This window comes from Strix aluco, chromosome 16 (genome assembly GCF_031877795.1).
Source record: "Strix aluco isolate bStrAlu1 chromosome 16, bStrAlu1.hap1, whole genome shotgun sequence".
In the NCBI taxonomy this organism is placed as follows: Eukaryota; Metazoa; Chordata; class Aves; order Strigiformes; family Strigidae; genus Strix; species Strix aluco.
This window is the reverse complement of record NC_133946.1, coordinates 11,607,165-11,713,708: the sequence shown is the minus strand read 5'-3', so window position 1 is coordinate 11,713,708 and position 106,544 is coordinate 11,607,165. Positions and strand designations below refer to the sequence as shown.

Sequence of the window (106,544 nt, the reverse complement as noted above, 5' to 3'; positions counted from 1 at the left end):
CTTGCTTCTCCTATTTCAGTCAGCAGCTGTCTGCTGTTCCATCTTTTCTTTGCATTTCAGAGAAAAATTCTGTAACTTGATTAGGACTTCAGCACACCTTTCCTCTGCTTTGCATATGTCACTGAGCTGTTTATTTTGAGGTCTGAGACTTTTTGGTTTCTGTGCTACAGAGTATTTTAAGATTGAGTTTGGACCTTTTCTTGTCTAGTGTAATTCCTTAGATCTTCAGCTTGGTTTTTAATCCAGCCTCTCAGCTGCTGCTCTGTATTCACATTCTTGCTGGCCTTTTCCCGCTGTTGAATGTGATGGAGAGGGGCAGAGCCTCATGGGGCTGCCTCTGTGTCTGCTCAGTTCTTCCTTAAATCACCTGTGAGAAACAGGTTCATTCCAAGCTCTTGTGCTGTCTGTGATCTCTGGTGTTGCCACTGATAGAATTTATCACTGCCTCTGGTGAAAGGAGGATGAATTACTACCTCCCACAAGTTCTTTCCCTGTGATTTTCCTTAATTCCAGTTCTGGAATTCTGGGGGAGAGGATTGACACAGGCAGTTCCTCTGGGGCTGAATGAGGTCTTGACAGTTTTTGCCTGATGCTTGTCTAGTCCGTGTTGTCTTCCTGCATTTAAGATGCTACATCCTCCTTTATTGCTTAGCTCTACCCTGTTGTAGTGTCTCATAGTTGGAGACAAAAATCAGAGCTCTGGTGTTGCTAGGTATTCAAATATATGTTATGTTGAGCTTGATAAAGGATGTTTAAAAGAGTCAGCATGTTGGTACAGGAAATAGGCACAGAAGGAAGCAGTGAGGTGGTAGGGATCAATGTAATAAATAAAAAGCAGGTAATAAGTATATCTTAGTCCTGTGCCCCAAAATTAATTTCTCCTCTCCTAGGAAGGAAACCAGTCCTTCTTAATGTCTCTGCAAACAGCTGCTGCTCTTTCACTGGTGCTGCTTTTTTCCCCTCTGCTCACCAAAACTTTGTTTATAAATCCAACTGTTAATAGCACCCCTTTGCCATCAGTGGAGGTTGTGGCAGACTGGCTTGGCTAAGGACATGCAGTGGAGTTGTAGAAACGGTCCCAGCAAAGGTACTGGGTGTGCTGTGGTCGAGATCCCACTACCCCTAGTACCATTTTGATGTGGAGTCTAGGAGCAACTAAAGCTGCTCCAGCTAGAAAATGTGGCAATAGATAATTCAATGTGAGTTACTCTCCCTCCTGCCTTCCCAACTCTCTTGCTCCCCTCTACTCCTCAGGGCTACAGGTCTGTAGTTCTCTTAAAACTGAACCATGTCATTCTGGAGACATTTTACCTCCAGCCTGGCATCTTCATCTCCCTGTCGCACTGATTAATTGCTTTTTCAGGCTGCCACGTGCCTCCTGGCTGCAGTGTAGACTTACCCTTCTAGAAGACAACAATTCTATGGTAGTATTAAAGAAATTCAGTGTTCTTAAGGCTCTCTTCTCTGTGCCAGGCCCTCTGCTGTCTCAGCTTTGAGTAAAACAAGGAGCAACTAAAGTTCATTAAATACTAAATCTTGCTGGCTTTTGCCAAAGTCAGGTGTAAGCTTTTCTTTTTACTGTGAACAAATGGGTGTGAGTTTCTTTCCAGGTCCTTTTGTTCGAGTGCAGGCAGCTGCCAGAAGGCGTGTGCCTTCTGTTCCTAAACTTAGCTCCTTGCTAACAACCACCCATAAAGGCAAATGAGAGCCAGGAAGCCAGAGCTGCATTAATGATATTTCCTTTGTCCGCTGGGTTTTAGCAAAAATGCCAAGCTGGGTGTTGAGCAGGCTCCTATGGTGCAGAAACAGAGCTCTGGGGTGTGGAGCTCAGAGGTCTTGTAAAGTCAGGGAATGTGTCAGACACTAGACAAAGCTTGCTAATTAATCCTCTCTGAGATTTTTTTTTTTCCCCTAAAGAACAGAAAAGAGATTGCTTGCGCAAGGCAAATGGAGTCAAGGGCAGGTGGTGCACCCCGGGTCTGGACCTGCCAGTGAGGCAGAGCAGTATGGCCCTTGAACATCTACCCCCTCCCCCACGACAGTCCCAACACTGTACTCTTCAGTGTCCTGTTGTTTATAAGCTTTAATTCTTCTTAATTTTTTTATAAGCTTAATTTTTGACTTCTCTGGTCTGAGGGTCTGCTAGAAAACTCATTTACTTATGAGCCTGCTACTTACTGCCTTACACCTGTGTTTAGTTGAAAACCCAAGTGCTGAGACAGGCTGTTGAAGATTTGGTGTTCCACCTGCCCCAATAAATAGTGTGGCTTGAATTCTGCTGCTGCCTTTTGCAGTGGGATGCTTATTTGCTCTCCAAGGGCCCCTGAAGGATGTAGCTAAATAAACTTGTGTTATTGATTTCCTGTGTTCAGGGTCAGTGGATAGCATCTAGTGCTTCAGGACAGAGAAGACTTAATTAAGGGAGGATTATTGGGCAAAGATATTACCTCTGTACAGACCTTGAAACACTGGGTTAGAATCCTGGGAGGGGTGGTTGAGTCTCCACTGTTAGCAGAGGTCTCCTGAAGCTCCCTGACAGATGTCACAGCTGGTCCTGCTCTGGGACAAGGTGCGGGCTGGATGGCTTCCCGTTGTCCCTGTGCTTTTCATTCAGCAAAGGCGGCTGCTCTGCCTTCCCTGGACCCTGGCATTAGGAGACAATCTGATGTGACACCCTACAGATGATCAGCTTCTTCCCTGAGGTGTGCGGTGCGATCGCCCTACTCAGCCTGTGGAACAATCATAATTCACTACCGTGATGTTATACGCTCCCTTGTCTGGCCCTGGTTTTTGTTCTTGGTGTCTGCCTCTGGCAGTGTGACTTCTACAGACAGATTATAGACTTCATAACGAATGAACTTCTTAATTGGCTGTATGTTGCTTTTTAAGCTTTATACTGTCTCCTTGGTCACATTTGTGAGCTGGGGATGAGGTCTTTCTACCTGCCTCACAATGTTTGAAGGATGAAATAGATGCATTTAAATTTGTCTCTCTTGGCTGAAGTCCTTGAGCAAGTGCTTTGCTAGGCTTGAGCCTTCAGTCATAGAGAACGTCTCTGCTCTTGATGGGGGACAATCCCTCATGCTCTGCTGTCTGCTCTTCCAGAGGCCATACGCCTTATTTCTCACTGTTCCAATCTCCTGTTCGGAGCCTGCAGGGAATCAGATTAAGTTCTTCTCTGGCATTTTCCTCTTACACTTTGAAACCTCCTCTGTCTTATGTGGGAAGGTGCTGTCTCTCTTGTTAACCCAGTAACAGATGGGGGGAGGTTGGGGATGTTCTTTTAATTCCCTTGGCTTCTGATTTAGCCGTGGTAAGTGAAGTTTGCACAACCCACTGTCTTGTGCTGCCTTGGGAAGTGATCTTCAGGGATCATGGGGTGGGTAGGGAAGATAGTAAAAGTGATGCTGAACTTGAGATGTAACAGCAAGAGGTCTGGTTTTGCTCAGGACAGAGGCCTTGGGCAGGAAGCTGCTGGTAGCTCAAGGTAGCGATGCATTGGCGGCTTCAACCTTGTCTCATCAATTTGGTGAGGCCCATTTTGAGACATTTTATTGCCCTGTGAGCCATCTGCACAGTATAAAGAGTCGGTCCTACTTGCAGGAGAGCCTTAGTGAATGTTTCCTTGGTGGGAAAACTCTTGAGAGTAAAAAGTATGTCTGAAAGGGATTTATTGTGTTGTTTTTAACATTTAGAAACTCCTGTGAGTAGACAGTCATTCAGAGCTGGAGTGGGGAGAGCCACTTGGCTGGCTTTATAGCAGAGGTGTTCACATTTCAGAGGCTCTGCTTTTGTTTGGTGTCGGTCTCAGGCAGCTTTCTGGAGGCAGGGAGTTCTCCCAGATAACATGAGTTGTCTTTGGCCTGTTGTTTCCATGACACATTTCTGAAACTGAGAAAAGCCTGTCAAGGGTGGCTTGACAGTGCCCTGGGCATTGACTGAAACAAGAAACTTTGCCATTTGTTCAGATGTTAAGCTCTAGTCCCAGGGGTTTCCAGCGGGCTGAGCTGTAGGTTTCACACATTGGTTTGTGGAGAGGAAAGTTCACTAAGTGCAGGGCTTCAAGAGGGTGAATGTTGTGGTTTTTTTAATAAAAAAAAAAAAGTTTGGGTGTGAACCTGTGCTGTCTGTGGTTGCGACTCTGAACACAGTCTCTGTGGAGGAATCTAGAGTCAAAAATTAGCTCTTCATTGTTCATTTTGCAATGAGGAAATGTGCATGTACACAGACCCACACACACTTAACATCTGAGCAGGGTTCTGAGGGCTGTATTTTGAAAATAACCACCACTTTTCAAGCAATAGGACAGCAATGATTAATGGCCATGTAATCTGACTGTGCATCTTTGGTTTTCATGGTCTGAAGAAGCTGGACTCACCCACCTTTATGTGTGAGAATGAATGTGTAGAGTTGTGCTTCTCCCTGTGTATCCCCATAGATTACACACGTATCTATCTGTATCTTGTATTTGCTCACCTGTATGTGTGGGAGAGCACTGATACAGGTTGTCTGAAAATACAACCTACAATATTTGCAGACTGACAACACTTTATTCAGAGTTGCACCAAGTTGTGGTTGCCCTTACAAGCACTGGCACAGGATTTTCTTGGAAAGCCTTATCCATGACCTCACGGTGCAGCCCTGAAGCTAAAGTGATCCTGGTTTAGGCTGGGTTACTGCTTTTTCAATCTGGGATAATTTCATTATTTTTTTCCCCCCAGGATGGAGAAGAGTGCTTTTTCAGTAGTTCATTTGTGCGTGATTGCTCCAGCCACCTTTGGGGCCAGCTCTTAATGCAGCCTAGTTCTTGGTTAGACCAAACTACTTGTTCATTCTTCAAAGTCAGCTTGACTGAGCTTAGGTTTGGCTCCTTGCTGAGTTACACTAAGGCAACATGAAGCTTTAACTGCTTTAAAGATTGAAATAGATTCTTTTATATACAAGGTCAACATGGGTTTTCACCTTAGTTAAAATAATGTAGTTTTGAATGTGTTAATGCTCCCTGATCTCACAGTAGTTTTTCCTTGCAGAAAAAAATCAAAAGCAGCTGTTACTTTGACTTTTTCCATTTCTGTGTGCTTGGCTTTGGTAGCTGAATAAGGAGAATGTACTGGACTCATGTTGATAACCCTGTGCAAGGAAGAGTTATTTAACTGAACTAAAATAGCAATCTGAAACCTCTCCCAGTTCTCCTGGAGCTGATTCTTACTTGTTACATCCTACTGTTTTCACACTTCTGCCATCCTGGTTCAGGCTGCGACAGGAAATGGAACTGCAAATTCCTAGGAGAGGCAATTCTGATGCTTCTAGGAGGAAAAAGCAGGGAGGATGTCAGCAGAAAGTTTAGTCCTGGTTTGTTGTACACCTGTGAAAAGGGGGAAGATTTGTTGGCAATGAGCTTAAGTGGGATTCCTTGTTAATGCTGTTTTCAGATAAATTTTGTATTACAAGCCACTGTTCATTCTGCTCGGGAAAATATTTCTTCCAGATGCAGTGGTTTGATAATCATCTGCTCTTCTGGATGTATACATTTCCAACAGTGGTGTCCAAATGAGTTTTATTCCTCAATTTTCTGCAGACTATGGTGCGTGCATCATTGTCAGCTGAAAAATACGGTCATGTGAGCCTGGGGATCAACTGCAGGTTTTTCACCGGGATCTTAAAGAGCACAAATTGTGAACTGCAGAACAACATCAAACCAGACATCTAACCCAGCCATGTATGCCCTGGGTACCATCGGGGGGCAGGTGTCGGAGCTGCTATTCATCCCTGGGAAGCTGCGGGACTTTTTGTGGACATGCCTGGTGAGGTGGAAGCCTCCTGTCACACCCTCACCCTCTGTTCCCAGTGGCACACCCAGCCCTGTGTTTGCCAGTTTAGCCCACGAACATGCTGCTGCCTTTGGCCACTCATGCACCGTGAACACCATGGAATGACCTAGTGAGAGACCTTCCCTGTGCTCTGGTAGCAATTTCCATTCCATTTGCTGCTTTTTCATGTTCCCCTGTTTATCTGACTGTTCAAAAAAGAGTGGCTGGAGTTGTGTGCAGTGTTAAGTGCTTCCTAGAGAGCTGTCTTCAAAGAATCTGTAGTCGTTTTGTGCATGTGTGTGGTGTTTGTTCCCAGTCTGATAATGTGATGAAATAAAAAAAATGGTTTTCAAGGTCTCGTTTTGACCTCTAGAAAAACAAGACATGATTTAAATATACTGCATTGATTGCACTCATTGGGGCTAGAAGAGCTATGTAAAAAACACAATAAGCAAGGTAAAAAGAAGGGTATTTCCTGGTAAGGTGGGGAGATGAGTCTCTAGGAGAGAAGTGATGTGTATTCCCGTGCTCATTAGTTAGTGACGCTGGGCTGAGTCCATAACCTACCTGTGTGGGCGGCAGTGATGTGTCAACAGAGCAAACCTCTCTGCAAAAGTGAGCAAAATGAGTTTTATCATCTCGTTAGGAACTGATGTAAAACCCTTGGCTCACCCACAGGTGATTATCAAAGGACAATGCCTGGGTGAGATCTTGCCCCTTTAGCTTCACCTTTACCATGGCTGGGGATATCAGCTGGTGTAAATCAGCTTCATGTGATGCCTTCCATGGGCTGTGGAGCCATTGTGCCTTCTGAGGTTTTTCAGCAACAGCTTCAGTGGTCTAGGTGGAAACTTGTTGGGGCTGAAAGTGGCTCTCGGCCTGTAAGACTTGGGAATGTCTGATTTTGCATTAGTCACTTAAAACAGTGGAGGCTGTAGACCTACCTGCGAACCCGCCCGACTTTGCAGCCCCTGAAGGAAAATGCCTTCTTTCCTGTGGGCCTAAGCTTGAACATGGCATTGCTTCACAAGCACCTTTCACCTTGAGGAGGCAAAGAGTTTGGAATATAGTGTGCAAAGGCCTTTGCGGTGAGGATGGGAGTACTGAAAGGTTGAGGCTGGGTATTACAAAAGCAGATTTTTTTGGTCTACTATGTTGGAGAACTGAAGTTTGGGGAAGGGCGAGGGAAGGCCATGGTGAAACATACTCAGCTCCATTAGCTGAGTAGGCAGAGACGTTCTTGGGTAGCAGTCTGAGGCTGCTTCACTTGGAATCAGCTGGTAGGGGCAGTGCAAAGAAAGTTTGTAGCCTTTTTAAAATTTTTATTATTCTTTCATCCCTGACTCTGAATGGTTCTGCACCAAGGGGTAGTCTGGCATGGGAGCCTCAGTCTCTTGGGTGGGATTCATTGGGATGCTTTACCTTTTGAAGTCTGTGCATTTTGGGGCTTATATATATGGACACAGTTATAAATCTGTGTTGAAAACTCGGTGCATTTGTGCTGATGAAAAGCCAGCCATGGGCTGATGGCTGCGGTACCTGCTTTAGCTTGATGGGGAACCAAACTGATACCCTTTGCTTCTCAGCCAGCGAGCTCAGCTCTTTCTGGACCCGCATGTGCTCAGGGAAGTGTGGATTCAGTCCTGTCCTGCCCTGAAGCTGACCCATCTGCTACCTCCCCCTGAAGTCCTGCATTGAGAGGCTGCCGCAGAGCTCTCTGAAGGGGAAGAGTCAAAGCATGCTCAGTGCCTGAGGCTGCGCCAGGGCTCTTGGTTGGGCTCTTGTCTGGAGGGGGCAAGAAGCGTGCCCCTCTCTAGTGGATCTGTTTTTTTTCCTACACCCTGAATACTTTGAACAGAAGCTGTTGTTTGTCAGCTCACTCTTTGTTCTTTATTTCTCAATGAAGACTGATGCTTTGGGAATAATAGTTTGTCTCAACTCAGAACGAGCATGTTGAACTTAAAAACATGTAACTTCTCCCATTCCTAAAGCTGTTAAGTTTGTGTCTTGCCGTAGGTGCTGTCTCACTGGTTTGTCAGTTTAAGATGTTGACCTCGATCTTCAAAGTCCCCCGAGGTGCAGCTGAAATAGTGCCTTGTTCTCTGTGACCTGCCCAAGGGGACTGTGTTCTTCTGGACTTGACTCATCCAGGCAGACACAGTTACTGCGGCAGCTGGGTTTGCTGCTTTGGACCTTCCATAGGAGATTGTACGTGTGAAATGTGCGTTAGGATCTGTCCTTCTCGCAAGTGGAAAAAAAATATGCCTAACCAAGGAAAGTAGAGTGAGTAAAGTCCTGGTTGTAGAAGTAATAGATTGACTGTGAAAAGAAGAAGCAATGAGGATGTGAGCATGGCAGAAGAATTCTAGCAGTGCTGAGGTCTCAACCAGGACTGAGAATCTGCTGCGGCAGGCAGCGGATGCATCCCCAGAGGCAGCTTAAATTGGGCTGGTAGAGTAGGAAGAAAAAGTTGATAAGATCAAGAGCAAAATGGGGTTTCCACCCCCAGTATCCTGACTTCCAGTTCAGTATTTGATACTGTAGGTAAGCACTGTGGGGGCAATTAGATGCATTCACCTCCAGGTTTGGTAGAAGTTGCTTTCCTGTTCTTGCTGCTCTGTTACTTACTGCAAGGTAACATGAGATGGGCACATTCTGCCTGCTGCTGCTCTTCCTCCTCCTTCCTCTTCTGTTGATGACCTGTCTTGGAAGGTTTCATTCTTTTGCTAGCAGCTGGGAATGGCGTGGTTCAGTCATCCCTATGCAGCAATTACTTTTGTACTGCAGTAATGTGTAGGGTGTTTAAATGGCCTGTGAGCATCACTCAGCAGTTTGGAAATATGCAGAAAACCATCAGAGTGCTGTAAGCATAACATACCCCTGCAGCATATTTCTGCCCAGTAAACGGTTAGCAATGGACCTAACCATGGCTTGGTGGTTGGTCAGATAGTTTGGGGTTGGTTTTGGTGGTTTTTTTCACACAACACCTCACTGCTTTTATGGTATTGTGGCATCTGTGGCCACTTGTCTTTCTGTGCTGTAGTCCGCTGCCCTCAGACTTTTGCAGATCAAGCTGAAGAGTCATGCTGTCAGCTGAGAGCTGTCATGAATCCTTGGCTTTGTGGTTTGGGCTCAAAGTAGGACACACGCACTCAGCAGTTCTCTCCGGGGTGGTGAGGAAATATGGGCCTTTTTGGTCCTGATGGTGTCATTAATCCTTTCAGGATTCCCAGGGCTCAGAGGGCAGAATAGAAAAAGGAGCAGCAGGATGAACTCGGTTTTGCTTAGCTGTGAATTTATTGCTGGTGTTTGAAGGCAATGCCGAAGGGGTGTGCAATATCATAGCTGTGCACTAGAGGACAGTGTTACACATTGCAAAGTCTAGTTATGATGGAACGATGCTGGCAGAGATTCTTACAGATTCTCCGTGTGCTAGGAGTAGGTTGGGGTTACAAAATAATTTCCTAGAGCTCGGAAGCTATCCAGTCAAGGTGGTTTAATAGGCAGCATGGCTTAAAGCACTGCCTACAGACCCTACCTTGTAAAATCTCTGAAGGGTAATGCTGACTACTTTGCATGTGCTTTGGGGGAGGTAGAGGCTGCTGGATAGGTAGGGCAGGGAGATAAGGAAGAGTCTCGAGGGAAGAAAAAAAAAGGGAAATTTTTGCATATCAAAACTCTTGTAGTGGATGGTGGGATACACAGTTGTGAAGGTGAGGAGGCACGGGGCCCTGACCAGAGGGGATGTAGGATGAGCATACAGTGGGTGATGGGCCTTGCAGGAGAAAGAAAATAAAGGTTAGAATGAATGCTGCTCAAAGTGCTGCTGCTTCTGCCTGCTCTGATATCAGAGCTTTCAGCAGAGGGCAGGACTGTTGCTTTATTCTATCGCTGTTCCATCAGCCATCTCTTCGTGCAAGGACAGAAGCTCCCACATCAAGCAAGGAGTGTGAAATGAAAGATAAGGAGGCTGGGTTATGCAAAAGGAAGTGAGCTTCAGCTTTTGTGACCATCTTTATGCAAGCGGGGATCTTGGCAGTTGGTGTATACACCACCAGGCATCCTCCTGGGACAGCTGCTAACTCGGTCGCTGCTCTTCATGTTGTGGGGTTTTTTTTGTAACTTGTTTTATCGCTTAGGGGAAGCTGGCCCTGAGTGAACAAGCAAGTGAAGTTGTGGCAGGATTCTTGCTTACTTTAGGTTTGTTGATGAGACAGAGAAAGCTGTTGAATATCCAGGTGTGAGAGGATGCAGAACAGAAGCAGCCTTTCCGCGAGGCCCTGGTTCTGGCAGGTAGCGGGCATGGTTCACAAAGCCACGATGGTAACTGGTAAATACCAGATGGGCCACTGGAACCAGTAGCTGTGACTGATCTCACTTGCAGTCCCTCTGCTCTTGGCGGTACCAGAGCTCATCCCACCTTTCCCTTCTCCACAGCTGTGACCTCCAAGGCCTCCCTTTAGTGCTGTCAGTGTTGCAGAGGATGGCAGGGCTGCAGTGCTTCTGAACAAGGTTGATGCTCTTTATCCTTTTCACAGCTGCTCCCTAAGTCAAAGTTAAGCAGCCCTGAAACTGCTCTGGCCTTGCAGAAGGGATCATGTGGGACACACACACATGACACTTTCGCTCCTCACTGCAGCCTCCTGTGCTCCCGTGGGCTTTCTCTATATGTACCTAGGCCTTGGGGTCTGTTCCTAAACTGCTTACAGGAAGAGCGCAGAGAACAAAACCTGTCCAGCAACCCCTGGCATTTCATTTGTGCCAAGTCCCAGGCTGTTGCTGACATCCCTGGGTGCTTCCAGCTCGGCCCTTGAGATCTGGGCAGATGCTGTCATCTGCTGCTTTGCTACTTGGGAGTAACAGTGTTCTCTGAGGGGGGCATCTTGGCTGGGCCTGGAGTACCTCTGTGCTCTGTCAGCTGGCTGCCCGAGAAGCATGTGTCACTTTGACACACATGCAAAGGAAGCTTAATACCATGAGTGTGGCTTGGTTATGGGACTGGAGGCAATGGATTCCCCTGTCCCTCATCTTGGCCCTGATACCGAGCAACCACAGCTGTGGGTAAGCCACCTCAGTTTGTTGCACTAATAAAGTAGAGCTAACAGCCTTCGCTTGGATAGCTAGTTCTTGGAAGGCATGGTGCCTTGCAAAATGTGTTGGTAAATGCAGAAAACTCGATGGTAGCTGGAAATGGAGAAACTCTCTTGTTCCCATTTTGTCAGGCAGATAAACCCATGAAAGAAATGTACAAAGGGTGTTAGGTTTGTTCAGGGTTCTCTGTTTCTGCAGCAGGTGTATCTCTGATAATTGCTGCCATCTTTGTTTTTTTACAGGTAGAGCACTTGTTATAGGTCCACTTAATCTCTCCTGCCTCATGGCACCAACATCTGAGAATGCCCTTAGGATTCCTTCAGTTGGCCTTCCCCCAGCTGTCCAGTCTGCTGCAAAGTGCTGGCCTCACCAAACTGGGTAAGTTGGGGCTGGGAAAGCAGCAGCAGAACAATGCAGCTGGCTCCCTTTGCACACTGGGAGTTTCTTTGTCCACCCTTCTCAGAATCTGCACCACTTCTGACAGTATCTTGTCCCTCCTGAGCAATGGCAGGTGCCACACCTTGACTTTCACAGGAGACAACAGAGGTGAAACCCCACCATGTGGCTGGGAATCCTGTTACAGTGAGTGTTGCACAGTTACCGCCACTGCTGGCTGGTTGTGGGGTTCTGCCTTGACTAAAATTCACCTTGCCCATGTCAACCCTTCTCACAAGCCACTCTCCTCCTGGTTAGCCAGTGCACATCTGCCACCAGCGCTCCTCTTCTCCGCTGTCCACGCGGAATTCCTTCATTCCAAGGTCAGGAGCAGGTTTTGCCCTCTTTGCCATTAACCTTCTGTCCTGCTTCCTGCCACTTCCCTTCAGCTTTGTGGTTATAATCCCCACCTTACACATCTCTCTCATTCTGTGTTCCCACAGTATCTGCAGCAGACCCAAGTGAATCTGGAGAATATTGCAGCTCCTAGGGACTCTTGTGAATGTTTTTTCATCTGTCTCTGGAATTTACATCTGCTCTGTTGGTCTGTCTCACTTTTCAGGTTGATATTCAGAAGAACCCGTAAGAGAAATGAAAAAAGTTAGACTGGACAGTGCAGCAAGTGGCCTCAGAAGTGGAGTCTGTACAGAGCAAAGAGTAAGTTTATTTTAGGTGGTATTTGGTCTGTCACATGAAGGGGGCAGTCTGCTTGTAGCTGAAGCCTGAGCTGTTCCGTAACCACATCTGCTGAAATAGTTTGAGTGTCGGCTGGCAATGCCTGCACTTTGTCAAAGAGAACATTTAAGGAAGTTCAGTTACGGAAGCGCTACAAACCGTGCGCTTCAAGTACAACTCTGAGGAGTAGGTCTCTCCTGGAGAGCCGGCGTGCGTGACTGCCCACGCGGGCATCCCAACCCATCGCAAGCTTTCCTCTGGGTGACCTTGGGCTGAGCTCCGCGTGCATGCTTGGAGAGCCGTTGATTTACAATGCAGATTCATCGGTCCTCGCCTGCCTGCCCCTGCCCCTCCTAAATTTGGCTGGGATATAAGAGGCTGTTTGCTTTCTGATGCCAACAGTGGCCATGGCAGAGCGCCCTGCCATGTGAGAGGCAGAGATAGAGGAGAGGGGGCCAAGGAGGAGCAAACTGCAGCTGCTTTTGCTTCTGGTGGCCGAGGAGCACATCTGCAGGACAGAATGTCAGTGCTTACGCCTGTCCTGCAGCCCCCAGAGGTGAAGGAGTATCTCTCCAAGGGTGAGCGCTTCATCAAGTGGGATGATGTGAGTACTGGGGTTTTTGCTTCGCTAGATTGTACGTGTGCTGGTAGGGCCAGGGTTTGAGGGGAGGCTGGGAGCTGTGTGTTGTACCTGAGAGCAGGGATGTCTGAATGGGGAGAGTGAACTGAGAAGAACAGAGCTGAGGGCTGTGTCGGGGCTGGTGATGTGGCTTCTGCACCTCTCATTCTTGTGGAGGATGGAAGTAAATGGTCTGTGTGCACAGCTTCCCTGGTGTAGGACCCCGGGGTTCTGTCTGTGTGTGTGAACCAGCCCTCAGGAAGGCACTTGCTGCTGGGGGTCTCCTTGGGGCGAGGGGCACATGCTGCATTCGTACTGTCCGGAGGAGCGTGAGGGGTAGGATTTACTCCAGAACTGATGGACTCTCCATGCTTTGCAGATAGAGAGGAAATTGGGCTCCAAGTTGCTTCCTCTTAATGGCCCTGGTGCTGGAGTGGCTCCGGGTGAGCCATGTCCTTCCACGACAGCCTGGCTTGTGGGTCTGTGAGCTACTAAGCGTGAAGTGACCAAGCAGCAAGGGGCCTGTGCTTTAACCATGGAGGGTGTTGCGAAAAGCTGCTGCTTCTCCAACTCAGCATTCTCTTGTATATTCAAAAGACCTGGTTTCCAGTCTCTGTTTGCCTTTCATTGTGAGGGGAAGAAAGTCTGAAATGGCAGAAGAGAAGTTTAATTTGAATGTAGTAGTCCCCCTTTCTAAGAAGGCAAACTAGTATTTCCCACAAGCAAGAGGACAGCAGCCACCCATCCATTTTGTCTGGAGTATGAATAGTTTGCTACTGAGCATGAATGTTGCTAAAACAGGGGGCAGGCCAGGTTATGATTATTCACCAAGATCTGGGGAAAACATTTGATGTGGTATTGCAAATGAGACACATTAGAAGGAGCCTCCAGCAGCAGCGCAGGAGGGATTAGCGCTTACTTTTGTGGGCGTAAAGCTGGAATAGAGTTCTGAGTCCCAAGGCAGCGTGTGCGGGGGAGATCACTTGTGTGCAGTGTAAGCAGGGGTGGTCCAGCGGCGCTGAGAAATGAGAGCAATGTGAGATGCAGCTGACAGAAAGGATGGGTGCTGCAGAAGGCAGGCTGGAATATCGCCAGCGGTTATTCCACTCGCTGTACACAAACAGGAGGATGGCACCAGGATATGGTGGAAAGCGCAGCCTTCCCTTTCTTTCCTGTGGGGCCACTGCCTCCAGAATGCACCTGGGACTTCTTTGACTTTGAGCAGGGATTTGGCTTGAGAATAACAGTAGCCAAACTTGGCAAAATTGCTGTTGACTTTCTATGCTCAGTCCTTGGGGACTACTTTCCCAAAAACTTGAAGCTGTTAAGAACCTCACTGGGATTAGGTTCCCTTGAAACCCAGGGTGAGTCAAGCTGGGCTTCCAAGACCCACCAAGTGTTTATTTGCTGCAGTAACTGTATGAGTTGGGGAGCTCAAGTCCTGTGTGGATTTTCCCCTAAGGCTTACAGATTTGTAAACATTCCTAAAAGGTTACCTCTAATTAAGTAGTTTACAGACTTGACCTCCACCAATAATGAAGGCTGCCTCCACAGGTGGGCTGTTCTGGTCATGTTGCTTCATCTCCTCACACTTTCCCACTCCACAGTTAGAGCAGGCTGCAAAGGATGATGGCAGGAGCTCCGGGTTGCAGGATTGCTGCTCTTCAGACGTCATGGGTCTGTGGGGTTTTTTGTCTCACTCTTTGAATTGACCTGGCTGTGCTGTTGGTAACAGTTTGGAGCTCCTTCCACAATAGCTGAGGCAAAGGACTGAAGGTAGATCAGAGTGGCTCCTTGCATCCCTCTGTGCAGTTTGGGACTGGACTAGAGCCTTTGCTGTATCCAACTGTTTCTTGAGAAAAGCAAACCCACACGTTTTCTGTGGTGCCTCACCGTGTCCAGCACTTGTAATGTGTTCTCTAGAGGAGAGTGCAGTAGGATCTCCGCCGGGCAGGACCATTCTGGCCTGTCCCACTGAGTTAGCTGCAACATCCTGGGGTATGGAGCAAGTTGGCTGTGCTTTGTTTAGCACCCAGCAAGCTGGGGCTGCCAGGCAGGCTGAAGAGGTTAAGTCCTACTACATGGTTTGTTTCAAGAACCAGCTTGGGGACCCTTTCAAAACCTGAGGTGGGGCACAACGTAGTAGCTGACCTCTTAAGCAGAGCAGATGTATGTGGTTTTGGCTCTATGCTGACTCTTAGCCCTTGTAATAGAAGCAAAAATCTTAAAGTTTATGGAATACAGGATTTTACCAGACAACACTTGCTTTCTGCCCTAGAGTAGAACTCCACAGTGTGAGCAGCAGCCTGTTTGGTTGCCAGACCATCTTCTGTAGAATTCACCATTTCCTTTGGTGCTGGGAGCCACCCCACAGGAGAGTCTGCCTGCACCCCCCAGCTGTCTGTGTCCCTGATCAGGAGGGCAGCCGTCAGCAGCCTTACTGCAGCCTCAGCTTGCTTTCAAGAAAGCTGCTTCACAGGAGATAAGGCTAATCTAGAAACACGGCGCAATCCTCAGTAGTACCACAGTGCCTCTTCTGCTCTTCGTGGCTCGTGGCCATGAGTTCGGGGAGCTAACCAGGAGCTCTGGGAACATGGGGATTGTGCTGTGCAGATCCATGTTGTCCCGAGCACAGCGTGAGCAGGACAGGGAGCGAAAGGAGAACATACGATGCACAGGGGCATGAGCAGCTTACTGTAATGAAGAATACTGAACCTGGACGTGGTGGTCTCTGGAAATACAGATGCGCTGAGGTATGAGCTCACTAACAAACTGAAGAACCCAAGGCCAAGTGACAAATACAATTTCCAAGTTCCATTATGGGTTTCGTCTCTGTAGCTGGGTATTTCAGCTTCCTGAATTGAATATGAAGCCTTCCTAGAAATGGCTGATAGATCTTATGATGCTGTCTTCTGTGGCACCAGAGGTCAAACGCGGTGAGGAGTCATCTCGACTGAATGAGCAAATGGGCGGGGACCCCGGTAGAGGCACCAGGCATCCTTTATCTCTGTCTCCAAAGAGCTCACGCTAATTCATCTCTTAGCACAGGCTTGCCCGTGAGAGGGGAATGGATGTTGTCTTGAAAATGTCAGTGAAGTTGTCTTTAACTGGACATGCAGAAGCTGTGTAATTATTCAGAGGCGAAGTACACAGCCTCACAGCAGCCTGTCTTCTCTGCAGCATATGCATTGGTTCTGATGTGAAGGGCCTCCCTTTTGTATAGGGTTCAGGATCAGCCCTGAATAATTTAATCTAATTTTGTGCCTGTAGTGTGGGTGTTTAAATAGCTGCTGCTTCTTACAGTCTGTGAACAGCTAGTCCATGGAGTTTAAGAATCGCTACCTAAAGCAGATTCATCTGCTGTATTAGCTGGACCCCTCCTTGAACCCTTCCTGACTAGGCCCCTTCTCTGTAAAGAGAGCTGGCGTGACAAGTGTGAGCGCCTTGGTGGCAGCTGCCATGGGTGGATGTTGGCTCTGCTTGGCCTGGGTGACTTTTGGAGCTCGGAGAAGGAAACAGGTGCCTTGGAGGGGGGACAGTTCACATGCAACAATTGCACCTGCAGGTACTTTCTTCTCTTAATTCATCATATAGAAAGCTCCAAGAGAGGAGTTCTAGCTAAATGCGTAGTGTTAGGTGGGACTCGGGCTTCAGCAGAGATCAGCTTCCAGCGCCCCACAGTATTACTCTGGAGATGTACTAAATTGTCTGGTTCATTTCCATAAATCACAGAGGATGATTCACCTGACTGGATCTATATTTGAACTAGGAACTTTATGTCCCATGATGGGTTCTCCAAGTCATGTAAGGTGCTAACCTTCTTTCTTCTGTTTTGTTGTTTTGTTTTATTTTTTGTTGTTGTTGGGTTTTTTTTGTCAGGAAACAGCAAGTGCTTCTCCTGTGATTCTTCGAGTGGATCCAAAGGGCTTTTACTTATACTGGACTGATCAGAATAAGGTATGTGCTAAGACTTGACAGCCTGGACTCCAAATAGTCAGTTCAAGTTTATGCAAGATGAAAACACCATAAGTGCTCGAGTTCTGTGCTCAGGAGCAAACTACCGCACTCATTCCACTTGGCAGGAACTCCCCCACAAAGGACCTGGGAGTCTTGTGCTTATTCAATGGCAGATTTGTCTGTCTTCAGAAAAGAGCAGGAAATTAAGCTGCAAACATGCCAGAGAGATGAGCGTGGCCTTTTTGTGCTTGTCACGCTGGAATCTTATACCTGCGAAGTTCGTTAGATGTGCTTCAGAGGGCTGCATGGAGAACAGCAGTACCGATGGCCCGTTAGCCAGTGTGCTGAAGGACTCTCCCAGCCAGTGCAGTGGTGCAGCTGGAAAGGAAATGGCTAGATGTATGCAGCTTGAGCTAATGTGTAACTCATGTGCAGCCTGTGCTGTAATTAACTGACTTGTTGGGGTTTTAGAAAACTTAATTAAAAAAAAAATAGTGGCCTTAATGATGTAGAGACTACATGAAGTCTGGAGAGCGAGTTGTGCTCCTCTCAAGCCGGGGTGGTGTGTGCGCTGCCGGAGGTAACCCACAGGATGCCGGCTGTTGGCAAAAAATTTAGGAAAAAGAATTCAGTTCCTTGCTACTGAGTAATAACAAGGGGTGGAGAGATCGAGCTGACTGGAGGTGGAAGGCTGGGCTTACTTCTGCTTTCCAGAACAGAGCTGTGGTTCAGCTCTACTTCCTTCTCGTGACCTACATGCTGAAGAGGCATGGTAGATAAAGAGACAGAGACAGGCGTCCCATGCAGCGCCCTGGCCGGGAGACCTGGTGTGTGTTGGTGAGCTCTGCCTTCTCAGAAGATTGTGCCCCAGTGCCACACAGCCGTGTCTTCTGAGAACAGTGTCATGGAGCTGAGGGCTGTCACATCCCTCTCGAAGGTGTGCTCTCCTTTTAGCCGTCTGTCACGCTCATTCCCCTTTCAAGGTCCGCTTCTGGCAGTAGAATTTTTGCTTTAAGGGCTCCAGCAGACAGCAGGAAGAAGTGGTAGCACTGAAGTAGTGCAGAGAATGGGGCAAGGGGAGCTGTTACCACCCCTAAAAGTGAGGTGTTTCACTGGGTTAGTGGTATGAGGGATTTAACTACCTGGGAAGGCACTGGGGTAAGGAAGCAGAGCTGACGTGAGGAAACCCAGACTGGAGGGGGTCTCATGTTCCTGGAAAATGCTATTGATTAACACCTAAAATAAACTGTGAACAAATTTGAGAGCCACAGTGGAGCAACAGAATGTTTTACATCCTTGGGAAAGCACTTGTCTGGCATCTTTCCTATTCTCTGAGGGAATCTGCAGACTGTGAGCTAGCGAAGGTGGTGGGCAAATGCTGGCTGTCGGAGGGAGCTGGGGCAGACTGGCAGGAGTGCAGCGGCCAGGGGCAAGACGTGGGCTGATAGTGTGGAGTGGTGTGGTCAATAGTTTGTTGAATTTGTGTGGCTTATTCATTGCTGGCTGACTCGTGTTAAGATCTGCTTGTCATCAACAGCAAGGAAGAAAAGCTGCACCACTTTTGCCCTAGGGATTCAGAAAGGAGTGGAATCAGGAGTAAAACTTCCATCCCGTTTGACAATAAAATGGGGATACAGCCAGAAGACACGGTATCCGTGTTGTTCCTTATTGTGATCTTGGAAAATAATACTATCTGCTGCAACAAGTATAATTTGTTCTCCAGGCCCATGGTGAGCAGACCATTTAGCAACAGAGGAAGGAAATTCAGGTTGGATATTAAAAGAACAAACAAAATAAACATGACAACTAGGCAGTGGTGAGGATGTGGAGCAGGCTACCTTAGGGAAGGCTGTGAAATGTCCTCATGGGAATTGCTTCAGACCAGATTAGGTGAAAGTCTGCTGGGAGCGACGTGGGGAGAGGTGGTCCTGCCTGCCTTCCAGCACAGCTGCTCCGTCTTGAAGGCACGAAGTCAGGCCGAGAGCAGCAGTGATGGGAGACTCTGGGTTGTATTGACACGTAGACTCTAACTGGGGTAGAGTTTCCCCATATAAACCTGTACGGTGCTGCAGACCACCACTGCCAGCTCCACACTAGCCAGCCTACCAGGGTGGCACACTAGCATCTGATGTTTCCCTGCCTGCATTGGTCCTGCTGGGAGAGCTCTTCCCCAGGGAAGCGTGCTGGCTGAGACCTGCTTTGCAGCTTCTGAGGGCTTAGCAATGGATTTCTTTCCTTCCTCCTTTGGGTCTCCTAATCTTCCTTGTCCTTGTTTTGTTGTAGGAAATGGAAATTTTGGATATCACCAGCATCCGAGATACCCGAGTGGGGCGATTTGCCAAAATCCCCAAGGTGAGTGCACAGCTTTGTTTCTGGCAGTGGTTCATATGGGAAAGGTAAGGCTGCCCGGGGCTTTGGCAGAGCTGAGGCAGTTTACCCTGGCTTTCTGCTCCAAGGAGGCAGAGAGGACCTTGTCTCCTTACATCACAACTGTGTATAGAAAAGCTGTCTTTACTCTCGTCCCTGAACTCCCTGGGGTCTTCTGTGCACCCAAAAGAAAGGCATATCCAGACTAGGGTATATGAGCTTGTTGGAAAGAATATGCCAGAATGCTGGGAAAGCAACAATTCCCCTCCAGAGTGCCTGCCAAAAGCCTCATTTTCTGCTGTGCATGGCGTTGGGTCCTACCACCATGCATCGCACCAGCTTTAATCCTGCCCTGGCCTTTATGTCCCCTTGAGCCACCACAGGGAGTCCTGCAGGAGACTTGTGATGCTTCTGCATTGAGTCACCAGAGCAAAGATGCACAGCCCGGGTCAAGGCAGCTACAAACCTGTACTTACAGTGAGATTCCAACGCAGTGTGTGGTGGGGTTTTTTCCCTTTAAAGGGAAGAAAATGTAGTTTCAGAAAAACTAGTGTGTGTTTCTCTTTCCTTCCCCCCCCCCCCCCCCCCTAATTTTAAATTCTCTGCTTGCAGGGTGGCAGGCTAAGGGAAGCACACGATTATGGCTTTGTTCTTGGTTTCAGTTGTAATTTAAGCTTCCTGCAGCAAAGTTGTCCTTGTTAGGACTTTCTTCTGGGTCTGTTTTTGTTTGTTTTTAACTTTTCCATGTATGGAAAAGGCAAGCAGAAAATTGAAGTAAAGCTAGAATGTGTAAAGGAAACAAAGGAGTAAAGATAACAGCTCCGTATGGTAACATAGGTGATTCTCGGTCTAACGCAAAAGGGGAAGATTTTGCAATATATACTGAGAGACTTGAGCAGCCTCTTTGCGTAAGTGGAACAGCTGTTTTCTTAATTCTGCTCTGAAAATTTCTATTCAGAGCTCCCCCAAGGCTGATGTTTCTCAGAAGACCATAATGAGGTGGGTGCTAAAGGCACAGCAGAGCTCAAGAACAGTACCCATCTTACACAATTCTTAAAAATCATAATTCCTTCTGAGAAACAGTGTTTCTTCTTGGAAATTCACTAAAATGAAACATATTTGAGTTTTCAACAAGCCTAAAACTTTGCCTGCAACTTGCTTTGTGGGAATAATGTTTGAAAAAAAGCTCTCAGAAGTTTGTGGGGTGTTTTTCATTTGAGAGAATGAAATATTTGAAGTTTGTAGAGCTAGGTGCTACGCTCCAGACAGAACGTGGTAAGGGAAAGGCCAACTTAAAGGAGAGGCACGAGATACTATTTTCTAATGTGTTTAAACTTCTGGGAATAACCTGTTTACAAAATGAATTCATCTTTGCTATAGATTATAAATTGACGGTGTAAATCCTGAGGCCATAGGTGGATGTCCTGGTGGCAACAGCTAGGCTGGAGAAGAATGTCCTAGATTTTAGCAGTTAATTAAGGAAGACTAATTGGAGCATATCAGGAGAAACATGCTGGCACAAATGCAGTATCAGTTGCCTCTAGACAGAAGAAATTTCTACTCAAACAGCATCTTTCTGTAATGAGCTCTCGTTCACAAACAAGGAATTGCTCTGGAAACAAGACCAACCCCAGTTTAAGAGTAATTCAAAGTAGTTTTGGGATGACCACATTCCATATCTAGAGAAAAACAAAAAAAATGTCCTTTTAAAAGAGATTTTTAATAAAAGCACGAAGAAGTTTGTGAAAAGAATGAGGCAATTCATGAGCAGTACCAGGGTAACAAAATGCAAAAGAGGAGGGGGAAGCAGTGGCTGTGTTCCACAGTGAGCTCTAAATCTTTTCAATAAAATTGGAAAGTGGCTTGTGTGATTCCAGTCATAAGCGAAGGCTCCTAAAGAACAGAATGAGAGAGGATATCTTTGCATGGTAAAATGCATGGAGAATAAGAAAAAGGTTTCGAGAGGAGAGAACCAGCAGACTCCCAGAAGGATCCGTGCTTGGGCCTGTGACATACTGTGTGCCTATGATCCTCAGAAGGTGTAGAGGGATGAGACAAAGTTTACCAATGGTACCAAATTACTTGGGGTAATAAAATGAGGACTGATTTGTAGAAAGACCTTGAAATGCTGGTTGACTGGCTGATCTAATAGGTGGTAAAATTTAGTACAGATAAAAATGAGGCAATGCACACAGAAAAAAACCCTGATCCTAACCTGTAATAACAGGCTCTGAGTTGGCTAGTGCTACTCAAACAAGATCATGAGTATGGTAAAATATCAACGCAGCATTCAGGAGTATTTGATCAAAGTTGTATGTTAGGAATTATAAGGAAATAATTGGGAAATCATGCCGCTGTGTACACGTGTGCACCCATGTTTCTGTGCATTTCTAGTGGCCTTGTCTCAAATGAGACAAAGAACTGGAAAAGGTAGAAAAGAGCAGCAAGATTAATAAAAGTATGAAATGGCTACTGTAGGAAGAGCATCTGAGTAGACAGAGACTGTAGTCTGGCAAAAAAAAAAAACATGAGGGGGATGTGGAGGAGTATTGTGGAGTGCTGTAAAATCAGGGGTTGAGTGGAGAAGGTGAGCACAAAGTAGTTACTCAGTGTTTCTTCCAGTGTGAGAACTACACATCAAGTGGAATTTTCCAAAGGCAGGTTCAGCATGAGCAGAAGGAGGTGCTGCTTTTACACCTCGTGTCGCTGCGCTGTGGGATGCCTTCCTGCATGGGTCATGAAAACATTTGTGAGTTTGAAAAGGCAGAACAAGAAGGAAGTGCCCCTTGAGGGTTATTAAATGCAAGGTAATGCCTCTGGTTTAGGAAGTTGCTGAATCGTAAATTGCTGGAAGCTGCAGAAATGTGTCAGGGAAGTATCGTTGCATTTGACCTGTTCTTATACTTTTCCCCAGGCATCTGGATGGGTCCGTGGTCTGACCTGGTGTAGCTGTTGTATTACAGCCATTGTAATAGGCCAGAGACAGTATTTTACAGTCCTGGGAATTGGCTACAGCTCATTTCTTGGAAACAAAGAAAGAAAGGTTAAGCACCAAATGATTTATTAAGTATTCTCAACAGGCAGAAACGATGTGCTTGATGACAACCTCTGCTGTGAAAATCCCAAGTGCTTTTTGAATTCTGCATCTTGGCGACCCATTTAAAATAAGCCCCCTTTTTATTTCAGAGAATTTTCTGGCATTTCTATGACAACATGTAGTAGAACGCACTAGGCTGGCTCCTTATCCACCTTTCTCTTATGGGATGATGGGAAGTCTTGTGTGGGCACTGAAATGGCCACTGAATTAAAATGGTGGGAGAGATATGCCGTCCAGTCCTGGAAGCTTTATTTACACATGGCTGTACTATCCACGATGCTTCTGCAGGGCTTCCTTGGAGCCCTCAGTTGTGTATTCAGTTGGCTTTCCTGAGAACAGACTTTGCTCAAAGGAATGCAGAAAGCAGTGAAAATGAATCACCACACCCTCTGCACAGGACAGCTAGGTCTGGTGCATCATTACAGAAAGGCATAAATATGAAAAACTGGTGTGACAAAGCAAACAAAGATCTGTTAGAGGTGAAGGGTGGGAGAATGACAAAGGGTGCTGTCTCCCCTCTTACACAAGAATGGTTGGAATGGTTGTGGGATAGAACTGCTGAAATTAATACAAATAGTTACTTGTTTCATTGGCTAAGAGTGGAGGAGAAGGGGAAAATGGGTGATATTTAAGACCAGAACAAGCTCATAGCTGTTGGAAGAGCTTTGGATAGTACCAATAACAACTCAAGCATCCTTTTCCCCTCCTTTCCCTTCCCTTGCTAATGACACCGTGGCAAACCCACAGCCTCTCTGAAGCAAAGCTCATGGTCTGGTTTTCCCACTGAATTGGGACTGAAGGAATTCACAAGGAGGGTGCTTGGAGGGCATCTGTGCTGCTGCTTTCCCCTGCAAGGGTCTGTGCTCTTTGTGGCTGTAGCTGGAGCTGCGTGAGGGTGAAACATGCCCTGAGCTTTTCAGACCAATGTAGGTGAGATGAGTCTCCCTGCTCGCAGATGGTGGTACTGTGGATGTTGGGAGTTCCCTGCTTTCAGTAACTCCCCAGCTGCTGCGAAGCAAGAGGTTTGGGGTTTTTCTTTGTAACCTCTCTATACACAGCAAGAAGAATAACACCAAAGCGCCCACGCGGAAAACCACTTCTGGAAAGACGAGCTGTGGTACGTGCTCCCTGGCCAGGCCAGGTCACAGCACTATCCCTGCAAGCTGGGAGGCAGGGACTGGGGGGAGCCCCTCCCTGACGCTGTGGTAAGGGTGGCATTGAGAAAGGGATGAACCACTAAGGGTTGGTGACAATAGGAGCCGCCTCCCAGGGAGAAGGCCACTGCCATTTGCCCCAGAAGGAACCAGTTCCTGGAACTGAACCTGCTCTGAGAAGGGCTCTCCTGTACCACGCCCCGCTCCTGGCATATTGGCATATGAGCACACACACAGCCCTTGAGTCCTCCCGTCACCTCTCCTGTGCACGTGCAGGTTTCCCCTTCTCACCCCCTTTGCTTTATTTTCTTTGAGAGCTACTCGGTGTTCTGCAGTGTTTTTTCTCCATGGAAATTTTTTTGAGAGACAGGGCAGAATGAACTTTGGCACAAGTTCAAGAGTAATAAAGATAAGAGTTAGCAGGGACTTTGAACATAAATGAGACAAGATAAAAAGCTATTGAATGTAGTTCAGCAGCATGCCGAAGCAGATCAAGATGTTATTTACAATGCAATTCTGTTTTCCTTTGAGTAACAAGGAACAATAATGGCTGCTCTATTTTGGTTTTTTCTTCTGATGCACCAAGACCCCAGAACACTGTCAGAGAATGTAATAATTAGGACCAAAATACATGATTTTTAGGCCAGGCTGCTGGGCTGTTGGCTTCATCTTGGGTTTTGTTTAGACATTTCAGCAGGCATTGGCTTTGAAACAAGCATAATTTTTCATAAAAACAGAAGTTGTATTTTCTGACTGTCATGATTATAAAACAGTTTCATCCTCCACACACATTTTGTTGTTATTGAACCCGGAGATGCAGACTCTGAACATGTACAAGGGAGAAAATGACACCGAGGTATTTCACACATCCAATTTTGAGATGATAAAGTAGGAGTGAGTGGTGTTTGGGAACCATGGGTGCAGGGAGCACTCCACGTGGGGCTGAGCAGGGGCTGAGCCACGGACTACGGAGACGCCGTGGGTGGTCAGTTGCTGCACTGCATCACGGGGGGAAGGCGGCAGCTCTGGGCACTGAGCACCATCTCCACACTGTGCTGTGGATTCAGCAACATGCGTGAGCACAGGATGGAACTAAAAGTCTGATGTCCAAATAAGAGTGATCACAAGAAGCTGGTGGGAGACAAACTGATAAATGTGCATGCCAGAGAGAAGCGGGTAGAAGGCTGTGGCTTGCAAAGGATTTATAAATAGTGCAGCAGGGGCCAAGCAAGGAAACAGTCACATCTGGATAATGGCCTTTTGCCATGCTGGGCCCTTTTTCTGCCTCTTCCATCTTTCTGCAGTGTGAGCTCTTAGACCACAGGGACAGAAGTTACTGAGGATGCACAGTCTGCATCTCTCCCTCGTGGTCTGTTCCTGCTCGATTCCAGAATGCCGCGGGTTATTTTGTGCCATGTGAATCTGTGTGCTGCTGCATTTTCCGGTTCCTTTAGATAAGACAGCACTGAGAGCTGAGAGTGCTTCATCTGCGTATTTTTTTCTGCCTCGGCTCGCTGAGATGCTTGGCGCAGAGACAGGCTGGCCCCCGCGGTGCGGGCGGTGGCAGGACAGCCCTCCCCGCCGCTCAGCAGACGGTCCTGTTGCTGAATCCCATGACAGAGTGGTGCTGCTAACGAGGATGTGAGCTTTACCTGCAGAGCCAAAGGTGTTTGAATAATCTTGGTTCTCCCTTTCCCTTCTGGCAACCAACAAGACCTTTCTTCTCCAAAAGAGAAGACTTGTTTTCACGTCCTGGCTTCTAATACCACAAGCACTGCATCGTGTAGCATGTTTCATGAAGACAGAAAATTGTCAGTGTGCAGTGAGCTCCTGCAGCTGTGGTGGATCCCCACTGTCATTCACTGTGTCCCATTTCGAGTAGAGAAAGGACTGTCTCTGTCTCTTGCATTAGGCCTGGCTCTTTGTTTATATTTGCATGAGAATTTGCTTTTTCTCTGGACTATGAATCTGGTTTGTACAGATGAGGATTTTAGGGAAATCAGGAGGGTGGGAAGTGAAATGAAAGCTGAATCTGTATTTCAGCTGCTCTCGTGGTGGGTTGTTTTCTGTTTGCTTGGTGGTGGGTTTTTTAAGTGGATCTGCTAAGCATGTTTCCCTTCCTCTGATTTGCGTGGCTAATGTGGTTGTCCTGCTTTTCACGTAGCAATTCCTATCTTTCCTTTACAGCCACTGGCAAGGTGACACTAAGTAATTACGTAGCGGAGCTGCAGCACCAAGATGCTAAAGCAGCACAGGTTATGAAAGAGCCATGGTATCAGGTTCTATGCCCTTGGACACGGTCTCTGGTCCTCTCTCACCATCTTCATTCAGTTTTACACCAACATCACTGCATTTATCCCGTGAGGGAGATAAGCCTCACGTAGAGTAGGCAGCACAGAGTGAGCGAGTGACTCGCTTAAGGCCAGGCAGGAAGGCAGTCGCTGGGAAAATATGACCCAATTTAGATCCCTAACAAGATCATCCTTTCCTTTCCCTGCTGCAGTCTGCTACTCATAAAATGGAGCTATTGACTCCACCAAGGTGTAAGGAGATGTCAGAAGTTAGTGCTGATGAAGAGCATGGCATATAAAAACCTGCAGAGGCAAAGGCTAATGGTGAACAGCTGTTCTGGAAAGGTGATCAGGTATCAGGCCGTTACCAAACATGGCCTGTGTCAGGTTTGTCTGGGGGAGCCCAGCCAGAGAAAGGCAAAAGCTCTGATGCAGCGTTCGGCTCGCAAGGGATATGGCGTGAACAAAACATTTGCTGGGGAGCCAAGTGACACCCGCTTGCAGAGGAGGAAGGGCTGGGAGGAGCCGATTTGTAACAAATACAGGAAATGAGCTCAGCATAAACCACAAGTTCTCTATTGTCTTAGCTTCATATAATTTACAACACCTAGAGGTAAGGAAGCTGAACAAATGCCAGTGGGTTACAAGATGAAGTTAAGTTTGAAGTTAAAATCCTAACACTTTGACACCTGGAATGAAAAGTTAAGCTCCATCAAGAAGTCACTATGAGCGTGAAAAGGAGGTGTGGGTATGTGGGTGCTGCCCGCTGCTGCGAAGGAAACTTGCTCACGAAGCAAAAATGAGGCATTTTAGAAATTCCAGAACTATTAGGAAATAGGCAAATCTTCTGGGTGGCTGACTACTTTCCCCCTTCTTTCCCTCCAAATGCTCTTGGATTATACAGGTTTCAGAGTTACCCCTGCAGAGAGTTGCTCTTACAAAGAAAGAAACAGCAGTCAGGTGATCTTGAGTTACAATCCAGGCCATCCTGTTTTTCCTAAAGATGCCTGTTTGCTACAGATGTGTCAAAAGTTGCAAACATTCCAGAAATTTGGAAAAACGCAGTGGAAAAAAAATCTGCAGAGTTCCTTATCAAATATATATGCAGCTCTGTGTGTGACATGGTGCAGACACAGAAGAATGCCTGAAGCTGAGCTGTTCTGGAGTTTCTGCTGTTGCAGTCTAAATGTAAAGAGAAAATTCTGGGCCAGAAATGGAATTGTTTCCATTTGAATCGCAATGGGATGCAAGTGGATGGTTGCGTCTAGGGGTTTTAGTTGGTTTGGGCTAAACTGGGGTCCATAGAATTTGCTTTCTTCAACTTGCAGGGATTCAGATATTGTCCAGTTAGTAGCAGCTTAACAGTCACTAAACATGAGCTGAACTGCAGCGACTAACTTTATGTGCTTTAAGTTTATAGCAAACACAAAGGTAAAGTCATTTAGCTAAAACCTCTTTTGCTGAAGCTAACGTGATACGTAACGTGTTAAGGTGTTACTGATGTTCTGACTTGTTGACACGCAGTAACTCAGCCACGTGTCTGACTGTGGGCTTGTGCAGGCAGTGAGAGCTCAGATCCCAGCTCCAGTTAAACTCCCAACTCTGACCTGCTCTGCTAACAGTCCCAGACCATGGATTTTGCCCTTAGTTACTGAAGGAGCAGGTGCTCTGACTGCCTCCCTGTTTGCTTCCCTACAGATTTATCCTGCGCTTTAGATAATGAATTGCTGCGCTTTATTCCAGCACATGGGAATTTTATCCTTTCATTATAAATAGCGACCGTCCGTACAACTCCAGGATACCTTGGCTTAGTGACGCCTTATGTAGGAATGCAGAAAATGCTAAATAATTTAAAGAGATTCTATAAATACTTTCATATGGTGATGAAATCCAAGTATGACTAATCAGATGAGCCTTATACTTAACAAAACAAATCTCTGGTGAGCCATTGCTGTAGGACACTGCAATTGCTATGGAAAAAAATGTTTCTAGCAACTGACAACTAGCAGAAAATGTGGCTTGGAGGGAGAGAGCCCATCTCGCCAGTGACCAGGTCTAAAGCTGGTAGACCTTCCAGGTCCCAAACAACATCTTTCTTGTGGTGGACGGAGGTTACAGCAAAAGGTATCACTCTAACCTAGAAGACTTTCTTAGTGTGTGTTTTGACAAATGACTGTCTACAGTAATTTGGTTATGCACCTCTGGTGTGAGCTGGCCAAATGCTCCTCTGCTTGTCTGCAGGTTCAGGCTGAAGTTTCAGAAGGAATTTCTTTAAGAGCAGTCTCCAGCTTTTACTTTTTCAGACCAAAACAGCATGTTTGTACAGTGATGTTAGTCACAATGTTTTGTTCCATGGAGGATCCAGGTAATGCAGGTTCCAGAATAAAGATGAAAATTAAGGAAAGCCAAGGAAAGGGAGATTATATTAAACAATTTTGCAGCCCTTGAAAAGCTCGCTGTGAATTTGGGTCAGTGTTTGGCTTGGGTCCTGGTTTTTTTCAGGTACAGTTTGCTGCATTCTCCCTTCATCCCCATCTGTTGTGTTTCTTTTGCAGTGCCAGAAGCTCCGAGAGGTTTTTAACTTGGATTACCCTCACAGCACCTTCCTGCTTAAGACTCTGACTATTGTATCTGGCCCTGACATGGTTGACCTCACTTTCCATAACTTTGTGTCCTACAAGGAGAACGTTGGCCAGGTATCAGGTCCTGAGGGCAAGGAAGCAGTGGGAAACGTGAAGGATTGGGACATTAAATGGGGAGCAGGAAAGGAGAGGGGAAGGCAGGGAACCTGAACCTGTCAGTGTTACTGGCAAGGTTATAAACAATCAGGTTAATGTTCCAGTAAGGTTTGGTACCTCCATAGTTCTAGAAACTTCTGCCCTGTGTGGAGAAGGACCAGTAGGAGAAATTTGGTTTGTCATTTGTCTGTCATGTGCTTTGTATGGATAAACAGAGAGCTGAGGAGGCTCAGTGGAAAAGTTTCAGCTGCTGGTGTATACAGGCAGCAGGAGGGTGATAGAGCCAAGCCCAGGGCACAGTTGTTGGGATTTGGAGCCCAGCAGTATCAGGACGGGCCTTTTTGCCAAGACCTGTAGTGACAAGACAAGGGGTAACAGTTTTAAACTGAAGAAGGGTTGATATAGAGTGGACATAAGGAAGAAATTTTTTACTATGGGGGGTGGTGAGGCCCTGGCGCAGGTTGCCCAGAGAAGCTGTGGCTGCCCCCTCCCTGGAAGGGTTCAAGGCCAGGTTGAACGGGGCTTTGGGCAACCTGGGCTAGTGGAAGGTGTCCCTGCCTGGGGCAGGGGGGTGGGACTGGATGGGCTTTAAGGTCCCTTCCAACCCAAATTGTTCCATGGTTCTGTGCCCTTTCCACATTTGTTGCTGCATACTTCTTGGTGCAGTTCCATAACGCCCAACTGCCTCTGCCTTGTGTGTGTGTGTGTTTGTTCCCAGAGCTGGGCTGAGGATATTATGGCCATCGTTCGGAATCCCCTCACGTACAACGCTTCACGGTATACCTTCCTAGAGAAAATGTAAGTGATTTCTGACAAATATTGTTCTCTGAAACAGTCATGTACTGCCCTTCCTGTCTGTACTAGAAAGAAAAGGCTTCTTAGCATCCAGGTCCTTTGACAGCCTCCAAAACAAGTCCTGTGTCAGCTTAGGAGCCCCAGGGCACAGGCAGGGGGTTGGTAGTTGGGCCATATGTTGCGTGACAACTGCCTGACACAGAAGTACTTGAGCCAGTCACACACACACATGGTGTTAGACAGGCTGAAATGCTGAGCCTCCAAGGTGTCTCCCACCGCAGTCACAGCACTCACCCCAACAACGTGCTGCCTGTCTTTCTTTGCTCTGTAATGCTGTTTGGTTGGCAGCCTGGGATCACTGAGGAACGCTAAATAATAGGAGATATCGTTATCTCATGTCTACATTTTATATTTCAGAGGAATCTTTCTGATACCTAAGCTGTTATAATTTGCCTGTTTCTCCTTCCTAAGAAACGGGAACAGGTTCTGTCTGAGGTTAAGCTGATGGTCTGGAGGACCCTGATTTTGAGTTAACTGTTAGATTGTTTTCCCAATCGCATATTTTTTTCTTTCTCCTTACTTACTAGGACCTCTAAGATTGTACAAGTGTGTTTTTGCAATCTTGTTTGTTTTCACAGCCTGGTGAAGCTGAAGATGCAGCTCAATGCAGAGGGGAAGATTCCTGTCAGGAAGTGAGTATGGATATTTGTTTCATTGTGTGTTCAGTCAGACTAAAGGCAGAGCAGCTGGTAAGAGGGTGGTTGCCCAATGGCTTCAGCTGCCTGCTCCTTCTGCCCTGAAGAGGTAGAGAGCATTCCCTCTGGATTCAGGCCACGACAGGACTCCTGCTGCACCTGGGATGTAACTTGCGTCTGGAAAGGAGACCTTTTGTGGCCTTCATCTACAGCAAGAAATTGCTTTAAACAGCCATGGATTTCACTTCCTGGCTGTTGCTGAGAAATAATCTACAAAACCAAGCAACTTTAGTAAAATTCGAATCACAGGTGGTTTTGCAAACCTGAGTTGAAAGGCAAATGAAGTGTAGAACTCACTTTACCTTTCATGTAAGGAGTTCTGTATAATATAAGGAGAACTTTTTGCTTGACTCCCCAGCTGGCCTGAAGTAGGGGTCCATTGCTCCCACTTGTCTCCTTTCTACATGTGGGGTTGGCCTTGCGCATCAGGGTAGGACTGCTTTTAGAATTAGCCAAGGCTGCTTTGCTGAAGCAAAGACCAGCCTATTACTTCTCCCCTGCACTGCCTGGCATGAATCTAGAATTGATTTTGTGCTGCTTGGTGTCTTCCCTAGTAAAACCACTCTCTGGCTGATCTTAGGGTTCCTCCGTGCTAATTCAGCTCATGAATGAGTGACAAAAGGCTGCACTGCCATGTTCAATTCGCTTTTGGGTGCACAAATTATCTTTTGTTTTAAGAATAAGGATGTGCAGATAGTGCATTTGTGGCTATTCAGTGGGAAGTTTTGAACCACTCTGCTTCGAGGTTTATGCAGCATTACAGCATCACGAGAGGAAAGCACTAATCACCTGTGATAAATATGGTACCAACTGCGTGTTATATTGCATAACCATTCTAGATTAAGTCTGTGCTGGCTAAATGGGCTCCTGGATGGTTGATCATTATTCAACAATAAACATTTTTTTGTTGTTTGTTTTCTAAACCACCAACCAGCAGAATTTCATTTTGTCAGAAAACAGTGTATTCATCAGAAGGCTTTTAAAAATGTATAAGTCTTTAATGAATAAGTCGCACTAGGGAAGAGTACTTTGAATTGATCTTTAAAATGCAAGCAAGGTAGCATTACTGCAGGGAGAAAACAGCTTATTCTTCTGAAATAAGCTAGGAAAAATATCTGGTACAGGCTGTACCTCTCTTCAGTGCCCTGGTTGGTCTTTCTTGCAGAGCAGTAAAAGTGCTTTACTGTGTAAAGCATTACATGATTAAATAGTCCAGATTAAGAGCCAAATTTATAAAAATACTCAGTATCTCCAGGTACGGGTATATGTAAGGCTTTCAAAACTCCATGTCTGAATTCTTCTGAAAATTCCCCTGAGCATCTGCCTTTCTCTTTAGACATTTAAATCCCTTTTGAATCATAACAAGGGTGCTGCAATTTTTGCCTTGCAAAGGGCAGCCTGGGAATGATAGTCCCCGAGTTTGCATAAGTCTGCTGCAGCTCCCGCTGAACACTTTTCCACCTGTCAACACACTTGGCACTTTTTGTTCCCCTTTTTGGCTGTGAGCAGCTGTGATGCCAGGAGCTTAATAGAGCTGACATCTAAATTTATCCACGGAGGAGACCTCATTGCTGCTGACTGGGATGTTCTGAAAGCAGGGAGGGTTCAGCTATTGTTACTGTTCCACAGTGCAGCAAAGAGGCTGCTTTAAGCCGGAGGCTTGACCAGTACCCAGGTTTCAAAACTGGAGGTGAGCTTTAGTTTCTGCAGCAGCAGACTTTGCTTTCATCATGTAATAGTACACTGGATTCTTTACCTGTGTGATCAGTTTGCTCCTGGAATTCATGGAAAGCCTTTGGTTCCAGAAAACTCTGCCTGCTTTCAAAGCAGCAAATGTGCAGTGTTTGTTTGCTTTTTTTGAGTGTTGTCTTGACTACAAAGTTATTCCTTGCTACTGCCAGCTACCACATAGTGTCTTGTGGGGGGAGGCATGCTGGGGAATTGGTGGCACGAGGCCTGCTACCCCCAGGAGCACCTCCAGGAGGGCAGGGGAAGGGCAGTGGGGAGGGGTTTTGAAAGTAAGCTGATGCAGTTTAGTGACTGGGCTCTTGCAGAGTCCATAGCAGAAATAGAGAACTTCTGTATTAAGGCAGCAGTCAGAAAATCCACTGTAAGTTTGTGAGACTTGGTGCATGAGTTACTCCCTTGGAGAAAGGCCGTCTGTCTTCTCTGGGTCATGTTTGCAGTCATCTTGTCAGTCTCCTTTGCTGTGCATTTTGAGTGTCTTGCACTCTGGCTGCAGCTCCCAGCTGCCCAAACCTAGGCTTCTTGACTTCACTCCTGCTATGTTGTGGTGATTTTTTTTTTCCCTGTCTGGTCAGTATTTTTCAGATGTTTCCTGCAGACAGAAAGAGGGTGGAAGCAGCATTAACTGCTTGTCATCTTCCAAAGGGCAAGGTAAGGGTTTCACTACGTAACCAAAGGTCTTGCTAGTTTGAGAATAATCTTTTTGCCTACCCTTGGCTATGAAAAAATCATCAGCCCAGATGCTCTCAGCTGCTGTGAAACCTCTTCCTGACCAGTAGCTGCCATGCCTTAACTGCAGGCCTGCTAGGATCAAATCTTATTGTTTGTAATGCTTGCAACTCCATCCCTTGCGCTGTGTGGCACAAGGAGCAGCACGTTCCCTCTGCCTGTTTCGCTGTCTGCTCTTTGAAGCAGCAGATCTGACAGTTAATCTTGGTGTTTCTGCCAACCCGCAGAGTACAGTCCAGGCCTCTGACCACTGTATCAAGCTTCAGCTTTATACCCTCAGATGAGAGGCACCAAGGGACAGTTGAAATAACTGTCCCTTCTGAAATAGGGCATTATGGTGCTTCTTCACTTGTTTCTTCCCAAACACCTTGCCAGACATTCCAGTTCCTCCTTACATTGTCAAAAACAAGTGCTGGGCTGTGGGCGTTAACAGAGAGGTCAGTGCCATCATGGGTTTGCGATACCAACGTGTCTTTGTTGCATTCTCAGAACGATGCCATCAACCCAGAGGACTTCCCTGAGACCGTGTATAAAACTTTCCTCATGAATCTGTGTCCACGACCTGAGATTGATGAAATATTTACCTCACAGTAAGTTTCCCTCAAGCCACGGCAGAGAACTTGACCTCTTGTGGCAAAAGATAAGCAAAAAGGAGAGGCGAGAGGATTCTATGCTGTGTGGTTTGTCTGGTCTCATGCATTAGACGGGCAGGAACCCAGGTCACAAAACACTGCCAGTGCACTTAACACTTTCACCCACAGCCTGGATAAAAAGGGTGAGACCTCACTGTGCCACAGGGACTCTTAAGGGTTGATTCCAGGTCAACACTAGATGATGCTACTGTGATACTGCTTGTGGCTAGCCCCAGACAAGGCCACATACAGTGTGGCAACCATAGATCCTCATAAGTAGCCAGTGACCTTTTTACTTTCAAGTAGCTAAATCTGTGACTTCTTAAATGGTCTTGATTTCATAGAGCAAGCAATTCAGTGTGCGCTGAAATTCAAGTCCCTTTAGAGTTCAAGTCAGAGGCTCAAAATATGCTTTGTGCTTCCCTCAGTACAACCTCTTCACAGTATTGAATTAGTGAGGAAGAAGAAAGGCCACAGTGGGAAGCATCATTTACGGGAAGAAATGTAGACAAATCAGAAATCTGTGGGCCCAGGGACACAGACACCCATTGCTAACCTGAGGAAGGACCAATCTCTTTTGTTTTCTGGGTAATACACAGGCCTCACCTCTGCTCCTCTGTAATTCTCTCACCTTAGCCACTTAAAGGCAAAGCCCTACATGACCAAAGAGCACTTGGCAAAGTTTATCAACAAGAAGCAGCGAGACTCTCGCCTCAATGACAGCCTTTTCCCACCAGCCAAACCTGAGCAGGTGCAGAGCCTGATAGAGAAATATGAGCCCAGCGGAATTAACATCCAGAGAGGTGAGTCTTGTTCAGCCCCAAGCCTCGCTGTAGAGCTACTATGAAAAGAGCAGAGCATCTTGCACCTTCTGCTGCCCTGACTTTCCCAGGGACCGATCAGCCTGATTCTCACAAGTCCCTGTGTTGCGCAGCACGGTAAGGAGGTGCCAGAACCATTTTGTTTAGGTGCTATGAACAGCTTTGTTTTCCCTGTAGGGCAGTTGTCTCCGGAGGGGATGGTCTGGTTTCTCTGTGGCCCCGAGAACAACGTGATAGCCCTGGACAAATTGGTGCTGTACCAGGACATGACCCAGCCACTCTCACACTACTTCATCAATTCATCACACAACACATATCTAACAGGTACGGACGGTTCCAGGGTCTGCCACGGCTCCGATGTGTACGTGCCACCGCCGGGGAGGGGTGAGTGGTACTGACAGCCGGGCAGACATACCTGCCCTGGCTTTTGGAGGGCTGAGGGCTGTAACGTTTTCTGAGGAGCTTGGCACATAAATGCTGTGTAAGAGGAAGAAATGTCACCCTGTAACCAAAAACATCTTGTCAGTCTGCCGCATACACCTGCTCAAGAATGGCAGAGAGTTCTGTTGCTCCAGTTTATGCAGAATCTGTCCCATATGAAGAACTAACGTCAATCCTCCCTTCTCTGCTCTGCTCCCCTCCAGCTGGTCAGTTTTCTGGTATCTCCTCTCCTGAAATGTATCGCCAGACACTGCTGGCCGGCTGCCGCTGCGTGGAGCTGGATTGCTGGAAGGGCCGTCCCCCGGATGAGGAGCCGATCATCACTCACGGGTTCACCATGACAACTGAGATCCTCTTCAAGGTATGGAAAGTGTTTTCCCCGTGCATGCTTTCCCCTGCTTGGGTTGAGACTGATCTCTGTCTGAGGAGGCTGGCTGAGGGAACTGTCGAATGGATGGGCTGAGGGCAGAGATGTGTGAGAGGAGAAGATTGATGGCAGGGTGACAAGCGAATGAATGTGTAGATAGAAGGAAAGATGAACAGATATGCAACACGTTGGAGTCTGTGTACAGTTTTGGAGTGGGAGGACCAGAAGAGAGGTGGTTGGTGGGGTGAAGATGAATGAATGAGGGAAATGCGGGCAGTGAGGTAGAAGCGATGGGGAGGTGGTTGAGTAGAGATGCCTGCGTGCCCAGGGCTGTGCACCAAGATGGGTGTATGGGCAGAAAACTGCACGAGGGCAGTGGCTTCATGGCTGGATGCACGTTGGAGAAACAAAGATGGCTTTTAGAAAACAAGCTGTTAAAATGCATTTATCTTCTAACTGGTCTACAGCCAGTTTCTGTGGCTTACAGCCTCATATGGCAGGGCTTTGGAGGAACAGGTTTCAATTACTTCCTAATTACAGGAGTGTGGGGAATGTGTTCGGTGGAGCGGCTGCCCTCCAGCGCGCTGGGCAGGTGCTTCCCCAGGGATGCAGCTCCTGGGCTTCAGAGGCACAGAGTGAAGCCTCTTCTGCCTTGGGAAGAGGGCATTTAACCACAGAAGTTACAAACAGCTTGTAGGTTAAAAATCAGTGCATTGCACTTATTTTTTTTGTGTGCTCCTTTACACAGCTGCTGCCAACAGGCAGAGGCACTTTAGATTCTTTTTAAAGCTGTTTATTCTTATGCCATATCTTCCCCCCAGTTCCTGCACTTCACTATTACTAAAATATTTATGTGGAGGGGGAAAAAAAAAAGATCAGAGGTATTGTGATATTCAGTGTGAGTAATTTCCCAAATCCTGTAGTACCACTGCTGCTTTTTGCACAGCAGTTCACTACGGATAGGAGAAATAATGACAGCTGTAGCTGCTGTAATTGCAGAGTTCTGCTAAAGCACGTGACTGTACCTCAAGGAAATTACAACCCGTTAACACAGCGTGTACCCAGGTTTTAGTTTTACATAATATGTAGATCTTCCCCTGCACACCCCTCTCCCTTTTTTACCATTGCCTGTGGCCTTTTAGTAGCTTTTTCTGTAGCTTCTCCTCCTCTGAACCTTGGAGGTTTCTGTCATAAGAGTGCAAGTGGTCCATGGAGGAGCAGCTGTGGCAGCCTCCCTCAGTGCTCAGATCATGGCTGAACTGGGATTTGGGGAGCTGGGGACTGGAATTGCAAAGGAGCAAACGACACTTCTTTACCATGTCAATTAGCAGCACCAGAAAAGAAAATAGTGGAGAGTTTGTGGCAGTTTAACAGGGGCTTGGGGAAAATATGATTGTTTTTTCTTACATCATTAATGCTGAGAATGTTTCCATGGTATTTGCATTTGAAATGTCAGCACTGCTGGTTACTGAACATTCTAGTGTTCTCTGTTGCTAGACAGAAGGATTTTATAAGCAGGTGAAATGACACAAAACTGGACAGGTTCAGAGGCAGGTACTGTGGTGGGTTGACCCTGGCTGGACACCAGGTGCCCCCCAAAGCTGCTCTGTCACTCCCCTCCTCAGCTGGACAGGGGAGAGAAAATATAATGAAAGAGGCTCCTGGGTCGAGATAAGGACAGGGAGATCACTTGCCATTTACCATCATGGGCAAAACAGACTCAACTTGGGGAAATAGCAATTTAATTTATTACCAATCAAATCAGAGTAGGATAATGAGAAATACAACCAAATTTTAAAAACACATTCTCCACACCCCTCCCTTTTTCCTGGGCTTAACTTTCTTCCTGATTTCTCTCCCTCCTCCCACCTAGGGGGGCAGGGGATGGGGTTTGTGGTTAGTTCATCACCAGTTGTTTCTGCTGCTCCTTCCTCCTCAGAGGGAGGACTCCTCACACTCCTCCCCTGCTCCAGCGTGGGGTCCCTCTCACAGGAGACAGTCCTCCACAAACTTCTCCCTCATTAGTCCTTCCCACAGGCTGCAGCTCTTCATGAACTGTTCCAACTCCTGACAATGAACAATTTGGAGTCCGTTCAGCTGCGTGTCTCTGATATTAATGAGTGCTGACCTTTTCTCTGCCTTTGTCTCTCATTTAGGATGCCATTGAGGCCATTGCAGAAAGTGCTTTTAAAACGTCTCTCTACCCTGTCATCCTGTCCTTTGAGAACCACGTGGACTCGTGAGTATCTAGTGATGGAGGGAGTTGTGAGAGAGCAGAAGGTATACAGGCCAGGGCTGGTGGGTTTTAAGTGGGTTCCTGAGCTGAAATGAAACATCGATTAAGATTTCTGAAGCAACTGGAGGTGGGTCAGAGCTGAAAGTTGAGCCATAAGCTGCAGAGTGAGAGTGACCACAGTTGTGCAGCCTTTTAGCTCGGGATGGCAGAGTATGAACAGATGGGAGTCGGCCTGGGAAGGGACTCCAGGATCTGGGTGGCTGGCTGGGTGAAGGCAAGGAATGGTGTTGTGGGTAGAGTCGAATCTCGAGATGGTTGTTCACGCTAAGCTCTGGATTTGGGCATCTCTTTCCCTGTTCACTCCTGCTTGGTCTCTGTTCGTTAGGCCCAAGCAGCAGGCGAAGATGGCTGAGTACTGCCGAACCATATTTGGAGATATGCTGCTGACGGAGCCGCTGGAAAAATACCCGGTAAGTGGAAGTTGGGGAAGGAGACTGGCTAACAGGGAGGTCTTTGTGAAAAAACTAGTCACTCCTGGTGCGAGGAGATGCCACAACAGATGCAAGGACAGTGAAAGAGAAGACGATGCTGTGGACAAATAGGCCTGGTTCATAGGGCGAGCAGCACGGCAAGTGGAGGGAAGAGCTCTCAGCTGCAGAGGTTTTCCTGAGCACTTGCCTGACTCTGCTCTTGTTTAACACCCTGTGACTTGAGTGCCTGTGGAAGCCGAGCTCCAGGTAGCCAAGCCATACCAGTTGTACCAAGAGGACACGGGACTATTTCAGATCTGTCTGCCAGCACTTGCTTTGGGAAGAAACAGGAACACGGGCTCAGTAGCATGTCAGGCTCTTCTACCAATGCTTCTCAATCCTGCTCCCAGCCTGGAAATCCCCCTTTCAGGCGTAGACAGGCGGCTCAGCAACACGCATAGCTTTGTGCTCAGAATAAGCTGAGTAAAGCTCCCACTCTGCTTGACTCAAGTCATCACCTTACTGGTACAGGCAAGGATTTCTGTGGGCACAGTGACGTCTGTGGTGATCCCCACACACATTTGCTGCTCCAGCTGCCTTGGGAATGGACACCAATTTACAGATAATGGGCAGCACCTGTGTTCTGCAAAGCATGAGGTGGTTCCTTGGCACACGCAGCGGAGCAGGGAGCTGAGGCTCCTAGCCCAACCACCTAGTTTAAAGCCCAGAGATCAAAAGACGAGCTGAAAAGAAGCAGTGAGCAAATCTGACAATTGCCCACTGCCAGACCCATGTCCTTGTCCGGGCGATAGGGAGAAATGGGCTGGGTGAGTGAGAAATAGTTCAGGGTATGAGCTAAATTATTACTAGGCCTCTTGCTATCTGTACAGGGAGTGTAGGTCTAGAAGCACCGTCTGAATCACACATCCTTGTCTTGAGCCACCTACTCTGGGATCTTTTTTTCAAATCTGCTGTAGGCAGAGCATTTAAATATGGCCTGAGTGCTGATCTAGGACTGAGGCTGTGGGATAATGAGAGAAGGAGGTGGAATGTGAAGGCCAGAGGTATGTGGATGCCTTCAGGCCATGTAGGTGGTTTTTTTAGCTGTGGTGCAGGATAGGTGGCTGGGAACAGCATGGCATGTGCAGGGAGCAGAACGTGAGAGGGGTAAAATGCTGGTCTGAAACCAGAGGTGAAGTCTTAGGAAAAAAATCTGCATATATATAGTGGGATATGCTGGCAGATGGAGAAATTAAAGTGTACGGTGGGTGAGATGTGTCTGTGCACCAGTAAATGGCCAGAGGAATGGTACTGGGAGGGACAGGAGGGATGAGTGTTTGAAATCTGTCTCCATGATGAAAATTCAACATGAAGTTTATCTGTTGCAGCTGAAGCCAGGAGTTCCTCTGCCAAGTCCTAAGGATCTCTTAGGGAAAATCTTGATTAAGAACAAAAAGAACCAATCTATTTCTGGGAAGAGGCAGAACTCTTTGAAGAAAGGAAGGAATGTGGAACCAGAAGTCATCGAGCAGCCAACCCTTATGGATGCTGAAGATACTGGTATGTCTGAAGGGAAAATGGGACTGGTATAGCTAGATGAGCAGGTCTGGCCCACTGGAGACCTTCCAAATCACCCAATACTAGCTTGAGGCAAAGCAGTACTAGTTATTAATTCAGTTATCTCAAGAAGCAGCATAAGCTTGGAGAATAAGTTAAATATTCAGAATATTTTCAAGCACTTCATTCCAACCAAAAGAGACAATCAACTTATGTCCTGCCCATCAGTCAACTCTCCTGCCTGCTCTGAGGTGTACGGCTGCAGGAGTTGGTAATTCACTGATACACGCTGGCTGGTGGTTTGATGGGAGGGTGGGTGATTTTTTTTTTTACTGCTTGTAGCTCTCCAATACCCACCAATTCACCATGGCCTAGTTCTTCACCCGGAGGGTCTTGGAGGTTTATCGAACCTTCAGCCCCACCCTCCTCCCTTCCTCCAGTCTCAAGGCTGTCACCTCTTGGGCTCAGGGAACCCGAGGTGGGACAGTGAACTTCCAGTCCCTGTCATGGCAGGAGCACATGAGGTTATACAAAGGCAAGTGCTGCTACAGAGCACCCAGAAACGGACAATTGTTCCCGTGTGTGTGTGACCTTGGTGGGGAAAACAGCACTGTGACTGTCACTCCTGGGATATGAGGGAAGCCTGCAGGGAGAACGACTTGGTCTCTTGAGCACACTAGTTCACGTTTGGATTTGGCTAATAAAATTGTATGGTTCTGCCACTTATTGTTCCTGCGTGCCTGGATTGTGAGGTTCTGCAGGGCTCTTGATGCTCGCAGTCTGCCGTGCCCCCCACTGATGTGAGCTGTGTGTGCTTAGTCTGGGCAGGTGATGTGGCTGAAGAGGAACCAGAGGAAGAGGATGAACATCTTGGGAACCTGGATGAAGAGGAAATTAAAAAGATGCAGTCAGATGAGGTACTGTCTCTGTTGTTTCTGTTCCTTTTCTGTTTTTTTTTCTGGCCTCTGGTTTTCTCTGGGGCCTCACCATATTGAATAGAGATTAATCCAAAATGCAAAGGGGAATGAACTGTGCTAGGACCAATGAGGGGGTTTCCTTCCCTTGTGCAACACAACTTTTGTGGGAGAAACTGAATAAGAGAAATTATGTTGCAAGCGTAGAGAATATGGCAGCAGAGTTGTTATTACTGACTCTGGCTTTGATATTTTGCATGACTGGGAGATAACTGTCTGCCTTCAGGGTGTTTGGAGAGGCTTAGCCTTAGTCTGGTAAAAGTTGTTACCAAAACATGAAGTGCTGTTGCTGAAGGGGTAAGGAGATCAGCATTCCCTTGAGTAAAAAAATCCATTTTCCGTTTCCATCTCCATAGTGTTGCTCAGAGAGGAGGGAAAACAATTTGTCCCAGCCTCTGTGCTTTGATAGGTTAAAGAGGTCCTGGGCTTCCATGCTGACTGATACCTCTCCGTATGCCTCGCTTTCACTTTTTGCCAAGCTACCTAGAAACTCTGTGCCCCTGTCTGTGCTGCCCACAGTGTAACTGTAGGACCAGGAAGCCAAAGAAACTGGTGTGCTGTGGTCAGAGCAGCTACTGGAGCCCTCTGGTTGTGAAGCCCAGGTGTGTTTTGTTTCCTCTCTAGCACAGGTCTCTTCATCCGCCTTCTCTTGGATTTTGTTTTCTGCTCAGGGCACTGCTGGTTTGGAAGTGACAGCATACGAGGAGATGTCCAGCCTAGTTAATTACATACAGCCCATCAAATTTGACTCCTTTGAAGTCTCAGCCCGTAAGTCAAACTCTGTCCTTTCAGAACCCCAGGTATTTCCATTTGGCCAGGCCACTAGTGCTTTCAGATGCTGCTGTTCTCCACCTGCCTTGGTGATTTCCTCTCACCCATTTTCTGTTGTGTTCTCTCCCTCCCTCCTACAACACACATGTGGTCACAAACACTTTCCTTCTGCCCTCCACCCTGTAGTAAGGAATTGGTGAGGAGGAGACAGGGAGATGCCTGGTCCTGCTCCCAGTTACATGAGTGAGGATGAAAAGAAACAGCCTAGAGGCCAGTGACATCTCTGTCGCTCGCTTTGCTGCTTCTGGGGGCAGGGTTGAGCCCAGCTGCTCTTAATGGGTGTGACTGATCTTCCTCTTCTGTGGTGATTGGACAGAAACATTTGAAGCACTGAAAATACGTGCAATTTCTTTATACACAATAGGTTCCTCTAAGCAGTTCCCACATTTAGGTCTATCTTTGAGTGAGCTGATTTGATTGAAAGAAAAGAAAAAAATAAGGGAGGAGAGAAGGGGAAACTTGACAAAATAAAGAACTTTGGGCAAGACTGAATATTTGGATTTACTTGGAACTAAAACTCCAGGCCGGAGCTATTCTCTAAATGTCACTGAAATTTAGGAAGAGAGGGACAAATTATTGCCATCTAAGCTTTACAAGCCAATCCTGTCAGTACTCCATGAAGTTCCTGTCCTGTAGTGCACAACCATTGTCTCCCTGATAAACATAAATCACCTTTTTTGGAGTATTATTCTTCAGTCCCTTTTCAAGGGACCAGAGGAAGGTAAATTGCCTTGACAGGAAACAGTATCTGGTAGAAAGTGGGAGTAAACAGGCCAAGTGCTTCTTGGGACCCTCAGTCCCCAAACACAGACCGGGGGATTGGGCACGCCTGCCTTCTAAACACTGGCTTATCTCCTGTTTCTAGAGAAGAACCGGAGTTACGTCATCTCTTCCTTTACGGAGCTGAAGGCTTACGATCTCCTAACCAAGTTCCCCATGCAGTTTGTGGAGTATCCTTTTGGCAGCCTTTGTCCAGTGCACTGGGCTGTATGGAGTGTGAGAACTAACTGAAGCTTGGGTAAGGCTGGGGCATCTGCAACTGGCTTCTGGTTTCAGGACCTGGTGGGCTCTTCCTCAGAGATACAAAGTGCAGGTGGGATGTGGGATCTTCCCAGAAGACTTGGGGGCTGTTCACAGAGCTGCTTGACAGGATGCATCCTGCTGTGGTGAATGCCAAGGGTGCCAGGTCCTTGTCCTTAAGTGGGAAGGGTACAGGAAAGGAGCCTGGTGTTGCCAGGGCCTCTCTTACTGCTGGAAAGCTCTGAGCAATTGGTAGCAGAGCTTGAACAATTGTCATAATCTGAATATGTGAGCCAGCCCCAGAGTACACAGAGTGCTCCAGACTTGTTTCCAATAGAGCAACTGTAGATATAACAAGCGACAGATGAGCCGGATCTACCCCAAAGGCACCCGGATGGACTCCTCCAATTACCTGCCCCAGATGTTCTGGAACGTTGGCTGTCAGATGGTGGCACTCAACTTCCAGACCATGGGTGAGTGTCACATCGTCCTCCAGCCTCTGCGTGGCTGCGTCCATGTGCTCGTGTTTGCTGTCTCCTCCTCCGCTGCTGTTCCCCAGAACGTGTTTATTCTGTGTGCCTTCTCCCAAAGGGGTGGTGATCTTTGACTCTTGGCTCCCACAGACCCAAAGCACGTTTTTAGACCCAGCACAAACCTGGCATAGAGTGTCCAGGACGCCGGGCCTGCACCCGTGTGCGTACACACGTACACAGACTTACTGTCATCCAGTGGCTGGGTACCCTGATGTCAGACTAAATCACGTGCGCGGGCGCCTCAGAAGCTCCCTCTTCCCCTGAGCTGCTGCTGCTTTTGCGAGGCAGCAGGCCTGGCTCCGTCTGGCTGCAGAACTGGCCTGTCTGTGCTATTATTTCCAGTATCTTGCCCTGAACAGGGAAGAAGGGCCTTTCCTTGCTGCACAACCAGCATGAGAAGAACAACATCCAGAGAAAGCTGTTCTTTACCCCCTTCCTTCCTCAGAGGAGTATCTTGCATATAGAGAGTATAGGAGACTAGCCATAGCATCAGCAGGAGAGAAAAAGAAACCACTTTTAAAGGGAGAGAGTGAGAGATTGGTTATGGAGAGGACATCGTATTGAAGGCAGGTGCAGAAACCACAAGGCTGTTCTCAAAAGAAATGGTGCAGCAGATGGACTGAGAGGAGGCCCAAAGTGAAAGGGGGAAAGAGTAGAGGGGTTCAGGCAACTATTTACTTCACACCCAAAAATAGCGGGTACTTCTAATAAAAGTAGGTTTTAATTTAGTTCTACCCATGACTTATGGTGCAATCGTAAGCAAACCACTTACCTTTCTTACAACAGCTGCTGTAATATTTTTCCCTGTAGGGTGCTGAGAGGCTTAATTAGTTTTTGAAATGGCTTTGTGAGCCTTCGGCTAGCAGGGGCTGTAACAGTACAGCATCTTTCAGCTCGCTCGTAGCACACAAGCCACCTGATGAGGTCCCACAGAAATTTTTCTCATTGTGTTCCTCTGTCTCAGATGTCCCCATGCAGCAGAACATGGCTCTGTTTGAGTTCAACGGCCAGTGTGGCTACCTGCTCAAGCATGAATTCATGCGGCGTCCAGACAAGCAGTTTGACCCCTTCTCTGTGGACCGCATTGACGTGGTGGTGGCCAGTACCCTGTCTGTCACGGCAAGTACAAACCGGAGTGCTGCTCCTCCCCGGGCAGCCAGTTCCTGGCACCACGTACACAACTGGCATCTATGTCCCTGCTATTTATTACCCAGTGGAGTTCTTAGTGGCAAATGAACCCAGAGAGTCCTGTGGGAGAGTGTTACCATGGCAACTCCCAGTCTTTTCACTATTTTAAATTAATCATAATCGCATGAAAATGGAAAATTAGCATCTGCCACAGGGAAGAAGCCAAGGCTGTGATGATGGGGAGGGAGGAGGTTGGAGGAAGTGCTGGAGCAAGAAACATGGGTGGAGGTAAAAGAAAAGCCTATTGTGGACTGGAAGCTGCAGCAGAAAAGATGTTTTGGGGTGGGAGAGTGACTTTGCAGGGAGGGTGTGAGCAAGTTCTTCTGGCTTATTCTTTTCAGCAGTTGCTGATTATTTCTGCTTGTTCATAGATCCTCTCTGGTCAGTTCCTCTCCGACCGCAGCGTGAAGACATATGTGGAAGTAGAGCTGTTCGGGTTGCCAAGGGACACAAAGCGCAAATACAGAACCAAGCTGACCTCCACTGCCAATTCCATTAACCCTGTATGGAAAGAGGAGGCTTTTGTTTTTGAAAAGGTAATAACATTTGATGGTAATTTAGACAGAATCCTTAAAGACACTGTTGGCCACAAGCACTGCCTCTTGAGAGGTCGGTGCCAGCAGAAGGGACTCCTCTCTGGAGATCTCAGTCATGGCTTTAGACACACGAGGCGTTACGTGTTGCGCTCTCAGATAACAACCAAACAACAGTATCCAAACCAGCTCTCATTGACAAGGGGTAGCTGGGGATGTTTCTGGAAATAACAGGTATCAGAAGTCTCCCATTTGTGCTGCACTTCAGACTGAATTGGCTAATCAGCTTTGAAAACTTCAAGCACCAGGAAGCAGAAAGGAACTGGGTGTCTGTGGTGAAACTGTAAATGAGAAACAGACAAACTGGAGGAGGGGTGGGACCAGTGGGAGGTTTTCAGTTGTGCCTGAATACAGAAAGCTGCCCTGTTTGTCCACAAGAATTCAGTGGTCACTAATCCAGCTACAGGGTACAGGCAAGTTAAGTCAAAGGTGATAGTAATGTTTGGCCTTTCTGCAGGAAATTACAAAGGCAAAATACACAATTCATCTCTGTTAAGCACACTGTGAAACAGCAGATATTTTCAGCCTACTTGGGATGCGGTAGTTAAATATTATCCTCATTTCAGAAAACACTTTCCAGGCGTCAGTTCTGGCAGAATAATTTTTAGTTCATTTTATGGCAGAAGAAAATGGGGGAGGAGGGAGGCAAGAGCCCTCATGGCAAAGTTACCATGCTTGCTAAATTATCCTTCCAAGTTGATTCCCTTCTCTGGTGAACCGCTTCATGGAAGCTGTGGTTTGGAGGGTTTGCTGCCCCATTTTTCTTTAGGTAAACTGCCCTCCTGTGATCCTCTACAGTCTCTCCTCTGAGAAGGTGTGTTTTGTGGAGTTTCTGTGAATTCAGTTATGTCTGTGATAAACTGTAGCCTTAAATTACAAGATGCAGAAATAGGCAGTGACTTCCTTGGAGCGATGGCATCGTTTTGTTGGAAGGAGGAGAGAGTAAAGTCCTGCTTCGTAAAGCTACTCTGCTGTTAGGAATTAGAGGGGAGGACACTGGTGCCTGACTCTGTTTTTCCCTTAGATCATGATGCCCGAGCTGGCGTCTCTCAAAATCGTGGCTTGGGAGGAAGGAGGGAAGTTCATTGGTCATCGTATCATTCCTGTTATTGCAGTGCACTCAGGTAAATTTTGTGGAAATTCCTTCAGCTTTTGTGCCCTTGAGATGTATCCATTGGAAGCTGTAAGGAAGATAAGAACATCTGCATATTTTGCTACTTAATCTCCACTCCTGTAGGCAGTGGAGCCTTCACATCCATCCTGTTACACCCTCGGCTTAATTCCATAATATATTCACTGTGTCCTCCTGTAAAGAGATACTTTTACTGTTGGAGCACCCTGCCGAGCAGGGACAGATTCTGTCAGCTGACCTCTTCTGCTTCCTGTTTTCAGGCTATCACCACGTTTGTCTCCGCAGTGAAAGCAACATGCCCCTGACCATGCCTTCCCTCTTTGTGTACCTGGAAGTAAAGGACTACGTTCCTGACGCCTGGGCAGGTACTGTGCCTGCGAGTGTGTGGCGGGTGCTCTGCCTTTGTCCAAACTGTGATCCAGAAGCATTTTCCCAGTCCAAGAGGTGCCTTCCTGCTGCACCCTTAATTCCTTGTCAGGGTGGGACTGGAGTGCCTGCCAGCATCCTGCACACCCTCGCTTCCACCAGTAGAGAGTGACTGCTTGCGCTGGGACTGGTTCCCAGTACAGCCGAGGCCTGCTGTGCAGCGCAGATGTGACTGTCTCTCTGGTTTGGAATGGGTCAGGCTTTTTACTCCTTTTATTCAGAGGCAGGGAAGAGGTTTCCTTGAGTGACGAGGTGATAACTATCGGGACTGACAAGAACAGGGTTTTAGGGAGCACAGGAGCATTGTTCTTCCCTGTTTGAAGAGAGGGAGGTTCTTGCTGGTACAGAGATAGAGTGATCTTCCTTTTAAAAGGGGATGGTCAGAGAGAGCAGAATTGGGAAAGAAGCCCCACTGGAGCTGTTAACAGTGAAACTTTAACAATTATGAACAAAAGGTCATGCAGAGTGTAACAGCATCAGCCACAGAAGTTCTTGTGAATACTTCACGTTTACTCTCTCCTGCCCTGTTCCTACATAAGGTTCACTTATTCATGAGGGAAATCCTGTGAAATTGATGGGTTTAACACATATTGATAAAAAAGACCAGGTTTATACAGCATTGGACTGGAACTGGAGCAAGGAGCTGTGCAGGTTAGGAAAGTTTTAACCTGATTTTGGATTCTGGGAGCAGTATGCTCTTCTCGGGTTCATGGAGCTGCCTGGAACATCACTTGTGAGCCCCCACCTCAGATGGGACTGACATGAAGATGGTTCCCTCCTTCTGTGCTGTCAGGGAGAAGCTTGTTTCAAGTAGAGAGTACAAATATCCCTTGGCCACAATTCCCTGTCCTAGGCCAGGAAGGAAAGCAGAAGGCGAGGAAAATCAGAGTGCAAGGAGTTATTTGATAATCCAAGCAAAGCCCTCTTCTCTGTTTCTAGATCTGACTATTGCTCTCTCCAACCCCATTAAGTTCTTCAGTCTGCAAGACAAGAGATCAGTCAAGCTAAAAGATGGCTCAGTGGAGGTGAGTTTGTCCAAGTTCTGTCATTGTCTGTAAAACATGTTGCATGGATTCAGCCTGAAATAATAGAGCTCTGATTTACTTCTGGTCTTTGTTTTAGAGGCTTGGCACACCGAGGAACTTCCCATCTGCTGAAACTAATGGGATGCCAGACTCTACTGGGAAATTCAGCATTCCTCTTTCAAATGGACCTGCAGGTAAACCTGTGGGTGTGGGGTGAGCTAAAAGTGGAAGGGAAAGCCTGTATGCTCAAAAGTCCAGAAAGAGCCAGTGCTGGAGGGTGGAGATTCTTGGTAATGGGGTCAGAACCTCTCAGGGCAAGTCACCAACTTAAATTCTGGTGCTTGTCATTAATGGCAAGGGCTGTAGGTATCCCCTGGCTCGGGCTGGACACTCCTCTGGAGCGAGTGTGATGTTCATACTGCTTATGCTCCACATAAGAAAAGTAATGTCAGGTACCTACTGAGAACACCAGGGAACAAGCTGAAGGCCCAACAGCATAAACTTCATCTTCCCCCCCACAGCAGGGCTCTTGTGCTGGGCCAGGGCTGCCATTCCCATGCTACCTTGCACCTCTGCTGAGGACGCAGGTAGAGGACCTTGGTTTTTCAGGTTCAGCACAGAGTTCCCTGGAGATAACTATGTTGAGAGGGAACTGCTGTCCAAGGAAGAAGCGGACTGGGGCAGAGGTGTAGCCTCTCATCTCAAGTGTGAAATTGGGGGTTTGATACTGATTTTGGGCAAAGACCTGATAATTCTGGATATTTGTGAGACAAAGGCTTTAAGATCTGGCTTGGTTTTGTCCCATAATACCTCACTGCTCTTCACCTCTTTGTTCTTTTCAAGGGTTTCTTTCTGGAGATTACTGTTGATTTCTGACATTTTAAGTATGTTTAGATCCCCTGAAAACTCTTGTCTTGTGAAGCTGCACTTGCACCAGAGTCCAGTAGTATAATACTTGGGAGCTTTAGAGATCAGTAATTTTATTCATCAGCTCAAATGAACACCAAGCTCTTTATAAGATCCACTGCAAGTTCAGAGAGAACAGATCCCACATCTGGCATTCTGCGAGAGCGGGAACGGAGCAGTCCTGTGCTTTGACTGCTAGATTAAATGGGGACCCATTAACATAACAAGGGCAGAAACTACATGGACTCTGACTAGTCAGATGAATTGGAAAAAAGTTATGGATTTGCTTCCATAGAAATCAAAAGACAAAGTCAGCGTTTATTACTAGGTTTAAAGAAACTCTATCAGAGAAAGATCTTCCTAACGCTGTTTGCTCCTTTCATACCAGCACCTTCTTGGCCTTACAAAACAAGTCAACAAACTTTAAAGGTGTGGGACTGGTGAAAGTGCATTTGAGGAATGTTCCTCAAACATGCTTCTAATACAAATTAATTGATAGAGTAATTTCAGGTTAGGTAAGAGCATGTCCCCACCATACACATAATTATCTCATTCTCTTCCATTGTGTTTTATAGTAATTGACAGCTAATCAGTATTTCTTCCATATTAACTGTATCAATGTGGTTAGTGTCCTTTCAAATATATTGGTATCAAAACAATCAGTTTTCTCAAATTTCAGAGCAGAACATCAAACCAAAACTACGTGAGCCAAATCACCACTAGAATATTCAGCTAATACAAAGCAAATGCTCTTTCTCTCTGGCAAGGCAGAGAATCCTGTTCCCTTTCTGCTGTGCCTGTTAAAGTTCCCAAGCATTTAAGCATCTCAGCAGCTTAATAATTTCCTTTGTATTTACACCAACACCCTTCATGTGGCCCGTGTACTTGATGAGCTCTCCACTATCCGTTTTCAACTCAAAGATCCAAGATAGAACATAAACAGGAACCTCTTTTGTGATTTCAGGAGCTGCAGCGTTCGCCAGGGACGAGAACATGCTAGAAGTGACGCAGATGGCAGGTAACTCCCCTCATGCTGCTCACATGGGCTGAGGCCCTGCTGCTCATTGTACACTCCCTCTCTGGCCTCTTTCTGACCAGGAGAGAGATGAAGCCTCTTTGCAAATTAACCAAGACCTGACCCCTCCCTGCCCATCGCAGCCAGCCCTAAAGATAAACCATGTGAACCTTTGGGCTCGGGGACCCCATTTCCCTGCCTGTGGCACCATTTGCCCCTTTGACAACTGCCATGGCTTGTGGCGAGCTCGCAGGCTGGGACTGAGCTCACAGCAGGTCTGGAGGAGAAGAGAGGCTTGGGGTTGCCACAGTCCACGCCTTAGGCAAGCTGGGCCACTGGCGTCTGCACAGGTAGGGCAGAGCTTTGGGTGCTCCAGCTTTAGCCCTCTGAGGCCACGGGCTGGAGCTGCCCCACACGTTCTACTCTGGCTGGCTTTGACGGCTGCTTCACCCTCACTAAACCAGACGTGGTGTGGCTGTGGGGGGTCTTCAGCACATGTGCACCCTCTGCAAGAACATTACTGTTCTGCTTTTCTGTGGCTTAATGCAGCGTGATACAAATCAAGGCAAACCACCAATTGGTATGACCAATTATGCCACAGAACTGAAGGCACAAGAGTAAACCTGTTGCACTTGGGATATGTTGCCAAGTAACTGTTACGTACATTAAGTTTTGTTTTTAAAAGTTATTCCTAAAGAAAAATGTTCCCCAGGACAGAGCTATGATTACTTTAGTATGTGCTCTGGTAAAAGGCATCATGAAAGCGTAGTGCGCTCTGGTTTGAGTCTAGACTTGTTGACGGAGAGACTTGCAGTTAAGCTGCACGCTTCCATTTCTCAACACGAGCTTTTTAGAAGGAATTGACCCTGTACCGCACAGTGTTGTGTAGCAGCCACACCCACAAGTTCTGTTAATTTTCACACATGCCAAGCTAAAAAAAAAAAGTTACTTCCCTTGAGAAGGTAACTCCCTGTGGCCTTTCTGCTCCAGATAACCGCATCTGACTGACTTGCTACAGCCAGATAACAAGTTCTCCAGCAGTTCACAGGCCTCCTTCCCTTCTCGTTCTCATCTATCTCAAAAGCTCTTTCATTTATTCCTCACAACTGAAGAAATGCCAGGCATTAAAACTGGAAGGGATGAAAGCACCTGTCACATAACTCAGTTTTGCAAAAAAAGCAGTAACGAGATAACAGCTTTTCCCTTATAATTAGAGCTGCCAACTAGCTTAACAATTGCGCTATCTTTGGGGTACTTAGAATTGTGGAAAAGGGTGCAAGGCACAAGACTGGCACATCACCACCAGCGTGTTCCTCTGGCCAAAATACCAAAAGGCAGCAATTGTGGCCATCCCCGTGCCATGCCTGCAGCAGATGGTGAGCTGAGCTGCTGAAAAGAGGGAGGAAAAGCTGAATGAAGGCAGTGCTGAAAAAAGCTGTCTGACCCCAAAAGGCATCACAGCAGGTTGAGAAATGCTGGGTGAGAGAAAACAGCCTCTCTTTATTTTGTGTTTTAGAGCCTCAGACAGCCAGCCTCGCAGAACTGCAGCAGATGAAGCTCTTCCTGAAGCTGCTGAAGAAGCAGGAAAAGGAACTGAGGGAGCTGGAGCGGAAAGCAAGTAAACGGAGGGAGGAGCTGCTGCAGAAATATTCTGTACTCTTTTCGGAGCCTGTCTGCTATGGAGGCAAGAAAAGGATGATACACTCTAGGAAAACCCAGAAGAGGTAAATACAGCAGAGGGTCTCCAGCAGGGCCTGGCCTGGGCGTCACCTCCCCAGACGGAAGCAGAGGGATCCTGAGGAGAAGCGAGGGCTGCCCTTCTCTGTGGGAAGCACAGAGCGGCGCAGGCAGCCCCATCTCCCTGGGTTTAGAGCATGGGGTGGGAAGGAAGGTCGGGATTGTATCGGTGTCTCTAGAAGCAGCACAGCTGCTGTGTCTGTTCTGCAGGAATTTGTCAACAGGTGATGTTGGTACATGTGCAAATCCTGTAGAAATGGCAGAAAGAGTTGATAGCCGATTTTTGGAACTGAGAGAGAGGCTGGAGCTGGACCTCATCCACCTGGAGGAGGAACACCACGATGGGATTCGGAGAAGGAAGGAGCAGCACGCCACAGAGGTAAGGACTGCAGATGTCCACAGAAACCATAGCCTAGGAGAGCCCCTGCAAGGACAGCCTGAAAACCCAAGTTCTTCACTAAACTCTGAGCTTAGAAGTGTGGCCACAGGGCAGAAAACACCCCTCAGAGCAACTGTCAGCTCCATGTCACGTGCAGGGACAACTGTGCGTGCTGCTGTCACCCCAGCAGGACAGCCGATGTGTAAGGGACAGAGTAGCCCCCCCAGCGTGTTCTGTGCTTGCCCTTGCCTCATCTGTGCTAATAACACAAAAGCCTTGTGGGGGACAGTGCTCCCCGGACCACCCCTTGGCACTGAGAGCAGGGCTGGATCTCATTCCTCTTGAAATCTGGGAAGTGTTTTGCTGTTTGAGTTAGCAGAAGTCAGATTGAGCATTCATGTAGGGTGTTTCCTGTGAGTCCTGCAAGTGAACCCGTGTTATCTGCACCCTCAGACCCCAGCAAAGGCCACAGTTAATGCCTGGAGACAAGGTGCAGGCCACGATGGTGGTGACAACTGTGGGATGCACCCTCTGTTCCAATGAAAGGGAGACAATTCCAGGATTTGGAGGCCTTTTCCTATCATTATTTTCTAAAGGAGTTTGCATCATGTGTCTTAAATCTTAGGTTCCCTGGTGCATTTTGACTTGACAAGCACCTTGCAAGCTGCCTACAAGACTGGCTGGTCCAGCCTATACCAACCCTGAGGGGGGAAAAAACCTGCCTCCTGAGAACCAGCTTACCTGGAAATCATGCTTATCATCAGAGAGAAGCCAAAGGAGTAAAACATCCTTGTCTCACAACTCTGTTAAAAACTGTGAGATTTAGTGGGCAAGGCTACAAAAAGGAAATAAAACCCTTGAGTTCTGACTGCACAGGAGGTAGTGCAGCAGCCAGGGCTTGCCCTTCCGGGCTGTCTCTCAGCAGGCAGCAGTGCAGGCAGGTCTCACTGATGCTTCCTCTGCCAGGAATTTCCACAGAACTTTGTTTCCACAAGACACAAGGCCATCCCCTCGCTGCTAGCCTCTTATTTAGAAGGACAGACCCCCAAGTGCAGTGCATCTGGTGCTGCCTCCTGCACAGAGCCAGGAAGCTGTCCGTGGCCATAACCCAGCGGTGTTCGAGGGCTCGGAGCAGCCCTCGGAGCCTGGGCGGAGCCAGTCCTGCTGCACGGCGCATCCCCGGGGCGTGAACTCGATGTGCAGCTTTGCACAAAGCCTCGTGGGTTAGCTGGGCCCTGGAATTCAGGACAGGGAGGGCTAAAGCTGAATCTGGGGGTAACTCGATACGGACAGTGTGCTGTGTCTCATCTTGGTTTGGTTTTGATCTTGTTTTCATCCCTTGAACAGCAAGTTACGAAGATAATAGAGCTAGCCAGAGAGAAGCAGACTGCTGAGCTGAAGGCACTGAAGGAGTCATCAGAAAGGTAAACATAGTGTTTGGATAACAAAGTAATAACACACAGCTCTTCTCTGGGGTAGCACTTCCTGCTGGATCTCTCAGCACTGCACTGCAGACAGTAGTGAATCCAGGGGACCAGAAGCATTTCTTTTACTTTGGTGAGAAACTGAGACACAGCAACATGACACGGAGTCTCATACAGTTACACGGGGGCAGTGGTGGGAAGAGCTCTTGTCTTGTGATCTCAGAAGACTGTTCCTGCCACAAGGCACCAGGCAGGGTACCAGCGTTCAAGCTGCAGCACTGCCTTGACTAATTCAGAAAGATAGGAAATAACTGCTGGTCACTGGATGTCACCTCTCTCTGCTGCAGTCAGTACCTCACCCACAATCCCCTCCAGAGACTGCTCAGCTCAGTCTTCAAAGTGAATTGGCTCCAGTACTTAAACTGGCAGAAGCAATTCACCAATTTCTAGCCAGGCGTTTATCTATTTGTCCCCATAATAACACTGTCCTGAAGCTAAAATCCTCATTCATTCCTCCCTTCCATTAAGTCCTCTCTCAGCCTTTAGTTGCTGTGTCAGGCAAAACTTCCTCTTTTTATGTCCTCCATCAAATCAGATTCTCCATTTCTCTCAGCTATTCATTGTATTCAGGCAAGACTAAGAACCACAGCTTGGGTACCTGGGTAATGGTTTGTTAACAATGTGTCATCTAGTACAGTCACATCTACAGCTGCCTGTGAGGAGCTGCAGAAAGATTTAAAGATCATTCTAGAATCACAGACTGGTTTGGGTGGGAAGGGACCTTAAAGCCCATCCAGTCCCACTCCCTGCCATGGCCTTCCACTAGCCCAGGTTGCCCAAAGCCCTGTCCAACCTGGCCTTGAACCCTTCCAGGGAGGGGGCAGCCACAGCTTCTCTGGGCAACCTGTGCCAGGGCCTCACCACCCTCACAGGGAAGAATTTCTTCCTTAGATCTCATCTAAATCTCCCCTCTGGCAGTTTAAAACTGTCACCCCTTGTCCTATCCCCACACCCCCTGATCAAGAGTCCCTCCCCCCTTTCCTGTAGCCCCTTTAAGTCCTGGGAGGCTGCTCTAAGGTCTCCCCAGAGCCTTCTCTTCTCCAGCTGAACCCCCCCAACTCTCTCAGCCTGTCCTCACAGGGGGGGTGATCCAGCCCCCCCCGAGCATCTTCGTGGCCTCCCCTGGCCCCACTCGAGCAGGTCCGTGTCCTTCTGCTGTTGGTGCCCCCAGAGCTGGACCCAGCACTGCAGGGGGGTCTCCTGAGGGTGGAGCAGAGGGGGAGAATCCCCCCCCTCGCCCTGCTGCCCACACTGCTCTGGATGCAGCCCAGCACACGGGTGGCTTTCTGGGCTGCCAGCGCACGTTGCTGGCTCACAGGTAGTTTTCCATCCACCAACACCCCCAAGTCCTTCTCCTCGGGGCTGCTCTCCATCCCCTGCTTGCCCAGCCTGTGTTTGTGCTGGGGATTGCCCTGACCATAGGCAGGACCTTGCCCTTGGCCTTGCTGAACTCCATGAGGTTTGCCTGTCCCCCCCTCTCCAGCCTGTCCAGGTCCCTCGGGATGGCACATCCCTTCCCTCAGCACATTGGCCACACCACACAGCTCAGTGTCAGTGGGAATGTGCTGAGGGTGCCTTGATCCCACAGATTTTGAGCCACAGGCAATAATATGGCAGTTAAATTCAGTATGAATAAATACAAAATAATGTGAATGGAAAAAAAACCTAACCATAGCTCCACTGTACACAGGGGTAAGCTATTGTCACTCAGGAAAGATATCTTCAGCTGCTGTGGATACTCCTCTCAAACAGCTCATCATTCACGCTCTGCAGTGGCCAAAGTAGCAAATAGAATTTTTGGAATTGTATAGAAGAAAAAAAAAAATAATTCAAAATCAGCATTATGTCACCTTTTCAGTATGCCATCTTGAACAAAAAGCTTTGAAAGAGCAAGAAGGGGGTGGCAAGGACAGTCAGCAGTGAGGAGTAATTTCTGCACAAAAAGAAATTAAATAGGACTCAGCTCGGAGAACAGATGATTGAGGGGGATGTGACAGAAGTGTGTAAAATCATGAATGGTATGGAGAAGAAGAATAGGGAAGTGATTACTCACTGTTTCTCATAAGAGAAGAAATGTGGGGCACCCAGTGAAGTTCTCAGGGAGTACTGTCACACAGCATATAAATGAAGTTCTTTTCCTCTCGGGGCAAGGAGCTATGAAGTCCAAAAGTAGACATTCGTGGGACATAAATGTACAGAAGCTGGAGGATAGACTGGAAACTGGGAAGGGGGAGGAGGGGAGGAGCATCCTACACGTGTTCTTTCTTATGTGTCTCTGAAGCATCCCCCTTAGCCGCATCCTTTCGTGACCATGTTGAACGTGGGGGGCCAAGATGAGGTGCTGGGCCAGCAGCCTCTGACACCCTGACAGTGACACCTTCCTCTGTCTCCTCACCTTCCCTGGCCTGCAGGTAGCTTTTGTGATGGCCCCTGTGCTTCTGTCAGGGGCACAGAGTGTAGGTTTCATTCTCTTCATCTTACTGGTTGATCAAATGATTTTTAAGTGTTTATGGTTTCTGCTTTGCAAGTCACATCCCATAGTTTAGTGCCTTTCTGCTTGCTTTAGGTCTTCTTTTTAGGTCTGCTATACAGACATGTAGTTGTTTGGGGTTTTTTTTCTTTAATTTAGCAGTGATGAAGGTACTTTCAGCAGCTCTCCTGCTGCTCAAGAGGAACTCAGTGTAGGTACACAATGCAACCTAATTATATAACATGTATTTTTCTCTTGTCCCTTTGTTATGACTCCCTTTAAAAGTTACAGGACTTAAAATATGCTTAACACTTAGGGCTTTTTGCTGCACAATCACTTAAACTTTGCTTTCCTAAACAGTAGAGCACTCCAGAGAGCAAAGGCAGAGCGCTGCTTCAGTCTCTGGGGTCTGTAACCAGCCCCCCCTCTCACAGCACTGCCTTCTCCCCACAGCAATATTAAAGACATCAAGAAGAGGCTGGAAGCAAAGAGAGTGGACCGAATCCAGACCATGATGAGGAACACCAGCGACAAGGCTGCTCAGGAGAGGTACTGGGGTAGATGGTTCTGGGCAGAGCTGTCCTGCTCTGGGCAGGGGATGGTGCTACACCAGTCCCTGGCACCATGGGAACCCCACGGGTGGTGGCAGAGCTGCAGGGGTGGGGGAAGGTGCATGGGGCTGCCCGCGCTCCCAGCTTAGCGTTTGTTCTCCATCGTGTCCCAGGATGCCATGCAGCGAAGCCAACCATCTGCTCCCCAGCTGAGCGGTGACATTCCTGCAGTCACCGCTGACAGTGGCCTCCGGAGCTTTCTCCGTAGGCTTAATTTTTTTTTTTGTGCAAGGCAGTCAGCAAAATTGGTTTCACTGCCTGGACTTACTGCAGGAGCAGGGCCTTCGAAATGCCCCCTGCCCTGCTGCAGGAGCTCATAGGGAAATGCAGGAGGAATGACTCCAGAGGGGGAAATTGTACCTTGAAGACAAGTGTCCCACGCACCTGCCCCTCTGGGTCTCTGACATAACACGTAAGCTGCTTGCTGATGTGATGATGCACCTTCCAGTCCCTTCAGCTGAAGCCTAAGAGCCCTTCCAAATGCCTCTTACCTCCCCTCGAGCCTTGGTGGGTATCTCTCTGCCCCTGGAATGAAAAGCAGGTCTTCACCAGCCTCTCTAGAACATGTCTGATCACTCCAGAGGTTGTGTTTAGCCACGTAATGGCTGCAGCCTTCCATCAAAAGAATCCTCTGCTCCTGAGCCTGCCTGTTCAGGTACTTGTGACACCAGTCAGTCATGACAGCTTCACCTGTCCCGGGGTACAGAAGGGGCTATGATACCTCCTTTGCCTCCAGCTTACAGAAAGGTCCTTTTGCTGTCTGTTAAACTGAAAAAAATAGAATTTTGCATCCAATTATTTGTCTTATGCCTCAGTCGAATTTGAATGATGTTTTATTTGCCTTTCCTAAAATTACAGAAACCTCTGAGTGTGGGAGGACACTGAGAATAAAACACACCTGTCTGTGTGGGCACCAGCAGTCCTGTCTGACTCCATGGCACTTTATCACTATTGATAAACAGATTTTATATAAAGATAACAGATGGTTATAGGTTTTTATACATTTCCTTTCTTTAAAGGTTGAAGAAAGAAATTAACAACTCTCACATTCAGGAAGTGGTGCAAACAATCAAACTGGTGAGTGGTCCTGGGCCAGTCTGCCACAGCATCTCTGTTCTCTGCACCGTGGGGGTGTCTCATGCACAGCATCCGCATGTCTCACCGAGCCAGAGGGCTCGGGGGTGTTTAGATCCCATTACACTGCTCCTGCAGCAGGTACTTCAGTCAGCCAAAGCGCAGCTGAAAACAGCTACTACCCTGACTAAAACCCTGCAGGTCCCTGAGGGTCTAGTGAGTCCCCCCCACTTGGCCAGAGATCCGGGGTATTTTGCATTTCTAACTCTGAGATTTTTTTTGAAGTACAATTAATTAGCAGCATAACCCTGCATCTATTTAATAACGAGCAGAGTTTTGCAGAAGGGGAGGAGACACTAAAGATCTCCCCTTTGCCCTTCAGAGCCCCCTCCCCTTCACACATGCACTGGCGCTTGGGGGCTTGTGTCCCACCCAGGTCCCCTCGGAGCCAGCAGAAACTGTTCATAATCAGGAATGGGGTGACACTGTGTGTGTGCTCTACAACCCTGCATCTTGCTGCTATAAGCTTGGGATGGCTGAAGCATTTGTTTATAAAAACTTAACTTTGAGTTGTTTTTTTAATTTGTTCTTTTTAAAGGTGACAGAAAAGACAGCCAGGTATCAGCGGAAACTGGAAGAGAAGCAGGCAGATAATCTGAGAACAATCAAGGAGAAGGAAAGCCAGGTAAAGGCAAAGATGGAGCTCAGGGTCAATGCTGTTACTCAGTACAGTAAATCCAGAGCACTGCAGGGACCAATCTTCGTGCACATTCTTTAATTAACGCTACACTCATCCTACACACACGCTCTGCAGCCACCCACTCCCCACAGTACACTGAGAAAATGAATGACTTGGAAGGTGGCTCTACGGGAGCCTACGCAGATCTAAGTCGGGCACTGCGCTCCTGCACACCCCGTGCCAGCACTAACATTCATCTAATCATACCATAAACCCCCTAAAGTGGGATGGAAATGCATCTTTAGAGATGAGTCTCATCCCTGAGCTCCTCAAACTCTCAAAACACATTCATGTTCTTTCAAGATTGATGCGCAGTGAATGTGGGGTCTCCATTCACCAAACTGGGGTGTAAAACAGAATAAATCAGCAATCCTCCTGCTTCTACCTTCAGGACCACCACAGACTGCTGGGGGGGGGGGGGGGGTGGGGGGGTGGGGAGAGACATTGGGAATAGGGTTGAGACCAAAATTGCCAAGTGCAAATATCTCCTCATGTCGGTCTCTCCCAGAGAACGTTTTGGTAACTGCTGCTTGGTGTTGGTGTTCGGAGATGATGGGATGTCTCTGTTTGCAGCTCCAGCAGGAGGCACTGGCAGAGTATGAGGAGAAATTGAAAACTCTGAATATGGAGGTGCAGGAGATGGTGAAGAACTACGCAAAAGCAGGCTTTCCTGGAGAGCCAGAGACTCAGAAGGAAGCAGTTCAGGGCCTTCCCGAGGGAGAAGGAGGCTCTACTGAACAACAGGAAGAAAAGATCCCAGTGGCAGAGGTGTCAAGGGTCACAGTAGCCCTGCCCGTGCCCCCAGGAGCTGAAACAAGCATCAAGATTGAAGAAAGCATCTTGTGAGAGATGCTTCCCTTACTGTTCCACTTCAAGAAGGTTTATGGAGGTATATAGTGAAGTTAAAGACCAGCTTGACAAACTACTACTCTCCCTTTCCACTCTGGGGAACTCCTGAAATCCTTCAGGAATTTACTACTTTATTACCCTGGGTATTGGCAGCAGTGGGAAGGGCTCACCCCTCAGCAACGCTGCGCTCTGTCTTCCACAGCCTTAGCACTGAGGTATTCAAGCAGCACAAAAGTGCCTGGGGCTGAGGACGAGCCGGTTATTGGCATCCACAGCAGCACCTACACTCATATTTCAGTCTGGATTCAGACTTCAGTCTTTAAACTTCCCTCCTTGTTCATCACAGGCATCTCTTCCCATCAGTGTGGTCTCAGAGCTAGATCCCGTGGAAGGAAACATGACTGAGACACTCCAGTAACCAGCCCAGAATAAACCCTCCTGAAACACCTCCATGGGGGCAGCAGGGGCTCAGCAAAACCTGCACCCTCCCTCTAGCCCCACACCCAGCCTTGCTGAGAGGAGGGAAGGTCAGTTTGAGAGACCCTCGTGTCCTTTCTGTCCCTGCACAACCATTGCTGGCTTCTTCCCTGCCCCCAGGCAGACAAGGACAGTCTGGTATCCACACAACAAACCAGCAGTTCCTTCTGTGGAAAGGGGCAGCTTTTCTTCCTCCTCTCCTTCTAACCCCCTCTATTCCCTGGGGCTGGTTCTAACTTTGACTCTCACAAGCCTTCAGGCAAGTCCTCAGACTTGGATCCCCTGAAGACTCTGCCCATTATAAGGCATATTCTGAGGAGTCAGAGCCTCACCATTTGTTCAGTTATCACACACACACTTGCAGGAGTTCTCATCTACAGCAATCTGATAGTTTTAGAGCTTCACTGAAACTTTTTCTCATGAAGCTAAATTAGTTCCATATTATGGATTTAGGATTACAACAAAATTTCTAAACTGTTTGAAAATAATTTTATTGCTCAAATAAAGAGCCAGCCAGCTCTACCACCCATAAGCCTCCCTTACACAGAGAGCTGAGTACAGCTCATAAGGAAACACATTGAATTATCCATTCACACAGCAGAAAGCAGTTCTCTAGAGCTGCTGCTTCTCCCTGCTGCCAGCCCCGTTAATGACAACGGAGGGCTCAGCAGTGAGCTGCACAAGCTGGTCCTTGCTGCTGGGAAAACCAAACTCCTCCAAGATCTGTTTAGGACCTTGGGGGGAAGCCTGCACCCTGCTCCCATTTGCTCCCCCTTTGGTGACATCTCAGAGAAGTCTCAGCCCACAGCCTAACTCTGAATGAAAAGTGCCCCCCCAAAGGACAGGGGAGGGCAAATGCTCCTCAGCCTCTTTTAGCCCTGGCCCAGACAGGCCACTGTCTGTCCTCACTAACACAAAACCAGCAGAACACACCCGGAGGTCAGGGTTTTCGTATCTTGGTCTTGTCTCACAGGAGGAGGGGAGGTTCCTCAGCCATCTTTGTGCTTCCACTTTCTAGGAGAGCAAAGGCTGGTTCTGTGCATGCGACACTTGCAGCAAAGCCCCTGCCTCCACACACACTTTCTCTTACCAGTTTTATGACTTTGTGCACTGAACAGCTTTGACACAGCAAGTTCTCACTCATCTAGCAGGAAGGAACTGGAAACATGGTCCAGCTCTTTCCTAGCACCATGTAAGAGAGATTTTTCTTATGGATCCTAAAAAAGCAGGAAATAGCAATAGTTCAGTAAATGAGCCAGATCCTGGCCTTCCTCTTATCATGTCCTGAAATAACGTCAGCCCCAGGCTGGGAGGTTGGCCTGCCAAAGTCTCCATGCACCAGGTTTCAGGGACCCTGGGAAATGAGGCACTTGTGGTCACCTGATGTCACAAGTGGAGGAGGGGGACTGACCTGACACCCCCCCCTGCCCCCAGAAGAGTCAACCCCTTCTGGTCATACATCTGTAAATAGCAAGAGGTGGAAGAAGTTGCACTGAGGGATACGAAAGGGAATGGGAACTGCAACTATTTTACTATCCTAGAGATAAGGTACTGTAGGTCAGCTCTTCCAAATTGTTCAAGGAAACAAAAAACCCAAAACAATAACAACAAACCCCTCTGACCTCAACCTGCAATTGAGCAGATCTGTGGCTGCTCCAAGTCTTGGCACCAGCAGCCTGGAGAACCTTGTGCCGACGAACCAACCCCTCAGTGGATTTATTTGGCCACTCAAGCCCCTTTGTTGCCACCTTACAGTGCCTTTAAATCCAGCCATAGAAGAGAAACGGGTGAGAAAAGGAGCTTCTTCCATCCTCCTGTTATTAAAATCTTTGCCCTTGAGACAATACTAGAAGAGACACATTCCTGACTGGAGCAACAGTCTCTCTCCCCAAAATTTTAAGTGCATGCCACACTGCAGTATGATCTAATAAAGTCCCCACTCACCCCTCAACTTGTTCTTCAGGTTTCTGTCTTTTCTGGAAAAGCGAGCTCCATCACAGCAAACCTAGAGCAGGCAGCGGGTATTCCACGAGAACAGTTACACCTAGAAACTGCACTGATAAACACATTATGAAGTGCTGCTATAAAAAATAAAACCAAAAAAACCAGCCCAAGTAGGTATGAGAGACCAGATGTTCCAAGCATGGTCTGACATCCAAGCAGAGGCCAGACCTCCCCTGCGGTGTTAGCGTAATACTGGAATTATATATTGTACATTTCTGACTTATTTATTTTCTAAACAAAATAAACCATTACATTTCTTAAAAAAAGGATCACCTTTTTTTTTAATTGCAGTTTGTGGATATGGGAGCAAGTCCCAAATGTTGCCTGATGCACACACACGTTAACAGAGACATCAGGTGCCCAGTTTTCTGCCACCTGTACTCACAGTTCTCAAATTCAACTTCCTCAGTTATTAAACATGCAGTGAGGTTGGTTTTTTTTAAACCTAATATCCTTCTCACACATGTTCTCCTCTGCACTAGTTCATTCCATTCCTTATTGTACTTAAATAACCAAATCTAACAAAGCAATTTACTCACAGTCCAAATATGGCTCCTGATCCCCCAGCTGCTACAGACGACCTTGCCTCCTCCTCCTCCCGAGCTCAGGTCACAAGAGCAACTTTAGCAGAGTCAAAACTCTTCTGGTGCATTCACACCCCTCACACTGGCTCTGTCCCAGCTCAGCCCAAGCCAAGGGGCTGCACAAGCAGGAAGGTCCCTGTGCCAGGACGGCCACGCCACGTCTTGTGCCTGGAGCTGGGTCCTTCGCGCCCCGCAGCAGCTCCCGCTCCTCACACATGCTCAGCACAACCCCGCAGCTGCTCCCTGGCTCCGGCCGCAGCACGACCCGGACAGAGCGAGCTCAGCACAGGGAACATTTCTTGCTGTGGGCAGCAAGAGGTTCACAAAACTCTGGCCAAGCAGCGCCCGGGTAGCGCAGCGTGGGCTCAGGTCCCTTCCTTGCGCGTCCCCACGGCTGCTTGGGCTCCTTCACCAGCACAGCAGAGCTCTGCCATGGATTTACATTTATCAATGGCTGTTTCCTTCTGCTGAGAGCAGGTGCCTTTGCTGTTCCAGGACTGATGCTTGACTTCACAAAGTGGTAAAATATTCCTCCAGTTAGATCAGCTTTGTTGGTTTATAGAACAGGCTCCATCCCTGAAGGCTGAACTCGCGCTTGAAGGCCGTCAAAAAAAGACGACAAAGATCACAGCAAGGTGGAACTGCAGCCATGAAGCAGTTTAATATTTTGACTTAAACCAGCCGGCAGCGCTGACAGCTCCAAATTGGAGCCCATGTTCATTAGCCCGCTGTCTCCCACGCTGGGGCGGGCAGCAGAGATCAGGGATGGTCTCGGGAAGGGGATTAGCACAAGGGGCTTCCCTGGTAAGAGCACAGAGCAGGGCCACTGCAACCCTAACGGTGAGGAAAGGCTGCAAATGGAGAAACACACCAAAAACCTGCCCAGAAAAGCCCTGGCCCTGCGTGGGGCTCCTGTCTCTGCTAAGCACCGTCTCTCTCCAGACGTCAGGAACAGTCCAACCTGCGTTTCTCAGCCACACGATGGAGGCTGCAGCTTCTCCCCGGGACCCAGCGCACAGGGATGAAACCGGGCAAACAAGGAACCGAGCTTAAGTACACGCAGACATCCCATCAGCATAAATACACCCCCAGCACTCACTGTCCTACTGCCCGAGACTGCTGACAACAGGAGCCCTTCAGAGCTGTTTCTAACTGTACTTCCAGGGGCACAACAGCCACTGCCTGCTCTGTATGTCATTATGCAGCACATGTTGCTCAACACAGGCTGAATGGTTTGGTGTTTATCCCTCCCTCCTGCCGCACACAGCATCCAGCACAGCAGAAACACAGCTCTCGTGCTGGCTAAAGGGGGTTTGTCGCCAGCTTCAGCCACCCGCTCCATGCTGCCACCCAAACCCCTCCAGAGAAGTTTTTCAGGGGTTATTTTGAAGGACAATTCATCCCATCTCTCTAGAGGGAACCCAGACACCCCGCTCAGACCAAACACAGGGTGCTCCCTTCTCTCTGCACACTGCCAAAGCACCAGGGGTTACTTTTTTCCTCCAAAGCCCTACAGTGAATGAACCCAACAGAATAAACCCATGTTACAGAGACAGACACGTAAAAGCCAGGGCAGAACAGCAGAGCCTGAGTTACTGGAAGCTTTCACTCCTCCCTCCCCTGACACCACCACCTGAAGAAGCAGAAGGTGTCTCACAGGGACAGCCCCAGCTGCAGTGAAAAGTGGAAGGACTCTCTTCCTCCAGACAGCACAAGACAACACAAATGCCCTAAGCCAGGTGGGGCAGGTTCAATCTCACTTCAAAGGCTGCTCCTCACCCACCGCACCGGCATGACTGCAGCCTGCACAAGGAGGTCCCCGTTGCCACAGGCTCCTTCCCCCCAGCCCATGCCAACTCCCGCAGCACTTTGTTTCCAGCCTATTTCCATCCTCTCATTACTGCACCGTTCCAACTCCTCAGCAGCACCCTTCAGCGAGAGCTCTCATACTGCCCGTGAGCATTCTGAGGGTGATACAGCAGCCTGAACACATCCCTCTACTCTTCTGACCTTTTTAGCTCTTTTTTACCATCCTCTCCAAGCAGAACGTCAGCACTCCGACAGCCTTTGAATGACACAAATTGGTTGGCCAAAGCAAGGGCTGAAACAACGCCAGAGTAAAACGCTCTTCATAAGGCTTTTTTAAAGGTGTGGACATTTCAAAAAGCAATCATAGCTCAGCTATTCTATGACACAGATGTAAGAAAACTTAACTTCAGCAGTTTGGATTCATGTTATTAATGTCCTCTGATGTTTGAAGCCTGGGGAAGAAAACACACCGTGATGACTCGTACCCTTACACCACATCACAGTTTCTATTTTGCAACCCTTCTGTTATTAAACAAAGCCCTGGCACAGCTTTAACAGGTGATTTATGCAGAATTTCATGAAAAACAGGTGGAATGTTTTACGCAGATTACATCTTAGTGCTAAAAAAATATTTTCTAAATGTACTTTTCAGAGTGTATATGGAAGAATCACTAACTGTAAGAAAAGCCACATCTCGGATGAAGTACCGACCACGTTCTGCATCAACACCTTTCCCCCCTGAAGCGAAGCAGCCTTCGTGCCTCAGAGGCCAGGCATGCCGATGGTCCTCTGGGCAGAACACTGTCTCTACACAGAATGGGATGAAAGTTCTGCAAGATGAGAAGTGGACAAAAGTAAATAAAGGCACTAAACCAAGTATTACTGTAGAGGTTTCACACAACACACAATGAATTCTGACCATCCCTCACAGAGTCACACCAGTTACTGGTTACTTACATACTCCCGAGGAGAAATGCCACCTTCTGACTTTCCAGACTATTTCCTCCCACAGATTGAGGTGTCCTTGAAGATTTCTTCATGCAGCTGTGCAGCCCTGCCTGTGTTTCTGCTTACCGTAGAACACTTACTGACCACAGGGTGACACGGTAGGTGGATCTGACAGGCCTCTGCAAATGAGGTTGCTACATACAGAAACCAAATTCAATGGTAATTAGACAATAGTGCCAGTCAGACACTGAACAGCAGATTTAGGCACCATCTTAGATTCTTTCCACATTTTCATCTTTTATGTGACATATTCTAAATCTCTTTCTCTACCACTAAATCCTCTAGCCCAGAATACTCACTTTCAGGAGCCCAAACTTTGTACTCTATTCTTAAAAAAAAATAAATAATGGGGATCCCTAAGCAAAGGAGGACTCCAACCACAACAAGGGATACAAACACAAGGCACTGTACCTGAAGGATCAGCACGGGGACTCTCTAAAATAAGAGCATTACTATCAAAAGACACAGCAGTCAAACTCGTCTCTTGGCCAACACCTTTACAGGCAGCTTCCCTCATGAGAATTCAGCACCAATATTCAGGAAGAAAAAGAAAGAAAACCTAAAACACTAACATGGCACACACTTTCAGACGAGAAGCCCAAGCCAGGGGAAAGCTTCCCTTGCTGTCTCTTCAATCCAGTGGGAACTGGCGGCAGTGGGGAAGTCTGGACGAGCACAGCTCCGCTCAGCAGGCTGCGAGTGCTTTTGTTATCATCATGCCCTTCACGTTTTCAGAGCACTTCACAGACACGAGTGACAGCCTGAAGGTCATTACTAAAGCAAATCAGTTTGCTGTGGTGAATAGATGCAGATACCTATGAATATGATGCTGTCAACCAAACGCTGAGAAGCAAATAGCCAGAAAATGCTTGTTAGCTGGTTGCTTTAGCTTTATTTCTATTATCACTCCCTAGGCAGTGAGGGACCCAGAAGCCTTTGATGTCTCTTCACAGCTCCAAACAAATATCTGGCAATCCTGGCCTCCTTTGTAAGCAAAAGGGACTCATTCCCTTCCAGTTTGCACAACTGCGATGCCCCAGTTTTTAACTGAAGGGTGGACATGTGTGTACGGGCAGTTCTCTCTGCTCCCTCTGCTGCAATTACAGGAAACTCTGCCTTCGGATAGTTCATGGCCACTCTGCATACCACAAGCTGCTCTAGATACTCCTACAAACTGTATCCAGTCGAGAGCCACAGTTCAGGCTCAATTTGTACTGAATGATCCAAAATTAACTTCTACCTCCATAATAAAGATACAGTGCTGACATGACCATTGCTACTACAGAAGGAATTGCTGCCCAGTAGCTACTCTGTTTTAGAGACCCTCTCCTGCCCCACACATATCCCCACATGGTCAAGATTCACTACTTATTATTATCCCCATTTATAGACTAGGACCTAGAGCACAGCAAAATGCTTTCTCCAGGCTCCAGGGGCTTCCAGGATTCTTCTCCCCAGACTGAACAACCTTAAAAGTAGAGAGGCTCATTTGATCTAGGGCCCTTCTGTAATCACTGGTTAAAAGATAGGGGCCTCTAGAGAAAGATTTTTCCTGTTCTGAAACAAATGAGCTAATAAGCTGCTGCATTCAATAGCACAGAGCCCTGCCTGAGGAGGACAGGCACCATCATATATAAACAAGCGCAACTGGGAGATGACAGCACCCACAGACTCCCCGTTTGATTCAGCAAATTGTTCATATAAATTCAACCTGCCACCTTCAAAGGCCTACTATATGCTGATTGCCAGGGCTATGGCAGCGTGGAAAAGACTCAATACTAGCAAGGCTGACAGGAAGGAAAAATAAAAGGGAATGATTCAGGTGAAACATGACACAAAACAACAGAAAACCCTGAGACGTAAGTGTAACCTTGTTGAAAGCATACATGGAAAGATATTCAGAGAAAACATTTCAAAGCATAATTACCCACTGAGTAGGCTATGAGCTCTTCAGAGAAGAGGCTACGTTTTGTTATATACTTAGATATCACTTAGCATACAAGAAATCTCACTCCTGAATACTACTGCAGAGCAAGTTACAAACCTGCTCTGCTCATCGTAATTCTCCTGACTGGCCGCCTGGTTCCTTGGGGAAGGAGCTGTTGGCCCTGGAGACAGAGCTTCAATCTTTTAAATAATCTAGGTTTATCTTAGGATTTATATTTGATTCCAGAGTCATCTAAATAATGGAGCAATTAATTGGTGATATGCCATGCACGAACTGTAAAGAGAGAAACACAAGAATCAGACACTTAATTCTATATAGGACAGGAAGATGGATGCTTTCTGCATTCTTCACAAACATGGTAATGAGTTTTTAAAATTTCATAAGATACTTGAATGCAACCTTTCAGGGACCTTCCCTCACTGTGTTTAGTCAGACTTGGGCCAAAGTAGAAAGTGGTGTTAAATGTTAAACCTGTCATCCCTGTCTGCAAGTAAAGTTTGTTTCAGGATCCAGGCTTCTGCTACAGTCTCTTCTTGTTTTAAAAGCCATATAGCCACAGAATAGGTAAGTCAGACTAGACTTGAAGGTTCACGCTTTCCTTACATCTCTGAACTGTGGACATACTTTAAAGCATCTCAGCACTGCAACAGGCTTATGAATAAATCAAGATCTACTTTAATTTGAAACACAAGTGCAAAGGATTCACAACTACAGATGAGCAGGATCGTTTGTTTCAAATTATAAATCTTTTCAAAGCCCTGCTCTTTTGCATAAAAAAAAGCAGTATATCTGGAATACAGAAACATTTTACATCAAAAATTTTCCAGTGCAGCTAAGGAGGAGCTAAATAAATTCATTTCAACCAACTTCATCAGCCCCAAACTTAGACATCCAGTCTAGGCAAACCACCTATGATCGCTCTACTGGCCACAGGCAGAGTGGGATCGAGAGACAGCTATTTCATCCTCCAGCAGGTATCTGAGATGAAGAGATGAATCACCCTCTGGAGGTGTTCCTCTCACCTTGGCCTACAGAGCCAACCTATATGCTTCGCAGACTGGGTGCCCACTATTTAGATGGCTGGCATCAGTGCAGATGAATTCCATCCCAAATTACTTCAAGTAATCAACTGTGGCTTCAATTCTGAAGCAGAATCTGTAACTGGAGTAAATAGCAGAGGATAGAGATTATTAACATCTTCTGAAGAAAATGCAAGTATGAGGTTAGTTTCTGAGACAGTAGGACTGTCCGAAGAATAACTTAAATTCCCATAAATTTGTATCTGGAGTTTCAAAATAGGATCCCAGTTCCACACTTAAGATTATATTCTTGAGACCTCACAACAATACACACCATTACTGTACAATGTTACATCCTGACCTAGAGTCCAATTACCTTGACTATCTCACTGCTCAGAAAGTGTATCATACAAAATACCTAAACCTATTTTAAAATAACTGAAAGAGCTGTTTACACAACCAGTAACCTTCAGAATGTATCAGCAAAGGGATGGTGGGGAAGGGTATACCAATAACGAAACATACATCAAAAGTTTCTCTTCTCCCCATGTTCTGCAGTAGCAAGCAGGGGAGACAGAGGCTCAACAAACCACCTCACACAAACACAAAAATCTCTCCTGGGATGTGCAGGGCAGCTGAAACGTTTTCATTCAGTCTCCTAGAGCATTCCCAAAGTGCTGCGCAACAATTGTCTCAGGGCAGCATTTCTCAGCCTCTCTCGGGAGAAAGGACTGGGAAAGAAAGGTGCCTGGAAACCAAACACAGGAACAAGCTTTCACAGACTCTCCACTCCAACCAGCACTGGATGTGTCGCATATTGTGACTTTTCAACCACAAGATCCTGGTGGCGAGAACACCTGTCGTGACAGAGTCTGTTTTGAGGCCCGTAGCCACGGGTTTCCCCCTCCAAAAGTTTAAGATCATGAAATGGATTCAAGATTGACCACTAAATCATACATATTCCTCAGCAGAAGAGAAGCATGTTGATGCAAGAGCCATTTAAAACAAATATATACATATCACATCTGCTCCCTAGGAAAATATGTAGTTTTCTAGGTCCACATTTAACCGAAGGAAATTAAAATCATCTGTGAAAAAGTCTCGGAGGAAAAAATTGTCAAGTCTTTGTGCATTGTTTGAGAGTTTAAAGGGGTCTGTGCCCGAAAACGTACGTTTGAGTCAGCTCAAGACTCCAGTGTACAACGAAGGAAACAAAGATCACATTTGTAATTGGGAAATATTGTTCCAGTTCAGTAGTCAGCAGCCAAGGTTTGCAGGAACTTGCAGACATTCAGATACGCAACTTCAGACTCCACTTTAAAATACCATTCTTCAGAAGAAGCCATCTACAAGCCATGAAACACCCACTTTATTCTTGAGACATACTTGGTCTTATTTGGATCTAGTATCCACTGATTGTCTTCAGCAACAGAGAAGCCACAAAAGGCTGAGAATGCAAGGACAGTATTCACATTCATCCTCTAAAATGATCACTGACAAGTCCCAAGCACCATTCACAAGATGAGACTGCCTGGTCTCTTGATTTTTTAAATTATTTTTTTAAAATAAACCTTATTTTTCCTAGCGTTTCCCCTTATGTCAAGTCAGCAGGTAGAGGTACGCTTTCTGTACTGTTGGATAAGGGGGACCAGGCACTCTGGAAGTCCTGTCTGGAGCAAAAAGGGGTGATCCAGAAGTTCTTGTGCCGTTGCTCTTTCTAGCGGATCCCGTGTCAACATCCTTTCCAAGAAGTCTCTCAGAACTGGGGAGGTCTGTGAAAAAGCAACCAACCAAGTCAACCCCGTAAGGAACCAGGCAACAGTTCATGCAGCAACAGGTTGCTGAGGTAGGTTTGGTTAAAGGATCCTGCACATTTCAACTTCGTAACCCTGCTTTTGCACAGAAATGTAACATGAGACAGAATGCTTTTTATGTGACAGTAATAACTTTCTGCCGCCAGTAGGCACAACATTTATACAGGTTGGGTTTTTTTAATGGAGCACAGCAAATTAAGACAAGACTGCCCGCCCTGTCCTTCCATTTAAGTTAATTTTGTTTCCCATTTGGTTATTTAATCTTTTCTGCATTTGAGCTCAAAAATTCAACAGAATTCCTGCTACCCGAGGCACATCACTTGGGTGTGAAGTGTTAATCAATTCATTCTTTTACTGGCCACAGATTGTGGAAAAAGCAGTTAAATAGGTTTTGAGAGTCTGGAAACCTGATGCTGCCGGTACAAGGAGATGAAGCAACTGCAGCAGTGTACCGAAAAACTAAATGACCTCAGCAGGTTTATCCTTTGAAAGATGTGTAAAAGCCTGTTGAGTAGCCAGACCCAAGAACCACTTACAGGCACTGCACATCTCTTGCCAGTGGTAATCATCTGCATCATTAAAAGTGAATAAAAGATGAACTTGGTATATGTTTATTCATTTTAATGCTGCTAATTATATCCATTTTAGACTGGGGGCATTTTCCCAGCTCCAGTTAACTCAGAAGTAGATCATGAAATCCTGTTCACACTGAGCTACTTCTTACTGCATGAGTGCTTTGAACAACTTCACCGTGGTTGCTAGAGGGAGAAGGCACAACACAGCTAAGTAAAAGTGCCAGGATCCAGCTCTTATCAGTAAATCTAGTTCTGCTTTAGGAAAGCAGCAGAGATTATCCCAGGTGACGTCTGTTTAACCCGCTGCATCCAGTACCACAGTGGTGGGCCACAGGGAGCCTTTAACTCTGATCAGAATGGAGGGCTGGACCCACCGCTGGTGCTGAGCTCCACTCACACTGCAGGGAGACAGTAAGGACGGCCACCAGCCCAGCAATCCAGACTCTGCTGGAAGCCAGTTTGCTTCCCAGGGAAAAATGGAGCAGAGCAAGAGTGTAAACGGCTCTGGCTTCTGCAGCCCGTGGTCGAGTCACCTCACCAAGCACGGTGTGTGACCCAGGGCAGAACGGGCCTTACACAGCCCAAGGGTGCAAGCTCTGGGTCCAGAACATGACCTTGAAATTTTAATTAGCATTGCAAAGGCAAAGAGGGAAGAGCAGCTGTTGATGTTTGAGTGTATGCTGTTAGTTCAGCAGTCTACTCTGTTAAATAATTCAGTTTTAGCAGCTGCAGATATTCTGATTAATTGGAAAGGCCGGATAGCTCAGAATGTTGCAGAAGCTATTTGATCTCAGAGGCTTGGACTGAAATGAAAGGAGGACTGCTCTAAGTGGTGACTAAAAGGTAATCACTGTATTTCTTATGTCACTGCTACTTTTTCATAAGAAACCATGAAGCTGAGTTCATCTTCAAAGCAGCTGCAGTGTCTCCATGAGCTGCTGTCTGCACTGAGCTCCCCAGCTCTGACCATAACACAGCCTTTGCAGTCCTGAAAGCTGCAAAGCCAGAAACTCTCAAGAGCAAGGATCCTCCTGTTTACTTCCCTAGAAGATGAGCTACTTTATCGACATCAGTGAGATATTAACTGCTGGGCCTGCCTGAAGCAGCTTTGATTTGCATTAGCAGGTTTATGCCCAAGTGACCTTACATTATCAGGGCTATTTCCCAAACCAGCCACTAGCTGTCAGCAGCAGCTCACGGCCACTGAGGCACCGGGGCCAAAGAAGTTCCCCAAGAAACATGTCCTAGCAAGATGACTTTCACAGCCAGCTTTACTGGGAACGGCTGATACGGATGTTTCCCCATGATAATCATCAGGTTTAAGAGTGCTTGCCAGTGTGCTCACCCTGTGGAAGTTTTTCAGCTTGGGAGGAGGACTGTCACGGAGTCTCTTCATTGCCTGGACTGGAGAATCACTGAAATAGGGGGGTTCTCCATCCACCATCTCTATCACCATGATTCCCAGAGACCAGATATCCACCTGTGGAAGCCAATGGCCCATCAGTACACACCGTTCAGAGCAACAGGTCCCTGCCTTGAAGCTTTCACAAAGACAGCAACACCCCCACAAATGGCATCAAGAGAGTAAAACATTAACCCACTAAACTGTGGCCTCCTTACCACAGTTTAACAAAGACAGCTTTCCACCTAGAACTGAGCCACGCTGGTGTTGCAACATGTAAAGGTCTGCAAGTAACTGCTTGTGCTACACCTGGTTGGTTGGTAAACAAAACTAATCAGTCTCCTGCCACCTGCCCATAATTTCAGAGCTCACATCTGTGCCTTCCCCCCGCTCCTCCCCTCCCTTCATGGCATTGATTGATTTAACTGATCCATATCACATCACAGGCAGCTCCTGGCTAACATCTGTCCACACTACAGCAGGTACAAGTCTATGCCAAGCTTCAGGTATAAGAATAGAATAAGTTTACACCTTGTTCCGGGAAGCAGAACAACCTGTTCTTCTACTGTTTTAGGAAATATTGATGTGATCACAATCAAATCTGTAGTCATAGTTGTATTTATAGTTGTATAGTTATATTTTAAACAGACTCTAGAGGCTCTTCCTAGAAAAGCCAAGAGTTATTTTCCTGCAACACCCCAGAATATAATTTGCTACCTCTTCTGGTATTAGGGAAGTGGTCCCGTACCTCAGTAGTGTATGGTATCCTTGCAATAACTTCTGGAGCCATCCAGTATGGAGTACCTACTAGGGACTTTCTTTTAGGTACATCTTTACTGATCTGAGCACAGAAGCCAAAATCTGAGAGTTTGACCTGTACAAAGAGAAAAGCAACCAACCTTAAAAATAATTTTCAAACAACAGGGAGGGAAACACCAAAAGACAAGACAAAGGGAGTAAGAGGACGAGGTACAAACAAGAGACTGTGAACAGAAAGGAAATAAGGAGACAGATTAAGGCTGTGGCAGCAGCAGACAGGAAACAATTTGTATGAGGAAACATACCCTTCCATCCAGTGTCAAAAGAATCGAGTCGCTCTTAATGTCTCTGTGAATGACACCCTGAGAGTGAAGATATGACAGAGCCTGCAGCACTGATTCACACACTGTCGCAATTTGCTCTTCATTTAGCCTGAAATTAAAGACACAGGAGTTTAACTGCATCGCACTGGGCAGTGGACAGCAGTTGCTCACGGGTCCTCTTCAAACGCACAGTGCAATTCTGAAGTTGAATTGCAGATACATATATCTTGGTTCCCCATGACCATAACTATCTCACTTCTACTGTTCTTCTTTGACTGTCTTTTACTGTTGAAAACATTTTTGTCTTGACGGTTCGCAATTTTAAGTTTTCGTAAGTCTAATACAGAGAAATTGCATTTTAAATCTCGTATCTAAATTCATTCCACAAGATGCTGTTTCAAGCAATTCTGGTAGGCAAGGCTGCGTCTTCATGCCAAGGTGCCACAGTAACTGTTGAGACAGCTTTTTTTTTTTTACGCAAATATAGAAAAGCTATTGTTCACAAGGCTTATTGTGCAACTTTATCCAGAAAGCATCTAAACACTAATTTGATAGCAAATATAGGGATCCTTTACAGCTTTCATGCAGCTGGACACTTTGGATCCTCTGATACCTAACTAAAGGTAGCACAGGTCACAAGCAGGGAGGACACTCCCGGATTTTACCACTCTCTTTGTTAGCACACTGAGTCTGGGCACCAAGGACCTTCTCTTTAGAAGCTCTTGCTGTTTGGAATACCAACACAAGAACCTTCATGATCAAATATAAGTGAAAATGGTAGAAATTAAAATTATCTCCTACAACTGGGAACAGTGACAGTGTTCTCTGCACATTTATACTGAGCAATGCTAGAAGTCAAGTATTTCAAAAAATAGCTGAAGTACCCAATTTGAGTACTTTTGATTCTCAGCCTGTCTCTAGCAGTTGTTTCAAACAACTCTCAGTTGAGGACACAGAAATGACAGCTCCTCTAATCCAGGTCTGCAAGTAAGACTGAGGAGAAGAGCGCACTCAGAAGGCAGAACTGTGCAAAGTGTACCAGTATCTTCTAAAGACATAAAAGCACTTTCTACCCATTCATGGAGGAGGTTGCACCATCAGCTGAGAAATTTATCCTTCCGTGGCTTGTTTGGTATTCTGTATCTTCACCAAACCCACCATCTGACCAGGACGACTACATGTTGCGGCTGCACCGTGCCACGCTGACGGCAAATCTATCTGAAGGATGGCAGGGGGATACTTTTGCCAGTATGATTAAAGCTGTAAAGGGAGAGGGACAAAGGCCAACTGCGGGATTTCCCCAATACAGAACCTAACCCGTTGAGAAACAGTGCTTGTCATTTCACAGCGCATGAGCTGCAAGAAAAGCTGATGCACTTCTGAGCTCTGTGGTTCTAGAAGATAACAAAGACGTGTACTTTCAGCTTGTCACGTATGGAATTTGGTTTCAGTCAAGTGACTGCATAGTGTAAAACAGATTACTAGAGGATTACCTCACTCCTGGAGATGCAAATCAGTTATCACCTTCAGCAAATGTTTAATGAATGGAATGAGGGTATTTTCCTCCCTGTGAAAAACTGATAAAGGCCTGCAGCTTACTTTTGATAAATGTTATGGTTATAACAGATCCTGTTTCCACTACGTGGAAAAACAAGTGTTCATTGAAAAGTTCAAAGGAAGGCTTCGTAAAATAACTCCGATCTAGGCCGAGGTCCCACAATGGAATTTAGTCTCACTGGTGGATATAAACTACACAGACCCTTCATAAACCTCTTCAGAATATTTTAATTCTTTTTATCTGTAGCTCCATTGGTTCTAATACCAGCTAAGAGTTATAAGAGTTTCACTGGCTCTGCAATGCCATAACTCAGCACTCTTCAGGATTCAGTTTTTTTTCCTGTCCAGGAGTAAGCACACGACTTAGTGACACCTTGGTTCTCAGCCCCCAAGATGTGCCTCTGAGCTCAGTGCTGGAGGGCCTGGCCAGCTAAGTGCCTCCAAGACACTCCTTACAGGTGGGGTTGTGGAGGCTACAGAGGACAATGCGCTTTATTATGCCTCCCAAACACATCACAGATGTGCTTGCAAAACAGAGAACCCAACAGAGCAAGATACATGCCTTAAATCCACCACAGCATCAGTAAAGGCTAGTCAAAGCACATAAGTGAATTAAAGGTATACTATGATTTTTAAAAAGTAAATATAATTAGTGTTAGCCATACTACCTAATTGTAATCCAATTAAGATTCTGAATCTTCAAGAGAGGAAAGCTTATCCTACAGACTTTCTTGGTCAAGTCTTTTCATTGGCATTCCCTGCACCAGTTTACAGCCTCACAGGACTGCTCGGAAGCAGGAGGATGCTCCAGGGTCATGGGTAAGACATGATCGTCACAACTGCCATCACCAGAACACCTTGGGAGTGGGACTCTAAAGCCCATTTGAGAACAACTTCTTTGCCACACAGAAATGCTCTGGGCATTAACGAATTGGTGCGGATAAGAAAACAAATTTAGGAGAGTGTTCAGTAGTTGCTATCTTTAGGCAATGAAATTTGGGAAGGAGTCCAGATCTCAAGGCCCTGCTGCACTTCTCCAGAGGAGTTAGCCACAGATTCAACCTCACCAAGGCTGCACCACCAAAAATTATTTCTGCATGCTCTTTAATACTTATTCAATGAGCTTCCTGGCCAGAATTCAACAGATACAGTAAACAATACTTTTTATGAGTACTGTGTTTTACAGGGAAGGTCATCAAGCAGATGAATAGTGGGTATCTAAAGGGATCAGTACTGTAAATGTCCTTCTTCATCAGAAGTATTGTTGCATACTTCAGAGGGATGACAGTTACAAAGTGTAGTAGTTTCAGAGCACTGCAAACACAACGTCTCTGAGGGAAACTCTTCTTCCCAAAAATCTCCATTCTACTGCTCTTGCCTGTCAGGTGGGAACATGAGCGTTGATGTTTCAGACTTTGCTTCATACCTGATTTGAGACACAATGTCTGTGAGGGCTCCCCCCTGCAGGAACTCCATCAGCACCCAGAGCTCCTCTCCCACTAGATAGCTCTTGTACATCTCCACTACATTGACATGTTGATAGTCCCTCATTATCACCACCTGTAAAAACACAGGGGACAAGTGACCACCACAAAAGCACTAACAACACTTAACCTTATCCAAAAAAGCAAGCACGCACAACCCTACAACACAGTAGCCTCCGACCCCCAGTCATTTTTTTTTGGTACTAGCATAATTCTATTAAAAGCAAGACATCTCCTGCTCTTCCCTTCTTTTTACCACACTGACTGTTACCACGGCTTTACGGTGGACAGCAGAACCCCACCTCTCCTCACTACACTCACCTCATTGAAAAGGAGCTCCCGGCGCTGCTGCTTCCTCAGGTCCATCATTTTCACGGCCACCTGCCGCCCCGAGTGCTTCTCTCGAGCGATACAGACAATACCTGTGGACCCTTCACCAATCTTTACGTAATTCTCCAGTAATGTCCGGGGATCCCCCTGGTCCACAACCATCCTAAGGGCAGCTTTGAACTGCTCGTGAGTCACAACCACTGGGTCCTCACTGGCCAGCTGCCCTTTCACAGAAGAGTCCTGGGGAAGGTGAAGGTTGCTAGAACTAGTCTGAGTCTGCCGGTTCCTGGGAGACCCTGCGGGTGACGGCCGGCCTTGAGGTGCTGCAATTGCCTTCTCCACTGTTGGTGATTTCTGGGGTGTCCCAGCTTCTGAGATCATCCTGGGGAAATCGGAGGCAGGCTGATCTGATGGGAGAGACTGGGCTTTGGCTGCAGGGCTGCGTGGTGAACCCCATTGCTGGGGCCTGAAGAAAGCATTAGGCTTTGAGAAGAACAAATACGAAAGTGGAAGAAAGAAAAAGCGATGGTTAGATAAACAAGAAAGAAGTGTCGGGAGCCAGCTGATTGTCATGCCACTCAGGTGTAGCAGACAGGAGCCAAGAGCTCTAGGTTCTTGTCTCCAAGTCTGCCCAACGTATGCTGCATGACTAAGGGAAGCCACATGGATGCAGGTTTTCAAGAACCAGTTAAAGATGGGTGCTATGCTTTAATGACCTCCAAATTGAGGCAGTTTAAAAGGGACCTTTTAAAGCACATGCTTTAAAGAAAACCACTGAAAACCAAAACCCACAGGAAAAAAAAAAAAAAAACACCACAACAGCTGCTAAAAAGCATTCCAACCTTGCCACCAAAACTCAGGAGCAACCTGTGTTGCAGAGAACTTGAAAATCCTTTATCCCTCCATGCCTCTGATCTTCCTATATATAAAAGGGAAGAGGATTCATGCCAAAGCTGTAAATCACTTTGATGTCTTGGCCTAATTCCCCTTGGGTAATTACGCTCTGCCTACTGAAAACTCTCTCTGCGCTTTCCACTGGTACCTGTGGAGCGTTCCTGTCTCTCAGACACAGAATTAGCCCTCTGTTTTGGGAAAAGCACCACGAACCAGGACAGCTATGGGTGGCCAGCATGAGACTCCAGCTACACAGAGCCACCTGCCACCTTGCCATCTCACCGGCTCAAAACCGACCTGCAATGAATTTGGATTAGCAGTGCTCCTTCCCAGAGCTCTCGAGGCTTTCAGAGACCTCCCACTCAAGTACCAAGCAGGCCCAACCCTGTTTAGTTTATGAGATCTAGTAAGATCACAGCCTGCGGCAGTGTGGCTTCAGGATACACATTCCCATGCTAGCACGACACACAGGTCTCCCAAGAAGGATAAATCCTGAAGTGCTAATACTCACCCTGGAAATGGTGACTAATTAAAATTCAACATCATCTAGCAGGTTAGGTATAAAATACATTATATACTTAGTTATATGTGAAATAATAATGGATCTGACAAAGTAGCAACTTCAGAAAGAGCAAGCCAATCATTTATATTATAGGGCAAAATAAAAACTTCAAAGCAACAAGCTTTTTCTCTCTCACAGTTCAGACAGATTATTAATAAAGTTAATAATATGGATATGGGAACCGAAAACTGCCAATAGAGAGTTTTTTAAAAAGAGCACTCATTTTCTCTCAGACAGAAAATAATTGTATAGAATTTAATTCTATGCACTTTGGTTTTTAATCAAGGATTTCTGTCAACAGTAAAATCTGCATAAGCCTAACACACATGTAGCTCATTTTCACACACAGGCCCTGAAAATATGATTTAGTAGCTCCTGACATCAGGGTGCAGGAGTGCACAAACACAAACTCCCTGTCAGAAGTTACTTCCTCCTCATTTACCAGCTCCACCCCTGCAGTCCTGTAGAGACATGCTCATGGCAACGAAGTATTTATTTCCCAACTGTGTTTTGTCTCAGGAGAGAGGGAAAAAAAAAAAAAAAGGTTTATATAACCTAGAGCACGCAAAAAGGCACACAACATGCATGCAAGCTCACACATGTTGTCTAACCACATGTAAGTATTATTTCCTGCTCTTGTAATTTGTCAGCCCCTATATACACATTTTCAGTCTCTGGACATTTTGAGATGTCACTGGTTCTCCTACTCCTTCACCCAATATGAGGTCAAAAGGAGAGAGCATTCGACCTTCCCATGGTGACTACAGACAGCCTGTCGAGACACCCACCTCCCCATTTTCAGCCAATTATATCCCCTTTCCATTTCATCCGCAATGCTGCATTTCTTACACATCACAATTACACATCATCATCTCTATTTGTGAGAGAGTCTAAGGATTTCATCATTGGAGGCTGTTAAGAACAGTTTAGATAAACAATTGCCAGCAATGGCACAGATCCTCCACTGGAGCAGGGAGATGGACTAGATAACCTCAAGGTCTCTCCTCTCTCAAGCAGCTCGAGTTCAAACACACCCAAACACATCCATGTGCACACACCATTTGACTGGTAACCTCCGCTTCTTCTTGTGCAAGTGCTGAGGCGTGGCAAATACACTTGCTAGAGAAGAAAGCAACAGTCAGTTCTCCCAAGTACTCAGGGACAGGCCTGCAGCCAGCATAGATCAGCCCAGAGTCAGAGACAGCAATAAGTAAGTGTAGTTTGTGCTATACAAGAAGTGCATTCCTTTAAAATCCCACTCCCTCGGAAAGGGAATCTGCAGGGAGAAAGTTGTGTGGAAGCCTTGAGTCTCATCCTTACGCAAGGATGGGTCGGAGAGAGCCCCACCCTGCAATACACTACAGAACAGTCAGATTTGTTGGGCCAGTGGTTCCTGTCATCTTCCTCCCAGCTCAGGGGCTCCACGCCTGCTAGAAATTAGCCTGGCCTCACACCAGCCCAGCACAGCCTCTGAAACCACCCAGCAGCTGTGCAGGGACAATGAGAGCCGGGTTAGCCTGGGATGACTTAGAAGCAGTGGCCTGAAGGGCTACATTTCCTATCCAGTAACAGGAAACAGAGTTTTTCTCCAAGTTTAATAAGTGAGTCATTCATTCAGGATAGGTTTCCTGGGGGAGATGGAGCTATGAGCTGTCCCATCCTTACCAAAAACCAACAGTGAGATTTCCTGTTTGACAGTACTGTGGGTGCTGATGGAAATGTTCCTATTAGGCAAGTTGGCAGATACAGTTATAACCAACAAGCTCTCCTGAGGTAGCTCTACTTTGCACAGGCAAAAGAATACATTACTAATGTAAATTATGGCAATTTCTCAAATGGCAAAAGCACATTTATGCTAGTATAACGGCATTTAAGTCATGCCTTTACTACTACAGAAGGGCAAAAATGAGTAAGTTCCCTACGTCCTTCCCAACCTACACTCCTGCAAGCACAGCTCTGCTAACAAGCCCTTCTCACGTAGATCTGGCTGCCATTTTGAGCTCTGCCTAGCAGTATATTCTGTGAAACTTAGGCAGACTACATGTTTCCCTTGTCCAGGACTATTTTGATTCCAGCATTAATCATAACAATAACAGATGGTTGCATGATGTTTGAACAAATTAAATTTGTTCAGCTGTGTAAGTAACCTCTGGAACTGTAAAGTCAACATTGCACTCACTCAAAAATATTGAATAACTTTACCTTTATCTGCAGGGAAGAGCCTGACTTGTTTGAGCCGCTGGATGAGGGAAATACACTGCGTAACAGCCTCCTCTTCAAGCTGTTCTCCCTTGATTTGGAGCTAGGGCTGCCCTCCCCTGAGGGCCTGGAGTTTGCTTGTCGCACAAGACAAGGCTGAGGCCAGCACTCTTCTGAGCTCTTTTTTCCCGCCTTCTCGCTCTCCCCGGGTAGAGTTGGCATGTGCTGCAAACCAGAGGCACGCTGGAGGCAGCTGCCGTCAGCACCCTGGAACTCCGAAGGCCCGAGGGACTGTGCTTTCATTACCATACCGTTGGGATGAGACTGTCCTTCCAACCGGGGTTTGTAATCTGGCCACATAGTCTGCCTCCGGGTCACCTTGCTCCCACCATTGCAATTGAGGTAGTTTCCATATTTGTCTGCCCAGTCTGCTTCAGGACTCTGAAGATACATGTCGGGAGGTCTGTCCTCCCCCAGGAGCCCGAGGGACTGCGCTCTCCTCCGGCTGGTGGGGCTCCGACCCCTCAGAGTGTTCGAACTGATGGCAGAAAGCTTCTGGATGTCGTTGAGTAGCCCGGAGATATAGCCTTCCACTTCCACAGTGCTGCCCCTCACCACAGTCTGCGAAACAAAGGGGAAGGGGGAAAAGAGTTGTAAAAATTGAGGCTCAGTTTATCTTGACAAAGGTTAGATTTTGTTTGTCTAGCCAAAGACAACTCAAGGAATTTAGGGGAAAAAAGATGATTTTTTGTGTCTTTTTTCATTGTCCTTTACTGAGGGGATAAAAAAGAAAAAAAAGGAATCACTGGGTTGCATCCTTCTGTCAGAGGCAGCAGTGCCTTCAGCCAGAACAGTGAATTCTGCTGCTGCACTCACATTCTAAAGGACAACATTAAAGCAAAATTAGGATGTTTTTAGCACTCCTGACTCTCTTGTGCTGAAATTGTGCTACGCCACATCACTAACTTAGGCTCAGCAAGCTCCTGAGAATATTCTCAGAAGAGGTTACAGCATGCCATAAGCTCCATCTGCAAAAATCACCTTGCTACTCCAACACAAGGTTCATCTCTCCCCTGTAGCACTCTCAGTAATCAGCCTCCCTTAGCCTGGTTTTTGCTAATGCATCTTACTCCCGTCCAGTGAAGACCACTCTGTTCCAACACTGCATCCCTCCTCTGTTCTGCCAAGCTATTATAATTAAAAATGATGAACAAAGGGTCACAACAGCTCACAACTGCCTTGTAAGCAAATGATGAAAAACAAGGCTTCCATCCAAACAAGCAACAGCACTATACAAGTAGGACACTTGAAGCTGTCAGTATATTATGTAGTGCTCTACCTTGTTTATTCTGGAACTGAAAAGCTTACAGAAGCTTTTTTAGTGCTGGGAAACAAAATGTTTCATTTCTTCACAGAAATTCATAGGATCACTCCTACACTTTCATGAATCTCTGCCTGAGGAAAGTCCTTCCCTGGAGTGATGGCAATCTCCTGTTTGCTAACTGAACTCCAGGGATCTTCTAAAGATGCTGAATTAATTACACTGAGCCTAACATTTAGCTGGTGCAAAACAGCAGCTCCAGCAATTTCAACAGAATGCCACCACAGTGCACAAAGTGAGCGCCCAGTCTGCTCAGGGTCTGAGAATGAAAGGCAGAACAGAAGATTTTGTCAGACAAGGCGAAGAAAGGACAATCCAACTCATACCGCTGCATACACATGATCACCTGCAGCAGGAAATTCTGCTCTTCAGTCCTACTGCAGCAATGTACCTCCCTCACCACATCCATGCACCTTCCTGCATGGCCCCAGCTGCTGTCAAATGCTGCCTTAACAACACACTGAGGACACCAACTCCTCAAACTGTTTCCATCACTTTTGCATCAAACTCGATAGGGAAAAAAAAATATCAAAAGTAAATGGTCAGAAAACCCAGACTGAAAGCTGTCAGTGGGGCGGGAAGAGTCTTCTGTCCATTCTAACTCATCCATTAGAAACACCAGACATATCAGAAAAGCGACCCTTTACAAACTACACACAGTACATGACAAAAAATGGAAAAACTATGATAGTTGAATCCAGAACATGATGAATAAGGACTTGGCCTAATAGGGCAAATTAGCACTTAAAAAAAATCTTACTATTGATTGGTATCATTGAACAGGAATTTGTTCAAACAGAGTTTACCAGAAATAATCAACTATGTGATGCAATTTAAGAGAGTATTTCCACTTGGACTTACTTGGGGAAAAAAAAAAAAAAAAAAAGAAACTAGTGTTACTTTGAGATTCTTCTCTAAAGACTGTTGGGTATTGTGTCCTTGATCTCTTAAAGATTTGCACCTCCTTTCAGCTTTTACCATCTACAGGTTTAATAAGTCATACATGAAAGTACCGACCATGTATTAGACTCAGGACAAACTCCAATAAATTTCTTCATGCACATTTCTATTTTGACAGTGATGCCTCACACTATTCTCTCGAGTATACTTTTACTAATACATGAGAAAACTTGCTCAGTTTGCTCTGGGAATGCCGTAGGTACAGTGTGAAGAACTTAACCGAAGTCAAGATATAGGAGTGAGCCATCATTTCTCCCTGACCCAAAGCCCGATACCCTGTGATCGACAGAAATTGGGTTGCTTGACATGATTTGCTCTTGACAAATCCATGCTGGCTGCTAGCAATTACCCTGCTATCTCCTAGGAAGTGGTTGCAAATAGATTACTTGCTTATTTGTTCCAGTCTCTTTCTGGGAATTGAAATTATTCTGACTGATCTGCAATTCCTTGAATTTCATTAGGCCCAGCTGACTTGAAAATATGTAACTTATCTAAGAAGTCTCATTTCTGTTCATGTTTTCTTATTCTAGCCTGCGTTCTTATCCCTTTATGCTTGTGCTAATTGTGTTAGCCTGCTGATCACAGTTAACCTTTTCAATAAAGACTGAAGCAAAATCATTAAACATTTAAGAATTCTCAGTGTCATCTCTTATTAATTTTCTACCAAAATGAGCAGTGAACAAATTCTTTCCTTCATCCTCCTTCTCCTCCTCAGTGTACTTATGATGCCTCCTTAGTGCCCTTTATGTTCTTTGAGAATAACATCTCTTCTTGTGCCTTGGCCTTCCAGTTTTGTTCCTACATAAATTTCTTTTCTGTTTGCCCTTTAGAACTTGACCTACTTTCCACCCTTCTGAGCAATCCTCCTGCAGTTTAAGCTCATTAGAGAGCTCCTGATCTAACCAAGTTGGTCTCTTATTACACATTTCATCTCTTCTCTGGATTGTGGTCCTATCTCCTACTACGTTTCGAACCATAAAGCACATTCAGGACACCATAAAACAGAAGGCATACCTCCTAGCCTTTTCTTTTACCTGGTCTTCCTAAGAAAGTTTTTCCTTTCTAAATCAGCATTCTGCTCAAAAGATCCTGATGTGCCATTTAAATTGCAGGTTTGATTTTGCATTAATACTTGCATTATACTAAAATGTAGTCCCATTTAGTCCCCATGTTTGAAGCATTTGTACACAAAAACCTAAATATATTCATCCAATAGACAACCATATTCTTTTATGTTCCTCCTAAAATCCAAGTAGTAACGTCTCTATTTTACAATTTACCTTTCAGTTTTTAGGCCCCTGTAGGGTTTTTTTTTTAACGGGAACAAAAACTTCCCACAAGCTAGCAAGACTTAAAACACAATAATTCTGTCACCATCTTTCATTTCCTTTTCCAAGGGGTCATCGTGAATCTGCCTCTCCTCACACAGCAGGTCCATGCAGTCACTTATGAGCACACACAGTCTGCAGATGCCATTATCAACAGCCACCCAAGCAAGAGAGCATCTAAATTCATCTATCTACAAGGATCAGTAACTTGTTTCTCCTTACTGAATGACTTGCTTTAAGGACATTCTCCTATGTCCCACTTTCTGTTAAAAGGCTGGTTTATGAACCCTTTTAGCCTAAACCCTGGTTTAGTCCTGCTCCCTGTTGCCTCTCATTCGCTTAGCCATCCATGAACAGCGAGCTAGTGCTACCCCGCTCTCTCCCACTCAGGCTTCCCTGTCAACTTAATTACCAGCCAAATTTGCTCACCCACGAGAATGACAAACATGCTAAAACAGGTCTCTCACAAATTCTCCTCTTCGCTTCCCTGTACAACAGCTGAACACATCCCAGGCCCTGTCAGCTACCATGGGAGCTTTCACAGGTCCTCGTTACAGTGACAGGCAGCCAGCTGGTTATTTGAACAGTGCCACTACTGCAGTTAAGGATATGACTGTCCTTATTTCTGATGAAGTTACTATCACTTCAAAAAAAAGACCATGTCAGCAAAGCCGAGACCTGCTAGCCAAGGAATTCCTTACAGATCCCACCCTCAGCCCCGTTTAAATACATATGGGGCAATGGAAACATTGCCTCAACTTGGGCCTCCCCAAGGAACAGGGAAGCCCAGGGGACAGGAAAGCACAGCCTTCCTCCCTTACCTTCATAGGCTGGAGTTGCATCCTCGTGATCCTTGAAGGGTCTACCACTGGTTTGGGGCGCCTCAGCGTGTCTAGAATATTCTGCCATTGAGGTGGCAGGCCCACAAACTTGCCCTCCTTTGGGTCAAATGAAGTGTGGACACGGTGCTCAAAGTTCTGCGGAGACGAGATCTCCGGGCGTTTCTTCTTCTTCTTGCGGAACATGATGCCTAAATCAGAGAAGGAAATGCCATCAGTGCTCTTGCATGTCTAAGTCCAATATGCCAAATCAGTACTATCACATATAAATTATGTAAGTTAACTGCATTGTATTAAGAACATTCTCCAGCAACAGCACTTTAACAAGAGTCGATCATCTGCTTTTACAGATGAGGAAACAGAAGTAACAAGAGAGCAATGAGTTGCTCAAGACCACCTAGCAGGCCAGTGGCTGAACTAGGATTTCTAGTGACCTTTCTAGTGCTCTGCCCACTGTGAAACACTGCTCCTATTTCAGAAAAGAAACAGGCGCCTGTTACGTCTATGGCTGAACTCCTACTACTTGGCTTCCTTTATTTCTACAAATTCATATTGCCCGATATAAACATTTTAAATATATATGAGAGATACATATTTATATTTTACAGGCTTTTACTGAGGTTAAATGGCTTTGGAGTCCAGCCAGTTAGATGGTGTTGATTCCACTACAAGCCTGGAATGAAGGGTGGTTAGGAACAAGGCTTAGGGTGCCTTCTCATTGGTCACTCCAAGTAAATAATATACGTTGGATTCCCATTTAAAGACAAAGTTGTTGCCAAAGGACTGATTTTGGATCTCAGTTTTTCTAGGTTAGACAGAGGGCTTGGGGGAGAGAGAGAGAGAGAGAGAGAGAGAGGTGGTGGTAGTGGAAATCAAACTCTGTCAGCAGGTAGCTGAAGAAGCTAAAATTAAAAACTAAGATTCCTTTCCCTTGGGGGCTGAGAGAGACAGTTTGTGTGAAAGGCCATTACAATTGCAACAAGCTAAAACCAGCTAACACTTAAATATACCCAAACAGAAGAGACATTAAAAATCTGCATTTAGACTTTATAGCCAAAAAAAAAAAAAAAGAGAGAGAGATGTAGATAGAGAGGCAAAAGTTTTACACCTTTTTGAAATTGGGAAGGTATGAAGGAAAAGAAAGAATCGGAGCTCCACACAGTCACAGAGGTGGGAAAGCTTGAGTAAGTGGAGAACTGTGATGGATAGACACAATCTCTTCACAAAAGACAGACAGGGAAAATGAGGTGAGGGGGAAGTTACTCTTTCCATGAAGAAACAGCTCAGAGGTAGAGAGATTTTCTGTGGATAGACAGGCTCTTCACAGTGGAGAGTGGTGGGAGTCAGAAACAACAGGCATAAATCAAAACAAGATTGCTCCTGACTGGATAGATGGAGAAACTTTTCTGCGATGAGGAGAGTCCAGCATTGGAGCAGGTTGCCCAGGCAGGCTGTGCAGTCTCCATCCTCAGAGGTCTTCAAGAGCAAGTTTTCTCTTGAAGACAAAGCCCTGAGCAACCTGGTCTGACTCTCAGAGCAGACCCTGCTTTGAACAGGGGGTTGGACTACAGATCTCTTAAGGTCCCCTCTCCCCTGAATTGTTCTGTGATTCCACTGACTGGTTTGATGGCTTTAAAGTTACAAATATACCACGTTACATTTTCCTATTTGCTGTTGGAGAAACATGTTTAATGGGCAGATTACTGTTCTGTGGATGCCATGGAAATGGCATGCCCCAGAGCTCATCATCTCCTCTCCAAGATGCTTTCTGTCAATGCACAGGATGAACTGCACAATGAGAGCCATAAGGGAGCCGAGACAAAACAGAGACCCAGTGCCAAAACATTTTAGGTAGTTCAGTGCTAAAGCTCTCTAGCTTGGGAAAAAGCTGTACAGGTTTCTTTAAAGCAATTAATATCCACCAGTAGAAAAAAAGAAATGTTTATGTGCTCCTCCCTTTCCACCCACATCTTTAATATTAGCATTTGCCTCTCACTAATACTGCCTAAAGCGATGAACACCACCTCTTCCTGGACAGCAGGTAGAGGGTTTTTGCCACTTGATCTTCAATTTTGTAGAGATCGCTTTTCCCCTGTACATCTTCCAACAATTTGTGCTAAATAAATATTTACAAGGGTCAGAGACACAGAACACATACAGAGACAACATGTTGTGGTGCAGACATGAGCACACTGGTCTCAAAAACCAGCACACCTCGTGCTTTTTTACCCCGCAGTGAAATACATGTCAAACATTTTCCAGGTTGTTCCACTTAAAACTTGATTAGGGAGCAAAGTGCAGCCACCAGGTGAGCAATGACTTTGCTTCCTAGTGCTAGGCTCATACACACTGGCTTAAAATTTGGTTACCAGGATCCTGTAGTCACTGGGATGGGAAGTGTTCGTATGGCGCAGAAGGACCTTTACACCATCTACACCCCCAATCATGCAACCCATCCTTGGTGAAATACAGACTTCACACACTGACAACGTCCATTGCAATACTGTGTCCAGAAGCCTACTAAAGATACCTTACAGTTGAAAAAGAAAGCAAAAGGTTAGGAAACTAAAAAAAAAACACTTACAAAAGAAGCTGGAAGCAACTGCTCTGCCTAGAAGAGGTTTCGGAGCCAGAATAATCTTTGCTCAGAATATGTTCCAAGGAAAACCCAAATACATCTCAATGGAGAGCTTATGGGAAGAGCATCTGTGCTCCAGGTCTGTAAAGCAGCTACTCAAACACAGTGATTCATCTCGAAGGCCCCTTAAGTGCTGCATATTAACTAATAATCAAGACTAAAGCAATAGGACAATTCTTTGAGGAAAAAAGTGCAGACAGTCCTGGAAAGGAAAGATATTCTAATAGCTCATGGTGTTAGTACAATTCAAACCAACAGCTGGTGCTACTGAGGAGCTTTCACAGCCTCCAAGGAAAGCAGGAAGCATATCTGTAGTATTCTATCAAGTGCTTCAGTTCTGAATCGTTGACTACATGTCAGTCATGACAGCTACTTGATCCACCAGAACAGGGGCATTTTCCAGACAGAGCGATGTTACTATTTTAACCAGTATCTTTCCTTCTCTTGCTCCTACTCTCTACAGCTTCATTCCTCATCTCATCTTCGTAAGGAGAAGATATTCAGGGCATAGCACACGGTGTCTTACAAGTTTGCTCTTTAACTGCTTCAGGTGGCAAGGGGTCCTGTAAAATGGGGTGTTACGAATGCCACAACCATTAGCACTTGTAGCATCAACTGTGTTCTGATCATTTCAATCATTTCCCCATGAGAAGAAAGATTCTAGCTAAACTATTTCAAAATGCAAATTTTTAAAGCCCAGGTGATGTTTTTGGCCCCAAATAGAACAGTGGCTCTCTGCCAGCATATCAGTTTGCATAAGCATAAACATTACATTTGTATGTTTACATTAAATCCCTATACCTGTCAATCAACACCTGGACTACACTTAGATCCTATATACAAAAGCACGCTTCCTAAACCCAGAGAGAAGCATCTACTAAGTTCATGGTCAATTTTAGGGTCACTAGCTGACATGGCCTGCATCTACCTTATTGGCTTATAATAGACATCTTAAAAACAAAATGTAATCAACTCTAAATACGACATACCCCTGGGTATCCAATGACACTTGCTTTATATGGTCAGCATCAATCTTTAGTTATAAAGACGTTGCCATATCAGACAGGTGGTTTAAAGGTACACTGCGTTAAGATCAAATTAAATTCATACATTAAAAATAGTTATTTGAAATCCAATGGATTGTAATAATCTGTGTAGGTTTTGCATTTCATTGAGGTTTGTATTTAACCAGTCTCCTTTCACTTCGTGGTTTTCATGCAAGAGCTATTTACTTGTATTTCCAATATCCAGCTAAAGAATGTTTAAATAAAATACATAAAACAGGCCTTTTCTAATTCAGTAAGAAATTCGTAAGAACATTTTACACATTTAAGATTCTGTAAATCAAGCCAAACCTGTATTTAAACGTAGACAGCATCCCTTTAATACAATAATACAAATACTGTGACACTGATTTTATAATAATCTACTAGACTTTAGTCTTTCATTCACTGCTGACAACTGTACTGTAAGAAATGTCACAAACATAAATAATAAAAGTCACTACCACAAGACAAAAGCAGTCGGAGATTGAAATTCTCTCAGCGATCCATTCCTGCTGCCTGGGAAACCACGTTAGATTTGTCAACTCCAGATATAGCTGTTCCTAGATGATACAGTTCCAAAAGCTGTCACATCTGCCAGTGAGCATGAGAAAAAAATCCCACAGCCAGCAGATCCAGAGCAGAGGGAGGGATCGGCTGGGAAGGAGGGGCGAGAAGAGAGAAGGGTCAGGCTCAGATGAGAGGAAGGGGTGGGAAGATTAAGGATGGAAGAGAGAAAGGGGAATGAGTTAGGAAGGGAAAGAGGAATGGCTGGGAGACAGGCAACCCGAGGAGCAGGGCACAGGAAAGAATCAACCCCACTGAAAAAAGAAGTAGATAAATGTTATCAGGAATTGCTCAGTAGAACACACGAGTTCAAACACCCAGACAAAGCAGCTAGCATGCACTGTCCTTTCATCCGACTTGCCTCCACCCTGCACACACACAATCACACACTCCGTTAGCATACATGCGCTGCACTTAACTATGTTCATACGCTCATGCGCTCACACATACACTTGATGATAGGAAGACAGCAGAGAGCTACTTCAGTCTCACTTGTATAGTTTCCAGTTAAAAATAAGCTTTCCCTCCCCCTCCTTGCTGCAGCAACTGAACTCACTCATCAGTGCTTATTGCGTTGCTATCACAGATCTGGACGCAGCTTGCTACATTCCTCCCGCCCCGGACAAGAGATAACGCTTGGTCCCTGGGCTGAAGAAAGCAGTTCCCATGATTTCGAAGTACTCGCTCAGCTGATATGCCAAACTACTCTGGCCAGCTACGAGAGGAGGGGGGAGGAGGAGAGCTCTTCCTACAGGACCCGAGGAACCGCAACGTGCAGACTGAGCTTGGAGTAGGAAGATGAAGAAGATCCCAGAGAATCCACCAATTAAAAGGAATATTTTTATACTCTGCAGGTTACTGTCACATAAAACGTTTCAGATGCAGTGCATGTTAAATAGGCCATTCTCAATGCATGTTGTATGCACATATGCATGTCCTCATGCCCATGTATGTGTGAATATGCACACATGGCATTTCACTGTATTCCATACCTCCTAAAATCCTAATGATTACCCTCCTGAGGTTTCCGACATGATTGTTATTTATAACAAGCCATAAATGTTCATAGCAGTTTGCAGACAAAGAAAAATGACAGGTTCCTTCCCTGAGGAGTGTACAAATCTGAATGTGACTTCATGCAGCAAGAAATGACAACAAAGGGTGAGTGAAAGGGGGAAAGAACAGCAAAATGGTCTGAAATCTGAAATAGGATCTCAGAGCACAGAGCCTTGTCATGATGACACCTTCCACATTTGTCTGCAATTCTAGTTTTAGAAATACTGTTTTAGGTACTTTTTTTCCTCCTAATGGAAGAGTGGATATTTGCTTGCTGTGCTATCACTTCCTCTATTTCAAGTCCTTTCCTTTCACTTCTCTCTCTCCCTCACCAGCCCCCAAAAGCAAAGCTATGTTTTGGGGTGAACTAGCAGCACAGCAAACTGATGTAATGCTCTAAATCCTGCCCAAACACACACGAGCATATAGATTAGTATTACTTTAGAAATAAGCTTAGGGGGAGACATATTTGTTATATTGGTGGGTTTATTTTTGGCAAATGAGAAAAAGAACACAACCGCTTGACATTTTTTGCCATGCCTCCACTGAACAGGGTCTAAAGGCTATGGTGGTGCCTCTTTCTCCCCTGGTCCATTTCTTGCTCATAAATTAGGACTAAAACCTGAAACACAGTGAACGCCTATTTGCTAAGCTTGTTTTGGACGCTGCTCAGTGACATACTTCTGGGTGTGTTTTAGCTATAGTAGACCAAATTCATTCTGGGACATATAAAAGCGCTTGTAAAGAAAAGACCTCTTGAACTTTCTGAAACCAGTACAGGCATGTCCCAAATGCTAATAGGCTTTTTTCCTTGACGATAATAAAGTTTTCCATTATTTACAGTCCCCTAGAAATCCCAGCTAAAGTCACTGTCCCATTGTGCCAGTCTCTGAAGTCAGGCCCCACCCTCCAGAGGTTTCATCTAAACAGACAAAAGGTAAGGAAAAGGAATTATTATCCTCATTTGCAGATGAGACAGAAAAAAAATTACTAGCCCGGTTTCTTCCCAGCTATGTCTAGATTAGCAAACATAAAAGAGCTTCCAGGTATGTCTCCTGGCTGCTTTTTAACTTCATATCAAGGCCAGATCCAGGCCCAACACACCTTCCATGGGTGCACAGCACCAGTGGGAGCCAAGACACGCTCTGACCACATGTTTGATCTTGACACCAGCACGTAGGTCTAGACACCATGACAGAAACCAGCTGCACAGACAGAAAGCACACCCAAACCTCAATTGCAATCCAATGCCTTCATTATAAGGTTAGCCTCTTCCCATCTGTGTTTGGTTTGTGAGAGCATTACAGCTAGCAAATACCACTGCAGCACCAAGAGAAGGCTGCAACTCATCGCATTCTCTTCACCCAAAGCCAGCAGGATGTGTGCTGCAGGTCATAAGGCTGAGACATAAGCCGCTGTAACAGCTATGACCCTTTTTCCCCACCTTTTGAACACTGGATGTGACCATGTCCTGCTCTGGATATACAAAACCATATAGCACTACATCTCTTTGACACCTGCCTTGCACATACACACTTCACAGTTCCACATCCAAAGAGTAACTGGAGTGGTTCAAATGGGTTTATTTTGCCATGAAGGATGCAGCAGAGTTAAAAACAAGTGGCTGTATTTTGCTGTTAATCCAGGATACCAAAGAGCTTCAAGATGAGGCTTGAAGGATATGAGGCTTCACTATCCACTGTCTTGTGTGACAGATCCATTCAAAATGAGCATAAAAATACTACCAAGATTAGAATAAGAACATTTAAGGTTCTGTCTCCAAAAATTCACATGAATAGCAGTATCTACGTATCAGATAGGAGGTTATGTTGGGACAAGTGCAAGGGGCCACATCTGGCACACTGGGTCACATGGCAGACGGAGGAGCCAAGGCTGCATCTGGGGAACACGCTGCTTCAAAGCGCTTCAGAACACGGGGTGCCACGTCCTGCGGCTCCATCCGAGCACTGTAACCTCCCTGTGCTCCTCCGTGCCACATCACGGATCGCAGAGCCAGCTGCCTCTGGCACATTGGGTTACGAGAGGGAAGCTATAGCTCTGCAAATGTGCATGGAACAGACTTCACTGTAGGGAAGCACCAGGCAGGAGCCAAGCAAGTTGCACGCTTGGTGACCATGGCCAATTGCTGGCAAGCAGACCTGTTCCAGCCCAGGCACTGGCCACCACACACGTCCTGGATCACAGTCCTCCGTCCAGCAGCGTGGCAAAGGGCTGGCAGAGACATTCCCATCATTCCCCTGACCACCCAAGTATAGAGGCAAGAGTTAAACTTCCTTCCAAACAACACTAAAGAATCTTAGTCCCTATTTATGATCACCATGTTCTCCCAAAGTGAGATACATATATATTTAACTGCTGTCAACAGCCTGCAAGGCAGTTTAGTTGTGTTATCCCCACAGGATAACTGATGGGAAAACTGCAGCCCAGGCAGTGTGCCCCAAAACATGGAGGAGACAGACTAGCTTAAACCCCGCAACCTGGCTGACTCTCAGTGCCTTCCTACTCACTGCTGCCAACACCAATATGGAAATTTAAATCATAACAGACATGTCTTCTCCTAGGGAATATCAGTTATTCTGCTCTGTTTGGAAAGGAAAAAACACATGCCATGAGTATGAACATTCACACAGCCCTCCATACATTAAAACCTGAGGTGCACTCATAACACAAGTGAAGATAAATAACTGTTATTGTCTACAGCTACACCCTGTTCATCTGTTCATTACAAAATAATCTAATCACTACCACTACAAGTTAAAATGGCTCAGCCCTAGGGCAAATGTAATTTCCTGAGATTTTTTTTTTTTTTTTTTTGAGGGAAATAGATTTGAACTTTTAGTCTGCCATCACCCTACATTCACACTGCTCTCTTATGCCAGACAAATGGAAGGTCAGCCTCAGAACTTCATCACCACTCATGACCCAGTCTCAGTGCATTAGCCCTCAAGCCACACGATGAGCCTCCTGCAACTTTAGAAACCATACTGAGCAATTCCTTAAAAACAAGACCTGTGTCAGCCAAGTCCTGATTCCTCAGTCCTCCACTGCACTGAGTCCATACAATAACTTAGAAGCCAGTGAGACGGGTGCAAGAGCAACAGACAAGAAAACTGGTCCCTCAGTCCAGAACCTCCCTTGGCAAGATCTGAAAGTTTGCTGTACTCTCTCCAGCTACCAGTGCTGTGCAGCACAACGTACTGGTTAGCCTTCAGCTGCTCTTGCTGACCTGTGCCTGCACAGAACTGATGTGCAGCTCTAAGTGAGATGAAACTTCAGCACGGTACCTCTGTCAGTACCCTCAAGAAACCATGACGTGCAATGCAGAACTCAGAACCTGGCTGAGTTTCGACTTGCATTGGTGTAGGCTAGTCCAACTGTTTTAAGCAATTTGCACAAAATATTTAATTCTTCTCTCTGCTTGAGAATTTCCCTAAGCACATTACAGTAATAGGTTAAAAAGTGCTCTTTTTTTTTCCTGATTGGAGGCAGGACAGCCAAACTTTTACAGTGCTTCTCCTTGGGCATGAAACCATTTTGTGAACAAGCGAGAGTTACATTTCTCACTTTTGCAAGCATTGGCAGCAGGATCCAGGATACTCTTTTCCGGTACATACATACTCACTCACACCCATCTAGACAGAAACAACCCCTGTACAGGGAACAGACTTTCCACCTGGAAGCACAGTTACTATTGCTGATAGCTCTTTCCACTATTTAATCAGCTTTGCTACTAGATACATAAACCATTGCTCACACTTAGTGCACAGGACGCACATACCAAGGCAGTGCAGAATATTAAAATCAATATACAGCTTCATCACACCATCAAGAATGAGACTTTCCAGTGGGACAGGGAAGAGCCATGCAGCAGAGTTAAAAACTTTCGTTTCCCCAGCAGCTGTGGAGGGGCTGACTCAGGTTTCACCCAAGCACAAAACTCAGAAAAGCAGAGGAAAACTCAGCAAATATCTCTTGCTCTACGTACATCCCCCAAGTCTCACCTGAGAACTTGCACTCACCAGCCACAAACTTCTCTTCTGTTTTTTCAGTACTCTGTCCCCAAATACATTAAAGCATTAATGTCCTGGCAGAGAAGAAAGCAAACATATCAGCAAACATTAACAGACAGGACTGTTTTCTGTAGCTGTAAATACCTGGCTGTATCTGTTGGTTACCACCTGGCAAAAATAATTAAGTACAAATGCCCAATAGAATTGTAGTTTGTAACTGAAATAGGAGGAGATTAGCCAGCTTTCAGATAGCCAAAATACACTCAAGCACCCATACACACACGAGTACTACAAGGTAGCTTCAGGAGGTGTGCTGAAAGGATCTCGGCTGGCACAGCAGCCAGGTCAGGAGCAGCGACGTGAGGGGGTTTGAGTCAATTAGACCTCTCCAGAAGATACAGTGAGGGTCCTTGCAGATACAAGAGACTTAAGAGGAGATATTGCCATGTCTCGCATAAAAGCAATGAGCATGCATGTTCCTGACATGCTGTCTGCTTTCGCAAGCATCATCCAGAGTAATTTTAACCCCTTCTTCACCCCAGTGTTTTAAGAGCATCACCCTGCAAGATTCAACAACACATTTTCCTCTCCGCGTTCCGCATCATCTTGAGTGTCATTAGGCTAAATCGCTAGACCCCAGGCACCACAGACCCATACGCTGGCCCACCTAAAAGACACTGGAAAGCAAAAAACACAAGATCTTACTGGTAGTCCTGCTGCAACAACGCCGGTAGAGGACAATTCCAAGTGAGAGGAGAAAGAAGGGTCTGGAGGGAAACTCTCCCACTGTCATGCAGCAAAGCCGATTGGAGGACGGTGTTGCTGGGCTATAGGAGTAAAGATGAAGTAAACTCCTTCCCGAAGGAATCCAGCTCCTGGTTTTTCTTCCCTTCCAGAACCATCCCTTGATAGAAAAAATTGTGTGACCCCCCGAACCATTCCCCTCTCACTTTGCCCGAGGCTGGCACTGCCAACACACGTGTGATCATTACGCTCATTCTTGGTGGTGGCAAGGCTTAGCTCCGAAGGGAAGGGGTTAAGCCGTAGCAGCACAGCCGCTGGGGAGTAGAGACGTTAGTTTAAACTGACAAACCTAGTCCTCTGTAAACAGAGGAAACAAATCGCACGAAACAGCGGCCATTAGGACGATGGTGTTATTGCTTTAAAGCAAGCAAGCAAGTCAGTGTCGATCCCCAAATCTGCGGGAGGGAGCTTACCCCTGACTCCTCATTGCTCCGTAACCAGAGGTGAGGTGGGAACACTCTGCCACCGGAATCTGCTGACACGCCGATAAACTTGAGCGAGAAAGACGGCAGGAGAAAGCGGGAGAAGAAAAAGGGGTGGAGGCAAGTCTGACATGTTTGTACAGTGCCTGGTTCACCTAAGCTGCCGAGTTTGATTTCAGGGCGTGGTAGTAGATGGGACACAGCAGCACTCAGCGTGGAGAAACCTCAGATTCGTGTTCCAACGAAAATGACAGATGCCGACAGCAGAGCCTCTTGGGACCATCTTGCCTTCTCCTCACCATCTTCTCCTTTTTTGGTCCCTAGAGGGGATGAGAGAGAGAAAGAGCTCAGAGTCACACCTGGGCACTGAGGTTTGCTGGGTCTCAGGCAAGAACCTTGGGGAGATCACCTCCCATTCCCCTCCGCCCTTTTTACCCCCCCCCCCCCTTCACTGCTGACTTATTAAAGCTCCAACTTGCTCGTTAGCTCTTCTCTCTCGGCTCCACAGCCTCGGGGCCTAGAGCTGCTGCAGTTTCTAACAAATCCCAACATCTCCACCTGTGTCGCCTGGCTGCAGATTTCAGGACCTGTCACCAATTCCTTGTCACTCCCGGCAGGAAAGCTTTGATTGCTTCCTATATGGCTGGCTACAGAAAAATTCACCAATTTATTTGCATTGCAGATGAGCAGCACATGACCTGGCGTTTTTACTTTTCCCCTGTCGCTCGCTCAGCATGAGTCAGTGCTGCGAAGTCTGAAGTCTAGTATTACCCTATAATCCTGTTGCGCTGCCTGTGCCATGCCTAGGGGTTTACTGCCTCCTGGAAACAGCCATTTCCCCAAGCGACTTGACTTGCGTTCAGTAGGACACCAGCTCCACCACTACCAGTGGTGGATGGGCAGAGGTGGAAGGGGACATCATTAGAGGACACTTTGGGGATTACAGCCCAGGAGAGATCAGAGTTCATGTCAGCAAACCCATCAGCTGCTCTTTCTCCACAGCAAATAAAGAGGATTCTTGGCCTCTCCAAACCTCTAACAATGCTGGCTTAACCCTAAGATATTTTTAGGTCCAAAGAGCAGAGATAAAAGCCTTAAAAATCCACCCCCATGATTTTTTTTTCTTTTTTTTTTAATGTTGATTTTGTTGAACCACCCTTAAAATAAATAAATTAACGACATGCTACAAATTATAGAATCATAGAATAGTTTGGGTTGGAAGGGACCTTAAAGTTCATCATAAATAATCATTAGGCTGTCATCATTTCTGCTGGGAGTGGCTTGTCCAGTAGAGGTGGGCCAGCCCAGGGATCTTTTTGCCACATTCCCCCACTCCCATTTTCCTTCCCACCTATTCACCCCACCTCACTAGGCTGCAGTGTCTTTGTACAACAACCAGAGTCACAGATCTAGTTGGAATGCACAAGATCCACAGTAATAGTATGGAGAAGGAACGGAACTGGGGTTCGTATAGAGAACGTGAAGGAAACCCTGGCATTATAGCTGATGGTCTGAGGTTCATAATCCTTATTTCCAGACCTGCTAGCTAAATCATGGAAGGCTGCTTCCTGAAATTGCAGTCACCACTTCTACATTACACTGCAGGTCCTTGCCTGCCAGAGCCTGCGGTTTCCCGCCTGCTACCTCACGGCAGCATCCCTAGGGTACAGGAAATAAAAGTTAGCCAGGTTCCCTTCTCTCTGGGGATTAGCTTGTCTCTTCCTACAGGACAGGCCCCATGCACAGATGTAATCAAAAAAGGGAAACTTCATGTTAATAATAGTAAATAAAAACTACAATCAAGAGAGGGGGACAGCATTCTTTCTCCAAAAGACTGGAACTTGCAAGGCAGAAGCAGTGTCGTGGAGGATCAGAGATGAGGAAACAGCATAATCCTGCTAGGTGTGGAGGAAAGGCGACAGCGAGCGCAAACTGTCGTTGTCATCTGTTGCATCTGTGCTTTGCTGACATGCCAGTTGGTGAGGAGTCATCTACGCAACGATAATTTTGGGAGCGTCACAAAGAAACGTCATTTATATTCTACAAGGAGTCACCCAGGCTTGGAACTGGCTTCAGATTTGCATAAGGATTATATTTCATGGGCTTACGTGCTAAGACAGTCTTCTAGAACAAGACACAAGTTCTTTGTAAATGGAAGAGCCTGATTTTACTTGTCAAGACACAAGCTTAGATGAAACTAAGGCAGCTTTGAGTTGGTGTGAACCTCTGATGCCTACAATCTTAATGAAAAATTAGGACACTTTCCAGTCTTTCTATTCACAAGTTTGGTCCCTACACACTTTGAAGAAAAATTTCCCAGTAAAACTGATGCATCTCTAATTTTCCCCTTTAGCAATTGTCCCTTTATTAAACATTTCAACTGCTCCTTCCCTGCCCACTGCTCCCTTCTTACCTAGAGAATTGCACAAGATAATATAAATAATTATACTCACACATTTATATAAACACACGCATACACACCCCACTCCTCCTACAGTTGCTATACTCTCTGTTGCTCATTCAGGTCCTGTCTGTCTCGGCTATGGCAGCCATAACTGGCAAGCAAGAAGTGCTGCAGGGTACACTGACTAAACGCTTGCATCGCAGACTGCCTGATTTATCTACACAGCCCAGGCCATTCCGTATTCCATGTCCCCTCCCCAGACACAAAGCATAGCAAATTTCAGATCAAAACTGCTGATCTCGCCTCTTTTCTCTCCCTGCCCATCCACATCACTGTGTCAGGAAAGCACCAGCACCTCATGTCTTGCACTGGTGCTGCAATAGATTCCATTTAAGCCCATTTCATCTCTACCAGAGTGGAATTTTGTGAGAGAAAAAAAAAAAAAGCTTTTTGACATTTTGGTATGCCAACAGGCAAGACTGGGCACTTCTAATCTTAAAAAAAAAAAGTTAGAGACCAAGGCCAACTTACCAACATACCATATATGAGGTCTTTCCTCTACCTCAGCCAGGAGAAACATACTTGGCCACCTCTTTGGAGCTTGTAGGAACTGGGCAAGCTGTTAAGAAAAATATATCCTGCTTCAACAAAGCTTCCAGGAGAAGCCTAATACCAAGGCACAGTAAATCTGATGCACTCAGGAAATCTCAGTAAGAACTAAGGCAATTCCAGCCATGGAGCTAGGCTGTGGTTCAGAGCTAGACCTTCTGGCACAGCTCCTCCGAGCTCTGGGATTTGCTAGGAGGCACAAATGCACTTCCATCAAAGAAGTGCAGTCCCTCTTTCATGGTTCTTGAAATCCAGAGTAAGCTGGCCAGGGAAGTGAAAAAATATGCCAACAATTGGGACAAAGGGGTCACTAGGAGAAAGGGTGTGTTACAAATTCACAAAGCATCAGCATCAACTGGTGGGAGGAAGCACAAGATAGGAATCAAGTCTGCAAGTCTCATAATCAACACATGACATTAACCAGGACTGGAGATAACGAGGCAGCAATCCAGAGGCAGTTTCACTTTAAATAAATGCTTACAGTTCAGCTACCTTTCCCCAAGGCTATTGCATTCAGAAGTGAGCAGAGAATTTCGAGAGAGCACTATTTGGATTGCCAGCTCTAATGTTAGGGTTGTCCTCCTGCTTACTATGCATTACTGACATTATGAAGTGTCCTGGAGATCCCAGCAGGACAAAGCCTCATCTGCTCTCCCACTGCCTGAGCTCGTTCAGCATCCTTCTAAGTGTCTCCAAGGTTTACAGTCTAATCCCGTTTCCATTTTTTCGGCCCAATTCAAAATAAAAACCAAATGCACCAGAGCTGGCGAACTGGAAATTGGTTTATCAAGTTCATCGCCTCTGCCAGAGCACTGTGTGCTGTTATAGACCAGGACACATCCCCGTGCTCAAATCTGGCAGGGCAGTGTGGTGCGTGGAGTCCTTCTCCACCATATGCATGCCGACCACCAAATACAAAGGACGCTGGGTCACATGGAAGAAGAAAAGTTGTGCTGCTTCAGGGTCTCATCAGCACTAGGGCAGAATCACAGGCAGCTCCGGTGGTGGAGCAAAGCATAGCCAGGGAGGAAGCAGCACAAGGACCTGCAGATTCTGCCAGAGAACACTGGGCTGGGGCAGCGAGAGCTGAGAACATAGCCAAGAAAGCAGATTCAGTTTAGAGAGAGTAAGAAAACAGCAGACTCTTTAAAAATTTTAACTCCCACTTTGATGTGAAGTTGAAATTAAAGCTCAAGAGGATCACCTGAACACAGCACATGCTGTTTTGCTACTGGTTAAATTCTTGTGGCTTGGTAGACATTCCCTGCAGATAATATCAATACAGCTTGGATCACAGCCATCTCACACTTCTTCCAGATCTTTTACTTGCAAAAATTCATAGACTTATTAGGTTATAATAGAAGTAACGTCATGCTCCACCAGGCAATTCTGTGCCACCCTGTACAAAGGTGTATCTGCTGCTTCCCACAGAAGTCAGGACAATCAGTCCTGCAAGACACCATCACAGCAGAAAGCCAGCGTAGCCCACCTTTTCCACAGATTTGCCAGGTCACCTTGGGAAAGTCATTTTGCACACTGGTAAAATGACCGTGACAACGTTTAACTCCCACAGAACAGAGGCGGCTTAATCTGTTGTTTTTTCAAGCATGCTGCAATCCTTAAAGATTCTATAGAAATGCAGATTGAAATCCCTGGCTGCCGTAAAAGGAATACAGACTACAGCTTCTGTTCAGAGTAACTAGGTCAGTCAGCTATTGCAAAAGTATTAACCAGAATTCAGAGAATTCCTAGTGGCTAAAATAACGGTAGCAAAAGTCTAACGCCATTTGCTGTTATTAGTCACTCTCTACCTCTGGGTACATTCAAACCCAACTCTCAAGAGCCCAGAATAATTTGAGGGCTGGAGCTTATGCTTGTCAAAATCCAGGCACGTGGCTCTGCGCAGCACAGGCAGCTCCCGTCCCACTTGCTGCCTTGTGGAGGCAGGGAGCTGAACGCTTGCAGCCCACCTCGGAGAGCTGTGCTCTTCATCAGTGCCAGGGAATGGGTGTCACGGTCACCCTCCCAGCAGCAGCCACCCTACAGCAAGTGCAGGAGGGTGCTCTGTGTTACGGTGGTTGCATGGGTAGCGTATTTTGGAGGAAGGCTGCTAGTGGCAGAGAGCGGCTGTTTGAGCAGAATCCAAGGAAGAGAAGAGGGGAGGGTTGACCACTGAAATGGGGATGAGTATCCAAAATTTATCTCAACTCCCTCCAGTTGCTGAGGCTGGACAGAGCATTTGCTCTCCTCTCACTGCTGAGCACTGCTGCCTGCCACTCATTTGGACTTTTACACTGCAGCTCACTCCCCCTGGTTGTGCTGGTGCCACTGTACAGCTGCCTGCAGACCATGCCATGCAGATAATCCATATGACTATTTGCATCAAAATCTTTCGGTTTTACTGGAAATAGGAGGTAGGTGAAGGGTTAAACCTGTTTTTCTTTTTTTTAATTAATATTTCTTTTTAAACTCAGATTGTTTCAGCAGTCTGGCTTACAGCTCAGCCACACCAACAGTCGTGTCACCACAACTCAGAAGCCAGCGACCTGCAGTGCAGGAACTGGGCCTTCTTGTTTGGCCACTGAGACAAGGATGTCATAATGCTGTACCCTCAGTCTCCCCTATCTCCGTGAGCTCTGAAGGCACTGGAGTCCACAGGACGGGTTGCAAAGGATTAAATGGTTATAATCACCACTTAGAGATTTATTTATATAGTGTAGAAAAATATGTTAGCTGTGACATCCTTCAGTCTTCATTCAGGCTGCAGTTTTTAATAGCCTAAATACTACCATAAAACAGAATGAGATGCTGGTTGCTCTGGGGCACGCTGTTTCAGCAGAACACAGGCTGGTGGACACACAATAAAGCTTCCGACCACCATTTTCTCCATTAAAAAAATAAAATTCAAAGCTACCCAAAACATTTGTGCAACTATTAACACTGTCAGATTCCACAATAAGAAACTAAAATGTGCCCACAGTCAGGCAATGCGTGCTACAAAGCACTGAAACATGCCAGCTGTTTCTGGGATTGTAAGAACATTTTCATACCAAAACCCTACCAGATGATTAATGGAGTCCAAATTGAAGAGAGTCACGAGCCTACCTGACACACGGACCCACTGGCATTTGGCTGCAGTCACAACAAAAATCCTTCCTTTGGAACAAGTCTAGGTCCTGCTGGCTGCTGTAAGGAGTGAAACCATTGCAGAACAACTGAACCAGGGTCCTCTTCAAGATAACACCAGAAACTAATCCACTTATATATAGCTAGAAAATTAAAGGAATTATACAGATTCTGAATAATAATAAAGTTAAGAAAGGAGCAACATAAGCCACAGCCATTTAAGCTGTAAATACAACGGTATGTCTCCTGTTCTGCAGATCTAGGGATTCTGAAGATGACATCATAAAAAATAAGTGAAAAAATTCTGTTAACCTCCTACTTAATCATCATTCATCCAACTACCAATTCAAAAACACATTTCTTGTTCATGTGCTCTCTAGAGTGCCAAATAAATTCTATAAATAAATTAATTCAGAGAAATGTATTCAAATAAAAAAAGTATTAACTTAGTTCATTTCCACATGTGACCTTTAAAAACAAATGCTTGTTAAGACTCAAAACGAGCATTTTCTTGTTTGGTTTTTCAGAACTTTGATGAAAACTGAAAGCCTGGCTAACAGTTGTGCCCAAGTGCTTAAGCAAAGATTTCCTATAGAAATACTTGGGTAGTTATCTGGAAAATTCTTTCATTTCCTTCTTTCAACAAATAGGAATCTCAGCCCAAGAACAGCCACAACCCATTATGGAGGTGATCACAGACCACAAATTAGAAGTGGCCAGATAATTTAGGTGACCCCGAGTTCTAAGAGACTGTTTTAAAAACATGCCTTTAAATGACACAGAAATAAATGACAATGTTCTTTAAATAAGTTATTGGCTCATCTTTACGTCACTCAGGCAGTTATTTTGCAGAAGCTTAGGGAGAACATATTTAGAACTTGGAAGAGAACACAGAAGCCCAAGGAGCTTTGCAAATTCCTGATTTGGGAGCAAGCAGCAGAATTAGTATTTTCTTCTCTGTTAACACCAAACAGTGCATATTTTATAATAAAGTGCCAGAAATCAGGATGTTTCCTCCACAGTAGTCACAAATGGAAGCATATTGTCTACTATCATCTATGGTTGATGAGGTGGTACAAGATCTAAACTATTTGTGATGTTACTTTATTTCATCAGAAACCTAAACGTATAAACACAGCATGCATTTTTCATTTTATGGCCCAAATATTCCCTAACAGCATCTAGGTTTGCTATCTGATTTTCCACACCTTTCACTACACGCTCAGGAGCTGCAATTTCTCCAAATTAATTATGTGTGTACCCAAACTGGACAGCTTGCTGTAGCATGAACAGCTCAAAGATGACTTGCTCAGAGAGACTTCTTTCCAGAGGCTGCGGTAACATCTGTTCTTCAGATCTAATCCAAAGTCCCCTGAAAACAGAGTTTTTTCCCTGACTTCTGCAAGTGCTAGAAAGATTCTTATTCTAAGTTGTACATTACAGCAAATAAGTTAAATGCATACAATAATGTTAGAAATTATGTACTTTCTTAGACAAGGCCCAAAGTGCTCATTATAAAGTGTAACACCCTGCTTAATTCTTCCAGAAGCCAATCATAGGGCTACGATGAATTTTAATGAGCACTGAATCAAGACCCAGATGGTTTTTAAAGCCAAATTATCCTGATCTTGACTATTTTAAGCTCTGTGTAGTGCCTTCTGGCCACTACAAATATTAACGCCTCTGTTCCCGGTCCAGATTAAAGCAAGACATTCATACCTGTTCTCCCCATCTAAACACAGTTCTTCAGCTCCACTGTAGAAGACCCTCAGCTCCTGCTATGCCTTGAAAAGTCACAGCTTTGAAAGAAGACTCAAAGGTTAGCACAGGTGAGAAAAAACATCCCCACAACACAGCAGGGAGGACAGTGGCCTGATCCATACCCTTTCAGTAACACAACCAAGGCTCTGCAGCCTATTTAGTTCTGTCTCCTGGACACAGTAACATGCATACGATCAGATTTAGAAGGGATTAGTAAGTGAGACCTGTGAAAATTTTCATCTCAATGAAAAAGGTGACAGAGCACAAGAAAAACAAAATACAGTTGTTTACAAGGCATTGTGCATTGCAGAGAGGAAAGTCTGAAAACTAGAAGGTCATCAGTAAGCTAACACTGACACTACAGACAGTCCAATTTAACCAGATTCTCAGGGGAAAAACAATTGAGCTCAGAGCCATCATGTTGATATTATCAGTTCACAGAGACACTTGTCTCTGCTGAAACTGCCAAGTATGTTTGTTTTCTAGTTGGAAACAGTATGTTTCATTTTAAGAACTAAAAGTTCTTTTTTACACAATGGTGTTTCAGGTATGTCCACACCATATCGGCAGGACACCTGCCCCTGGCCAGTGGATGCCAACTGCAGTACCTCCGCTGGGTCTCCAGTAGCAATGACACCGCTCAGAGCTGATTCTTCGGAGCAGATGAGGAATTACCTCCCATATCTACCACAAACCACTATCACCTTGCTCTTTCCTGTGACTAAACTTGGGTTTTTTGGGCTGTGCTTGTGAGCGGCTGAGATATTCACAGGCTGATTCCTTCCCCTTGGCCACCTGCAGGAGAAAAATATATCACTCAACTGTTTCCAAAGTGCTCTTTGGTTGAAGCAGCACTATTCCTTGCTACACTTTAAGCAAGTCCAGAGGAACATGAATTCTTGTCAGAGACTTTTTTTTTTTTTTAAGGAAATGACCAATAACTGGCTACAGCAATGCACGCCAGTCTTTGTAAACAAGACAGCTTTCAGGCAGCCAGGATGCCAGCTGTTTCAGGGTGGCTGGTGGCTTTTGGGTTGTTTTTTTGCAGGGAGTGGAGGGGTGGTTGGTGGGTTGGGTTCTTTCTTCAGGTTGGGGTAAGGAAGGAGGAAAGCAGGAAGAAAATAAAAAGAAAAAGCTTCTACTACCTGCTCTTCTGGTCCCCAAGTATCCAGGATCTTCTCTCACTTTCCTGCCTTGGGCAATAGCACTTCTCATTCCAGTGTCCCAATACCTCTTCTTTGTTAAATCCCCTTTACACTCATCTGTGTGGTTTTTTCTCTCTGTATTCTGGGATTTTTTTAATTTTTTTTTTTCTTCCCAATTTTTTCTAAACTTATCTGATAAACAGATGGATGTCATAGAAATTAAAAGGATGAAATGGAAAAAGTAACAAAAACCGAAGTGCAGCGTTATGCAAGCCAGCTGTGGAAAAGAAATTATGTCACTGTGTATTACTCAGTTGAGAATGGTTAATGAGCTTACACCATTCAACCACCTTACCAGAATGGGCATCACAGCTTGAGGAATGCAGACAGAGCTCTGAAATAAGGGGTGGGAGGGAAATAAGGGAGCAAAAGATGGCTTGATGTCCTTTCTTGCCTCCAGGTACACGACACATGGCTCAATTGCCCTAAGTCTGAGCCTGAAATATTTTTAATTCACTGAAAACACACTGACTGAGCAGCAGGAGTGCAAGCGACACACTTAACTTGCCATCATTTGCTAAAGCAGAGAAGGAGCTCAATCTCTCGTCTCTCTGCTGGGATTGCCAAGTAAAGCATCAATGGCAGGTTCAGTAACTCGGACAACTCTGCCTTCTGAAATGGCCCAAGAGCCCTGAGGAGCGTGTGCTTTAACAAGTTTCAGTCCCTTTTGACTTGAACCACATTTGAACTTCTTAGCAGTGAAAAATCATTCTATCCTGTTACTATTCCTCTGAGCAATTGCACACAGGTCCCTTTTATTATTACATTAGTGTAATTTTTGTCTCCGACATTCCCCCGAGAGGAATTACTCATGTCCTGCTATTATTTATTTTACTACTAAGAGCCTGTTTTTTAGCAGTAGTTTTAATTAAATACCAATCCTCCTCCTCAATTAAGAGCACCTTTATCTGGCTTGCTGTGCTTTGTATTCTCCAGCAGTATCACTGGCTTCCTCCTATTTATCCCTCCCTCTACAGTTCTCTCAGGAACTGCAAAGAGCCTCCTCTCCCACCAAATCCTATCAGTAAAAAGAAACAGAAGATTTTACTGAAGAACCATCACATGGAAGATAATATGGAGCTTGACACTGGTTATGCAGAATTCCAGTTTCAATCAATGTCAAGAGACACTGCCCCAAGCAGCAGCATGTTCCATACCCCCCAAAGCCATAGTCTGCCGTGCTGTCCTGTGCACCAGCCCACAGCTACTGCCGTCCCTCTTTGGTTTCCCTGCTCACCTGTAGCCTTGCTTGCACGTCTGTCGCTCCCCTACCCTCTGATGTCGCGTCTATCCTCTCCAAATATATTATTGAAAGTTGCCAAGGCAGGTTTTCTTTGGGAGTTTGAAGTTCAGTGTGTCCACACACTGGGTAAACACCTCTTCAAAGACTTTGCTGTCCCTGGATAATGAATCAGATCACAATGTATTCTAGACTCCAGTACACAGGATTCTTGGAAGCTGCCCTAGATTAATATTTTAAGAGTTATTCATTCATGCTCCCCAAGTGTCAGAGGCAGAACTGATGACTCCTGACTGTGAAGTTGGCAGGCATATCCCCATCTCAACTATTTCTACAAAGTGGAATCAAACTGCAGCAACAGCATCCAACTGCATTAACTGCTCCAGCGCCTGGCAGAGCCAGCTGTGGAGCCAGCATAACGTTACGCAAGGACTGCTGGCACCAAACACCCTCCTGGCCATCGTTCCCTGCCCGAGTATTGGGCACAAGTACCCTTCCGCTGGCAATCTCACCTAAGCACTCTGCAACCTTCACAGAGCTCAGCTCCCCCCTGGGCACTGCTCCGTTCCTTGTTCCTTACTTTACATAGGGAAGGGAAGAGGAGGCAACAAGTCAGAGAGCAGTTTGATTTCACTTCTCACCGACTTGACAAGGCTTTTTCCTCCTTCTCAGCTTTAGGTGCAAAAGCTTATTAACTACACTTACTTCCCTTAAACAGAAGATGGTTTTGCTTTTATGAGCACGTTTTATTCCTTTTCCAAGAGCAAAAATGGAACTGCATGAAAGTGTTAGATCAATTAGCGTGCAAAGAGAAAGTGTAGACTCACGACTACACTCTTCCCTGCACTTCCAGGCTCAGCAAGTGTGTTCCTCAACAGCTCCAGCACCTTTGTAAAATCCGTGCTCTACTGCACTTCCCTCAAGGACTATAATTATACACCGCAACCTAAGCACACAATTCTCAGTCTGGAGGGTTCCCAACTAGGAGGAGTTTCAGTTTTTGGTTTAAAGAGGGGAGGAGGGAATACTGATGATACAAGATTTTTTAGACGTTACTCACCAGTTTTTTCCAGAGCCATCTCTGTACATTCAAGGTATTTTTTTTTCTATCTTAAATAAGGCTTTTCAAACAAGTTGCCTCCAGCTGGGACAAGGAGCGCTCTACTACTTTCTGGCCCCTCGACAAAGAGTTTTCAACAGTGACAAACTGGTTGTTCAGGTGTAATTCAAATAGATGCTTTAAAAAAATAACCTATCTCCCCTTGCTTGTTTCAATAGCATTTCTCCAAACCAAGCCTATTAAAAACCTTCAAGTTCCGAAGGCAGGAACCATCCTAATTTTGCCTCCTACAGAACAACAATCTATCGATGTTTAAAAGCACTAAACAAAATTAATAAACCATAAGCTTATGTCTATTTACTAAATTTTACTTTTATTTACCCACTGTTCCTACAATGCCCATCATTCTACTATTTAAGTACATGATTTAGAAGCATAGGCAATGGCATTTATTCACCACTAGAATACAGGCAGGCAAAAGGCAGTGTTAAAAGCATTCCTTCTCATCCCTTTTTTATGGCTTCAGACCTCAGAAAATTAGTTCTTATTGGCTGATTTAAATTTCCAGCCTAAAAAGGGAGTGCCAGAGATATCAGTGATTTATCTCAGTTCTACAGCTTAGGAAGGTAAAAAAATTTGAAAAGTCATCTCAGTGTTAGTGTTCAGAATGCTGGACCCTGTTGCCCCATCTACGTCCCACAACAGCAGTCTTACCTTAAAAAAAAGATCTCAGAGAAATACTTCTGGAGTGAATTCAGTCCCTTCTTCCTTCTGACTGCAGGTTGCTGCTTGTCTTAAACACGGGAAACATCCCTTGCTTCAGGCAAAAATTCTCAGCAATTTCATCTTCAAGCTTCTTCAGAAAGCTCCTGGTTCAGTCTCATGGCCACACAAACACACAGAGCTCGCAGTCGCTTCCTCACCAGCACCGTCCCCTGCCAGCCGCTGTGCAGGGCACCAGCACCACAACACCCCCTCCTCCTGGCCCTCAGCAGAAGGGTTAGAAGAATTCACTGAAGGTAAAATACCCTCACAATTGGAGGACAGAGGAGACCACAGTGATAAATTCCATTAAAACCCTGCAGTTAAAACTGAGGAGATCTCACTGTAGACACATACCACTATCAAGATTCTGTAATGCAGTGAATCAATGTTTTCTGGGACCTTTTTTATTGTGGGCTGATGCTGTGATCTCAGCAAAGAGGATGGGACTGTCTGTTGAGTGACATTTTGCACAGAAGGCAAGAGCAAGATACTAATCAAGATTCTAGTGTATAAGGGAAATGCATGCATAGTTCTTAACTAAGCCTTGAAATCACAGGATGGCTGACTTAGGCTTCACTCCGGGGCGGGGAGGGAGTTAACAGACATAACAAAGCCTCACGCTTTGAGAATCTGTGATTAAAGACTCCTTTGCCCTATAGAGGTATAAACTGCAGTCCATGAGCAGCAAATACATCATTGCTCCATCGCCCAGGCAAACCAAAGTGTTACTTATTGATCTGGTAAGCTCTGCCGTGTCCCTTTCTGGATACAAGAACTCTGTGGGCGTT

At 46.1% G+C, this 106,544-nt stretch overlaps 2 protein-coding genes across 10 annotated transcripts; one reads left to right on the top strand and one right to left on the bottom strand.

The window, feature by feature from the left end:
* Positions 1-12,171: 12,171 nt before the first annotated feature.
* Positions 12,172-60,519, top strand: PLCB2 (phospholipase C beta 2). 3 transcript variants are annotated; one of them, XM_074842584.1, is made up of 32 exons: positions 12,174-12,615; positions 16,510-16,587; positions 18,871-18,939; positions 28,052-28,192; positions 28,953-29,032; positions 29,668-29,721; positions 32,106-32,181; positions 32,749-32,849; positions 33,528-33,694; positions 33,890-34,036; positions 34,357-34,514; positions 36,677-36,759; positions 37,142-37,226; positions 38,615-38,786; positions 39,603-39,700; positions 40,429-40,525; positions 41,454-41,538; positions 41,957-42,081; positions 43,106-43,260; positions 43,701-43,865; positions 44,947-45,046; positions 45,315-45,419; positions 46,420-46,505; positions 46,603-46,699; positions 48,376-48,429; positions 49,943-50,150; positions 50,374-50,542; positions 51,890-51,966; positions 54,950-55,045; positions 56,127-56,184; positions 56,780-56,866; positions 57,494-60,519. In XM_074842584.1, the coding sequence occupies exons 1-32, from the start codon at positions 12,532-12,534 to the stop codon at positions 57,764-57,766; spliced, it is 3,630 nt and encodes a 1,209-aa protein (XP_074698685.1). In that variant the 5' UTR covers positions 12,174-12,531; the 3' UTR covers positions 57,767-60,519. The 3 variants fall into 3 exon arrangements, 1 of the variants encoding a protein (XP_074698685.1); XR_012625468.1 differs by lacking the exons at positions 50,374-50,542; positions 51,890-51,966; positions 54,950-55,045; ... (1 more) ...; positions 56,780-56,866; positions 57,494-60,519 and having other exon boundaries at positions 12,172-12,615; positions 46,605-46,699; positions 49,943-50,026; XR_012625469.1 differs by lacking the exons at positions 46,603-46,699; positions 48,376-48,429; positions 49,943-50,150; ... (4 more) ...; positions 56,780-56,866; positions 57,494-60,519 and having other exon boundaries at positions 12,172-12,615; positions 45,340-45,419.
* Positions 60,520-66,251: 5,732 nt separating this feature from the next.
* On the bottom strand, positions 66,252-105,843 carry PAK6 (p21 (RAC1) activated kinase 6). 7 transcript variants are annotated; one of them, XM_074842330.1, is made up of 13 exons: positions 103,929-104,029; positions 102,987-103,025; positions 96,522-96,609; positions 93,578-93,906; positions 92,370-92,434; positions 83,008-83,216; positions 78,521-79,138; positions 74,854-75,345; positions 74,475-74,608; positions 71,474-71,600; positions 71,158-71,283; positions 70,353-70,487; positions 66,252-68,390 (listed from the first exon to the last, which is right to left on the bottom strand). In XM_074842330.1, exons 6-13 carry the CDS (start codon positions 83,209-83,211, stop codon positions 68,223-68,225), a joined length of 2,004 nt encoding a protein of 667 aa, XP_074698431.1. In that variant the 5' UTR covers positions 83,212-83,216; positions 92,370-92,434; positions 93,578-93,906; positions 96,522-96,609; positions 102,987-103,025; positions 103,929-104,029; the 3' UTR covers positions 66,252-68,222. The 7 variants fall into 7 exon arrangements, with proteins under 7 accessions (XP_074698431.1, XP_074698428.1, XP_074698427.1 ...); XM_074842327.1 differs by lacking the exons at positions 102,987-103,025; positions 103,929-104,029 and adding exons at positions 93,066-93,187; positions 97,804-97,865; XM_074842326.1 differs by lacking the exons at positions 96,522-96,609; positions 102,987-103,025; positions 103,929-104,029 and adding exons at positions 93,066-93,187; positions 105,706-105,843.
* Between the last annotated feature and the right edge of the window lie 701 nt (positions 105,844-106,544).

What these genes read in the sequence shown, in the direction of transcription:
- PLCB2 (XM_074842584.1), top strand. Translation starts at nt 12,532, where the DNA reads ATGTCAGTGCTTACGCCTGTCCTGCAGCCCCCAGAGGTGAAGGAGTAT. An exon ending in GGGAAGATTCCTGTCAGGAA is followed by an intron (nt 29,722 to 32,105) that starts GTGAGTATGGAT and finishes CTGTCTGGTCAG; the next exon opens with TATTTTTCAGATGTTTCCTG. An exon ending in GACAAGGCTGCTCAGGAGAG is followed by an intron (nt 55,046 to 56,126) that starts GTACTGGGGTAG and finishes CTTTCTTTAAAG; the next exon opens with GTTGAAGAAAGAAATTAACA.
- PAK6 (XM_074842326.1), bottom strand. Translation starts at nt 83,211, where the DNA reads ATGTTCCGCAAGAAGAAGAAGAAACGCCCGGAGATCTCGTCTCCGCAG. An exon ending in TGCAACTCCAGCCTATGAAG is followed by an intron (nt 79,139 to 83,007) that starts GTAAGGGAGGAA and finishes TTTGTTTCGCAG; the next exon opens with ACTGTGGTGAGGGGCAGCAC. An exon ending in TTTTGACACTGGATGGAAGG is followed by an intron (nt 71,284 to 71,473) that starts GTATGTTTCCTC and finishes CTCTTTGTACAG; the next exon opens with GTCAAACTCTCAGATTTTGG.